The 144179-nt window shown below is 44.1% G+C and overlaps 1 protein-coding gene across 1 annotated transcript; it reads right to left on the reverse strand.

Annotated features, from left to right (window-relative positions):
• Window positions 1-9113: 9113 nt before the first annotated feature.
• Window positions 9114-117394, reverse strand: HDDC2 (HD domain containing 2). Its single transcript, XM_086926983.1, has 6 exons — window positions 117213-117394; window positions 90136-90257; window positions 82989-83091; window positions 74197-74265; window positions 34280-34418; window positions 9114-9257 (listed from the first exon to the last, which is right to left on the reverse strand). Exons 1-6 carry the CDS (start codon window positions 117255-117257, stop codon window positions 9160-9162), a joined length of 576 nt encoding a protein of 191 aa, XP_086783109.1. The 5' UTR covers window positions 117258-117394; the 3' UTR covers window positions 9114-9159.
• Between the last annotated feature and the right edge of the window lie 26785 nt (window positions 117395-144179).

Consider the following 144179-nt stretch of genomic DNA (forward strand, 5'->3'; position numbering starts at 1 on the left):
AATTACCCCGACCATTTACTTTTTACCAAAAGTACACAAGACACTCAACAAGCCTCATTGCAGGCCCATAATCTCCAGTTGTGGTGGCCTCTATGAAAACGTATCCAGCTATGTGGACTATTAAATAGCTCCATTAGTACCAACATTAAGCTCCTACATAAAAGACACAGGCGATTTCCTCCGTACCTTAATGGAAACTGATTGGCGGACAGATTACTTGCTAGTGACCATCGATGTGGTATCGTTGTACACATCTATAAACCACGACATTGGACTAACAGCGATCAAATACTTTTTGGACCAACAACCAATCACCCAGAGAGAACATTCGAAAATGATCATGGAAATGATCACACTGTGTCTGTTCAATAATATTTTTCTCTTCAACAAAACCATCTATAAACAATGCTGTGGCACAGCTATGGGAGTTTCTTTCTCTCCAAGCTACGCAAATCTCACCATGGGGTGGTGGGAGAAGGGCGTGGCTTGGAGAGAGGAAAACGACCATCACATGGCCAAGGTAGCCCTTTGGCTACGTTTTATAGACAATCTATTCCTCTTGTGGAAGGGCACCGAGGCAGAATTCCTCACATTTTTCAACATCCTCAACCAGAATTCAGTGGGGTTAAAGTTTACATACACCATCAGTGCGAAAGAAATTGTATTCCTAGACACAAAGGTGTACATAGCAGATGGAAAGATTCAAACAACCGTCCATAGAAAAGAAACAGCAACCAACAGTATTCTTCACGGTTTGAGCTTTCACCCACAAAAACTGAAAAAGAGCATTCCGTATGGTGAGCTCCTGCAGATGAAAAGGAATTGCTCTGAGGAAAAAGAAATGGAATTGAAGTTTAAGGAAACAAAAGAACGCTTCAAACAGAGAGGTTACAAAACAACAGATCTTAATGCATGTGAAACAAAAGCAAGATGCAAATCAAGAGAAGACACCCTCATCAACAAAAAAAGCATTGTTGCCACACAAGAAGTTGAAGCCAACAAAACATCTGATCAACTCAGGATGATAATGACTTTCAGTAAAGAAAGCTACAGGATACAAAAAGCTATGATGAAGTACTGGCACGTACTACGCAAAGACCCAGACATTGGAACAACAATAGGAGACCATCCCCTAGTCTCCTACAGGAGGGCACCCAATCTTGCGGACCAGCTAACTCAAAGTCATTTCGAAATGAAAAAAAACAGAATCTTGGCTTGACATCAGGAAACAAGGATTCAATAAATGTGCAATCTGCAAAGCGTGCAAGATAGGACGTAACATCAAAAATTTAAAAGATGCGGCTGGCAAGAACTTTGCAATTAGAACTAACATCAACTGTGACTCGTCGTTTGTTGTTTATATGATCCAATGTTACTGTGGCAAATCCTACATTGGAAGCACAACATGTTCCATTAAAACACGCATACTTCAACACATTCGAGCCATCCAGAACAACGATTACTCCTATGCTATTGCGAAACATCTGGCAAATCATGAAAACAAAACGTGGCTGGATGTGAGATACTTTGGACTCGCAAATGTACCACAGCATGAAAGAGGAGGCAATCGCATTCAAAAATTGAGACGGCTAGAGTCCAAATTAATCATGAGGTTCAAAACGAAACAGCCTGCTGGCCTCAACGGCGATGAAGAACTTTATGTTCACCTATGAGAACTATGTCACAGACTAAATTGCACCAAGCATTATATAATATTTTTTATGATGATGCACTCTCATGAACAATACCTCTCACCACTCGTAAATCAAGTTTTTTGTTGTTAATCACAGTTACGACAACTGAGTTACATATTACTTTTTGCTAATTAAGTTTTGCCAATATTTTATGTTAAAAAGTTGATGTCGTGAGCAGCTGCAAGCATTGGGGACGTAGGGCACTCAGCCCTTTATTGTCCCGTGGACGCTAGTCCATACAGTTACGCATTGCAATCAACCCTCAGGTAAACAGAGAGTTGATTACACACGCACGTGTAATCACGAGCGTCACAAAGCGCTATTGTCCTAGTAAACTGGGGACACGCTTTTCATGCAGTAACGCCAAACACCGCCTCAATGCTGCAAAAACCCGCGACATCAACACAAACACAATGGCATAAACATTAAGTAAAACTACATGTCCCAGCATGCCTCAATTAATCATGGGCGTGCTTAGAGGCTGAAATGTATAGAAATAATGAAGGGACCACACATGCAGGCTACCGTGATCAGGAACTACGGTTCGAAACGCGTAGGGTGTTTGTCACGTTTTGAAAATAAAGAAACTGCAACAAATATCAAGGTGTGTGCAGCGATTTCCTGGTAATTCATGAATTGGTACACTGCCCTGGTCCCATCGCTGGCACCGACTGACTAGCGCTCCCGCTGCGACAGGACAACTTGTATATATATATAACATATTTAAACTTTACATAAACACACATTCACTGGGTGATGTCATTTGAGATGTCATGAGTGATGTCATTGACCATGTCTTGAGTGATGTAATATGTGACATCATCAGCAGTGCATTGTCGGCGCGCGAGTTATAGTTAGCTCAATTAACTATAACGGAGGAATTTCTATGGTTTTGTACGAGTGAAATGTCCAGCTAACTAAAACACCCCTTAAACCTATGGTTTTTTCAGTAAATTTCCAATGTTTTTTAAATGCGAATTCCGAACTATAACATGTCCGAAACCTATGTTTTTTTCAGTGAAAATATATATATATATATATATATATATATATATATATATATATATATATATATATATATATATACTACTATTATAAAGCGAGAACTGGGAACCTTTGAGGCGGGTAAACTCGGGAACCACAGCGCCAATCCAAAACGTCAGGGCAAGCAGATGGACATAGGCTATATAATAAAAAAATATATATGTTAGAAGGGCAAAGTAATTTTTAAGGAAAAGTAGTCCCTTCGAAGTAGCGCCAGCTAACGACGTGCGTGCTGACATCACGGGTCGGCGGCCAGGAGCGTGGGGAGGAGCGGCCAGGAGCGTGGAAGCCGGAAGAAATGCATCACCCCCGAAAGCCAGGAGCACACATTAAAAGGTACATTACCACAGGCGGCCAGGAGTGCGGGGAAGACGGGGAAGCCGGAAGAAGTGCATCACCCCCGAAAGCCAAGAGCACACATTACATTACCGCACAACCTTTCCAGTTCTCTGTATAACAGCAGCCCTCGTCCTGCTAGCATAGCACTCCAAGTGCCATCCGTCACAGCCAAAGTGAACATGCAGTCAACAGTCTTCATTAGCGCTGATGCACTCTCCTCCTTGCCCCCATCTGTCACAAACACTGTTTAAAATTCGGACTTATTAGGCTTTATTTGGGAGCGGGTCTGGTTAATATCTCTACGGAGGCACTGTTGAGGCTCTACCTAAAAATGACCAAATAATGAAGCAATACTGTTACAATGTGCTGCATCAGAATTGTCATATTCTGGCTGCATAATTTACTCAACCCTGCCACATAGTTTGGCCCTCGCCTGCCATCTAATTCCAGTGGCTCTGGCTATAATAAAGCTCCAAATGTCAGCAGACTGAATAGGCAATTGTCTCTGCACAAGATGTAAAACATTGTTCCACAAAGCTGCTGTCATTGCTGCCATGTTAACAAATGTGTATTCTATGATAACATACACAAATGACAAAGGTAAAACTAGTTCCATTCGGTGAAATTATCACAATCCTTGTCAGTGAAGTAAAATGAAGTATTCGGACTCCAGCTTCACCCTGGAGGAAAATACCTCCAAAAATAACACTAGAAAACTGTAGGTAAGTGGGATCAAAATTAGCTACATAACAACTCATTTGAGGTAAAAACCAACAGCAGTGGTAACCATGAAAAGATCTACAGATATTTGGAGGTAAACTGTCGGTGGAGGAAATGTAATTACCGGCAATATTTTTGGAGTAATGGCAGGTTTAAGACACTTTTCTAAGGCACAAAATAGCATGCAAATACTGATTCTGGAGGGTATACTTCAGCCTCCAAAAATGGATATTACTCCACATTAACACACACATCAAAATCAGCACCCATATGATCATATCTGACTGTCTTTCAGCCTATATTGATCCCTCCCCACTGTGCACCAACCAACCTTTGCTTACTCTGCAACACAATTGCTAAAGTCGCAAAGATGTTAACAAAGTCTTTAAATGTAGGCTAAATTGTGGGAATTTCTTGAGGGTATATAATTAAAAAAAACAAATTGGTCGCATTTATAGCATATTTCAAAAGATGGAATGTGTTGGGTTCAACACAGAGAGTAGGTGGGTCCCTGCCGCACTATTTAGGATCTCATTAAAATAACAAATAACGAGCAGTTAAGGAAAAAAGTGTGCTGTAAGTTGCCTCGAGACTGGCCTGCACAGGGCTGTTTAAGTACCCTTGTAAACAACAAACAGACTCTTGCTTACTGACCACCTTCCCTCGCCAAGCTGCAACTTGTCTCAAAGGTATGCAGAGGAAAGTCTCTCTTGCCACACACTTTTATCTCCCATGCACACACACTCTATCTCTCTCCTTCTGGTAAAGAGCCACTGCCAGTTTCTTTCTCACTTGACGTGCAAGTTGTGCTTCAGCGTCAAAAGCCTGTCTTTTCTCTCTAGGATGTATGATTCCTCTTTGAGCTACAGGTTATCTTTTAGGAGCAAAGCTCAAGTTCTCTCTCAGAGGTGCAAGCCACAGGCTCCCTCTCTTGCCTCTCTGAAACGCTGACATCTCTGGGCAGCAGGATACAGGTCTCCCTCACTGAACTACAGGACACATGTTCACTCTCTAAAGTACGACCTGTCTCTTAGGGCACACTCTTCATCTTTATTGTGTGTGACGCATTCCCCAAAACATTTGTGGGCACAGGATCCATGCTTCCTATGTGATGTGCAACTGCCACATCCTTCCTTCAAATGCTGGCCACAGGCTCCTTCTCTGAGTTGTAATCTCCCTCACTGGAGTTCTGGGTGTAGAATCCCTCTCTAATGTGCAGGGCGCATGCTATGTCTCTAAAGTGCAGAATCCTTCTCCCCAGGGACAGGCTGAACCTCTCTCTTTAAGGGGCAGGATTCACTTACTCTCTGATGTTCAGACTGACTCTTGTCCAGGAATATGCTTGCTAACAAAGGGGCAATTGGCATCTGTGATGCAGGGCACATTACCTCTCTCTGAGATGCATGCTTCTGACAGTGCTGGTTACGGCTGATACAGGTCGTATTAAACGCCTAACAGCTAAGAATCATGTGGGGCGGCAAAAGACTAACTCAATAACAACATTTACATACGTTAGGTAGGCTCTGCACAATGAAACCCTTTCCCCAGAACAGGTTCAACTTGCTTAGTCATAGTTGTGCGAGTGTCACAGCTCAACATTATAAAATAAAGGACTTCCTTTGCCATATTCGGGTTAAAGTGTTTAAAGGTTCAAGCTCTTGCTTTGTAAGTCTGCGAGGAAAGCAGTCCTTTCATCAGAACATGCACATCCGCTTTAGCTTACATCCCCAGTAAAACAAGCATATGCAAAGTTAGAGCTCGACTATTTGAGATTTGTTGGCTTTGTCAATATTTTTTTTAGTGATGTTGTACAGCAGCGCATCTGCTGTGCAATATGGATGAAAGTTTTTAAAAAAGTGTTATAGCGTACTCAACATTGGCCGTATCATATTGCTTTTTTTTTTTTTTTACTTTTTGCCATGTTGCACAGGTCTGCACAATTCTATGTACATGATATGTAGAAGATAGCAAAAAGCTGACAGAGCCAAAAAGCTCTACTATTTGGCTTCCTCAGTCTTTTCAAAGATCCAGTGGCTCTGCCAATGCTTGCTCTTTTTAACCTCCCAACTCTAGATTCAGATCCTGACAATTCACATTTTTCATATCCATACATATGTGCTCCTGAACACTTTCAGAGAGAAGGTAAAAACTGCTTTAAGACCACAGTAGTAGCAGCAGAATTCAATATCACTTACGTTGTTCACTTTTTAGGTCTCGCCTAGCGTTGCAGCGTGCAAAGTGCTCTGTGCATTATAATTATAATTGTGCTGGTGCATTCAACGTCATTTTCAAACCAAGTAACACAGTTAGGGACGCAAACAGGAAGTGCACAGTATTTAATCTAAAACGTGTTACAATCTGCGTTGAGGATTTAAAACCATAGGAAGGTAGTTCGGGCCCCTTGCTGTCAGTAAATCAAAAAGTTCAGGCAACTCCAGCAGACCAACAGCATTTTTAGGTCTAAAATTCGAGATCTCTTGTATATACTTTAGTATATACTTTAGCAGAGGTCAGTAAAATACCAGAATCACTTTAGCATTCTTTAGTTTCCAGTCCATATAAATTGTCTTCCACAAACACCCGTAGACAATAATATTTTTTTCAAATCTTGTATTTTCAGTGCTATGACCACTGAAGGCCCTGCTTTTATATTAAAAAAAGAGATGTGGACAATACAATTTCCCGCTGAAAGGCAATATTTCTCTCCATGTGTTCCCATACCTGCTGTGTCACACAGTTTGGTGCTTACCTTCCCTCTATGTTAAAGAACAGTAGATGTTTCAGCACCCAGGCTAATGTGCTGCATTGCTAAATACATATAAGGTCCAAAGGTGAGACCGTTTGGAATGCAAATGCTTGTTTTGCATGGCGTTAACTGCACAGGGCAGCTAGATTTTTCTCTGTTTTCAGCCGGAAGAATTTCCCTAAAACATGAGCCTAAGCTTCTATCTGCTGCACGTGGGCATTGACAGGTATAATAACTAAGAGTGATGGTGGCAAAAAAGGAGGCCTGTGTGCCTTCCTCAGCCTTCACTGCTTGTGGAAGGACAAGCACATTATATGGATGCTCTCCACATTATTGTAGGACTGAGACATCAGTAGGAACATTCACTAGAGGAATGGGAAAGACTCAGTCAGTCCAGTCTGAGGCATGACAGATACTACTCCAGTCCTACCAACCTTTCAAGTATTCTGACATCGGAGGGAGTAATGTTTCCCAAAGCCAGGGCTGACATAACAACTGCTTGCCTATAGTCTTACAAGTGTCTGGCGACTGACTGATTCTGACCCAGCCCTATCAGCCTTAAAGAGGGTCTGCCTCTTTGAAGGCCTCTGCTTTTAAACTGACATTTGTGCAGAGCTTCCTCCCCGCCCCCCAGGTGTTGGCAGGTAGGATTTTACTCCCCACAAACATTCACATCTCATCCGAGCTCCTGCTTCCTGTCATTACATTTGCAAGATCGATTTGTTCTGGTTCAGGCTTGTTTAGTTAGTTTCCCCACCATCCCGACACTCCCAGTGCGGGGAGCTGCAGGCAGGAGATCAACTCTCACTATGGAGAGGAAAAGCTCAAAGCCCAAGTTTGACCATTAAGATACCGAAAAGATGTCCCTATCACCCTCTTTCAGTTGGCAGCGCAGCACCTGCACAGCCCCAGCATCAGTGCAGCACCAGTGCAGCACCAACTCAGCATCACACCACTGGAGCACTCAGCACCACTTGAGTACCACCTCTGCACAAGCATACCACCACCTCAACATCACTCAGCACCACCTAAGCATCAGCGCACCACCACCTCAGCACAGCATCACCTCAGCACCACCAGTGCAACCCCACCTCAGTAGCAATTCAGCACCAACGCAGGACCACTTCAGCTTCAGCACAGCACCACCTCAGCAACCGCGCGGCATCAGCACAGTAGCAAATCAGCATGACTCAGCGCCACCTTAGCACCAGCTCAGCAGCACTACCTAAGCATGACTCAGCACCACCTCAGGATCACTCAACGCCACCTCAGTATGACTCAGTACCACCTCAGTATTACTCAGCACCACCACTGCACCACCTCTTCATCAGTGCACTACAACCAGTGCAGCACCTACTCAGCATCACTGAGCACCAGCACAGCACCACCAACTAATCACTCATCACAATCTGAGTACCACTTCCGCACAAGCACACTACTACCTCAGCATCACTCAGCACCAACTTAGAATAAATATAGCATGTTACAACGCATGCTATTACTATGCGGTTGTTACAACGACTATGTTGTTAGTACGCAATACCTTCACATCGCAAGTCATTACAACGACTTGCTGTAGGGGGCGCGCTGGACTTAGCAACAGTATTATGTACTATTTCTACTCCAGTTTGCGCAACAGCAGGGAAGATCTTGGATTTATATCCAATACCTTTGCACCCCCTTTAGAAAGTTGTTGTAATGACTTGTGATGTAAAGGTATTGTGTACTAACAACCCGGTCGTTGTAACGACAGCGTTGTAATAGTACTGCGTTGTGGAAACAGCGCTGTAAATGCGGTTTCCCACTCAGCATCAGCGTAGCACCATATCAATGCACCACCGCCAGTGCAGTCCCAGCTCAGTAGCAATTCAGCACCAACGCAGCACCACTTCAGCATCAGCGCAGCGCCTTTTCTGTTTTTTGGGAAAGTCCGGTGGGTGGGGAACACGAGATTAGGCCAGTCCTTCCGACAGGTCCTCAACCTAAACATCGATGCTCTTTATGTTCTTTTGCAATTTTTATAGAGCTCCTTTTGTTATCTAACGGAAGCTGGTTTTAAAGTTTCTCGGTTCTAGAAAGTGTTGTGATGCATTATTTTATCTACTGCTTTTAGGGAGCCCATATGTGTGTTTTAAAGTTTCCTCATTCCTTAAAATGGCTGTTAGGTTCAGGAAATCCATGGAAGGCTAAGCTGGGAGTTTATCATCAGTTTGTTTAGCTTGGACACGTAAAGTATGTTTAATCGAGTCCTATCTGTTTACCCGTGATTGTATGTCCATTTGTATATCTTGAATGGTTACTTTGAAATGTTTCAATTCATTTTTTGTTCTGTGTTGATGTGTTTCGGATTTTATTCTATAATCTTTTATGGTTTTATGCAAATCTGAATAAAGACTTCTTTGACTTTGAAAGTGACAGATATTTTACTTTCTGCTTTTTGCAGCTGATCTGATGCTAGATCATTGGTTCTCAAATCCATTCATCAAAAATATTGATGAGTATCGTAGACCCAAACGTAAAATAAAATAAATAATAAAATATCCTACCGGAAAATAAGCAAAAAGATATACAATATAAAAACAATAAATATTTTATTACACTGCTGCTTAAAATGCTTTATTGTTTTGCTTCATTCGAGTCCACAGCAATATTTGAATTCCTTTCTTCGTTGATGGCTGAGACGAGCTGTACCACTTCTGGATGACGGAATTTCCCTGTTAAAGCAAAAGAAGAGTTACTTGTCTTTTGTAAGGAACAGAAATGATTGTGACAGGTACAGAAAATAATAAGGCAGAATGTGCACAGGTTTCTATTGAGCAATCTTATCAAAATAATGCAAACATCTTAATAAATTAGGCCAAAACTAAACGTCTATGTCCCAGCTTTTTCATCAATAGCTGTTTCTATTTTCTATTATGGGGACTCTAAGGCACACAATCATTGTGCTCAATGTGATGTGTTTAAAACATTAATTTCTTGGGGGCGTGGCTTGGACGGCGGCCAAGATGGCGGCGTAGAGCGAGCGCTCTGCTACCGACCGCACCTAAACTCCACACAAGGGGCACTATGTCGGTGAAATTTTCCTCTTTCCACACAGCCCCGTGCAGCGGAACGTGAGCAGAGCCCAGCGCCCTCACTGTTTCCGCTTTTCACGGGTCGACGCAGGAGTTCACCGCAATCTTTCGTTTCGCGGCTGTCACCGCCATTTTGTACGCCGGCCGCGGGACACAGAGGCGGCCGGCTTCTCGTCACATACCTTCACCGGGCGGACTCCTCGGTACTTATTGAAGGAACTGCATATCAATTTGGCAAGCGCTGCTTTCATACTGCGCTCCTTGGTAAGCCATATGTTTTTCACAACCAGCTCCTCAAATGCCTTTCTCCACAGACTCTGCCTGCATTACGTGGTGTGACATCTTTATCTATTCACGCATGTGACTCCCAGCTGCAACGCCTCATGAAAGTATTGTCTGTACCTCTACTGTACTTCCCCCTCAATACTGCTTCAGGAAGTCTCTCAAATGCGCAGTAGGATGCGTCACAGCTTCTTTCTTTGCCTCCAGTTACCAATTTTTACTCAACTTCTGTGAGGTCTTGTGTTCACCTTGCTATCAACTTGCGCGTCAGTGGTGTCATTTTCAACGAGGGCTGGTGTTCTATTCAACGAGGGATGCTCCTCCCATGTTTATCTGCGCTCCTCTGCTATACTCACCACCATGAACTTACATTTTGACTTTTCCTGAAGCGCTTTTTTTCTCAAGTTCTGCCAGTGACATTTTTGAATTCTATTTGGACCTAAGTGCCTCTCCTCCACCTCAGCGAGTGCTCCTTTTATAACCTCTGCCACACGTTATCCGCATGCAGCGCTTTCTCTCATTATTTGGCGCTTCTGTTCTCTCCATGCTTTGAACTTTCTGACGGGACTCTTCCTCTTACCACATACCTCCGTTCCTGCGTTCTTGGTTGGTTGATTGTCTCTGGATTGTTTCTTCTAGGCGGTGGGTCCACTACTCATCGCTATTCAGTGGCATTGCGAGGTTTCTCCTATTCTCCTTTTTCTACTAGTGCTTGACTGCCTTTTATGGGGAAACTTCGTACCTTGAAGCTCACTTCTTTGCCGAAACTTCCTTCTGGATCTGATTCCGATTCTCCACACCAAGAAATGGAAGAGGGCAAATCCTCGAAATCTGACTCGGCCCATGGAGCCATTCCTAAAGCCCACGCTGGAGGGAAGACACAGCCTTCTTTGACCTCATCCAAGCGGCTGAAGAAAGATCCGCCTTCGCCTGGGAGTAACTCTTCTTCCTCCTCCATGGACCTCATTCTGGAAGAACTCCGAGCCTTCAAACCCTTTATGGAAGCCTCCACAAAAAATATGCAGGCTATGCAGGAGAAGTGGACATCTTTGGACTCTCGAGTCACAACTTTGGAACAATCCTCAGACTCTTTACATTCTTCATGCTCCCGCATTCCTTCAATAGAAGCTGAAATTCTTCTCCTCAGGCGTCAAACTGAGGATTTGGAAAATAGAAACCGCAGGAACAACCTTCGCTTGTACGGCCTTCCGGAACTTTCAGAAGGGTCCAATCCTACCGTCTTTTTCCAATCCTTCCTTGCGAAGATACTAGACGCTGCGGCTCTATCCTCCATAAATATCCAGAGAGCGCACCGTCTTGGCCCCAAGGTTGCTACCAAGCCTAGAGGTGTTATCATGCTATTCTTGCAGTATACAGACCTCCTGCAGGTCCTCTCAGCTGCCAAACTCAAGAGGCAAATCATGTGGGAAGGTCACCGTCTTTATCTTTCGCAAGATGTTTCCAAGGCCACCGCTGATTGAAGGAAAAGGTTTTTAGACTTGAGACCTCAGTTACGAGCTATCAATGCCAGATATGGTCTCCTACACCCTTGCCTCTTCAAGGTCACGTATAAAGACAAAACTACCACATATGATGATCCTGCGGTTCTGCAAGCCTTTCTTCGCCAACTGAATCCGGATGTTATGGATACCTCCAAACCTGGCTGAGGACACTTGTTGTCTATTGTTGGATATATTTGCATGTTGTCGTCTGATTATGTTTCTACTTGCTCTTCCTTAGTGTTGTTTATTCAATGTTAATTGCTCTCTCTTATTCTATTAGCTGTTTTTGTTAATTCATTTTACTGTTTTCTATACTGTGATATTAAGTTGAGTCATGTTGTCACTGTGACTTCTTATGTTACTCTCTAATGTGTATTTCCTTCCTTTAGATGTTCCCCTCGTCGACCCTTCTCGATGCTTCCTAATGTTTTTTGTCTTGTCCATTGGATCTTCATATCACTGGTTGGTTGCTCGCTCTGGTTGTTGACGTCGTCATCTCCCGCAACCACCACCCCCATTCCTGTTTGAGTTTTTCCGTTCTCGTAAGTATGTCTTTCAGTCGTTCACTTCGAACTTATACTGTCTCTATGTTCATCTCGGTACCCTTTCTCTTTCTCTTTTCTTGCATTCTCTTCTCCCTCTTCCCTGGACTCTTCTTCACTTCTCTCTCCTTTTTCCAGATTTTCCTTCTTCTCTTTATCACATCTGCCATTTCCACATCTACCTATTTTTTCTTCGTTGGTTCTCTCTCTCTGGAATCATTATTGCTTGCATCCTTGCCTCCTGTTTTCTTTTCACATTTCTCTTCTACTTTTCTAATTTCTTCTCAATTATATTTTTATGCATTATTAAGCATGTTGTTTATAGCTGTTTTCTAAATTGTTTCATTCCGTGTAACAACATGGAACGTTAAGGGATTAAATAATCCCATTAAAAGGCAAAGGGTTCTCTCGCATTTAGCAAGACTTAAAACTGATGTTGCCCTCCTTCAAGAAACTCATCTTTCTGAACCGGAGGCTTTGAAGCTTAAACGTTGCTGGGTGGGTAATGTTCTTTGTTCACCTACCACTTCTAGAAAGAATGGAGTTGTACTCTTGTTACATAAAAAGTTAAATGTTTCTTCGATTCCTCATGAATGTGATGTTGATGGCCGTTGGCTTATTGTTAATTTACTCATTGATTACATCCCGCTCACCCTTTTTAATGTATACGCTCCTACTGCAATTGATAAATCCTTCTGGCCTGCTATTTCTACCAAATTGTCTTCCCTTACTGAAGAGTATATACTCCTCGCTGGGGATTGCAACCAGATTGTGGATCCTTTCCTTGATCGACACTCAAAAGTCAAATTTACCCCCTCTAGAATGCACACGCAATTTCTCAACTCATTTAAGAATAATGCCCTTGTAGACATTTGGAGACTATGCAACCCCGACCTTCGTGAATATAGCTTCTTCTCCCCTCCTCACCAATCCCAATCTCGTATTGATCATATCTTTCTTCATAAACCCTTATCCCAACACGCTATCCGCTCAGAGATTGGCTCCATTCTACTCTCAGACCATGCCCATGTTTTTGTTGACCTAGACTTACTCCCATTCTCCCCACATTCTGGTAGATGGCGCTTTAACAATGCTTTACTTACAGACCCCACTTTTCATGCTGAATTTACTGCTTTTGCCAAGGAATTTTTTCTTTTAAATCAAACTCCAGATTCTCCCTTTGTTATGGTTTGGGACTCATTTAAAGCAGCCTCTTGGGGTTTTATTATTAATTTTGTGTCACGGGGGAAAAAACTACACGCAGCCAAATCAGAGAAAATTTTAGCTGACATCAAGACTTTAGAACAGGCATATTTCACCTCTAAATCTGATTCCTCTCTTAAAGCTCTTATTGATGCGAAAATCTCTTTTAACAAATTTACAACGGATGCCGCTTCTAATATCCTCCTCAAATGTAACTCTAGATATTACGGTGGTAAAAATAAAATGGGGAAGCTCCTGGCCAACTATCTGAAGATCCGTAAAGAGCGCACAAAAATTCAATCTATTAAAACCTCCTCTGGTGAATCCATATTTAAAGATAAAGAAATTCTTGCAGAATTTGCTAAATTCTATGATGCGCTTTATACTCCTGAGCAAACTCATACTCCTGATGATCTTCTTGTTTATTTTCAATCTCTCCCTTCTCCCCCAACCTCACATGTTGATTTTCACGCTTTGGAACGCGATCTTTCTGTTTCTGAAGTTTGCCATGCTGTTTCTAAACTCCATCATGGTAAATCTCCGGGCCCTGATGGCTTTACAATTGAATTTTACAGTCACTTCGCTTCTCTTCTTCTTCCCAAACTCCTACTTTTATTTCAATCCTTTTCCGACACCAGCTCTTCTAGCGGTTCCTTCCAACAATCCTTAATTTGCTTAATTTCAAAGGATGGTAAAGACCATTCCCTTTGTAAAAATTATAGACCAATATCCTTGGTTAATACTGATTATAAAATTCTAGCAAAAATATTGGCCTTACGTATGGATTCTCTTTTACCGGACATCATTGGACCAGAACAATCTGGTTTTGTCAAAGGACGTCTCTCTTCAGATAATTCCCGAGTTTTTCTTAATGTACTTAGTAAATCTTCTTCACTCACTCTTCCTTTTGCTGCTATCTCCCTAGATGCGGAGAAGGCTTTCGATCGCATTGGATGGGATTTCATGTTTGAGGCTTTACGTTGGATTGGTATTCCTCCTAAATACATTTCTGTTATCTCCTTGCTTTATTCTAATCCTCAAGCTTCTATTTTTGTTAATGGGTTGTCTTCGGACTATTTCTCTCTCCACAGAGGAGTTAGACAAGGCTGCCCACTATCTCCCTTACTTTTTATTTTAGCTTTAGAACCCTTCCTTACAAAAATTCGTTTAGATGACACTATTTCTGGCTTTCCTTTTGGTTCCCAACAAGTCAAACTCTCGGTTTATGCCGACGATATTCTTTTCTACTGCTATGATCCTGCTACTTCCATTCCCTCTTTTCTTCATCAGGTTTCTTCTTTTTCTGCAGTCTCCGGCTATCGTTTGAACGCTGATAAATGTGAGATTCTACCGTTGAATCCTTTTTGTCAGAAACATTTTTTCTCTTCTACAGGTTTCTCATGGCAACCATCCAAAATTAAATACTTAGGGGTTTGGTTTGCTCCTTTGTTATCTGATACTCTTAAGTTTAACTTTGATTATGTATATAAGAAAATGGATACAGCTATCACTCGTTGGCATCCGCTCTTTTTATCCTGGTGGGGTTGCCTCAATTCTATAAAAATGATGTTATCTCCCCTACATCTTAACACTATTTCCATGCTCCATATATGCATTCCTCTCTCTTTCTTTAAGAAAATTGACTCTATGCTACTGAAATTCCTCTGGAACGGAAAACGATCCAGAATAGCCCTTACTTCCTTACGTAAAGACAAAGCTAACTCTGGAGTCTGTTTTCCTGATTTCAAACTATATCATTGCGCTTTTTCCCTGAAACAAACGATTTGCTGGTTATCATCTGATTTGCCACATCATCCCCCTGTCTGGTTAAGTATGGAATCTTCTTTCATTTCCCCTTTCACCTATCAAGAATTTTTATCTTTTACATCCTCCTTAACTCGTCTCAGCTCGCCTATTCTTTCACACTCTCATAATCTCCTTTCCCCCTACGTCTCGTCCTCTTATCTCTTCTCTCTCTTCATGAACAACCGATTTGGAATAATGCTCTTCTTAAAATACGAAACCGTACCATATATTGGAAAACTTGGCATTCTCGTGGTCTTTCCTGGATATCTCAATTAGTGTCTCAAGGTACACCTCTTTCATTTCAACACCTTCAATCTCTTTTCTCTTTGCCCGTCTCTGCCCGAACTCAATACAACACCCTTTATCCAGTCTTACTTTCATACCTTCAAGCTCTTCCATCCTCTAACGATATTCCGGCAGATTGCAGACCCACTTCCCTTTTATTGGACGCGTCTCCTTCTGCTTCCGCCTTATATAATTCTTTTCGCCTTACCAATGATAGATCAAAATCTCATACTGAACTTGCTTGGGAGCTGGATTTTTCTCAGACATGGCCGGTCCCTTTTTGGGACAAAATTTGGACTAAACTCCATAAGACCTCCAGGGCTGCTAACACTACCCAGACTTTATTTTTTATTTACCATAGGATTTTATTTACCCCTCTCGCCCTATCCCGTTTCTCAACAGACACTCCCTCCTCCTGCTGGTCTTGTTCATTCCCCTCTGCTGACCTCAAACATATGTTGTTTGACTGCCCTCCTATTTCCCAGTTCTGGCAGTCGGTCTGTAAGCAAATTCAAAAGATTTTTCAATTCCAGATCCCCTTTTCACCTCTACTAGTTTTTCTTGGTTCCCTCTCATCAGAACTTCCCCATCCCTCCAACCATTACCCTTTACTTGACCTCTTCCTTGCTATAGCTTTTCATATCATTATCTCTAATTGGAAACAAGCTGCGAATGTTACCTATCAATCCTGGTGGAATGCAATTTGTTTTAATCATCGTTTAGACACTAATTATGTATCTCCCATCTCTTTAGCCATTAAACGTGACCTACTTTGGCTCCCTTTGGTAACATATCTCTCTCCTACTACTTCAGTTCCTACCTCTCCTGCTCCAGACACAGTTGAAGTCCACAAACCCCCATGACTTCCTCCGTAATAGTTTATTCCTACTTATATTTGATTATTATTATTATTGTATTCATATATATTGTATTTTTGCTTCATATATTCCCACCTATATGATATGTTCACGCTTTCTCATGCTTGTAATGCCTATTTTTATGAAGTTTTTACTTTAATGTTTATTTCTGCCACCTGCTTATTGTAATTCTTCTCTTTCCTTCCCCTTCCCCTTTTATTCCTCAATAAATCAAACTAAAAAAACCTTTAATTCTTTCCACAGCCAAGCATAAAGAAGGGAGGTGGGATTCCATACTTGTCGATTAGATTTAAAAAATGGTGGCTTAAGTGCTCTAACGCTCAACACATTTTGTTAACCTAATAAAACAAGCATTTACAAAGCCAATAGGTCTGGCATTGGGCTTACACCCTTTTGGCTCTCTCAATGCTTGTTTTATCTTGGTTTCGCCCAAAAATATTTTTGAGGAAGCAGCCAGCCACTCCTATAAAAAAACAAACAAACAAAAAAAACGACTAAAGGACAAAAATTGTTTTCGTCTCCAAAGGTACATTGCCATAATAGCCCATGGCGATAAAGTTACTTGTTTGGTGATTGTGTTCGTCCCTTGTGAAAGAACAGAATGCCATCATAGCTTTATTTGGTTGAACCACTGCCCCATGTGGAATGCTGCAGTGGGAGTAAGAAAAAATGTGAATGACATAGAAAAAGACATAGGGCTGGCGGAAACCCCTAGTAAGTATGTTACTCATATAACTAGTAAAATCAAAACGTCTTGATTAACGCCAGATCGAACAAGAACAGAAATATGATAGCCTGCAACAGTTTTCTCCCCTTTGGGTGTGTTATTCTTTTTATTTGATGTGTGCCCCCACCCAAACAAGAACAATGTTTTAGATTGCAGGTTTCACGAGGAAAGTAATCACTAGAACAGGCTTCTCCAACAAGTCGCTAGTGAGCTACTGGTAGCTCGCAGAAACCTGTAAGTAGCTCCCCAGTGTGCAGCCCTACCTACTAAATTAGAAGTCTTTGCTTGGCGGAACTAATATATGTAACAGTTTGAATTCAAGACGAAAAGGTGTGTATTTTCAGAACTCCTAAGCCCATGTTTGGAGAAATATGGCTACATTTCAAAAGTCCATTTAAAGTGAATATTTGAGTGATAAACCTTGCAGCACTGGGCAGCCATATTATTATTACAATAACCTTGGTGCAAGGGGCTTTGAGCATCCCTTTAAAGGCATTTAAAACTGACAAAACCTATTCACACTGCAAGTGGCCACTAATGTAGTTTTGCCTGGCGCAGCCACTAGTACAACACGTATATTAGTAACTCCTTATCATTTTCATTGAACATAAGTAGCTCTTGTTACAGAAAGATTGGCGACCCCCCTACTAGAAAGTGCATACTGCTGTAGAGAGTGCGGTGTGACGGAAAATTACTCTTCCTTTGTACTTGTAAAATGTTTATTGAAAGCACTTTAGAAATCCAGATAAGCAACAGTAATTGCACCTGCAGTAGAACAACTAATAAGCACAGCAAGTCTATCAAGGAATCCAGATTAATCTACTCTGCACATCCTCCAACAACATACTAGACTATAATTGGTGTTCAACTCGATCATTTACAACTGTGTTATAAAAGTATCAGTTCTCTTTTCAAACCATCTTTATAATTTTAAAATTCTCAAGGCACAAACATTAGAAATATTCTGCCTTGTGCAGAGAACTCCTATAAACAATAATATACATCACATTCTTTACAAGCAACTCAGATGGGCATCACTATTATCATATTCTTTTACAAAATACATTTTCAAATAAGAATAACTACAAGTTCATTTTTAATCATGGAGTAGAAAATGGGTGATGTATTAAGGTTACAAAACTAAATGTCAATCGCAATACAGAGGAAATATAAAACCCCTTGCAAAGTGCAAGTACAAAACGATCTTCCTAGAACCCCATTTATTACCAGCAGGCATGGAAGTTCAAGCGAAAGTGAACAAAACCTATGCACTTCCATGCGAAACATGTTTGCTATACCACAGTGTACTCCAATGTATAATGAACACAAATTCATTATGTGCTCGCCAATCAGGTTTCAGACCCAAGCACTTAACGGAGTTTGTCTTACTAGAGAATCCTGAAAGCTTCAAAATGACCTTGGGCGTTGGCAATAATGGTGTGTCTGGTTCTTCTAGATCTCTCTGCAGAGTTTGATACCATCTCGTACACCATTCTCTTGCAGCGGATGCAAGAAATTGGTATCTCCATTAGGGCTGTGGCCTGGATCAGATCCTTCCTGATTGACAGGGGACAAGTGGTAGCCTACAGCCAATTCTTGTTAGCCAAGATATCAGTTGCATTTGGAGTTCCACAGAGCTCGTCTCTTTGCACTGCACAATTCAATATGTATATGACCCCTCTCATCTCCATTAGAGCCTCCAATGGAATCAATATCACATCATATGCTGACGACCCACAATTGACCCGAACCTTCGACAATGGCTCTTTTGGATGTGATCTTAATTCCAAAAACTGTTTGCAAATATCATCTATTGAATGGAAAATAACTACCTTAAATGCAATAGGGATAGATCCAAGAACCTTTTGTTCAGTACGTCAAACTTGTCCAACTCTGTCCCCCTGCCACAGTTGATGTTGCGAAAAATCTGGATGACAAATTTGACACTGCCCTTACTTTCCACAAACAAGCTCTGGCAGTGGTAGGCATAGGCTTCAACTTGATCAAATATATAAAAAAAAAAATTGAATTCCCTCTCTGGCTGCCATGAAAACAGTTGCATTGCTTTAATAACCTCCAGAATTTACTATTGTAATTGGCTCTATGCAGGATGCTCCAAGCAGCTGCTCACAAACTTCAGATCACACACTGGTGCTCAACCTCCCTAAACTGAGCTCAGCGTCCGAAGCCCTGAAAAGACTACACTGCCTACCTATTCACGAGTCTCCTCTTCAAGATCCTCATTTTGGTGTTTAAAACCTTCAATTCTACCAGTCCTAAATACCTCACTGCCCGGTTTTGCCATCATAGGACCCAGACGAGGCGGAGATCCTCCAATGCCAACCTCTTAAAGCTCCCACCCTTTATACTTAAATCTCAGGATGGGACGTCTGGAGCCAACTTCCAGGCTTGCTTCGATTTATAGACACTGAAGCCAGATTTAAAAAGAGTCGGAAGACAGGCTTTTTCTTGTCTCTAGCTCGCTCTGACCCTCTTTAATCTAGTTCAACTCTCTGGTCTTCATCCGGATGCCATCATGTAGAAGTTAAGTTGGTCTCCAACTCTGCGCCTGGATGCTCTCTTGTGAGTGACAGTGTGCCCTATAAATACATTATTCATTCATGTTCGCCATAAAAACCACATGACCACACATTGATCTAACAGTATTTCAACGATGCTGCAAAACAGTTCAGATTTATGTCTCTAATTGGTTTTTGGCTGAAAAGGGAATGTAGCCAGTTTCTGAAGAATAAGTTACTTACTTTTAGGGATGGCTTTTGTGGAAAACATTCTATCCGAAAACAGATTCCTTACCTTGTCAATCGCTTGCAATAATTCCTGGGCGCCAGCATGTGGCGTTTTCAACCTCTGCCATAGCTCCGTTCTGCCTCCAAATACAATCACACAGTGCAGCATATAGGCACCTTCCCCGCATGTTATCAGTTTGTCTTCCATTTTTGCAAGTCACCAGATGTGGAGCATTATCTAGATTGAAGATGGACTTACAGTGTGCAAAAACTAATCCTTACCGATGACGTGAGAGAACCCGAATGCAGGTGCCGAGAAAGCTACAGTTAAATAGAGTATGCTCAAGAAAGACATTTAGCAAAGTCAACTAAATAATTCTTCTGAGGAATTCTAATCACAGATTCCTTACCTTGTGACTCAATATCAAAGCAATTATCTATTCAAGGAGGTAGGGCTAATTCTAATCACTGATTCCTCCCCTTGTGACTCAATATCAAAGCAATGATCTATTCAAGGAGGTAGGTCTAAGGAATGGAAATACAAAAGGAAGTCCAGCAGGACCAAATGGGCAGAATGTCCCTTGCAGTAGACCTGAGAATCAATGTACTATTTAGCCTGGTGAAAGAATGTACTGAGGTTCACGTGACAGTCTGACTTATGACAAGAACAGTCCTAGCCTGAAACCTGGGCTGCAGTTGCAGGTTTCACCCTTTTAGAGTAAGCGCTCAGGAAGGTCCTTCTTGGCCCAAGCATAACTCAGATTGATGCAGTGGGCAGTCTATTGGAATAGGGTTCATTTCTGGACCACCTTTCCCTTTTCCGTACCATCAAATCCCACCGGCTAAGGGCACACTATAGGACCAACAAGTGTAGCCTCTCCTTCTGAGTGGTGGAGAAAAGAACACTGGAATCATGATGGAATGCCCCACATGGAAATGTGGCACCATTTTCAGGAGAATTCCACTCCCCTTGAAACCATCCCTAGAATCAAATGAGTCGATACCTGCTTAAGGAACACCCCTATGGTGATCTTTAAGCATGGTTCCATTGGGGAACGTTACTGCTGTAAAGAATGAATGAATGAATTAAAATATTTGTAAAGCGCACTGCTGCCGAGGCGTCCTGGCGCTAGGGAAAAACTGAACAGAACACAGCGCAATCATAGGTTATTATTGAATAAAAAGCCAAGTTTTAATTTCCCTGCGGAACGTCCTTCTGTTCAACTCCTTTCTCAGAAGGATAGGAGTTGAATTCCATAATTTAGAGGCAAGAAAGAAGAAGCGTTTTCCTCCCCATCTTACTTTTTTTATCTTGGGAAGTTTGACCAACCCAAGCGTGGCTGATCTTAACTCACGTGCAGGTGTGTACCGGGGAAACAAGGACTGCACATCCTCTGCCACACCACCAAATAGAGCTTTGTGAACCAGACAAAGTGACTTAAACTCAATGCACCTTCGTACCGGAGGCCAGTGAAGTTGTTACAAGGCAGATGAAGTGGAATGGTATTTCCGTAAGTTAAGTAAGACTCTGGCCGCCGCATTTTGGATTGATTGCAGTTTGGTCAGTTGTCTTAACCCGGCTCCTAGGTACAAAGCATTGCCATAGTCAATTCGACAGAATTTTCAGTATTTAATTTCAAAAAGTTATCACTCATCCAATTCATCAGGGCCGAAATACAATTGGAGAACTTGACTGTCATTTCATCCTCTGACTGGGTTACTGACACTATCAGCTGAGTGTCATCAGCATATGACACCAGCGAGAACCCAAAACTCTTTATTAGTTTTGCCAATGGGGCAACATAAATATTAAAAAGAGTAGGGGATAGTGCCGATCCCTGAGGGACACCTCCCGGCAATACGAATTCCTCTGACTGAAGTCCGTCTTAGTGGATAATTTGTTTTCGAGATGCCAGAAATGAGGACAATAAGGCTAAAGCTGAATCCGAAATACCAATGTCCTGAAACCTTTGAATTAACACCAGATGGATCACAGTATCAAAGGCGGCTGTCAAATCCAGCAAAACCAGAATGGCCCTACCCCCCGAATCCATGACCTTACGTATATCTTCAGCTGCCATAAGCAAGGCGGTTTCTGTGGAGTGATTCGAGCGGAAACCATGCTGGGTATTATCCAGAATCTTGTCAGATTCTAGGAAAGATGTTATCTCCATATTCATGGCCTTCTCTAATACTTTGGCAGGAAATGGTAAACAGGAAATGGGACGATAGTTTTTTTCATCCAACGGGTCAAGCTTGGGCTTCTTTAGGAGGGGATGGATACAGGCATTTTTCCACTGTGAAGAATATACTCCAGAAGAGAGAATGGTATTTAACACAGGGGTCAAAACAAAACTAATTTTCTCTGGGGCCAGATGTATTATGGACGATGTACACGGGTCCAAAGGGGAGCCGGATTTAATTTGGGACAACATACAGGCTACATTTTCTTCTGTCAAAACAGAGAAGTAAGATAGACCATGTCCTCCAACCTTAAGTGTAGATTGCAGTGAGTCCTTTCCCTTGGAGTTTTCAGCCTCACTGGAAAATTCATTATATACCTTTTGAACCTTATTCTGAAAGAAAAAGGCCAATTTATTTACAAAATCTTGGTCGGGTGTAAAAGTTACATCACAAGGACATTTCAGTAGAGAGGTAACCATTTGAAATACCTCCTTAGGGACATTCGCCGCCTCTTGGATTTTGAGAGTGAAAAAAGTGGTTTTGGCCTGAATAATAGCGGTCTTATACTCCTCAAGTGCTGCACAATAGACCTGCTTCAGAGCTACTTCATAATTTATCCTTCAAGCACGCTCTTTTTTGCCGGCATTTGATTTTTAGTGCTTTAACCACTTCCATGCTAGTGACAAGGTCAACTCGTCATGGGTTTTACCTGCCCTGTGCTTATGACGAGTTGACCTTGTCACAAACAATGGTAAATGTGGGAATCCAGCACCCAGCGGGAAAACCCTTAGCAGCCAAGGAGTTAAGATTCGCGGAGTACCAAGGGGACGAGAGTTTCTTTGATTGTGGTTTTTGAATTTTTTCAGGGGCTATTTTCTTGGATGCCTTATTAAGCCAACTATAGAATTCCGAGGCAGCATGATTTGAATCAGGCAGGACCAAAGGCTGCGAATCAAGTGCAAGCAGTAAATCAGATTTACTCACTGTTTTCCAATCTCTATATTTAGTCATTAATGGTCTGACTCTCCGCTGACTAATCCCTATTTTAAGCTTTACAGTAAAATGGATCGCAGCATGGTCGGTCCAAGGGAGGAAAGCGACCCCATTCACTTGCGTCCAGATGTTACTAGTGCAGATTCCGTCCAACGTGTGACCCGCTGTATGCGTAGGATCCCAAACAATTTGTTTTAATCCAAAACTGGCGATAATATCTAAAAAGTGAGTAGTATCTGAATTATTGTTATCCTCCAAGTGGAGATGAAAATCTTAGAGGATAGTAAAACTATCCGTGTCCGTGCAGGATTCTAAGTAGGTCTGGAGGGAGAGGAGAAACTGGGATCTGGGGTCAGGCAGCCTATAGGCCAAGAGACCAGCAAATGTTTCAAGGTTATTGTATTTTAATAAAAATGACATTGCTTCCGCGCCCTCTAATGATTCGTCAGTAGTCATAACAGTTGCAATAAATAATCTCTATTCCTCCCCCTTTCCTATCCACATTGGCGACAACATAGCAGGTAGGTCCCGCTACTTGCCATTCAAGATCACTGCTTTCGTTGGCCCAAGTTTCAGTAAGAAAGACTATATCAGGGTCGTCCACTTGGAGGAGACATTCTAGATAATGCTTGTGTTTTACCATGGATTTTGTATTGAGTAAAATACTCTTAATGGCCTTCCTATTTGAAATAAGGGACGCTCTTTCTCCGTACTCCGTTAGATTACCTCTCCTATCAAAAATGTCGCTGTTGTTGTTACTTGTGATGGTCATTTGGACCTCTTGCCTATTGGAGGTCAGCTCCTCAGCCCTCCAACCACATCGATTGCAGCAAAGAGACAGTGGAGGGCTGGAGTTAGGCAAGTCCTCATGGAGAGAGCACTTGCCATGATTAAGCTCCAATAGTTGATCCTGTGTAAAATGGGAAGGGGTCCTGGCGCCGGGCGCAATCTGGGCACAGACGAGCTTGCCTTTGGCGCGTCGCTGTGCGCGCCCGCTGCGCAGGCGCTGCATCGGGGATTTACGCCGAGGGAGGGAGGGAGGGGGGACTAAACAACTACAACGCTGCTCACTGCCAACAGCCCGGATAGCTAATCTTCAGGAGGGTCAGTAGAACAGTAGCCAGACACCGTATTAGCGTTCCAGGTAAGGTGGCAGGTAAAGAATTAGTTTTAATTTAAAAGTGCACAAGACACGAAAACAAGCAATCAGAATTTTTTTAAAGTTCAATATGCCTCCTATCTGCATATCCCACCACCTTCGTCACGATGTGAATGCTCAGGATTATCACCGGCCCAGGCGCTGCATCCGGGGATTTATGCCGAGGGAGGGGGAGGGGGGGGGGGGAATAAACAACTACAACGCTGCTCTCTGCCAGCAGCCCGGAGCGCTAATCTTCAGGCGGGTCAGCAGAACAGTAGCCTGACACCGTGTTAGCGTTCCAGGTAAGGTGGAAGTTAAAGAATTCGTTTTAATTTAAAAGTGCACAAGACACGAAAACCGGCAATAATCAGAATTTTTTTAAAGTTCAATATGCCTCCTATCTGCATATCCCACCACCTTCGTCACAATGTGAATGCTCAGGATTATGTATTATGTATGATTAGGTAAAGAGAGTCTCCCCTTTCCAACTGTACCTCTTTGGTTCAATCAGTGCACAGGGGACTGAGCTGTAACCGCCAAGTGCTATTCATACAGAAAACAACTGCATCCGTAAGGTTCCATCTGCTTTCCATTGCACATACAAGAAGTCAAATAAAAAAATACAATTCCGCTGGGAGGAAAGCTCTTCCCTTGCAGTCATAAACTGGAATCCCTCTGGTGTGACCACTAAAGGAATTTCCTCACTTAGTTTGAAAACATGATGTTCGTCTCTACTGTAATGGGTAGATAGTGTGGTGGATGTGAAAACCATATACTCTATACTGAGGGGTTAATACCTTAAGGATACCTTTAGAGTGTTCATAATGACAAACAGCCCAGCATCTTCTGCGCCCCTTGATTTCATTACAAGACCGGAGGCTACCATTATGCATATACTTTTATTTGCTGACCCAACATGCAGCCCTTTAAAGAACATTAATAAATAATAAACATATAGAATGTCTGTGAAGAATAACTATCCAGTGCACATGGCCATCTTCCACTTTTGTTAGCTGCTCACAACAAGATACAGGGCTATCTTCCACTTTTGTTAGCTGCTCACAACAAGATAGGTATACCATTCTGTTGTCATCCTTACTCATATTTAATACTAGTCACGCTAACATTAATTTACAGTTTAACAAATTTATCGTCACTTATAGGATTGTACTGTGTTATTGGCCTTAAGGTTCATATTTGAATCTATGGGAAACGCTTCTTCAAGGGTTTTTTAGTATTTACAGATTATCGAGGTATATACGCGATTTGTTGAGAGTTGCAGGTTTGTTCCTTTACTTATTCTTAGCCTTCCAATGTATGTTTGGCTTTGTTAGGTTTGTTAGATTTGGCCTTTCAAGTTTAAGGATTACCCCATTTCCTGTGTCAATACGCATCGAGCAATACCTCTGCTTGCGAGGTGGGACACAACTGCATAGACGCCTCACCACGCTCCTTTTTAAACAAAATGGAGTCTTGTTATAAGAAATAACTCACCGCCCGTAAATGTCTGCTCTCTTGGCGGCGGGCTCTCTTGGCAACATGTGCGGAGCTTTCAGGCAGTGGCCTGACCCACAACGGAGTTGCCGTCAAATGTCAACAGAGGAAGTCCTTCCTCTCTGCCGATGCCCTCCTCCTCAAGTGTAGCCATGGCAACAGCTTTCACCAAGCTGTAATGGCTGACCTGAAGAAAACTGACAGACGGAATGATCAGCTCCCTTCTTGGCTCATATTTAAGCCTTTTTTGATCCTTTGGCCCTACTTTGTGGTCATTTATGGTATGATTTTACCGATTATTTCCCTGAATCAAGTAAATTCATAACAGTCCTTCCCCTAAGACCTTATAATCAGGCTAAATCTATCATACCATTATTTAATGGTTATTATAATTTAACGGAGATGAATAACCCCAAGAATCAGGGTAAATCAGGCATATTGGGGTACAATATCAAAAAATATTTACAAGAAGAGCTTAAAGCCTCCCTCAAAGAGGCACTAGACGCCGCCTTGTCTAAAAGGAAGAGAGGATCACCCTCTGAGGACAATTAATTTTCAATCTCAGACGAGGATTTAGCCTCTACTTTCCTGCCTAAAAAAATAGGAAAGGTTGCTCATAAAAGCAAGCACCTATCTAAAGCTCTCGAACCAGTTTATACTACTGGTAGCCCTCGCACCACTATAGATTCAGGCGCTGGATGCAGCACAAGAGAGAATGGCCACCTTAACGTGTCACAAAGAAAGGTAGCCCACGGCGGCAAACTAAGAAGGAGTGACCCTAATGGCATAATAGATCAGGAAAATCCTATGTCATCAGCAGAAAACACTTTTGATAATGAATTAGAATTTATTTCTGATCCACAAAATAAATTTGATCTGCTAGATGATTTGGATTATGATCTGGACCAACCCTCTACTTCCCAGGGAATTAAAGACCCCTTTGGGGAAGAGATGTTTAATTCCACTACCATTAAACACCCATGCAGCACAGACTGGTGGCTGCAAGAACAAGTCTTCCACTCCTTAAGTCTCTGGGTAAAAAAAACCTTGATAGTGACATATTCAATTTCCTTAGAAGCGAGTGTCCAAGACCCTCCATGGAGGACAAGGTGGGCACCACACCCAACTTGGACCCCGAGATTATAAGCTTCCTTTTGAAGTTTGGCAAAGACCTAGGAAAGGCATAGAGAGGTGCCTGAAACAATCTCAAGATAAACTCCTGGATAACCTAGATCATCTCACATGCATCTTGGACATGACAGAAGATGCTAGGGATAAAAATATTCCTGTAAACATTGAACTACTAAGAGGTTGGGCACAGAGGGCCTTATGCATGCTAGGTAATGCAAATACAAACCTCATAATGGAAACACGTAAAGCCGTCCTGATAAGAATAAACCCAAAACTGGCAGATCTTGCCTCAAAGGAAGGTACTAACCATACTAATGGGCTACTGTTCGGAGAAACTTCATTAAGACATTGGGTAAATATGTTTCGACCTTTACTGCCTTCAGCAAATCACAGTACAATATGCGTAAGGTATCTGGCACTTTTTTCTCACTTTTTGGAACGGCTGACAGAAGGGGACCACCTGCCAGCCGTGGATCCTTCAGGTACCAATTCTATCAACAAAAATACAGAAACCCCCAGTACTATGAGAGAGGCTTCCGACAACATTCAAACTTCTACCCTCAGATGGGTAGGACCCCAAGAAACTGCAAAGGAAGGTAAGATCCTCTACTCAAGGTTATCAAGGTGAGCACCTGTTCTTCTTCAACTCTAAAAGTAGGGGCAGACTAAGACTCTTTTCCCAGAATTGGGAGTGGATAACTCACGACCCTTGGGCCTTAGAAACAGTTACTGGCTTTAAAATAGATTTTTGGCAAACGCCCCATCAAGTCAGGGAGCGTAAGGAATTACGATTAGAGGAGGAGAAGATGACCATTATAGACATAGAGGTAACTCAGATGTTAATCAAAGGAGCTCATTAGTAGGTTACCTGGACACTACACAAGGTTTTGAAAGTACAATATTCCTGGTAAAGAAAAAAGACAAGGGGTGGCGGACAGTCATAATCTGAGATACCTGAACAGATTCTTGACTTACAGGCATTTCACAATGGAAGGTATTCACCTTTTGAGAGATATCCTACAGTCAGGAGATTGGTTACTACAACTAGACCTCAAAGAAACCTACTTTACGATTCTCATGGACAAGGACAGCCAGAAATATCTCTGTTTCTGATGGAGGGGCATACTTTACCAATTCCTTTGCCTCCCATTTGGGCTGTCCTCGGCCCGTGGTGCTTCATGAAAGTACTTTGTCAAGTGGTCACTCACCTCAGAGAGAGAGAGGAGTAAGATTAATCATTTACCTAGACGACGTACTCATTATGTCACAGGACAGAACAGAGGTACAAAATCATTTACCTATGACTACGAACCTTCTGGAGAGCCTGGGGTTCATTATAAATACGGAGAAGTCGGTTCGGACTCCCACTCAAAAGGTAGACTTACTAGGCTTTCAGGTCCATTCGGTCCTATCCCACCTTATTTTACCTCACAAGAAAGTAGTAAAGATAAAGAAAGACATGGGGTCAGTCTAATACAAGGACACGATACTGCTCAGAGACCTTACGAGGGTTTTGGGACTGCTATCATCCTCCATCCAGGCCATATCTCCCGGCCCTTTGCACTTTACAGAGACTAAAGACCTTAGGTCTAAGGAACGGGCTATGGTACGAAGACTTGCTTCCCTTTTCACTAGATGCACAAGAGGATTTAAATTGGTGGCTAAACAACCTCGGTGCATGGAATGGCAGGGCCATTTTCGGGAATGTATCAGGCTTTGTAATAGAGTCTGATGCACGCAACACAGGATGGGGAGCCTCTATAGGAGAAATAGAGACAGGTGGAAGATGGTCCCTAGAGGAACAGTCTCTTCATATGAATTGTTTAGAAATGGTGGCGGGCCTGAACTCTGTTATGAGCTTCAAGGACCTTCTAAAGAATTCAAACACTCTTATCCACTCAGACAATTTCACAGAAGTTTCCTATATAAACAGATAAGGAGGTGCGAGATCCAAGGTGCTCTCACACTTCGCACAACCAATATGGTATTTTTGTTGGGAACACAAGATTATCCTAAGAGCGGTATTTATTCCAGGGTTTCAAAATGTAAGGGCAGACTGGAACTCAAGATACCGGAGTGATTTCAGCGATTGGAAGTTACATCCAGAATTCTTTGCTCTGATTCAGGACCTTTGGTGCCCACTCCACATAGATTTCTTTGCGAGCAGAATAAACTTTCAGGTTCTAACTTACTTCAGCTGGAAACCAGACCCAGGAATAGACGCATTTCTTCAACCTTAGGGCAAGAACATAGCCTATGCATTCACCCCTTTCTCGTTAATCGAGAGAGCCCTGTGGAACGAGAGAATAGATTCAAGCAGTATCATTCTTGTGACTCCCTTCTGAAAAGCCCAGGTTTGGTTCCCGAGAGTGATGGTACTGGCTATTGATATTTCTCATCTAGTTCCAGCATCCCTGGGCCAGCTTCATGACCCAGAGGGAGAGAAAAGCCCTTTGGTCTTAGAGGGGGAAATAAACCTTCTTGTTTGGAGGATTTCAGGGGATCAAATAAATATTCAGACCTTTCATCAGAATTTAAGAACTTATTGGATGAATCCTGGGCTCAGGAAAGAGGAAAAGATATGAGGGTGTGTGGAAAAAAATTGTGCAGCTGGTGTCTGGAGAGGAGTTTAGATCCTCTGAAGGTCCCTATTCAACAGATAGAAAACTATTCAGCAACCCTTTTTAACTCTGGTCTCCCTTATAGGACCATTAAATGTTAGACCCGCAATTTCATCTGGGCATGCTTTAGTCAATAATCTAGCAATAGGTAGCAACTGTCTAATCAAACGAGTAATGAACGGGGTTAGACTTAAAAGATCCCCCAAAGCACTAATATCCTTGTGGGATATTAGTCTAATTTTCAAAGTGTTTGTATCTTGGCAAGATAATACCTTCTTATCTCTTAAACAGATTTACATGAAATTGGCAACTTTACTTTGCCTAATTTCTTTCAAACAAGTTTCAGATAGTAAGGTTCTTGAGTTATCTAAAAGATTTTACTCAAATGAGGGGGGGGATAACATTTCGACATTTGGAAGAGAACAAAGACTATGTCCGACTGTCTTCTATCCCTTTTTCAATGACTGTGAGAAATTGTGTGTGGTAAGATGAATGAAAGTATATGATGACAAGATTGCACAATTTAGAAAGAAAGGAGTTGATGAACTGCTTTTATTTTATGTTAAACCCCATAAACCAGTCTCTTTAGCAACATTAGCTAGATGTATACATACCATAAGGAGTGAAGCTGGCATAGACCAGTCAAGATTTGGGGCCCACTCATCTAACGCCAACACCTTCACAAATTTTTATTTAGGATTAATAGAGCATGTTGGCAGTGTAGCTCTCAGCAGCTTTGAACATGCATAATGGTAGCCGGTCCTGTGATGAAATGATGATTCTCCAAATATTATACAGAGATTTCATTAAAAAAAAAAACGGAGGCTAACATTATCCCACGCTACTCATCCTATGAGGAGAGAAGGGGTAAATAAGGTTTCTTTAAGTTTTTTAAGCTTGTTAAACATATAGGTTAGTTTCCAATTACTTTATATTCCTTTTCTCTTATTCTAGATAGTTCCACTTAGGATTAAGATGATCAACAAGTGTTTTTACAGAACTTGAGTCTTTCCATACTACCAGAGATGCATTCCTTTTAACCCTATTTTGTTAGCAGTTTAAAGAGGAAGATAGCCCTGTGCACTGGATAGTTATTCTTCACAAACATTCTATATGTTTATGATGTATTAAGGTTCTTTAAAGGGCAAAGGGCTACATGTTGTGGCAGCAAATAAAAGTATATGTATAATGTTAGCCCCTGTTTGTCTTTAATGAAATCAAGATTCCCTCTGCATAATAATTGGGGAATCATCATTCTCTCTCCTGCAGACTTAGGGGAGTTTTTACTTGTTGAGCAATGAGTACTGATTGTTGCATGCTGCATCACCAGTTGGCCTCTACAAAATATGTAAAGGAATGCAGGAGATGCTAGTCTCTCTGACAGAACCTAGAGAAATATGTGAATGTTAGTCCCTGAGGCTTATGCTTCATTCCTTTAGCCCGGGTTACTTTCAGTTTATTACTTTCGGCAGTATAACGAGTTTGGGGGTTGACTGCACAAACACCGCAGCCGCCAGGAGCCTGCAGCATCAGCGGTCTTCAGACCACTGAATTACTAGTTTAACGTGGTGCCCACGGTGTGGCTGTGGAGACTTTGCAGCGGTGGTGATTACTTTGTTATATGTATCAATGCCTGTGTGAGCACTTCGACTGCTGTGTGTCAGATGCACACATATGTATGATACATGTGCAAAAATACCACCTACCCATTGCTGGAGTCCGGTCCATATGTGGGCAGTCCAGGTAATGAGTATATGGGACAAAAAGGGCTCACCGCCACAAACAGAGTTGTAATCCTCAAGGTGAAGATGCTGCTGTGAAGGGGGGACTGGAGAAAGGAATCCATGTTTAACTGATGGAAAGAACAAGAAAGGGGTGAGTACCAACCCAAATCCTTCGGTTCTACCGACTTAAAGCTGGCGATCTCATCGCCATGGAGAGCTCGTGGAAAAGCAAACTCATAATTTGGACGGTGGTGAAACTCCATTGTACCACTCTGTGGCAGTTGCTTTTCCCCGACCGCGACCCCGGCAGTCTGTGGTATGCTGGTGGTGTGCAGTTTAGCCGCGGTCTTTGCACTAGCAATCCACACATTTCGTAATATGGCGTGGTATTGGGAATTTGAGCATCTTGTTCACGAACAATATATTTTGGAAACTGCCACATATGCCAGTAATTTTTGGAAGGTAGAGCATTTATCTATTCTTTGCATCTTGAAGGACTCCGGTTTCTGGGATAGTGAGAAAGCACACGTTCTTGTGATGGTAATCAACCCAGACCTCATAAGAAGTTTGTTATCTTTCGGCCACATTGCCTACCATATTCAGGAGTGCAATGGATTTTGGTTTCCAGAAGGTTACTTGTCAAAGCTCTCATGTACTTCATCAGGCTAGCATTTTATTCTCAGCTACTTCTTCAATTAATTCTCAATGACTTTTCATTGTAGTCATTGTTAAATAAACACTTTAAAACCAAATGTTGATCTTTCAAGGGAAACATACAATCTAAATAGTACACCCAAAAAGGAAGAAACAGAAAATTAATATAAAACATTACTCAACAAAACATGCATTCTCTATGACCTGTTGCTGCCAAAAAACTATGTTCAGAGATCAAACTTTCCCATTGTGTTACTCTGAAAGATTTCTGCTCTTCTCATTATAGCAGAAGTCGTTGGCACAAAAAATGTATCTAAAGATGTATCTAATTTGAGGAGCATTGTAGAGCATTTGTAGAAATAGACTTCAAATACAGCTCCATTTAGTCGATAGCTCTGTCCGGGGCTATCGCAGCGTCGCAAACAACAAATCCGAACAGTTCTGGCAGACAGCGGCATTGCAGGCAAGCTACGGTGTCGGGATGACCTGAAAACAGAAGCTTTAAAAATGCAGGGTGTCGGAAACCTCTCGCTAAGCTCCAAAGAGCCGGCGTCGGCAGGCGTCAGTTCTTGGGGTCAGTGCAGGAGTCATCGGGCCCTTTAAGTCGACCTCCTCATGGTTGAGGTTGGGAGCGTTGGTGTCAAGCTGCGGTGTGAAGTACAGCGGTGTTGTGTGTGGTGCCATCAGGTTGAGGTGTAGGCAGTGGCTCGGTGATGGTTCCAGCGGCATCAGTGAGACCAAGGCTGCGGTGTGAAGTGATGTGGTGTGCTCGTCGCAGTGCTGGCAGGTCATGGTGAAAGCAGCAGCGTCATTGTTACTGAAGCGCTGTCGTCGATGGACAAACTGGAGTCAACGGCGCAGGTAGGCCAAGGCTGCGGTGCAAGATGAGGGTGGGGCGTTGTGTAACTTACGAGCGGTGCCCTCGAACCACAGCGCAAGCAGCGGCATAGATGTCGGCACACAGCAGTGTTGTCGGGGATATCACTGTGGCGGTCTGAAGCGAGGCACTGTGAAATGTGGTGCCCACAGGGCCTGGTGCAAGCAGTGGCTTGGTGGCGGCGTCTGGCATAGTCGCCAGTGAGACCAGGGTTGCGGTGCCCTCTGCGGTGCCTTAAGAACACTTAGCCAGCAGCAGCGTTGTTGACATCATTCGGTTGCTTTTTCTTCTTTTGCAGCACAAAACACACAGTTCTCAGATGAACTTGAAGTCTTTGCTGTTCCTGAGACTTCTTAAATAGCGTTTAAGCTCTACCTCAAGCCCTTGGAGAAACACAACTAAAGAATGTTGCAGAAAATTCAGTCCAGTCTTTCCTCTGCCCAAGACATAAGCAGCCACTGCAGGCCAGCAAAGCACACAGCAAAGTGGTAGCTCCTCCTCACAGCTTCTCCAGCTCTTCTTCTTGGCAGGTTTCGAGTCCCAAAAAATTTCTAATGCTCTGGGGTCTGGGCCCCAAAATTAATACCACATTTCCCTTTGTTCTCTTGTGGCAGAGAGAGTCTCTGTGCTTAGCTAAACTGGTTCTGTCCTCTCTGGCCCAGCTTCTTGGCAGGAGGTGGAGACAGCATTGAGTAAGTCAGACCAGGTCTATTCAGGTGCAAGGAAATCTCCTCCCACTACTCCAAATGCAGGCCAAACTCAATTTCTCTATCTTGTTCTAACAGGAAGTTATACTTGTGGAGAAGTGTGGCTCAATTGTTAGAGAGGCAGACGCTGATGCAGAGGTCTAGCCCAGGACCAGGGTTCAATTCCCTGCCTTGGCAGGTCTTGGGCTCAAAATTCCCCGGACCTGATAATTCTCGCCTCGGTGCCTATTCCAATCATGGAGTCCCACTCTGCAACTCTGGGCAATAGCTTGCTTAATCTCCACAACGGCCCCCACAACGCTAAGGATGCCTGGCCTCCACCTTGGGGGTGCCCAGGAGTGGACGCCTCACAGGGAAAGCCAGGATGGGTTCCACAGCGGTATTCGTACAAGCGCCTTGAGACCCTTGTGGGTGAGTAGTGCGCTATACAAGTATCAATTTACATTTACTTCTAAGATGTTACAAAGCATCTCCCATTCTATCCTATGAGACAGATAGCCCACTGCCTTTCACAATCAGGACACGTCTCACACACCAGTACATGTCCTACCATTCACATACACTGTACCCTGCCCATGGGGGTACCTTGGGTCAGCTGAGGGGTGCCTTACATGTAAGAAAAGGTAAGATCTGGGGAGTGGGTGTACTTGCCACACTGCATGCAGACACTGCAGTGGCAGGTCTGAGAACCATTTGAAGGGCTGCTTGTATGCGGGTGGCACAACTAGTGCTGCAGGCCCACTAGCAGCATTTGAAATACAGGCCTTGGGCACACACGATGCACTGTACTAGGGACTTAAAGGCAAATCAAATAAGTCAACTATGGAAGCACCAATCCATAAACACAATTTACAGTAGGAGCACTTACGCTTTAACAGTGATCAGCAGTGAAAAAGTGCGCAGAGAAACTAAACCAGCAAAAAACAGAGTCAAAAACGGGAGGTCACGAAGCAAAAAAAATAGGGGAACAAACCAAAAGATGGCAGGTCTAACAGAGACTTGGAGACAATTGCATAGTACACATTCACAACCTTGAAAAATGCTGTAGGTAAAAACAAACAGGCCCTTTGTGACCAACTATTAGTTGGCAGTATATGTACATCTTTGAATCTACAACAGATTTAGGCAATTGCATTTTTCAACTTTAAATGAAAGGAAAAACACCTGCTGTTGAATTGTAGAAGTCCTGCAGCCTGCCAGGTTTCTTCTCCAGCTCTTCATATTCTAGAGCCTGAAGTATCATCTCACACTGATCCAGCTCCTTCACAAACTTGGCTTCTGCGCTAGACTGGTGTTCATATTCCTGAATAAAGACAAACACAATTTTCTTATATTATAATTCATATTTATTTTGGTTGCTCAATTTTAGCAAAACAATTTTCGAACTATTATGTGTAATAACACATAAATAACACAAGTACATCAATCACTGCATGCCAACCCTTGAATAAGTCTAGTTACAAACAAAGCAGCTCCACAATCCTTGCATCTTAAAAAAGACCAAAGGCTTTTTTATAAGCACATCAGATGAATCTTTTATTTGTTTGTTGGTCTATTTATGATGTAATTTTAGGTTTTAATAGGTGGATGGATGGTAGGATGGTTCAGTGGATGCTTACTTCATATATATTTCCCAAACCTTTTATTGCCATTACAATCACGGAATTAGATTTTCAAATGTGTTTTATATATTGCATTGCTTCTGTTACATACTTTAATAGACGAAAAACTCATGCGCTGCCCTCCATACGAAGTACACCAACAGTTTTGTGTTCATCGGAGAGATTCTCAACAGAGCACCGGTGATTGTTAAAAGTTGATAAACAGCACCTTTTGACATTTAACAGTGGAACCATATAACTATTAATCGCTTCTATAATCTCCCTTCAGTCTTTCACAATATTTCATTCTATTCTCATTAAAAGGTGCCTGTGAGCCAAATGGGATCATCTCAGACAGAGAAAACCGCTGGCCTATGTACTGTTGCAAAGGAATGGGTATGCAACAGTCTTATAAATATTGGTCTAAAAGAGTGCATTAGTCCTTAAGAGGCCACAAGATCTAGGCTTGAGCCAAGATTGCAATAAAACATGTTGAACCCATAGTATGGCTAAACAACACATTGACTTTTGTTTGGCATTGTCTGCCTAATAGCTGGTCTTCTATTAAATGTTTATAATCTGAATCAACAAGTTATTTTAGTCTTTTTCCCTACACTTTCGCATCCCTCTCCTCTCCTTTTAGTATGTACTCTTGCGAATTCCTGAGCCTCACCACCTAATCATGTGGTCCGTTACGCTGCAGGCCACTATGGTACAGTTTTGTGTGCGAAAACAACAGCCTACACTTAGATTATAATAATGTGTCACACTGGGATCACAACCCAACAAAGAATTCTGTGAATTTAGACAAATGGTATTATGAAAATATAGAGAACCTGCCCAATCCCCTTAAGCTCAGTCATGGACTCTTGGGGTTTTACCTATTGGGTTGTACCTCATCTGAAGGAAGCGAATAGGTGAGCTGTTACCGTCAGATTTTTTTGTTGTGAATTTATTTGCAAACCGTGTTGCCTCGACTTTGGGTGAAGTAGGAGTCCACATCTCAGACTGGTTCAAATTTATTTAAAGGTAGAGACTGCTTACAAATCCTCAAATCTCATAAGCAATCGTTCTACTGAGGATTCAGGGTTATGTTTCCAGAATATCCCGATTTGAACCACAGAAGGTCAATGCCATTTTAAATGGGATGTGGAGTAAAGGCATGTTTCAAGGCTTTACGAAAAGTAAGAGCTGGTTGTGAATGCCGGAGGACTGGACAGCGAGTTCCATAACTTAGCTGCAGTTATGGAGATGGTATGGCTGCCTGCTCCTTGGTGGCGGAAACAGTGGACAACTAGAGGACATGCAGCACTATATCTGAGAATGCATGAGGGACAGTAGTGGCAAGCGTTAAGTTGGAGATGGCAAGGACAATGGTGATGGTCAGCTCAGTACACAATGCAGGACAGAATAGTAGCCAATGAGGAGAATTCAATGCCTCGGATGAAGAGAAGGATACAGGAAGGCTAAGGGCAAGACAGGCTGCCATATTGGATGTGTTGAAGACAAGAGCGGTTGGAACTGTGGGACCCCAAGCATTGTTGGACAAGAATGTTGGGTTGCCTGGCAATATGACACTTTGTCAATATGTTTTTCCATGTCATACATAGCGTGGCTGCTGTGAAGCATAGCTGAAAGTAAAAAGAAAAAAAAACAATGCTATGATGTGGTCAGCGTTGGCCGCGTCATAGCTTTATTTTATTTTCTGTTAGCCATTCTGCATAACAGACATGCTCCTGTACAACATGGTTGAACAATCAATTGACAAAGTCATTAGCTCTTGAATAGGTGAGACCTATTTGCTTTGCCACTGCTGGTTTTAAAATTGCTTTCTTGAACTCCGCAGAAAAGGCAGGAGGACAAGATTGCAAACTTTATGGACTAGAACTCTAAATAAAATAAATGTGAAATTTCATAATGGCTGGAACACCTTCATCACTTCTCGAACACATTGAGGATACAGTGTTTGAAATCTAGTCCCATCCTTCGTTAAAAAAAAAACACATTTCTAAAGGAGGATGTCGTGTTGCTCCTTTAAGTTATGTTTAGAATTGTTTTACTTTAACATTCTTTGTAGTCACAGGATTCTCTTCCAGCCTCTGTGCTGACAGTTGCTGGGGAAGAATTCCGGTGTAGGTTGTACCCTACCCTGCTCCTGTGCTTTCCTTCTAATAAACTCACTTTTTCTACTAATTATTGAGTGGACTCAATACTACAATTTTGGCGACGAGGTCCAGGAAGCACTAGGAAACCCCTTGAACCCTGATGATTCCAATTTTGAGGATTTTTCAAATTTTTACCTATTTACAAGGAAGAAGCGCTTTACTGAAGAATTAGTTCTACACTAATTTCATCGATATTTTAAAGATTCTTTACTCCAAGGAACATCTTTATTCTGCTTCTACCTTGACTGCCTCTACTTCGTTTGACTGCTTTCACCACAGTACCCATGTGAGTAAAGGAACTTTCTGTTTTAATTGACCCCGGACTTCCGTTTTATGCGCAATCGTTTAAGGGACTTTGAACAATTTTCATTGTCTTGGCGCTGGGTCTGTAATTAACTTAATCCTTACGAAACCTTGTGGGTGATCTGTGCATCTTTTGAAAAGCATAGTGAAGCAGTTAGTGAAGCAGTTACCTTCGAGCCTGATCGAGTGTCTTCATTCTGCCTCGCTCTCCGATTCTCCGACTTCCACCCTACGTTCGTTGTGATACGCCTCATACCACGACGCTTTACGCACGTTGCGTAATGACGTAGGACACTGGCGCCCATTTTGAAGTTTCCATAACAACGTTACCAGCTATTCAGCGGTTGTTCCTCGTTACTCTAAAAGCATCGATCAGCAGCGTTTGTTGTTTTTGTCATTCTGAGGCAGTTTTTGACAGCGTTTCCGTTTATCTGCTAATCTTTTATCCTTCTACATAATTGTTTTTAATACTGCATGAAATGGTCGTGATTTCCAGTTTTTCACCAAGCTACATCCAGTAAGATTTTTTTTCTTTCCTTTAACTATATTGTGACATCTCGTTATTCCTTATGCCTACTCAAAACTTTACCATACAATCACCTCAAGCCTTTTGGCCGTCTGGGACAGAACCTTGCATGAAGTGGCTTCAATGGAAGGCATATTTTCTAAACTTTATCGATACTATCGACAAAGAGGGAAAAATGAAACCAGAAAGGAAAAATAAGTTATTTTTACATTCTCTTGGTGCTGGGGAATTGAAAGTTTATGAAGAAATGTCAAAATGTACTGGTGGTGGGGAATCTAATGTTTTTAGTGATATTTTGAAGGATTTTGATAATCACTTTTCTCCCAAAGTGTGTATAGGTATTACCAGGTATACATTTTTTCGCAGGACACAACAACCTGGAGAAACTATAGATGTCTATGTATCTGAACTGAAAAAGATAGCTGATGATTGTAAGTTTGATCACCTTCAAGAACAGTTTATAAGGGATCAGGTTGTAATGCATGCATCTGATCCATCAATCCAAGACAGACTTTGGATTAATGGTGATTCTGACCTTAAGGATGTTTTAGCAATTGTTAGGAAAGCTGAGCTGTCTGGCCGCAGCGCTAAATCTATCAAGGTGAATGAAAAAAAGTTTCTTCTGATTCTAATGTTGTTTCCGAACATACTATTTCTAAAGTTCAAGGTAAATCTAATTATAAACAGAAGTTTCAAAGTAAACCCAAGTCTAGTGATGTTAAAAATTCTGATAAGCTCAAGTGCTTCAGGTGTGGTAGCAGTTCACATTTGGCTAATTTTAAATTGTGTCCAGCCATTAAGGAAAAATGTTCCAATTGTGGGTTAATTGGGCATTATTCTAGAGCCTGTTACAGATCTAAGAGTAAGAAAGTTAAAGTGATTTGTGATTCTTCTTCTAGTGATGAGGAAGGTATTGTTAGAAAAGTTTTACATTGTTCTGTTGAAGATTAATGCATTAAAAAGGATAAGCATTGCTCTATGGAAGAGGAGTGTGTTCAGAAACCACTTGAGAAAGTTTATATTTTCAACATTAAGGACTCCTTCAAGGGGAACGTTCTCAAAAAACCAATTTGTAACATATTAATTGGTGGGGTTCCCATTAATATTTATGCTGATTCTGGTTCTCCCTACACAATAGTTAATGAGAGAGTGTGGAATTCTGATTTTGCACAATATTTGGGAAATGATTTTTATGCTTCAGATATCTCTCCTGAAGGATTTTTGGGGGAAAAGAATGATATTATTGGCTTTAAGCCTTTAAAGTTCAGATTTAAGGACAGGGATTCCCTGGGAAAACTTTATGTGGCTAAACGTGGTCCTTCTGTCCTTGGATGGAGAGATCAGAGGGATTTAGATATCATCTTGAATCCTAATAGTCCCGAACCAGTTTTAGTAATTAATGATGGTGAAAAAATTGGTGATTCCATGTTTAAAAGATTTTAGTGGCAAGATTGGTAATCTTCATGGATTTTCTCATCGCATTGTCTTGAAGAGTGATGCAAAACCAAAAATTTTTAAAGCTAGAAATATTCCTATTTTGGTTCGCAGTGATGTTGAGAAGGAGTTGGAGAAGTTGGTTGGAGAGGATATAATTGAAGCGATAGAATCCTCCGAATGGATTTCTCCAGTTGTAATCGCCAGACGTTCAAATGGCAAAATTCAGCTATGTGTAGATCTTCGCCATTTGAACGAGAACATTATAATTGATAAATTTCCATTACCTAAAATTTCTGAAATGTTGTCTTCTGTTAAAGGTGCTTCTATTTTCTCTACTTTGGACCTTTCTGCTGCTTACCATCAGATCTCTTTGGATTATGACAGTAGGCATCTTACAGAATTTATTACTCCTATGGGGTGTTTTCAATTTAAGAGGATGCCATTTGGATTGGCCTCCGCTGCTGCCATTTTCCAACGTATTATGCACCAGCTTTTTGGCAAACATCCTAAAATTAGATTTTTTCAAGACGACATTTTAATTTATGGAAAAGATGAGGCTGAGCACAATTCCATCCTTGAAGAGGTTCTTAGTATTCTTGAAAAAAATAGGTTTGACCATTGAATTTTCCAAATGTCATTTTGGGGTTAAATCTGTGACTTATCTAGGTCATGTATTGTGTTCTGATGGTGTATCAACTAAACCCAAGCTAGTTGATGCTATTAAGGAAGCACCTTCCTCAACTAGTAAGGATGATGTTCGGTCATTCCTCGGAATAGTAGAATTTTATTCTAAATTTGTTAAAGGTTTCTCTAGTAAAGTTTTTAACATTAGACAACTTTTGAAAAGTAAAGTCAAGTTTGAGTGGTCTGCCCTTTGTGAAGATGAATTCAATGGTATTAAATCTGACATCATCAATGCCCCAGTGTTATCCCCTTTTGGTTTGGATCTTGACTCTGTTATTACTGTTGATGCCAGTAATAAGGGTTTGGGAAGCGTACTTTCGCAAATTGACAGTTTTGGAAAAGAACACATTGTTGCTTTTGCGTCTAGGGCTCTTTCAGTTCCTGAAGGTAAATTTTCGGTTATTGAGAAGGAAACTCTTGCTGTTGTTTGGTCTTTAGAACATTTTCGGAGTTTTGTATGGGGCAAGAGATGTGTAGTTAGAACTGATCATAAACCTCTTACCAAACTGCTTTCCACTGATGGCCTTTACAATGCCACTGCTAGAATTGCTAGGATGACTATGCGTTTACAAGACTTTATAATCAAAAGTGTATATTTTCCAGGCAAAAGCAACGTAATTGCTGATTTTCTTTTGCGCATGCCTTCGGATTTGCAAGAGTGTGTAGTAAATGAGTGGGATTCTTTTCAAGTTGCTCTTATTCATGATGAGAACCCTTTTTGTATTGAGAAGAGAGTTTGGGTTGAAGAGTATGTGAAGGATAATGTGTTGGTCTCTGTCGTTTCTTCTATTCGCGAAGGATGGCTGGAGAAGAGTAAATTGTCATCTGATCTCAAACCGTTTTGGGAGGTCAGGAATGAACTTACTGTTTTGGATAATACGATTTTTTGAGGTGACAGCTGTTCCTCCTGTATCTTTGAGGAACTCCATTTTAGGTTTATGTCAAAAGGATCCTTGAGGAATTGTTAAGACCAAGCAGAATATCAAACAGTGGTACTATTGGCCTGGTATTGATGTCATTACTGAAAGAATGGTACGGGAATGTGTGGTTTGTTCAAATTCAGATAAAGTACTTAACACTTTGAAACCTGATATGTGTGTACCTATAATTCCTGATGGTCCTTGGCATACTGTTGCAATCGATATTATGGGGCCTGTTGGGGACAGTCACAAATTCGTGATTTCTATCATTGACATTTTTTCTAGATGGCCTTGCATTACCATTGTAGATAGAGTCAATTCAGCTACTGTTTTGGAATTTATTGATAAGGTTTTTATGGAAGAAGGTCTGCCTACTCAGATTATTAGTGACAATGGTGTCCAGTTCTTGTCAAAACTGGCTAAATCTTATTTTGACAGAACAGGTATAATTCATAAAACTACTTCATTATATAATCCGAGTGGTAATGGATTATGCAAGAAATGTAATAAGGTTTTGAAGAATGCCATTCAAATTGCTAAAATGAAAAGAGAAGATTGGGAAATTGGCGTTTACAAAGCTGTTTGGTCCTACAGAACCAACATTCATGATGCTTTGAAGATGTCACCATTAAAAATTATGAGAGGTCGTGTCGCTAGGACGAAGTACAATCCAAATTGGTTGCATAAGAAAGGTTGTTTGGATATTTGTATGAACGAAATTAAGGGCAATAATATAGAGAAACATCTCCAATATAAGAAGAATTTTGACAATAAATTTGCTTCTGGCTCTGCGAATGTTGAAACTGGGATGTTGGTTAAAGTTAAAAAACCTTGGAAGGTTCGCAAAGGTGAATCTCAATTTTCAAAACCTTTAATGATAAAGAAAGTTTTACGAAATGCTGTTCTTTTGAGTGATGGAAAGGTGTGGAATTTAAAGAGAATTGCTATTTACAAAGAGAAGAAGGATTTTTGTGCTGATAATTCTGCACATTTTTCTAATATTACTCCGGAATCTCAAATTGTTCAAAATGGGGATCATGGTGGTTTGCTCTTTTCTGAAAATATTTCTGTTCCTGTTAGTACCTCTAATGATGATATTCCTGGAAGTATTAACAATGAAGCTATTTCAGAAGTTGTTAACAAGGAAGGGTTGGTTTCCATTGGAAAGGTTAGTGATGCTTACATTGCAGATGAATGTTGTTCTTCTAATCAAAACAACACCACTGTTAAAGATTCCATTTGTACTAAGGATACTGTTATTGGGAAGAAACGTGTTTGTTCCAAACCTATATGGTTACAAGATTTTGTTTGTTAATTATTCCGTTTTTTTCTTTTGTTTTATAAGGAAGAAGATGTGTTGTGTTGCTCCTTTAAGTTATGTTTAGAATTGTTTCACTTTACCATTCTTTGTAGTCACAGGATTCTCTTCCAGCCTCTGTGCTGACGGTTGCTGGGGAAGAAGTCCTGTGTAGGTTGTACCCTACACTGCTCCTGTGCTTTCCTTCTAATAAACTCACTTTTTCTACTAATTATTGAGTCTACTCAATACTACAGAGGATTTGTGGAATAGATGACGGAATTATCGCAGTGCCTTGGCTAGGAGGACAGATTAAAGACATTTGTTTACTGAGAAGAAGCCTGTTGAAGTCTAAAATCTGGGAGTTAGTAGAAACACCTTCAGTTGAGAGGTTGTTAGGCTTACCAGTCTCGTGGATGAGTTGTACTTTAGCCATTAAGAAAGCAAGACAAGTTTTGAAAAAGGTTTGAGAGGAGCTCTACAAACCTAAGTAACAAAAACGTGTTTTTTTTTTAACATCTATCTTTTTAGGGCTGTTTATTATGTGGTACTGCAACACAACATTATACTAATTTTATTGACAGTGATGGCATAAAAGGCTGATAGGGCAATGTTGGGGATGAAATATAGAAGCAGCAGTTTCCTCAACTCTCTTCAGGGAGTCAATAACTTGTTTTTCTTTGCAGCTTTATGTAGCGCAAGCTGGACCCAAGGTGATTAGGCAGCGCTTTACAAGAGCACCCTTTTACATTATGTAAGGTTCTTTTTTTAGGCACAGGTAAGTAAAGTAGTCTGTCCAGATTCGCAGGATGTTGACCCTATGCTCAAAATCGAACCTGGTTTCTCAGCTCAAAAATCAGTAGCTCTAGCCGTTAGGCCACAACTGATGGACTTACCATCTTAGCTCATTGCAGCCCAAATGACTTCTGACGTCAAAGACAGTAGTAAAGGCATCTGACAACATTGATGAAATCATACACACACGAAATTTGCAAAGAAAAAGAGCCCCTGAAGTGGTCAACAGTACAACATTAATATGTGGAATGCTCTACTTGACTCAAGAGGCTTAAGGCAGTATGTGTGTTGTCAGAAGGTTTACTGATGTGGCATAGCGCTCCTGGCTTCTTAAGTATATGATCGTGCAGCGCAATAATTTCAATCAGTAGTGTAATGCTCTGCAGAACTTTGGTGGTGGGGAGTTCAGGGACAGCACAGGGAGGTTTAGTGAACTAACACTTACAGAAGACAGGAGCAGTGGAGAGCAGCAACATGCACAAAGCTGAACAAATGCCACTACACAAGCATAGTGTGCCCGTGTAGTTATAAAGCACAAAATAACTTAAATCCCAAAACACGAGTAGATGCAATCCAAACAAAACAAGCATGGTAAATGAAGCGGCTGCGACCCTTTCATCAAGCTAGCACACAAAGTAAGTAAAACACATACACTTAACGTGACTAAAGGCAGGCCCCCCAAAAAAAAGTGCACTCTAAAAGTATCCTAAATAACCTGAAGAGCAAGAGCAGATGAAGCACGCCCGTCCTCATTGCAGGATACAAAAGTCCAATATGAGGGACTACTAAGCGTATTCACCAAACAAAAGCCGGCATTTACAAAGAACAGTAAGAGGAACCAATGAAAAAAATGAGCAGTGCTTGAAGCCAATATTATAAATACGATACCAAAGGGGATGATGGACGGAGCGTTTGAGCAAATCAAACACTCACCCCCAGTCAACTGATCTGGGTTTAATCCATCATGATTCTTTAGCTAACTCCACCACCCCAGTTCAGACATGGCCATATACAAATCAGTCTGACCCTGTGCCTCATAGGAACGGTCCAGCCCGAACGGCCAAGCCAGATCTTCCCTGTACCGGAAACAAGCATCCTGGGACCAATTTCGGGTTCATAACCCCCATCAGCCAGGCTATCTTGAATCCAGTGGCAAAGTGAGCAAGGGATCCACTTCTGGGCATACCCTGCCAACTTAGGGCGAACAAAGCGATACCAAAGGGGATGATGGACGGAGCGTTTGAGAAAATCAAACACTCACCCCCAGTCAACTGAGGAGGGTTTAATCCATCATCATTCTTTAGCTCACTCCACCACCCCAGTTCAGACATGGCCATATACAAATCAGTCTGACCCTGTGCCTCATGGGAACAGTCCAGCCCGAACTGCTAAGCCATGTCTTCCCAGGACCGGAAACAAGCATCCTGGGACTGATTTCGGGTCATAACCCTCCTCAGCCAGGCTATCTTGAATCCAGTGTCCAAGTGAGCAAGGGACCCACGTCTGGGCATACCCTGCCAACTTAGGGCGAACAAAGCGATACCAAAGGGGATGATGGACAGAGCGTTTGAGTAAATCAAACACTCACCCCCAGTCAACTGATCTGGGGTGAATGCATGACATTATTCTGCATTCTGTCCATCAACAGTTTTTTGCATTTGTCACTCCAGGTGGGACGGGTATGCTCAGACGTGAGTCTTGTGCTCTCCATGCCACTGGAATCAAGCTACCCAGGCTCAAGAGGATTGAAACCCCGAAACCGGTCCTAGGATGCTTGTTTCCAGTCCAGGGAGGACCTGGCTTGGCAGTTTTTTTATAGCCCCCATATCAAACCTAGGGGATCAGGGGCGGTCTACCCTGCCCCCTCATGGTCATTTCCCCCTTTGTTTTGGCCACCTATTGTGTCTCCATCCTACCGAGACACAAGATGGCGGCCGCTCCGGACTGTTTCGAATGTTTACAGACACCCACGAACCAATCAGCTTTCTGCGCGGAAGTCGCGTGGCGCGCCCGGAGCACTCCCAGGAGCGCGTACCTGGGCGCGGTCATAGATATATATATTTTTTGAACCAAAATTACTCAAAATCCACTGAAGCACATATCTTGAGACATAGCAAAGGCACATCGGGCTACCAGTCCCTACAATTTTGCCAAGTTTGGTGGAAATCCATTCAGCCGTTCGGGCTAAAAGTGAGGTTGACCGCCCTATGGAAATTAACATGGGGAAAACACGTTTTGGGACCCCCCTTTTATCTCAGCCCCCGCTTCACAAATTCCCCCCAAACTTTCAGGGAAGGACCAGGTCGCCGCGAGGCCATTTTGAGGAAATTTTCAGGCAGATTCGTCAACCGGCGCCAAAGTTATTCCAAATATTTGAGATTGAACATTGAAAATAATCCTAACTATAACTAGGTAATATATATAAATATATATATATATATATATATATATATATATATATATATATATATTCAAAGCACCTCATGCTATGGATCAAAATTTGCTTCCTCCACTGCTCCCCCTTTAATTTCTTGCCCCGTCCGACTCTCAAAAGATGAACAGTCTCTAGCCTCTCCTTAGACATCCTTTCTTACATCCTTTGTACACCGTATTCTGATCAACCCTCTAGTTACTGTCTAGGACTTCTAGATTATTGTGAAATTATACTTTCAGTTCTTCTATAGAACTTCCTTGATCGCTAGGGCGACCAACTGCGAGATGATGAATTTGGTCTCTAGGATCTGCCTCTGCTGAGCTTTTGAATGGAATATCTGACCACATTAATTAATATGTTTGAGGCATCTTTCTACTACTGCACGCTGCATAATCACACATATGTACACTGTATAATGATTTTTGTGAGGTGTAATCCGCTGTGACCTTCATTTGGACCACGATCATGCTTTAAAAATGAATAATTAAAATAAAATGTTTCCATTATGGACGCAAGCAAACCTCACCTATCAGCTACGGTCACCCCAAGTGGTGTAGTGGATGTGAAAAGCATGCTGATTACAGAGTATTGAAAAGTTGCCCTGTCCCACTATTCTTCTACAGCTTGCATAATCATCTTGTAACTGACATAGTTTCCAATCCAGTGTTCACCCTCAGAAAGCAGGGCCTGAAATATTAACAAATTGACACACGCTTAACAGGCTGTGTAACCTAATGAAGTTGTGCCTTTTCAAAAGTAGAAGTGAGCGTTATTCTCCCCTTAAGACCTTCATAAGCAACAAATGGTCTACCCAGAACAATACTTTTGCAGGGGTAATTAACTTACTCATTCAGTTGAAGTAACAGTAGTGTGAAAAGGTACATTCAATATCAACCGTTTCAATTCACTTTAGGCCATGGTTTGAAAGTCTTAAGAGCAAAAACCTTAAGAAAATAGTGGTGTGTGTAAAGTTTGTGCTCTCCAAACTTTACAACTTTGTTTCAACTTCACAAAGCTTTAAAATAAATGTTCCACCTCCAACTGCTCATTTCTCTCTGACCTTGTGGCTACCTGGTTCCCCTACTGTCTAACTGCATCCTAGGCAACCTTTACACCCCCACAGTAAGTTTCTGCTATGTTCCTCTCCTATCCCAATCCAAAGACCAACTACATCCCCTGTAACAAATACCCGCTCTGACCATAGGCAAGGTCTTACTGTAACCCCCCCTCGCCCCCTTAACCTTTAAAGTCCTGCTGCGGGCATGATCAGCCTTGGTAGACTGCTCAGGACAGAATGCAGCAGCCTCTAAGCAGGAAATTGCCATATAGATGGTGCTCTGCTCCAGGGTGACCTGATCATGGGACATCCTGGAGCTCAAATCTGTAATACGGCCACTTCCTGCTGAATTGTGCTGCACATCGGCCTAAACATGCCAAGGTCGAAATTTCAGCTTTTTTTGCAGATGTAAATACATTTCTGACTGTGCAGGTCTTCACAGGCATCAGGAAACTTTCAACCATGCTGAGAAAACATTCAAATCCCAAATTGAATAAGCCCCCTGAAAATGAAATAAACAGCTATTCAAAGGGTGCTTAGCAAACTTCATTCTTAAAGACACATCTGATTTTAAGAAAAGTCTTCTAAACCAAATGCTAAAAAAAGGGATAAAAAAAAGGTAAGAGTGACAGGACTCAACTTGCACCCCTAGAAGCAGGCAGAAAAATTGAAATCATTCATGTAGCTGGTCACTAGATTAATCTTCCTGTACGATTTAAAGTAGCTAAAGAGTTGCTGCTGTTTCCTGTTGACAGTTTCTGGAACTTATGAGCAAAAGAATGTCAAAGAACAAGATCAAGTGATCCTGAATTACTACTCCAGGCATGTAAAAAAGTTAATGAGATCATTGAGAGAGGAGGGAAGGCAATTATGGCCATCCTCCCGACACAAAAGATCTCATTATTGTGAACGTGAAGTGCGGCCTCGAATTTCTTCAGGCGGTCCAAAAATCAAATATCTTACACCACATTGATTAATTTGGTACACAATGAATGATGTGATGACAGCAGGAAGGAAAGGCAGAAAGGGTCACCCATCCGTGATAAATTTAGATAAATAGTATCCATCAGACTGAGATTTTCAACTCATGCAGCTGCAGCTCCTGCAAATTAGTTTCACTGCTTTGAAGTGTAACAATAACTTGGAAAGGCAAATAACGAGAAGTATGCACGGCAGCAGACAACAAGTGTACTGAATGCCTGTGAGTTGGGTAACTAAAAGGGACATTGTGGTGTTATAGACCTGGGACTATAGCTTCAAAAACTGCAACTACGTGGAGCAAGGATGAATCTCATGCACCACCGGGCTAGTTTCCATAACGAAATGGCAATGTGTTTGTTCTTCGAGATCAGCAATTCCTTTATTATAGGCTGAAAGGACAATTTATTTTTTATTTTGAGGGCAGAATAATGACCTTGAACTTTGGTCCATTTACATGTCTCTTTCCTCAGTAGACCTCAAGTCTTGGAAGTTTCAGGTTTCTGTGTTCACAACCTAGTAACATTCTCAGTCATATCTGGTAGACTGAATGCCACCCAAACAGGAGGTTGGTTCCATCCGATCAGGAGGGCAGAGCTAGTGGATCTTCAGGTGGAATGGGAATGTGAAGAGAAGATGTGAATCAACCTGGACCACGGTTCCTTTTCCGGATAGAAATCATCGAAAGGTTGAGTAGAGTCTGGTGTTAATCTTGGACTGAGCAAGAACCATGAAAGAAATGGGCACTTGACAAAAAAGCCTGATAACATAATCAGGCTGTGGAGGCATATTGACCTCAAAGTGCACTGCATTCTCTGGGGGCGTTCCTATTCACACTCCGAAACCAAAGTACTGTGACACGATACACTGAGTTCCCTGAGCAGGCAATAAGGCCGGCCCCACATGTAATCTGCAGACTACTTTGGAGAAGAAACCTGTACCAACCAGTCATCAATTTCGGAAAAGGAGTGGATCTTTTGCCATCTCAAATGCATGGCAATTGACAAAATAACTTTGAGAATAATGTTGGGTGACAATTCAAAGCAAACTGGATTAAGTTGTCCTGATCTTCGGTTCCCCTAACAAGGACGAACAGATCATTCTTGTAGATGAGCCATCCTGAGATGTGGAAACATGCAACTGGTAGTCTGCTTGGCTAGACTGAATCCTAAATAGGAGCAGGCAAGATTTGAGAAAGAATTACTATCTTCAATACTCTGACCGAAAAAAGAAAGTTGAAAGGTATAGATTCAAGATCACGTAGAGGTTACCAGTCCAATTATCTTTCGTGCAAAACCTTATATGGAAACCCAGGCTAAACTCTCAAAAAAGCTGCTCTACATAGGTCTCAAGAAATAAATTGCGATAATGATGGAAAAAACGAAATTCATCTATGTACAAAAAAGAAAAGGTCGTAAAAACCCTTTGCGTGCCTTAGAGAACACCCATGTGTCCTGCTAGTTTTCTGGCATCTTTTCGGAACAAGAGACAATCCACATTCAATTTGCGAGCAAATTCTTCTATGGAACCACTGGTGGCATGAAGCACACCTCTTTGGGCTAGTAAAAGTCCACAAAGACAATCAAGGTGTACTTGCTTTATTCCCAATCAATTCAGGAACATGAACACTTAGCCCCCTCTAAAGCATTAGGATTATTTACGTCTTTTTGACCTTCTGTCATAGACCAAAACCTGTTGGCACCACAGACCCACTGGGAGGTACGGTAAAGTACATACTAGAAAACAAAAGGAAGGGGTGTGAGCACTCAAAACTAGTACTCCACTATTAGTATACCCATTCTGGGGGTTCTCTCTCCTCCCAAAATCTGCATATTTCTAAGGATGCAACATTTGAGAAAAGTATTCAAACAGACATGTTCCAAGGTAGAGATTAAAAGAAGTTGCCATTTCATCTCTGATGTAAGAAGTTGCCTCTTCATTACTGATGTAGGTATAAATTTAGAAGACAAGACTAGGTGGAGGGTCTGATCACTTTGAATATATAAATAAAAAGATGACACGCTAGGGTTAACTCTTTGGCTCTTTCCCTTTATCTTATTAACTACATGTTTTCTTTCATCTGTTGCATGTACTGAAACCATGTGATTCGCCTTACAGGTCTCCACAACTACTAATTTACAATAGTCTCTGTTAACAGGCACGTCTATGTTAACTGGTAGCGCATCACAGCAGCACTTTGTTAATGATAAGATGTACGTTATTGACATCGTTAAATAGGATGCAACAGAAATAGTTAAATTAAATTAATATGCTGTATGTCACATTTTTAATTTCAGATGAGAAGAACCCCCTGATTTTAAATATGCCTATGTACTTGTCTCTATCTATGTTGGCCCTGATGAAGGTGATTTAAATTATGAGTTCACTGAAACGTACGTATGCCCTATACACCTGAGATCCACGCATAAGAAAGAAAAAAGAATAAAAGGAATTAGCAACCTACAAACCTTGCACCATCTAAACAAAGAGATGTGAATATATAGCTGTATAGATGCATTGAGATTCTCAGCTGTATTACCTATCTATGTTGTTGTCACTGTTTTTGTTACTAGTATGAGTATGCATGTATTTGTGAGAGTGATGTAGAATGAATGACTGTGAGACTGTCCGCACCTTTTTATTCGATATGTGGGCTTCATACTAAGTTTGTCACTGTACTTAATGAATTTCTAGCACTGAAATATTAAAATTGTACTGTAAAAAATGCTATATATATATAAAAATGTTTTCTTACTTAGAGTCATGAAAGTGAAAATAAATAGAAAAAACTGATGAATAACATGTCTGTTTGAATACTTTTCTCAAATGTTGCATCCTTAGAAATATGTAGATTTACTCACTTTTGGAAAGTAAATAGGTCAGATGAGAGGTATTTTTCTGCAGTTTTTGTCTTTTCTCCCTCCTTTAGACCTAAAATTAAATTTGGGAGTACCCTTGTTAAACTTATGGTTCTCTCTCCTCCCTTCTACATTCACCCTCAAGATTTGGACAGAAAATAAAGGGCAGACTGAGGCCAAGGGAATATCTAGAGTGATATGCAAACTTTCGATAAACATGAATTTGTCCTCCCAAGGGCATGAGTACGTAAATCAAGCTATTGCTATAATCCAATCAAAAGCTGCCATTCCATCAGTGCCACAACCAACATTATTCGCGCCAAGTACATTATTCCTAACCTCCCCATTGCATTTTTTTCGACTCTAACCGCCTGCCATCCTAGTTAATGCCATCAGAACATGGATATAATTAATAAGAAATTGGTGGTTTTATTAAGATGTTTATAGGGTTTACGATTATTTAGTTTAACGTTTGTCAGCACACTCAATCATATTTTGAGACTTAGTTTGCCTTGTGTTTGTGAAGTACAGCAATATATTACTACAGTGGTCAAGATAATCTACTGATTATTATGGTGTTTCCTAGAACGGTTAGAAATATATACATTTTGGGCTTACATAGAGGAATCACGAAGACGTAAGAGAAGATTAATTTTCAACCTTTACACATATCCCATTTCTGCAGCTTAGTAGACAGATCTCTCAATGCATCTAGTCTGTAATGGTACTATGCTATAAATGAACTCAGATTCATAATCTTTACATATACACTAACCAGAATCGTTATGCCTATGGAGAGTAAAACAATGTTTCGCTTGCTATCAAAAAACGGCATTATTTTAACAATTCTGCTGTCGCAAATTCCTCATTCACTTCATCTCTCATTCTTTGGTTATCCTTTCTGTCATTTGCTGCAGGCTTGACGTGTTCGTTTGATCATCTGTCTGCTCTGCCTCTGAAAATGTTAATGCCTATTGGCGTCAATCTCTTCACATTCAGTCCTGCTCTAAGCCGGCGTCAATCCCCTTTAAGACACAGCTCCATCCCACACCGCTTGTTAGCGCAGCCCTTTAAACGGTGCAGAAAAAAAGATAAAAGAGCGTTGGCAGTACATGTCAACATTCGTAACTGCCGAAATAAAATCGGCTTGTCGGTGAAAGCAGAACGCACATCCATTAGGTTACATTCCGTCCAAATATTTCCGCCCATCCACTTTAAAATACGGGCCGGGATTTTTAATTTCCGATAAGAATGCGACGTCTCCTAGGTGAAAAATACCCAACGTAGCAAAGTAACTTTCCGCCCACGTACTTCAGCTCCACAGAAGCGGGAGATGATGAATAGCTTGTGCAGCGGCGACCATTTCGGCCTCCGCAAACTCGAGTGGCGCCGCGCGGCGGCTTCTGCTGAGTGGGGGACCCCGCTGAGAAACGGCGCCCCCCTCTCCTTTAGATAATATGCTCATCACACAGCCATGCTCTCTTGCTTCTTAACAACACCCCTGCAAGCTTTTTCTGTCACTTGCAAATGCGCCAAGCAAGCACCGCCTCAACAATTACATATCTCAATAATTTTTACATGCATTCCCATTTCAACACCCACGTATACACTTTTGTTATTCATTGTGGATTATTTATAATGCAATTTCCTAAAAATATTTCATAGATATGTAGTCAACTATGAAATAAAGTAGCTTTGGGACAGTAGCATTACAGTCCAATGTTCCAAGCTTTGCCCGATTCCTTTAGGGCATATAAACAGAATATATATTTTTTCAATTTCACTTACTTAAAAGAACACTTTTCTTCAAACAACAATAATACTAGAATAAACAAGGCCTTTCTGAGCAGTGATGGTCATCCCTAAGAACAGCAAAAAACTGAAAACGAATGCAACCCTGCTTGGGTGGTGAGGAAGGGTTGTGTGGCCACACACAGGGGCGAAACTCAGGGGCGGCCTTAGGCACGTGCAAGCTGTGCACCTGCACAGGGCCACCAAACCCCAGGGGCCCCCACACCAATATATATCCTTAATATAATAATCCTCCGAGGATGGATACATATTTGCGTGGCGGCCCAGGTGGCAGGGATTTGGCGGCCTCCGGCTGTGTTCCTCTTCCTCATTTTCTATAGGCGGCACCCAGATGCGCTGAGGCGGCACCCAGGTGCGCTGATGGCAGTACTTTTCATGACTTCCCACGCCAGAGTACTATCTATATCAGGACAACTGATAGAGTGCCGCTACAGCACTAGCCCTAAGTTGGCAGCTCTAGGCTGAACTGAGAGACTCCCAGAGCCCAAGTATCCTAAGCAGCAACATTTGGAGATGGCGGGTGGGGCCTGGGTGCAGTTGCTCCTCCGAAGGTACCAGCTACTATTGCTCACTGTGCTGCTGATACCACGGAGAGATGGGGAAGAGGGACTGCAGAGGCATGCATTGAGTGACCAAGGAGGGAGGACTCAGTGATGTTACCAGCTCTAAACCCTGACTGGGAGATCAGGTTTAACCGACCAACTGTTCAGTGAGTTCAAGATGGCGAGAAGGGTCCAGTGGGTGGGTAATTGTGGGAAAATGTTTTCGGGAGACTGTATTGTTCTTACTTTTAGATCACCTCTGCTGGCTAAGAAAATTCTCTGGGGTTAGTAATCATTTTTTAGAAATGGGTAAGATAAATATACTGCTGTTTGGTTTCTTCTATCCTCCTCGGAACATGCCTCAGGGTGTATTCAAGTCCAGTAACAATGCATCAACCCAAGGCCATTTCTATGATATACCAACTTTTAATACATTTAATATGTTATCAGGATTGGAAGAAACCGACTGACTGGCCATCTCAAACCTCAAGCATCCTGGGCCAAGGGAAGTTTCGACCCTGGTGGATCAGCATCCAACAGAACTTTTATTTACCCTTAATCGGTCCTCACTCACAACTACTCCCACTCCCGAACCTATTACTCGTATTGTACATCCCCAGCCCCCATCAGAGAATCTAGGCTTAGTTCCATCCAGGAGCGACATCATAAAACGAGTAGAAATTGGCACTTTGAGGCTCCCCGACTCACAAGGAGGGAATATTAATCAAGGCCTTGTAAGTTCTGGACCTCCGGGTGAACCTCAACTTAACATTGTTTATTGGAACGTAGCAGGTCTACGTTCCAAAGTGGCCAATGACATCTGGCTCAGATTCGCAGGAAAGTTCGATGTCCTTTGTCTCCAAGAGACATGGGCTACATCTGATATACACATAGAGGGCCATAAAACATACTTCTCGTCAGCGCTTCCCTCAACTTCCGGGAGAGCTAAAGGGGACCTGATAACTTTCATCTCTAATCTTTCGGAGATTAAGAACATTGTCCCATTTAAACTGGAATCTAATTTCCCAATAATAACTCTTCACCTGAGTAAAAGCAATACCTTTGTGCTTGTTAACTTCTATAACAACCTTCAGCAGGGTAAGTTAATAACAGTAATAAAGGACATTCTTCTTTCCTTGCAAGAACTAAAAGAATCAAGCCACCAAAAATCTTTTAATTATATGGGAGGGTGATTTAACTACATGTAGGCAAAACAATTACTTAACTTGTGGTCTCCTGGATGAGAATGAAAATACCTTAACTCATTTTCCCCACACAACAATTGGGGATTATTTGAATGAAACTTTATTCGTTCTGAACTTGCGCTGACTAATGAATTAGTGGTCCCTCCAGTTCCTCTTACTTGTACTTTTAATGGCAGGGGAGCGTCCAGTATTATAGATTTTATTTTTGTTTCAAGCAATGCTGCATCTCGCATTCTGAATTTTAAAACCCACGAAAACGCCACCAGCGATCATTTTCCTAATAGCATTACAGTATCCCTCCCGCATAAATCAGATAGGCGAAACCCCTTGAGAATATTTGGGCAAAATACTCTGATTGTGGATAGGTTAAATGGGTATTCGCTCAGGTGGGATGAATTAGATCCACTTGTAATTATTACTGACGTAGTGAAAAACACATTAACGTCCATTGAAAAGTGTCTTGATCCTGCTACCTCTAATGAAGAGATTATGGCTACTTTTGTGACCATAATAAGAGCAGTAAAAGAAGCCCTCTCCATTAAACTAAAAGAAAGAAAGGGTAAAACCAAAGGATGGCTTAATAAACTATGCACTCAAGCATATTCCAAATTAAAACTAGCTCTTCTCAAAACGGTAAGGGATAAACAGGAAATTGCCCATCTCAGAAAGGAGTACAATCAGGCTATAAAGTTTAGAAAAGCTGAACTGAAAAATTAATTATGGGAACAATTACATAAAAGCTGTATTATGAAGGACAATATCGCTTTTTGGAAAACTATTAAATCCCCATTACTCTCAGAAGCTAGAGACAATCATAAAATAGAAATAGCGATAGACGAAGCAACCTGGTTTGAACTTTTTGCGTGAATATTTGGCCTCCAATCTCACAAGCTCAATGCCCATAATGATATGGAAAGGATAAGCCCCCGAACTATGACAACTCATTTTCCCATAGACCTCGAAATCACTCATTTGGAAGTAGAGCGAGCTTTGGTAGCTAGTAAAGGGGGAAAGGCGCCAGGTCCCAATGGGGTCCCAGTCGACTTTTCTAAACACAATTTGGAACTGTGGACCCTATTACTGACCAGAGTTCTCGAAGCATCATGTGCAGTCGGGCTGGTAGAATCCTGGTCAGACTCTATTCTGGTCCCGATTTTCAAAAAGGGGATCGTCAGTCCCCCTCATGTTATCGTCCCATATCCTTGTTGGATTCCTGTGGCAAAGTAGCGGGACTCATCATTCTTGAGCATCTCCAACACTGGGCAGACGATAACAAGATACTTTCAGATCTTCAATTCGGGTTTAGAGAAGGACTTGGCACCACAGAGCAAGCCCTTAACTTGACCCTTCTAATGGGTAAATATGTAAATTCAAAGGGCGGGAGTTTGTATATGGCCTACATTGATTTATCTGCAGCCTTCGACTGCATAAGCCATTCCAAACTATGGTCTATTTTATTAGAAATGGGGGTAGAGCCTTCTCTGGTACATTTTTTACGTGAATTCCGATGCCAAGTCCAGAGTGAGCTATGGCCTTGAGGGGGAACTAACGGCATCATTTGGTGTGGAGAGGGGGTTAGGCAGGGCTGTGTCCTGGCACCCTTTCTTTTTACACTCTACACAAATAGCTTGGAATATGCCATGGTAAAAGGGTGCCAGGACATGCCCCTTATTGACAAACTCCCAATACCCGCGTTACTCTACGCCGATGATGCCGTGATTTTAGCTCGCACCCCCCTAGAACCTCAACGTGATCTTATGAGGTATTATACCTACATGGCCAACTTAGACCTAAGAATTATTATTAAAAAAAAGTTTGTCAAGGCTCTGGACTTAAGAAAACAAGGGCCATTTTTATTGACAATACCAAACTTGAGAGTATAAACACGAACCTTTATTTAGGAATTTTAATAGATAAGTGTTTTTGGAGGCAGGCAATCGAGGCTAGAAAAATGCTCTTTATGAGGGCAACAACAGCACTAGTCAATTTTTCTCAAAGATTAGGAAAGAGGTCCCCTGCAGAACTGATCCAAATTTATCAGGCAAAATGCATAAGTATTGTGACTTATGGGGCAGGGGTGTGGGGTTATGGAAAGGTGGACGCCTTACAAAAAGTGGAACACACTTTTTTGAGGTACCTCCTCGCCGTACCGCGAGGTTCTTCGACCTATTGCTGCCATCTGGAATTGGGCCTCCCATATCTAACTGACATAGTTAAACTCCAACCGATTCTCTTATGGCATCGCATCTGATCGTCTAGCAAAACTGTCTTTAGTCAAGGGCTTTTACAGGACTGTCTTTCCCTTGAAAAGATCGGGTGGCTTGCCTATATTAAGAATTTTCTTTACGATCTGGGCATGGCAAATTATTATCACACCCCTACATCAATCTCAGAACTGTCTAGGAAATGGCTTAAAAAACGATGTTTGACACACCTGGAACAATTGAGACTGACCAACGAGGCAAGCAAAACTTCAGTTCAACATATGCTAACAGTCCAAACCACCTTGGCCATTCAACCCTATCTAATCTTTAATTTGAGCGGCTACAAAAGATTCCTGCTTACACGGTTCAGGTTGAATATTTTCCATCGTTTGGTGACCTTTCCGAAAATAAATGACTGGTCAAAGATTCTATCAACTTGCCCCTGCAATGAAGTTTCTATTCAATCCTCAATGCACACGGTCCTATTTTGTAAGCTTTATAACGAACCAAGGAAGTGTTGGCTAATCCCGATATTAAAAATCTTAGGCTTGTCGCCCAGCCTTCCTCGTCCTCCAATTTCTGGAGGAAGAGTGCATTGCAAAAAGCATAGCTCAATTTCTGAATTTTTGCGTTAGACATAGGTCAAACCTGGAGTAGAACTTGAATCGCATAGCCTGTCTAAGATTACACCTATCTCTTATTACTTTGCACATATGATCAGTTCTAGATTGTCTTTTAATATTCAGATTGTATTATTGCCTTTTAGAACTGGGTTTAATCGCCAATGTTTTTAACTTCTGTAATTTTGGAAGGATTCATTTTTTTAACTACTGTTTTATATGTAAATTTTCAAATGTACTTTTATGGTTTTTCTTAATTCTGAAAACCGAATAAAGGATTATTTGATTTGATTGGGAGTCCTGTAGGAAACATTGGGACTCCACAAAAGCCAAAAGTTGCTTGTTGACATGTTTACCTAAGAATTTGGATAAGATGGGAAGCAGAAAAATTGGTCTGTAATTGGACCAATTAGAAGGCCCCACATTTGGTGTCTTCAAAAAGGGAAGGACCTTAGCATGCTTCCAGGGCTGAGGAATGAATCCCACCATTAATGAACAGTTTAGGAGTCTAACTACAGGAAGCATGATGTCAGGCTCCAGGGGGCAAAGCTTGGCTGGGGAAGAGGGTCTTTGGGAGAGCCAGATCTTATGCCTTGTTCCAGAGACATGAATAAAGGCAGATCCAGAGAATACCAAGCATCAAGTGACTGGTGAGCAAGGGGAGTGCCTGTGAAAGTTGAGTCCTCAGAACCAGAGAGTGATGGGTAGGTTTTAAACTGAGAGGTTACCCCTGTCTCTCCCATCAAAGACTGTTGGATACCCTGCACTTTGATTACAAAGAAAAGGGTCATTCCCTCAACTTGAACCTGGGATATTATGCAGGGCTCGACAAATCTGAAAAATGGTACTAGTCCTGCAGGTCTAGTACCTTGAAAAATCTCCTCGACCTAACAGTAACCTACTTGACCTCTGTCTCTGAAAGCGGAGCAAATGTGACAAGATAAGATTTAAAGGCATCTTTATTGCTCATTTGCTTTGTGAGCAATAAAAAGGCCTTTAAATCTTGTTATCTTGTCACATTTGCTCCGCTTTCAAAGACTGAGGGCAAAAGTTAGTATGTTTTCCTACTCGCCAGAAAGGGCGAGTAGGACCTAAAAATAGCTCGACCTCACAAAATTTACCTCGCAAATGCGAGCGGTCGAGTGGATTTGTCGAGCCCTGTTATGTGTGCCGGAGTAATCCTGCCAATGTCAGAAAGTTCATTGACTGACCTGAAGAGTGTTCTGGGGCAGTTTTGGACTGAAGGTATCTGATCTGAATAAAAAGGGTCATGAACAGTTCTGCAAAGGCTATGATAATCTTTCAAGGCCATTTTGTATTTAAGCTTGAAGACATCACCATAGCTAAGCTTCCAAGCTCCCTCTATAATCACTTACACCCAGTTTTCAAAGCCTGTAATCCCTCAGTGAACCATGTTGCCAGAGGGTAAACAAGTGGGTCGTCAGGTTTCAAGGAACACAATATGGTCTAAAGAGCTCTGTAGCCAATCGTCAATTCAAGGCTGATCTAGATTAACCTCTTTCAATAGGTTAAGAATTGCATTCCTCAGACGGCAGTTAAGAGCCCCAATGTCAAGCCTTGACCAAGCCCTTTCCTTGATCTGAAGTCTGTTCCACTCCTTAGTGACATCAGGATGAATCAGAACACAAAAATAGACTATCAAATGATCTGACCACAGAAATGGTACCAGAGGCAAGAAGAAAAGACTTTATATATGATAACAAATGGGATCTAACAGGTGCCCTGCTTGGTGGGTCGAATTAGAGTTCATTCAGTGTCCCTAAATCATCAAATCATGTCTGGCCCATGCTGTAAAGAGGGTCCTCTAAGTGGATATTCAGGTCCCCTTATAATCCTATATCGGCTGTCCGGCAGGAACTTGCCCCAACTGCCTACATTGCCCGTCCAGCGATAAATCAAGGAGCCGGAGACAGCAAATTTAGGTGTAAGTTCCAGTACAATAAGCACATCTTCAGAAGCTGGGAAAGAAAGATCTTGAATTTTACATTTCTATTTATCTTTAAATACAAACGCTAACCCACCTCCTAGTTCACCTGATCCATCCCTCCTCAAAAAGCAGTCGTTTTGGGGGAGGGTGTGACAACATCTGGCATTGAGGCCTCCTGGAGCCACGTTTCCATAATAAACAAGGCACGATCCCCTAAAAAATTAAAGAGATGTTGCTGATGGCGTGGTTTCTAGAGAGCATTAAGGTTAAAGAAGAGAAACTTACTTTCCAACCTAAAGTGTGGGGAGAAGACCTCATCATGCCGCAAGGTAGCAATAGTGGAGCTACTAAAGAGCGTCTCCACACTCTCATGCAGCTTAATAGCAAATGTGCAACTCATACATTTTTTGGGAGTCCTTGAGCAGGCCAAGAGACCCTTGATTATGTGTAGAAGGATTGGAGTGCTTTTAGTTGCTCAGCAAAAAAAAGTCATTACATTTGACACAAAAGGGGCAGGGTCACTGGCCCTGGACCCATTCAGGCGCAGACAGGCTTGCCTTTGGCGCACCAGCAGTGCACTCGCACTGTGGTCACGTCTAAAAAGAGGGCATATAGCCAAAAGACAAGACAGCTAAAAGAGCGGAAAGCGCGTCTCCAAAATGGCAGCAGTAAAAATCACGAGCGGTCAGTGAACACGTGCACCAGACTCGTAAAAACATAGAAACATATTAGGCAAGAGCTTCACAATTCAGCTTCACATTTTTACTCCCCTTGTTAAAAACCACACAAACAAGAATGAACAATTGTCAGCCAGAGGTGTCTAAAGAAGTAAGATCGCATACATCCTTCCTAAGAACCTCTTGAAGGAAGCAGGATTCAGTTTCTCTCAGTCTAAACCACAAGGTCCAAACATCAGGTAAGCACCTTCCATCACCTCTCCCTAAAAGGTTTCCTACAAAGTGATTTAGGGGACAGCACATGACCACTTGACTTTGTTCAGGCAATCTTCATCTTCATATAATCCTGAAATTCACAAAATAAACCTGGGAGTCTACAGCCTTGTCTGAACTAAACATCAAACTTTGGAATGCACCTCCATTCTACATCAGTCTCATTGATAACCATAAATAATTTATTTGCCGCAACCAGAGTGAAGAGAGGTACTTGAAGTCGTAGACCAACTTTGAACCCCAAGGCATAAGAAAACTGTCCAAAGCTCAGGCCAGTGTAGTTAGCTCGTAATATGGCATCGGCAATACCACAGATCGGTAGGTACAGGCACCAGTGTCCTGATCTTCTCAGGTGACAAAAGGTAGTTTCCTCACCTAGAGTATTATCTATCACTTCTGTCTGAAAGGTTTTTTTACAACGAGATTTAGGAAACAGCATAAAATCAGATCATTACTTTGAGTCAGTCTACTGATTCTGGTAATCCTGAGCCTTCCCTGTAGCATACGCCAAATTATGGAATACATCACCACTCCATATCAAAATCATAAGACACTTAGGTGGAATCTCATAATATACCTCTTTTCTGCTAACTTGCTAGTTCTACTTCTGATTGTAGTGTACCTTTGTAGCTGCGTTTCAGAGCCATTAAATGTGACACAGCAGTCATAACATAACACTACAAGATCCATGACAGTCACCAACCATGACAGAAACAAAAATTCTCCTTGCTGCACCCCTCACCGGAGAGAAACTAGGAGTCACAGACCAACTTTGAAACAGAAGGGAAAAGCAAAAGCTCCAGTCACCAAGTCATAACGTGGCTATATAGCATGTTTGTATTGTATTGTTCAATGTCTTTTATCTTAATTTCATATGCCTTCTACAAGATGACTCTCCGTAAGCGCCCTTCGCATATTAATATTTGCAATTTTGTTACTATTTACGGTGTCTTTGTTTTAGATGACATAGCTTCATATACATATCACCTCCCATCCCTCCCTCGCCTTCCATCACCACAAGTGAGGCCCGCCTCCCTCTAGACCCAACCCTAGCACATAAAAACTCTGCTCGCCCCCACCTCCACCTGTTCTTTTTTGTCTCCTTAGGTGAAACCTACCTTTGGTTTTCTCCCTGTGGCGGTGCCGGGGAGTCTTCGGTTTGGTTCTATCCGTCGGGGGTGCTCTCGGCAGCGTTTCCCCAGCATGCTGTTTCTCCACGGTCTCCTCGTGGGCAAGGGGGCGGGACACTTGCACAGGAAGCCGCAATGGAGTCCAGTGGTCCTCCTGCGGCTAGGGGTGTGTTTCCGGGTTGAGGCTGCCCAGCGGCCTTTACGGTGCGCATCAATGGAGACCTGGTAGGCCAGGTTTTTAACCCGTTATATGTATTTTTTTGGACCTTTTCTGCTGTGTGGGGGCATTTTTGGCGACAATTTTTTCCTGGTGGCCTGCTTGGTTGTATTTCTGCCTTATCATGGGGCTGCTGGGGAGTGATATCTTGGGTTTGTTGCAGTCCTGGATCGCATGAGGTTGTTTCAGTGGAGACTTTCTGGTGTCCTCTTCTTCGTCATCTACTGATGGGTCTCTGGTTCCACAAGAGAGCCCTGAACGCCTGGGCTCAGTGGGGGGTAAATGCCTCTCATCTCTATGGATGGTGCAGGGCTTGATGGAGGCTGCTGTGTCCAGTGCCTTGCGGGCTCGTCCGGTGTCTTCTGGACCGTCCCGTCCTTGTCCATTGGATCCTGTGGGTGACTGATCCCCTTCAGTTGGGGAGGGTCCTTCTCCCGCCTCTGGTGGTGCATATGTCTATAGGGAGGTGATGTGGGACATTCTGGCTCCTGTGCGGGACAATTGGGTTTTCTTCATTTCCAGCTGGGCAAGGACTGTGGGAATCTTTTTCCTTGGTGCACTAAGCCCTCCCGGTTGGGCTTGCCCTTCGGGGCCAGTGCGGGAGATGGTACTGTTAGAGTGGCGGGCAATGGATATGCTGCGGGTCACTCGCTTCCTCCGGACACTTTGCTTGTTGGAGGGGGGTCTACCCCTTCCCTCACATTGTACAGTTGGACTCTATCCTGACCACGCCGATTGGCAAGTCGGCTGTTCTGACGGAGGTTTGTGCCCAGTCTAATGCGACGGATAGGTAGGTGGTCTCGGACCTTGGGAAGGCGTTTGCGGCTGCTGACTTGGCGCTGGGCACTGCCCTGTTTTCTGTTTATTCTACACCCTCCTTAGTGCAGGATTTTGTGGAATTGGCGGTGGCTGTTCAGGGTGGCCCAGAGTCCTCTGTCCTTCTGGCCGCTTTGGATCCTATGCGTGCTTTGCCTTGTGATGGGCGTTCGGCTTTGTCTGGAGTTTCCTTGGACTAGGGCCTCTCGGTCATCCTCCGAAGTGGGTGGCTAGTCCATCTTTCCAGTAGGAGCGGTTTTGGCACTTATTTTTCTCCCATGCGCATTGCCTTTACACCTATGGCCTCTGCCCTGTAGGGTCCCTGCTACTACTGTCTGGACGATCCCTGCCGGTAGGTGGCCGGCTCAGTTTTTTTTCTCTCGGGTGGCACTGGGACGTTTCGGATTGCTGGGTCCTTTTTTATGTTGCTTATGGTTCCGTGATCATCTTTTTGTGGGTTCCTCCGGATACAGGGGTTCGGTTGACTCCTGTGCCTCTCTCCAGTTTGCACAGAGTGGCTCTGCTGCATGGGGTGTCCTATTTGCTTGCCGAACTGGCCATCTGTCTGGTTCCAGTCGCAGACGTTGGCGCCGGGGCCTATTCCTTTCTGTTCCCGATGCCGACTGCTTCCGGCGGTTTTTGTCCCGTTCTGGGTCTCCATTGGGTCGTCTCCTGGGTTTGGGTTGTTCCCTTCCGCGTGTTGACCCTTCAGGAGGTTCTTCATCTGGTTCAGCCAGGAGCGTTTTTTGCCTCCTTGGTTTTCTGGTCCCTGTCGTCGCCTCTCCTCAGTGTTTCTGAGGCTCACGTGGGAGGCGCCCGTTTTCAATTTTGCGTTCTTCCCTTCGGCCTCTAGTCCTCTCCCATGGTCTTCACAGAGGTCCTGGCTCCTCTAATAGATCTACTTCCTATGGAGGAGGTATTTATTTAACATTCTTGGTCGACCTCTTGCTACATGCAGCCAACATGTCTCTTTTCTCGGGGCAGCCTTGGTGGTTCTGCAGGGGCGCGGCTTTTTGGTGTACTGGGAGTTTATTCTTTGTCCCCCTCTCGAGACATGGTGTTCATCAGGGCTTGTTTCCGGTCTCTGGTCGGCCAGGTTACTTGTCCGTTCAGTGACTGGTCGCTCTTAAGTCGCTAGTTCTGGCCTTGATGTCCCTGGGGGCTCCCCCTACGGTGGCATGGCTGTGGGTGCTGGGGTTTTTGGCTTCTGTGATGTTTCTGGTTCCCTGGGATCATTTTCACCTTCTTCTGGCCTGCTGGATCCTGTTGTGTTGGTCTCCGGTGTCTCGGAGTCTTTTGTTTCCACTGCCTATGACTGTCCTGTTCCATGTGGGGCTCTCCTAGTGCCTCTGCCGGCGTTTTCTTCTGGCTGAGATTTCCTTGGCTTCCCCAGCTCCGCTTTTTGTGTCTTATGCTGCCAGCCGGTCCGGGTGAGGTGCTAGGCTGGGGTCGGAGCTGGTTCAGGGGGGCTGGTCCCTGCTGGACTCCTGGAGGTCTTTGAACTAGCGGGAGATGAGGGAAGTTTGGCTGGCCCTGGTTCACTTTCAGGACTCTCTGCAGGGCATTGGGTGTTGGTTCATACTGACATTCTGGTGGCAAAGTTCTATGTCTGCCGTCAGGGTGGGGCCAGGTCCAGGTCCTTGACCTTGATTGCCAGCGACGTCTTCCTGTGGGCTCAAGTCTGGGTGCTGGGTCTGTCTGCTCTCTACGTTCGGGGGGTTGGTGATGTGTGGGCAGCTCAGTTGGGCCGGGCGTTCATTAGTCACAGGATTTCTCCCTCCTTCCCAGTTTTTTCGACCAATTGGTGGTGGACCTATTTGCGGACCCGGTCAATGCCAAGGTGGGCTGTTATGTTCCCTGGCTGGTGTCCCGGGTCTCTGGGAGTTGGCGGCCTGGCCTCTCCTTGGCCTCCGGGTCTTCTATATGCCTTCCCTCCCTTTCCGCTGCTCCGGGCCTCTCCTGACCAGATTGTGTTGCGACCAAGAGTGGGTCCTTCTGGTGGTTCAGTCCCCTTTGGTGTTTCCAGCCCTTCCCCTGTGCTCCATGCAGAAATTACAACTGTCGGCCTGGCAGTTGTGCGGACTGGCTTAGCTGTGTTGGGGGTTCCTGTCCATTTGGCTGTTACTTTACGGGCTTCCTGTAGCTACTCCGCTATGCTTTTCTATGCTGGGTCTTGGTAGGCCTTTTCGGCCTTGGGTGCTGCTAATGAAATTGATCCCACAGTTGCTGACCTCTTTTTGGTGATGCAGTTCATTCAGGATGAGGCTCATCTGGGGTTGTCGGTGGCTTCTCTGCAGGTGCAGTAGGCAGCTATTCAGGATTTTCGAGGCTCCTGGCGTGATTTGAGGGATGACGGGGGTCTGAAGCCTTGTTTCTTTTCAGGGTCTGTTGAATTGGTTTCCTCGCCCTGTCAGGTCCTTTCCTTTGTGGAATTTGCCGCTGGTGTTGGATGTCCTGTCCGGTCCTCCCTTTGAGCCCCTTGGGGGTCTCGAGTTGAGACTCTTGACTTTTGGGACTTGTTTTTTTGGTAGTCATCACCTTGGCGCGAAGCTTGAGTGTGTTGGGGGCTTTGTCTTGTAAATATCCTTTCTGCAAGATCTTTTTGGATCAGGTGGTTTTGGTGCTGATACCGTCCTTTGTCCCTACGGTCAATTCAGCGTTTCATATCAGCCAGGAGGTGATTTTGCCTGAATTCTTTCCTGCTCCTTCCTCAGCTGAGGAGTCTTGTTTGCTGTACGGTGTGCTTTACTGTGGTACCTGCAGGTTGTGGAGTCCTTCCGGAAGGAGGACGCTTTGTTTGTTACCTTCGGTCCTGCTAAAAAGGGTGATGAGCCTTCCACTGCTACTTTGGGTCATTGGATTAGGTCGTGTAGAACTCAAAAAGGGGGCAGGGTAGAAGCACCCTGACCCCCTAGGCCTGCTCAGGGGGTCCCACAAGGAACCCCAAGGCCCCCAATTTTTTTCCGAAAAATCGTGGGGTACGCGTACGGTACACCCTTCCTGAGAAAGCTGAATGCTCATTGGCTGTCAACACTTAAAACCAGGAAGTGTTGGCAGCCATCTTGTGCTCGGTAGACCGAGGCACAAGAAAGCAGAAAAACAAACGTGTAGAACTCAAAAAGGGGGCAAGGTAGAAGCACCCTGCCCCCTAGGCCTGCTCAGGGGTCCCACAAGGACCACCAAGGCCCATATATATTTTTTTTTTTAAACCGGTCTGTTTTTTTTCTAATTACCCCCAGGGGGACCAAATCGCGGGGGCATAGTGATAAAGAAGTGTGGGGGGGCCCAATCCCCCCACACAGCCCCGGGGACCGCCGCCCCCGGGGCAAAGCAACGCAGCCCCCGGCGCATACTGGAGGCTCCTGGTGGGCTAGTTGGCCCCCAGGGACCCCCAGTATGCAAGGGGAATTAGTTCCCCCTCTGCAAACGCGCCCGGGGGCTGCGTTGCAGAGAGGTGTAAAAAAGGGTGTGGCCTCATTACACCTCTCTGCAATGCAGCCCCCTGGCGCATAGTGGAGGTTCCAGGTGGGCTAGTTGGCCCCCAGGGACCCCCAGTATGCAAGGGGAATTAGTTCCCCCTCTGCAAACGCGCCAGGGGGCTGCGTTGCAGAGAGGTGTAAAAACATTTTTTTTTCAATTTATATTAAAAATATGTAATGTAATTTAAAAAATAAAATATCTAAAAATAAATAATTAAAAATAATGTAGTAAATCAGTATAAAAAAATATAACAATACATTTAAAAATTATTTATAAAACCATTGAAATTCACTGAAAAAACCATAGGTTTCAGCCACGTTATAGTTAGGAATTACCATTTAAAAAACCTTTGAAATTCACTGAAAAAACCATAGGTTTTAGCCACGTTATAGTTAGGAATTAGCATTTTATAAACCTTTGAAATTCACTGAAAAAAAAATAGGTTTCACACCAGTTATAGTTAGGAATTAGCATTTTAAAAACCTTTGAAATTCACTGAAAAAAACCATAGGTTTCACACCAGTTATAGTTAGCTGGTCATTTTACTCATTCAAAACCTTTGAAATTCTCCCGTTATAGTTAGTTCAGCTAACTATAACTCGTGCGCCCGCAATGCACTGCTGATGACGTCACAGGTGGGCTAGTTGGCCCATCACTCATGGTTAGTGACATCACTCATGACATCTCAAATGACATCACTCATGACATCATCCTTGTGAAAGAGTGGCAGACCTCCTCTCACTCTAATATAACCTTTGATACACACATTCAAAAATAGAAACAAAAATTTTCAAGAAAATGGAGATACCAATACCAGTTACAACAACCTATTCAGTAATTCCACCATCTATATACACATCCACTCATTCACTAACAGTTCTATAGTCACTCATACATGTACTCAATCATCATATGTACTCATACACCTATACATCCTGTTACACACCGATACTCATCCATAGATTTACTTACACACATACTCACACATGCAAATCAACTATCAAACATCCATGTACTTGCATATACAGCTATACACACAAACATACACATACTGACTCTCTTAAAGGATCACTTATAGAAACACATACTTAGTTATACAGGAACTCTTCAAATCTCTAACTCTCATATATACTCACTTGTGTACACCAATACTCACATTTAGTAGTTTAACACATATGTACTTAGTCATAAAGACAGTATTGAGACAGTCATCCACTCACTAACACACCTATACACACATTCATCCACCCATACAGTCCTGCACACATGCTGTCTTCAAAACACATATAAACAGTGAGTCACTCATTAATGCATCTATGTGATAAGTAATATCCCCAACCAAACCATATAAACACTCAGACACTCATACTGATACTCAAAAAACCAACTAATAACCTATATAGACACTCATGTAGGTACTCACCAACCCATGCAGCCACTTATTCAAACAAGCACTGGCGTTGCCAATAGGTCTCGCAGTAGGAAAGTTGGAGCTATTGGTTTTGTAAATGACAGAGCCCTTTATGTTTTTAAAATGAAAACAAAAATAAAAGGCATTGTTATTTGCAATTGTAATAGCTCCAACTTTCCTGCTGCGAGACCTATTGGCAACGCCAGTGCTTGTTATTGCTGGTGCTATTGATATAACAAAGTCAATTCTTCATTGGCAGAGAGCTGCGGCTCACGAGACTATAAGGGTCTGTACAAGTGCAGCACTGTTTACTGGTCGCCGAGATCTCGAGCTCCGTGAACAGCACTTGTCTGTCTGTAGAGGACCGGGCACATTACCCAGAGCTGTGGCACGCACCGCAGAGGCCTACACCTGACGCACATCCCGCCATTGATGACGGAATGTTTGTGATTTCATGAGGAAACGTTACGTACCATATCAAAAAAAGGTTGTAGGATTAAAACAAATAACCTTTGGATCTTGTTTTTATTTGTATTAATTAAATGCTTCCGAGTCCACCATGGGCAATACATAAGTGAAGTCATATTCGAGGTTATTTTCATGGAGAATTCCGTTTTTTTGTCCTTAATCTGCAAACATGCATGTGCTTTTTATTTTACCTTTCCCAGGACAGTCGTGAATAAGTTTGATAATTAAACAGTGCCACCCGCTCGTCAACTCTGTATTTCATTCCGTGTGCTCACCGACTGTTCTTTTGGGTGTCTTTTAGGATGCCTCAGTTTAATCAGAGCGGTACAAAAGGGGGTGGTGATGGACGGAGCATCTGAATCAATCAAACACTGGGGTGGCAGAGTGGGCTAAAGAACGGTGATGCAACACATGATTGGGGGTAGGAGGAGTAGTGTGTGTGGGGGGGTGGGTGGGGGGGTGCAGGACGTGAAGGGTGGAAGCAACAGGGTTGACCAGAAGCTACACGGATGGCATGTGTGGAAAGGGAAGAAGCAGAGGGTCTCCTGCCCAGTAGTCCGAACAAGAAGTGTGTGTGTCAGTCGAACAAGTTTAAACAAGAAGGAGTGGGCGAGAAGGGAGGGAGGGAATGGCAGCAGCAGATGAGCCTGATTAAAGCTGATGAAAAGGGAGGGGGAGGAGGGAGTGCGATGCGAGCAGCAGCAGGGAAGGGGCGGAGAGGAGGCTCTGATGGAGAGCGACGCAACCACGACCATAGAAGCCCTGCAATATAAAATAATGAATCACGTACAGCAGGATGTAAGGCTGTGACTTTGAGTGTTTGAAAGTGAACTCTACAGTTCTTGTTGAGCAGCTCCGAGAATTACGAACAGGGTACATAAACACATGAATACCAATGGTGTGACTAAACGTACACGCCAACAACCCTTTGGCTGCAAGGGTGCTCCCTGGAATTAACAGATATAAGATGTGAATAGAGCACCCTCCTCAAGTACTATACCCAATTATGCTCAAACAGTGATGCTCACAAAACACTAGACCCGTTTTTTCACTGCTGAAATCCTTAAATAATTCCCACCAGCATAGACTATTAGAGCGAAAGGGAGAAAGAACGCGAGGCAGTAAGACAAATTGGGAGAGTCAACAAACGATGCGCGCTCTGTGCTGGGTGAGGGGGAGGGCCATTAGCCTTTAAGAACTCTGGGCGAGATCAAAGGAAGGGTGGGAGTGACATTGGCGATCGAGGGGTGAGGGATTGTAGCCTGGTGAGCTGAAGTGACAGCAGAGAAAACACAGATGCAAGATTTACAAAAGCCAAACATTATAACAATCTGGGAATACTCGTTCTCGAGTGCGTTGCAGCTATCACAGACTGCATTTGTGCTGAAAGAACTGTTCTACTATTGTTACACATAACACATGATTTACAAATAAATCTGTATATTGTACATGGTGGGCCACTTACGAGATCAAAAAATGAAAACAATCCTAGAGCATACGTCTGCTCATTCTCCAATGTGCAGATCTTAAAATAGTGAAATAAACACCAGCAGATCATGGGACTAGTGTAAAACTGAATTCGCGGTATAAAGTCATAGGAATTTTGAGCGCTCCGGTGCTCCAACAGAACTTTAGTGCCAGCAAAAACGACATGAAATAAAGAGGCGGACTCAGCACTTCATGCCCTTCTGGGAAGTCAAAATAGGTGGGGGAAAGTAACGCGTCCTGAACTGGCGACAGCAGTGTGAAGGGAATCAACGCGACCTCGCAGTGAACGAAAGTGAATTGGCTGCGCGTCCAAAGGAAACAAGAAAAAAACGCTACAATGAGGATTGCAGCGTGTCCTCACGCTGTTGATAGGTATGAATAGAAGCGTAGTCTGCACGCAGGAAGAAACACAGCTGTGGAAAGCAGTGCGACCTCGCTCTCAAGAAAATACAACATGAAGGAAATACAACGAGAAGGGAGGGGAGAATGGCAGCAGCAGATGAGCCTGATTAAAGCGGATGAAAAGGGAGGGGGGAGGAGGGAGTGCGATGCGAGCAGCAGCAGGGAAGGGGGCAGAGAGGAGGCTCTGATGGAGAGCGATGTAAAGCCATGCTTTGCAGCAAACCCTAACAAGCGGAAAACGAAAGCTGTGCAAAACTAGATGGGCCGGCCAGCAGTGAAAAAAGTAAAGTTTCGGGAGAGCCTGGGGCGGGAATGCGAGCGAGGGGAGGCAGGCAGATTACGAGGGAAGCCGGATGGGGGCGGGAAAGCCTGGTGGGAGGCGTGAATGCGCGAGGGGAGGCAGGCGGATTGGGAGGGAAGCCTGATGGGGGCGGGAGAGCCTGGTGGGTGGGCGTGAATGCGAGAGAGGGGAGGTGCTGGTGTGGGAGGGGGGAGTTGCTGGTGTGGGAGGAGTGCTGCTAGGGGAGGAGAAGCCTGATGGCGTGAATGCGAGAGAGGGGAGGTGCTGGTGTGGGAGGGGGGAGTTGCTGGTGTGGGAGGAGTGCTGCTAGGGGAGGACTGGGCTGGGCTTGCATGCGATGCGCGTGCATGTACACGGGAACTGCATGAAAACCGCGGGGCTGAAAGCCCTTTGGTTTCAGGATGTTTTCGCCACATGAATTCTCGCTCCGCTCGATGCGCTTGCGCACATCGATAGGTCGCGAGACCTAAACATGTGTGAGACTGATACAGATATTTACATATTTAAACATTACTCACTAACCCATGTATTCACTAAGATACAATTATTAATCAGTCAGTTATACAATCAATTTTACAAAAAAGTCATCCATTTAGACACTTACTTATCCATTTATTCTTCCATCGACCTTTAGATATACATTGATGTCATCAGTGATGTCACTAACCATGTCATGAATGATGTAATATGTGACATCATCAGCAGTGGATTGCGGGTGCGCGAGTTATAGTTAGTACAACTAACTATAACAGGGGAATTTTAATGGCTTTGTACGAGTGAAATGTCCAACTAACTAGAACACCCTCAAAACCTATGTTTTTTTCAGTGAATATATATATATATATATATATATATATATATATATATATATATATATATATCCATACAACCTCTCAACTTCGACAAAGCAGATATATATATACTATTTGCAGTCGCTAGTATATAGTTATAGCTAGGATCTACTCACCACAGGAAAAGTGTTGCATGCCTCGCTAACAACTGTGGTGCTGTTTGACGAATCTTCACAAAATTTTGAAAACTAGTTTGCCACTCCAGTTGCTCTCTGGAAAGTTTTGGGGTGAGTCGTCAAGTGGGGTATGAGAAAAAAGGGGGATGTCCCAAAACGCATTTTCCCCATGCAACTTCCCATAGGGATTTCGAACATGACTACAGCCTAATCCGCTGAACAGAATTACACAAAATTTGGCAGAAAGCTAGCTCTTGGTCCAGAAAGAGCCCTTTTTGTAATCTGGTGTACATTAGTTCAGTAGTTTTGCAGTTATCAAAGAAAAAAAAAATAAGAAAAAAAATAAAAAAAATCGGACTTTTTTCTGCCTCCCGGGTGGGCCCGGTCCCAGGGGAATTTATTTATGGCCCCCCTCCCCAAGCCGATAACGGCCTGGAAAGCCTATCCCCATGGCCACATATATACATGGCCTCAACCAAATTTGAACAAGGGAAGGAGCCCCCCACCCCCCGGGGCACTGCTGTGCAAAGAAAGAAAATGGAGGGGGGCCACACAGCCCCTCTCCCGGAGTCAATAATGGCTCCAGCTATGCTTCCCTGCGAGCCCTAAAGCCAAGAGTGAGCAAAACAATAAGTCTGCTCCCAGTGGGTGGGAGCATAAAAAATGCTCCCGCATGCTGGGAGCTGACTTTTCATGTTTCCCTGCTCGCTTAAACAGATGAAAAAATTGCTCATACCCAGGGAGCAGCATTTGTAGCTGCTCACTGCAGGCATCGGCAAAGCCAGCTACCGCGGAAGCAGGAGTCGGATGGGGCTGAGTGGGCATTGGGGCTCCTCTGCGGCTCCCAACAACAGCAGAGTGGGTTGCCTTGAGTGCGCTCCAGGGCACCCACCCTTTGTTGGCCAGGCCCCGGGGGTGGGATCCTCCAGGGCAAAATCGGACCGATGGGGGCTGCGTGCCAACCTCCTACTTCACAATGTGACCGAGCCCCAGGAGGTTGGGTCTCCGGGGCCAATATTTGCCCGGAGAGGGTGGCTCCCCGATAAAAATATGGCCAGACCGGGGACATGGGATCCGGGACCAGAATCAGCTGAGGAACAGGGACTGAGTGCCCCCTTCCCCATTAATGAAGGGATGGACCATAGGGGACGGGTGCCACTACCCACTACCCTCCTCCCCTAAAAAAGTGCGGCAAGCCCTGGGGCATGGGGTTTCCACAACCGAAATAGGCCCGGGGGTTGCGGGCCCCCCTCCCAGGCTGGCTGCCTTTGGCAATTAAATATTATTTTATGTTAAAAATAAAAACAACTAGAAGTTCACTGAAAAACCCAAAAGTTACAGAGGGGTTATAGTTAGGGAATAGAATTTTTTTTTAAATCAGTAGCTATTCACTAAAAAACAAAAAGGTTACAAAAGGATAACTGTAGAACCTCAAATACCTTTTTTTTTAAAGTTTCTATCCTCTCAAAGCCAGAATCATGAGCAAAGCATGGAGAATAGTGCTTTTGAATTTGAGCTTTCCAATTTATTTTAAGCTTGCAAGAAGTGCATCGGAAAATTAGGCTAAGAGAGTAATAACACTCCAATAAACAAACAAATCTTTGCTACATTAGGATTCCTGGGTTCGTCATGAATTTATAGTTAACAATGAACGTTACCAATGCCACCTTCTGTGTAATGAATTATGTTGTGGTCTGATGCAATGCGGTCTCAAAGACAGTTATGTTAATCTTAATTGACAGCAACAAGGACTGAAGGCAATGTTTGAAACAGTGAAATGTCTGCAAAACAGCATTTTCATGCAATCCACTTGATATTTTAGGGGGAGGTATTGTTCTACAAGATATTGAGGCCTACAAATCAGAAGTACTACACCAACTTTCCAGCACTGATAATTACACACGGCTCCACGAAGCTATCTCTAAAGAGATTCAGCTGAAATAGTACAACGCACAAACTAGGCTAAGAAAGAATGCTACCTTAGCAGCAATGAGTTTTTACATCAAAATCTAAAACATTCCCATACTCCAGTCATCTACACTCTACCTAAAATCCACAAGATCATGGCCCTGGCATGTAGAAGAACTGTCTCAGGCTGTAGCTCAATTTTAGAACCTATTGAACAATACGAACAATATGTTGAATATATTGACTTTTCCATCAAACCCTTTGTGCCCTTGACTGATTGCTATAAAAGAGACAGCACACCCTTCATCAATTGGGTAGATAATTTCCCACTGTCTGCATCTAAATCACTATAAGCTACAAAGGACAAATAATCCATTGACACCAATATTCCCCCTAGTAGAGGGGATCAATGTCATACCTAATGTCCTGAATAATAGAGGAAGACTGCACCAGGAACGTACATGCTTCATAATATCTTTTTTCAATCTAGTTCTTAGAGACAACTTTTCCCTTCAGGGCAGGGGCACATCCACGGGGGCTGTTTTTGCTCCAAATTTCACAATCCTATAAAAAGACAGTCTAGAACAGAGAATCATCTTGAACAGTGCTAACCCCTTTAGAAAACATACTGTTTTATGGAAACAACATATTCACAATACCTTCTTGATCTAGGTGACTCATCCTCAAATTATTCCAGAAATGACTATACCATGGCTACCTCAGACGCCTGATCAGACGATCAGCCAAAAGGGCCTGCTATTATCCCCGTGAAACCCTGTTATAACCAGGCAATGTATCTAAATCAGAACATCTGGTATGTGTAACAAATTTTTTCACGTAGCTCTCATTTCATTGCTAGGTATATCAGGAAACACAAGCATTTCTCAACAGCTGGGGCCTTGCATTTGAGACTCTTATATTCATCTACAAATGGGTCAGGAACTTACATGATCACCTTTTCCAGTGCCTAAACAATTAAGGTTGCCAATTGCACATAACTATATCACTCAAATCATTTTCTAACTGTAATCCCAGCAAAATTATTTGTCATATTCTCTCCCTGTAACATACTGTACATGGTGGTTAAACAACTCAGAAAGTCAAAATACAGACTATCCAGCGTAGAAGCCGACTCAGAAGCAGGGTCCTCACTGCCTCATTAGTTGCATGGACACTCCGAGGATAATATTAGATGGCAGGTTACACACACCAATAAGAGCCCTGAACATGGAGGCACCGCGGATGAGCTATAGAACAAAGAAGAACTCAAGAGGAAAATAAGAATAGACACTATGAAGTTAGAACTGAACCACCAAGAAGACTGGACATCACTTGTATAAGGACTAATGTGCGGATGCTCATCCATGGCTATAAAACACATGTGTATAATTTTCTGGACTTTGCTATCTCAAGGCCACTGATTAAAAAGCTTAGATTACAAAGGAGCAGAAGGTTTCAAATAATCTGGAAACAAAGCCTGAGAAACCTCAGAGCTGCAAACACTGCTATGAGTGTTTAATAATTACTGTCCGCATGCAGGGTCATGACAGTAACTATTAAAATGCCTACAAGGGCTGTGAGAGAGGCCAATATTCAGCCTTTGATACTCTTTGGGCTGTGCCAAACTGCTTTGCAGTTAGGCAGAACTGTTGGAGATGCAGGAGGAGCTGAAGACAATCCCCCTTCCTCCTTCCTCCTTCCAAGGCTCTTGTGACAGTGTGAGCTATAGGAGGCGGAATGGATGAAGACTCACTGTTTTCACTTATCAGCAGATTCCGCCTTTCCCACTCCCCTGCACAAGTCATACATCCTGGTGAGGTAGGGGAGAGGGAGAGTCAGAGGTGTGGATTAGACTATACATGTGTTTATAGCCACTGCTTTTCCACTGTCTTCAATGGAGTTCTCAACAATCCAATGGTCTAATATTTCTTATTCTTGGTCTTTGTGCTAGCTATAATAGGTTTGGTAAAATCAATGTCTGCTTAAAGCAATAAAGAACATAAAATCAGTACTGTTGTTTACACTTGGATTGGTGTATGAGTATGGAGAAATGAATAATCATTTTGACACCAATAAAGACACAGTGAGCCAATTACAACCACATGTACCGAGCAGTGCATATGAAGAAAAAAAGTCCACTGGAGAATAATTTCTTACTTGCCAGAGTTCATAAAGCTCTTTCTTCATGTCTTCCGATAACAATTTCGTCAATTGCTTCATGGCCTCCTAGAAAAAGAAACGAACTTGATCATCTTAAAATGACTTTATTCTTAATTTTCATTTTTTTCAGATTAATTTTGATGAACAATAAAAATGAACACCATGTCTAGTACCAGCACCAGGAGGTAGCAAACATCCTTAAGCTCCTTTCTCTAAAGAAAGAATAAAGCTATAAACCAGATAAACGTTGCAAATGTATTTCGTAGGAAAGATATTTTTATGATATCCATGTACAAATTGCTGCAGTCCTAAATAAAACAATTTGTTAGATACAAAATTCACTGATCCGAATTGAACTTCAAACATGCTTTCACAATATAGCAATCAGGGTTCATCCTGAGTCAATTATGCAAAAACCATAATCATGCCATTTTATGAAAGCAGTAGTAGACCAGGCATAGAGTTAATGTTACCCTTCTGTTTGTGCATGAACATTCTCATATAAGGATGACATTTAAGCTCTTGGCTGCTGGGCCTTCCTCAACATTCCCCCACCCCCAGTGCAGAGCCCTTTTTTGGCAATTTGGGGTATATCACCTTTAGGGCCCCATAACTTTTTTTCCACGTAAGGTATCCAAATTGGTGTCTTTTGTTCCCCCAACATCCTGAGGATTCTCAAAGTACCCAACCATAGGCAAAATATAGCTACATTCTGAGTTTTGGGTGGAAAATGGGAAAAAAAGAGCTCTAGATAAAAGTGTCTGTTTTTTATCTGTAAACGGCATCAGCTTACAATTTACTGTACTAAAGTCACTATCTTCCCTGCATTCAGGAACATGCAGAACTAAACAAAAAACATGTTTTTTACCACAGTTTTGGCATTATTCACAAAGGTAACATCATTTTTCAGTTTTTTGTGCTCTCAATCTTCTTCAAGTATGTGGTGGAGACCAGTGTGAAACCGATGGATGAACCAGAAAAGCAATAGAGTTCAGAAAAGTAGTTAAAACTCTAAATTCAGCAAGGGGTCAGATATGTAGGTCCATCAATGTTTTCCCAAAGAAACTAACTGTTGAAATAAATAAATACTGAAAAAGATTAGGAAAAAACAACCATTCGGACAACCTTTTAATTTTGAACTTTTTGTCACACAGGCCAATTTACAAAGGCAATATAACATTACGTCCACTAGACCCTTTTGGTTGCAGTGATATATAGTGTTTGTAGAACCCAGAGCTGCACCGTACAATATTTTTCATTCTTTACAGAGTATAGCCAAATTATTATGACGAAATATGTAGAGTGCAAATGGGTATCAAGGAAAACCATATATGGGCCCAAGATATGGAGTTTAAGAGTAGTGGTTAATTGTACACCTCTGAATTTGTGGATATCCATACTAGCATATGATGTAGGGAGTCTTTTCTCTTACACACTGGTTTACAAATGAAAAATGCAGTGAAAGACAAATGGTGATCACAAATATCCTACTATTCTATGCTCCCTCAAGTCTTCTGATAAAAATGGTATCTCAATTGTGTGGGTAGGCCTAGTGATCACGACAGGAAATGGCCCGAAACACAACATAAATACATCACACGTTTCCATTAAAAACTGAACAGTTCTTTGCAAAGTGGGTAACTGTATTTTGGGCCCTAGCTCAGTCTACAGCTAGGGGAAACCTAAAAAAACGTATATTTTTTTGATAATTAGACACCTAGAAAAACCAGGATGGGGTGACTTTTGTGGCTCTCAGCAGGTTGTTTACCCAGAATCCCTTACAAACCTCAAACTTTGACTTAAAAAAACAAATTTGCGTCACATTTCTGTGATGGAAAGTTGTGGAATCTGCGGGGAGCCAAAAACGTCCTTCAAAGGAGCATCCCCCTTAGTCTTCTGATAAAAAATGGTGCCTTCCTTGTGTGGATAGGCCTAGTGCCCGTAGCAGGAAACGGGAAAAAAAAGCAATATGGATTCATCACATGTTCCCACTCAAAACAGACCAGTTTTTTGCAAAACTGGTAGCTGTGGATTTGGGGCCCTAGCTCAACCAGGAATCCAGGATGGAGTGACAGGTGTGGATTCCATGTTGTTTTACCCACAATGCCATGGAAACCTCAAACTTTGCCTGACATCACACATTATCCATACATTTTGTGATGGAAACTTTTGGAATCTGTAGGAATCTACAAAATTCCTATCACCCAGCATTGCCCCACCTGCACTGATAAAAACGCTGCCCCATGTGTGGCTGGGCCTAGTGCTTATGACCGGAATGGACCAAACCATGGACAACTCGGGACCTTGCTTAACCCATCCCAATATTTTATTAAAAAAATATATATATATTTAATCCCCACCCCTACATTTTTATTTTATCCAAAAAAATCCCTGGCTTCCAGCGGCCGATCGAGGGGTAATTTCCCATTGGACCCAGAAAGAACGTTGCTCCATTTACTTGGAATGGGGGCATAGTCATGCCCATGCTGGGCAGCCCTCACCAAATATTTCAAAAACAAATACCTGGCTTCTAGTGGGCTACTGGTCTTTCTGCCCCACCTGAGGGGCAGATCAGGGGGTAATTACCCATATCTGTCACCCAGGCAGGCATAAAGACTGCTGGCCCATTTAGTTGGGGTGGTGCATGGCCAAGCCCATGGTGAGCTGCCCCACCTGTGGAGCTAAAAAAAAAAATCCCAGGCGTCTACTGGGCTTTCTGCCCCGGAGGCAGATTGGGGGTAATTACCCTTTGTGCCGGGGGAGGGGGATAGCGAGATTGTTTCCAATTCACTTGAGGTGGAAGTATACCCATGACCATGCTGGGCAGTCCGCATCCCTATACCTTTTTTTTATATAACAATTTACAGGCTTCTATTGGGCTTTCTTCCCGCTAGGGGGACAGATCAGGGGTAACTAACCTAATCTCCCTCCTGAGGTCAGAAAGACAGTTACCCAATTTAGTTGTGGGTGGAGGCATGGTCGTGCCCATGCTGAGCAGTCCTCACCCCTATATTTATAAAAAGAAAAAACTTCCCTGGCTTCTAGCGGTCTTTCTGCCTGGGGGGGGGGGGGTTTGGAAGAGATCACAATAATTACTTTATGTGCCCCTGTTTAGTTGGGGGTGGGAGCAGTGCCCACCCCATAGTTGAAAAAAAGAAAAAGAAATCCTTAGGGCCATATGTATCATCATCACCATTTGCGATTTCTAAATAGCGATTTCTAAGGAATCGCTATTTAGAAATCGCAAAATGCTATGTATGTAGAAAATCGCTATTTTTTTGAGATTTCCAATTATTCCTTATTTGCGAATTCGCAATTTGCGAATTCGCAAATAAGGAATAATTTCCCAATCATTTCTATGGGCCAGGAGGCCCATAGACATGACTGTGAAATAATTCTCAATTTGCGAATTTGCAATTTGAGAATTATTTCAAGGGTGCAGGGGTGTCTCAAGGACACCCTGCTGCACCCCTGAAAATTACATGTGTGTGCATATGGCGCACATACATGCCCAATGGGCATGTATGTGTGTTTGTTATAAACAAGGGAACCCCATACAGTAGAACCTGGGGTGGAATGATAATTTTATAGAACAATGGTTCGGAGTAGGCCTTATGCGGTCCTTTAAAGAAAACAGAGGGTGTTAGCGAGTATTTAATAAGTCGCTAGGGAGCATTGGAAGTAGGAAAAAGTTGGAGTTTTTTATTTTTACTCTTTTCTCATAACAATATATAAAAATATATATACACTGTATTGCAGGTGCTCAGGTGAATAGTACGGTGCAGGACGTGACATAGGTGAGCAAAGTGAACGAACTGTCACACACAACAAGGATAAAAACACACAACAATTATATACAATGGTACAAGTGAAATTCCTTGGGTAGGTCGACGGCGTTTCGATCTATATTGTTTTAGATCTTCATCAGGACAGTTGAGCCTCCTGAAAATAAAATTGGTTAGGTTCCAGGCTTTTATTAGGGATTTCAAGTGGCGATTGTACACTTCTATGTAGGCGAAATCCTACTTGGACTAGAAAATTAGGTCAAAACATAATCAGTGCCAAAAGCGCATACGTCGCTATGGTAGAGAAACGTGCCTGAAAGCAAGTAATGTGGGTTCACACAGCGCATTCGTCACTATGGGCGCCTGAAATTAATTATTGCAGGTCGGTGCGCATTCGTCGCTATGGGCGCCTGAAATTAATTATTGCAGGTCGGTGCGGCAGGCAAGGGGTCCGAGTACCTCTTTACAGCAGCTCACGCTGGTCCAAGTAGGATTTCGCCTACATAGAAGTGTACAATCGCCACTTGAAATCCCTAATAAAAGCCTGGAACCTAACCAATTTTATTTTCAGGAGGCTCAACTGATGAAGATCTAAAACAATATAGATCGAAACGCCGTCGACCTACCCAAGGAATTTCACTTGTACCATTGTATATAATTGTTGTGTGTTTTTATCCTTGTTGTGTGTGACAGTTCGTTCACTTTGCTCACCTATGTCACGTCCTGCACCGTACTATTCACCTGAGCACCTGCAATACAGTGTATATATATTTTTATATATTGTTATGAGAAAAGAGTAAAAATAAAAAACTCCAATTTTTTCCTACTTCCAATGCTCCCTAGCGACTTATTAAATACTCGCTAACACCCTCTGTTTTCTTTAAAGGACCGCATAAGCCCTACTCCGAACCATTGTTCTATAAAATTATCAATGGGCATGTATGTGCATCATATGCCACCCTCAAAAATGCACAATTGTGCATATTTACAAGAAATCGCAAATTACCACCAACTACAAGTTGGTGGTAATTAGCGATTTCTAAACCTGAATTCGCAATTTTGAAAAGCTTCATACATAGCATTTAAGGAATCGCAAACTTGTGATTCCTTTAATGCTTAAGCAAAATAAGGAATCGCAATTTTTGCGATTCCTTATTTTGCTAATTTTTCATACATTTCAAAATCGGAAAAAAGGCCATTTGCGATTCGCTAAGGCCGAAATTCTGCGAATTTCGGCCTTAACGAATCGCAAAAGGCTTGATACATATGGCCCTTAGTGTTTAATGGGCTTTCAACCGCCCTCGGGGGGGGATATGGGGAAATAACCAGGCAGAAAGACTGTTTCCCCAATTTCATGGGGGTTCGGGCATGCCCATGCTGGACAGCCCCCACCACTACAATTCTAACAACAACAAAAATTCCTGGCGTCTAATGGGCTTGCTCTGCCTCCGAGGGGTGGGGGTGGTGACATATGGGGGTAACCAACCTTATATGTCCCCCGGGAGAGGGAGCAGAAAGACCATTTACCCATTTTTACTTCTAAAATTTAAAAAAAAGGTCATCCCTGGGGTCTAGTGGGTGGACCCCTGCTTGTGGATCACCCTCCTGTGGCACTCCCAAGCAGGGATCCACTGGGCAGAGGTCCTATTGGAAAGGGAAGATTTTTTCCCTTTCCAACGATACCTCTCCTGTTAGAATCAGTGCTCGGGGGCTGAAATTGCCTTCCCAAGCACTGATTCAGTGAGAGTAAAATTAACCCATTGATTCGATTTAGTTTCACTTTTATTGTAATTACATCAGTGAGCCCTACATGGCAATAATCATTAAAGCATAAACATTTTTTTAAAAATCAATTAAAAAAAAATCTGACTGCTTAAGAAGATCTTCCCGAGCAGCTTGATGTTACAAAAAAATAAAAGACACCCTCTGGTACAGCGCACAAGAGGGACCTTTACTTACCTTCCCTATGTCCACCGACACATGCAATGGGATGGTAGTGCCGGTGTCAGCTGTTGGCTGACACCTGCACTTAATAGGTTAATGATTCCTGACATTGCAGTTATCATAAGCATGTATTAATAGCAGAGCAGGAGGACATATTCCAAGTAATTTAGGAAGGCTTAGCAACAGAACCCTTTTCCAGGATGAGCTACTGTCAAACAATCAATCAGGATTTATAAAATGCGGCGATCACCCGATAGTGTATTCAGGTGCTTGCAGGCCCCAGAGGCTTTTTCGAACAGCCAATTCTTGAGGACCAGTCAGAATTACAGAAGTGAGGTGATGGTCCAGAGGTGCATGGGGAGGATGTTCCAGGTCTTTGCTGCGATGTAGGGGAAGGAGCATCCTCTACTTCTGCTTCGGTAGCTGTGGGGAGTATGGGCAAATGAAAGAGAGGCAAAGTGTAGTCTTCTCGGTGTTGCTGGAAGTTCTGTTGGTGGTTAATGTAGGCAGGTCCTTGGTTGTGTAGAGCCTTGTGTGGGTGGGGCAGAAACTTTAAAACTGTTGCTTTGAATAAAGATACTGTAATGAAATATAAATATTGAAGATTCTTTCTTTGATTTGGAAATCCACACCTATTAAGGGAATTTGAATTGACTTACATTTGGCCCAGCTGCCTATCCAACTTGCCCTCAATGCTTTCCCTGTCTCCCAATTACTCCACGATTTATAATCTCGATGACTCTTCCTGCATCAGTGGCAAATCTAGCTCTCTGTCCACTTTACAATGTGTCTTGCTTGCTAATCCTTTCTAGTGTAAGGGGTTTGACCCATTCTTAAATACAGCTATTTCATCATCCAGGCTGGTTTCTGAAGGCTACAACTCAAGCAGACTTTTGCACTAAATAAAAATATAGTGTATATGATTATCCACATATTGGTCCTTAATCCCATAACTTTTTCCATGGTTGCAGTTTTTGTTTGCCTCAGTTCACTCAATTCCATTAATCTTTAAAGAAGCCTAATCAGAAATAATTCTCTATAGTGTTTGTCTATGGCAACAACTTGGCTGTTTCACTCCACTCATTCTGAAAGATAAACTTTATAGAATCAGTTAAACAAAATTCAAGTGTTTACGTGAATGCCCCAGCTCTTGGCTTGACACTGCAATTAGTTCTACCTATTGTCACAATATGAAGCTTGAAGTCACATGGCAAAACCAAGAGTAATGCTGCTTAAATTGTTCCCTTGCAGCTTGATTTCCGCAAGGAAAATGATAAAGCTTCAAGTCTTTCTGAAAACCTCAATAAATAGGGACGTTCATAGTCTTGCTATAAGGAGAGTTTTGACATGTAATTTGTCCTTGACGAACAATCCAAGGTTTTGTGCAGATTCTTAACATATGCTTCTTGACCGGATCTACCGAGTTGTGATATGGGAAAACCAGGGACAAACACCTTTTGAATAACGCTAGATTTGAAGTAGCTTCCTACATATTGAATAGTTTTCGATAAAAAACTCAGGGCCCCATTTAGATATTGGCAGACGGGTTACTCCGTCACATCGGTGACCGTTATCCCGTCCGCTGAAATATAAATCCCATAAGATAAAACTGAATATATAGTTCAACAGACGGGATTTTCATCACCGTTGTGACGGAGTTTCCCCTCTGCCGATATCTGAATCATACTTTTGAGGAACAATGGTTCAGAGTAGGCCTAATGAGGTCCAAGGAAAAAGGGTGACAGTAGCGAGTATTTAATAAACGCTAGGGAGCGAGAATTGTAAGTACAAGTAGGAATTTTTATTTTCTCTTTCTTTTTTATAGATAAACATAAATATTCTTATACTGTATTTCAGTTGCTCAAGTGAATAGTACGGTGCAGGACGTGACATAAGTGATCAAAGTGAACGGACTGTCACACAACAACAACAAGGTTAAAAACACAACAATTATATACAATAAGGCGAGTGAAATTCCTTGGGTGGGTCGACGGCGTTTCGATCTATATAGCTTTAGATCATCATCAGGACTGTTGAGCCTCCTGAAACTTGCCGATGCATTTATCAGGCAAGGATGGGTTTTCTGATAATACAACTGAATTGGTTGTGGCTTTTCCGGAGAGAATATTGGTTTAAATTGATTAGGATCTCTCAATGGTGTGATCCAAGTAGCGCTCAGTCGCTTTAAATTGAGACGAGGGTCCTACTTGAATTTGAAAATTAAAAGAAATGACAATTTAGAAGAATCCGTTTAAGCTCGTTAGTTGCTCTGGTCATAGATTCTCTCGCTCGAGAGAGGCTACTCGGACCCCCCTTTTTCTGCCACGCCAAAACGCCGGTATTAATTACAGGCGCCAATAATCTATGACCAGAGCAACTAACGAGCTTAAACGGATTCTTCTAAATTGTCATTTCTTTTAATTTTCAAATTCAAGTAGGAAACCTGGTTTTGAGCCTAGTCACTTGGGGAACATGCCATTTCCAATTTCACACGCCTCCCTTTTAAATATTATGCATCCTACCTCATATGTTTAGGATGACATTTAATATTTAAAATCAGGTTTTCCTACCGGTAAAAAAGGGGATGTTGACAGGTCTGTGCAACAGCTGTCAGGCTACACATTGCAGGCCTGAAGCTATGTTTTTACTGCCACTGTAGTGGATGATAGAATAGATGCCGCCGTCCACAAGTGGCATTTAACTTAACATGCCACAGGCGTATTTCTGAACCACATACTATGGCCCTATAGGAAATTTAAATGTGACAATCAGATGTTAAGCCAATTTTAAAATGTTTTAGTGGTCAGAAAACATACACTGGGTACTGGATAGCAGTGTCCCAATGTTACAGTTCATGATTACCACCATGTATGTACTAATAGAGTGGTACATAGCAATAAAGGGACCAGAGGCAGATGAAGGCATCAGTTTCTCACTGAAAAAATTCTGCCTCTAGGGTGAAGGTTTTTTTTTATTAATAATGTGGTTTCATGATGATCAGTACACATATGGAAAATATACAGCGGGGCAACCATCTGGTTCTTTTTTTTCAATACCAACCTCCTCACGCCTGTGTTTTTCTTCCTTGCAGATATTATCTGAAGGTGCTATGTCACCAACTATGCACTCTGCCATGTCGTGGACCAAAGCCAACCGGATACATCTATCGAGAAGATAAATGGAACAATTTTATAAATTGCATTACACCTTAAAATACCTTCCTATTGCTTGTCACTTAGAGAACCAGTTGTGGAGTTCTCATATGGCAAACTCTTAACCTAATGCATCACACAATGAGTTTGCTCTTCTTTCTTTAATTTGATCCAACAGAATACACGTATGGGTCTCATTTACGTTGACCTAAGGATCAAGTACACAAAACATGGAAGTGATATTTCAAACTATCCTTACTCAGACAATTACAATTAATCACATAGACATTTCAAATAGTTACATCAACTACACCTCTATTACACTACATAACAACATGATCCATTGAGATAGTGGGAATGTGGCTAGATAGCAAATATTCCCTACTTGATTTTTTGGGAGATAAATAAATCTTAAGGGCATAGATGTGACCATCCACAAGCTTTACTCTTTATGTTTCATATGGTAATCCTGGTGGGATACATACATTTTTCAGTGTAGGAGATATAGCTGAAGTAAGCATTATCTTTATGCCTGGTTCAGTGTTTCAGGTTCACACATTCTTTGTGCAGTGAAACCATCTTTTGACAAGACTGACAAATGTTCAGGATGCTATTACCTAGAAAACTTAAATATTAATTTGCCACTGCACAAGCGCAGGAAACGGCCTTAACAATGCGGGCTGAGCCACGCTTGCCGTTTCCCGGCAAGCCATACCGCGCTTGCCTTAACCACGCATATGCGTGGTTAAGGCAATGCGGTGTCTAGTTGCCAAGCGGAGGCACAGGAAGGGGAAGACAGGAAGAGGAAGACAGGTAGAGGAAGGACTATCAGGAATTGAGAGAGGACACAGTGAGGTAAGTGTGGTTGGGACTTGGTCTTGGGGGAGTGGAGGGGGTAGTTTTTCAGGGTAGGGGTAGGTTTGAGGACTAAGGAGAGGGTTGGGGTTTGTTTTAGGGAGGGGCAGTTTTTAGGGCTAAGACGCGGGGGAGGAAAATGGGATCGTTTACAGGGCAGGGAGCAGGGTCGGGAGTTTAGGGATGTAGGGATCGTTTTTAGGGCTCAGAGCAGGGGGGCTGGAGTCAGGGTAGATTTTGTGGCATGGGCTCAATTTTTAGGGCTCAGGGCAGGGGGAGAAGGGATAGTTTAAAGGTCAGGATCGGGTAGTTTAGGGATTTAAGGGATCGTTTTAGCGGCTCAGGGCAGTGGACAGTTGTAGGCCTCAGGGCGGGTGGGAGGCTGAGTCGGGGTACTTCATGAAGTAGGGAAATTTTTTAGGGCTCAGGGCAGGGGGGCAGGGGTCAGGGTCGTTTTTTGGGTGTGGGTTTAATTTTAAGAGGCAGGGCAAGGAGAAAAAGGACAGTTTACAGGGCAGGGGTATGATCTTTGTACCGCATGCTCCTTTACCCATCATCTTTTTACCCTGAAATTGCATGGTAAATGCATGCGTGGTAAAGACGCGGTCATGATAGACACTGCATGGTACAGGAATGCGTTGTTCAGGCATGTGTTGCACCATTATACAACCACCTGCGCAGTCCACTACTACTGCTCATAACTTTGTTTGCCCTCCTCAGATTAATTACAGGTCCTTAGAGTTGGTATTGGTTAGAAACCAGACATAGTCATATGTCGACTGGAGATAGGAGAAGAAAGTGGGGGATACTAAAAAAGCCTAGAGGTCAAGAGTACAGGAAATGCTATGATAAGGCTTTGTTCCTTTTACCTAAACATCTCCCCCATTACCATTGGAGAAATACCTTTGTAAAGGTGACAAGACCTGAAATCAATTTTCAGGCAAGCATGTTTGATGAGAGTTTCTGACATTTTTTGACATTTGTTCTTCTAGTGAGAGTTCTCCATGAGATTCATTAGTTTAAAATACTTAGACAGCGCATATAGTTGACCGCTTGCTAGCTAAACATAGTTTTAATGCAGTGGACATGCCTTGGGAAATATTAAGATGCTAGACTCTGTGAAATGAACACAGCTACTGTGTGTAAGCGATGTCATTTTAACACAAAGTGATGCAGGAAACTGTGCCTGCTTGCCAAGAAATGTCAGCTGTACAGCTTGGAGCTTATCCCCTTAAGTGATTAACAGATGTGAATAAATCCTCATATACTTAGTTGAATTGATATACAAAAGTAACTTTAACAGACTTCTCTTAAGTAGTATCTTGAAGCGGTGGAACATTCAGAAAAATATGTTCCTTTTAAAATTAAAATCGAAAGTGGAAGTAGTATAAATAAGAAGTGTGTGCATAGAACTTTGGAATTACTGTGAAATCCAGTGTTTTACGTGAATGGCCAAAGGGTCTGATATTTAATGATCGGCCAGGCAAACTTCCATGCAAAAGGCCATCTGTAAACACCATAAAAACAACTTTATTTTGGAGCTATTATATAGTGCTGCTCTACCCACTGGTCATTATTAGAGTATCTTACAGTACAATAGTAGAATTATTTACATAAAAATAGGAAGGAGGGGTTTCACAGAATAGAAACATAAGGCCGAACTATAGTTTCTAAGGATAATTAAGGTACAATGTATAAAGTTGACAAGAGTTTTTTTAGGGAAAAGCAAATGGATGGGAAAGTATAGAAGAAGAGTAAAAAATATTTGTAAAAATAGCAGTAGAACAAGTATGATTTCAGTCTGCTCTTAAACCAACGAGGAACTTTTTGGAACCATAGGACTTAATGATTAGATTTCCACATTCAGATAGACACTCCATTTAACTGACCACGATGCAGCCAGGTGAGAATTACAATTTATTTTCGCAAACCTCAAATTGTATTTACTACTGAGGATTTTCTTACCTCATAAGAATTTCAAAGAAGAGGTAGGCTAGAAGGGGTGTTGGTGATCGAACACCTTGACCATGATCGAATTCAGTTTGTAAATTCCGGTTTCTATCAGAAGCAAATGTAGATCTTTCAGCACTGGGACACTGTAAAATCAATATTTTACTTAATTTGCCATCTGTCTTCCTACCGAATGCAGTATAGCAAATGAGGGGGAAGAATGCTTTTTGAAGACTGATTGGGTATGGCATATCTATGGTATATACAAGAGCTCGCTAAAACTTGCTTTGCAGGTTTAAGGATTATTTTTGTTTAGAGATTAGAGTGAGGTTTTAAAACTTAAGAAGTGTTAAATATGCAAGCTTCTGGATAGCTGTAGATCAATCCAATAGCTCAAAGATTTTAGCTTGGACGACAGATTTAGAGTCAAGTCATCGATATGGAGCACTGAGAGCCATGCTAAATTAGGATTTGTGTTATTTAAATGGTAAGATAAACATATCTTTCTAGGTTGGAGGATCAGAAAGCTTGCTGATGTCCATTTATGAAGATTTTATAGAGTTTTCTTAATTTGTATTCATCTTCAATAGAGATGAAGCTTTAGCAGATTTTTAAATCAAGATTCTCAAGGGCTCCAATATACATGTTAGACAGAGCGGGTAAAAGGATTGAACCGAGGGGATGCCAAAGGTAAACCAAATCATGGTTGGAGGAGGAATCCTGGCACATGGTTGGTTAGGAATGGGGTAAGCAATCAGTCATTTATATGGCCATACATATTTTCAAGATGTCTACAAGCCTTTCTTGTTGAATTCTATCACTGACTGCCAAAATCTATAGAAAGGAAGAGGAGGCAAGTTTCAACTTGATCAACAATTATTCTTATAGACGCAGTTTTGATGAGTTACCATTTGCAGAATGAATCTAGACTGAGCAGGTGCTAGGAGGGTACCGATTTCAAAGTGGTTTTATTATCGCTATTGGAACTAAGCAGATTATATTGTGATTTCACTGCTGTCACTTGTAAGAACAGGCCATCGAACATGGTGTTACATGAGGCCACTTGGTAGACACAGATAATTACTAGGTTTTCCGTAAGCCACACAAGTATCCAGGAAATTCCAAGATGTTCAACCAGATTGACCATGTTCCACAACTAGGATGTGAAAGATGTGAAGGTCTACTGCACAAGTAAGTGCATAGATGCTTGTCACTTGTGCTCAATGACAAACTCCAGGCCACCCCCAAACACTAAATTTAACCTCGCTAAACAGGGCATCCTATTTGGCTCAAAGGCGGTTCATACAGCAGGGCTTCCAGTTCCAGTTCAGCAACTGAGGCAGGGGAAGAAATATCTTGCTTCACATCTGTGGAATATAGCATAAATGCAGTGGAAATATGAGGACTTGGTTCTCAAAGAGAGCAAGAAGAGCAGAGAACCAAAATTGGTAAGACCAGGCTGAGCCTGTAATAAAGAGTACATTTTTTTAGATGCTCCTCTGATTCTGTCAAACACAGCTTATGTGAGTCAGCCTATGTCACTGCTTCCCTGGCGTCCAGGGGGAGAGGCGTCCCTTTCAAGAGGAGCTGTGGGGCAAAACACTTACCTTCACAACCTTGAATTCTCTATCTTTTAGGGCTACTAGAATGAAGGTTCACTATAACCTTCAGAATCCAGCCAGTTCACATGGAGGGATCTGTGGTCTGCAAACTGGAACTAACAGTACACGAACCTTTCTTTTGGCCTGCCTTTCCCACAATTTCAAGAGACAAGTTCCTTGCAGATTCTAACCCAGCCACCTTAAATGTTGGTACATTACATAAAACATGACTAAATTTCAACACTTGCATGAGGTAGTTGCCCATTTTCTTACTCCAAAACAAGAGGAGATTTCTTCTGGCAATAGCATATACAAAAGGAAAATACATTCAACTTTGGAAAAGCGGTCAGAAGAAATCGAAATAAAATAGGAGGTCTAATAGAAAGAATGGAAAGATTATAGATTGGGGTACGGCACGTAAAATAATGTTGATGGTTTTCATAGGGTCAGATGGTAAATTGTACTTGGGAAACTTTGCTTATCTGAAGCCTTTCCACTGACTCGATGGTAGAGGAACCCACATTACAAGCACCTTCAGATGCTTCATTCTGCAACAGATTTCTGATGCAAGGGAACTTAACTGCAAGAGCAGGAGGGACGCACCTGGTTTGTTTAAATATGTTTGCAGACTGTCAGCAAACTGTGAGACGAGGTTTAATATCGCAGACCAAATACATGCACAAATCATATACCTTGATTGAAATTACCAACATACTTACCAGATAACATTGGAAATGGAAAGGACACCAAATTGAAACTAGAAACCAGCGCCTACCACAAGACTACTTCTTAATGCATTCCCGGATTACACCACAAACATTCAAGCAATGTTCCTTAGCAAAATACCCCTCACTTGTTTTACTGTGCCAGATCTGGTCAGGAGTATTGTATAATAGGAGTTGTCAAAGTCACAATGTGGTGGCAATCTATCAACACTTTCACCGCAACATTATGGGAGAAAGTGTGCTAAACAAGAACTGGCTCTCCTCCCTCTTACTTGCCCAACTATTACAGCATTAAGGTGCATCAAATCACAGAGGTCTTTAAATGATGATATGAATTGTGGGGAACATGTTGGCCAAAAAAGTCCTGAAAGTGTAGGGTGGTCTGGGCCTTTCTTTATTAATCTTTTTACAAGATTTGCCCTACATTTTACATCCAGTATTACTTATAGTTAGATATGAATGTATGCAAACTAGGAAACGCAATCCACAATCCACCAAACCTGCAGTGCAAGCATGACATGCAAACAATGCACATGCAGAATAGGAGTTCCAAAGGATGGAAAAGACGACGTTGCAATCCAAAAATACGTTTAACTGACACCTGGGAAGTATGAAGTTAAAATAATCCATACCACTTGGTTAAAACATATTTAGCATGCTAATGTTAGCCAAATTATGCAGATAAACGTGCCATGGTTAAAAGTTTGCCAGTAGATGAAAAATGAGGAAACAACTCGGAGTAAGATAGTGAATTGAGAGGGAGGGGGACAGGATTTAAGACTGTGAACATAGGTTGAACTTTGATAAGACTAAAAATGCAGCCTAAGAGCATGCAATAAGGAGGTAGAGAGAGGCCTGTCACAGGCATCTGTCCCAAAGTATATGAGGAATGGATTTAGAACATGCATCTGGTTAGTTTGCAACAAGTTAAGTGGCATAGGTGCTCCACAAAATGACACAAAACTCAGGGGGGAGGAGTCTGTAAGAGGAAACAATTCACAATATTTGTTTTTTTAAAGTCCACCTTGATAAAAGCGGCCAGGAGAGGGACTGTATATGGTAGCTGCTGAGATACAATGAATCAGTCACATCTGTCCTAGAAATTACATATGGTAAGATAACATAAACAAGAATCAGGAAATAATTTGCTGTCTTGCTAATCGTAGGTCACACTGCCACAAACAACGAAAGTTGTGTATAAGGTTGTGGATGCAACCCAAGTATTAGTTTTACAAGGAAATTCTGTATGAATCATTGAATATGGATAACTGTTATGAGCAGCCAAAGGTAACATTTATATAAGCATAAAAAGCCAGATGTAACCAGCTACTTTCTTCCTCTTACAGTTGCACCTAACACAGCTTCTTTTCAACTTGAGAGAAAATAATGCTATACACCATGCTATATTCAGATGAACTTGCCAGTCACATCTTTGTGGCTAGACTACAAATTGCCTCTAGGAGAAATCTGAAACTAGTCTCTTCGCTTATCTTAGCAAATCCAAGACACTTGCAAGGCACTGCCTTTAGACAGCAAACAGATGGACTGTTAGCACTGATGCCATTTGTAGGAGTGTGGCCTACTGCCCTTCTTTTTGAATATCTGTGATACTGTAATACTTCCAAAACTGAGAACGCTGTCTACATTGTGATTCCATCCATTAAAGGAGACAAATAAATAGCTTTTTGTTCTTTTGAAGGAAAACAAATCCAGGTTTCAGTGAAGGAACATTATTTTATGCCTTTAGCTTTTTGTGGTTGCTTATTTCCAAACAGCTTTTATTTTATCAGTTATGTGTTTCATGTATTTTTCCTTCGACACTTCCCGATCACTACCTTTGCCAATGCTTGTTTCCAATGCAATGTTATCAAGCTATCCTGGTAGTGATTTGGTTTTACGATAAAATACAAAGAATAGACTTTACCTGTCTTTATTAAGTTGCTTATCCTCTGTTAGCAAAGCCATAATCGCCATCCTGTACATGTGATCGGACACGCTCTCGGGATTTTCCACATTTCTGTACACCCAGCCAGTTCTCGGCACCCTCTGCAAGCGAAAATAATACACACACTATTATGCATGCAAAGCCTTGCTACTTCGGGAACTCAATTTCCCCTTACCCCACTTGCTTCCCCATAGGGTGGGGTCAATCAAATTAAGTAAGACCAATTCTAAACAAAAATACGACAAAAGTGCAAATATATCAATAACCACAAAGTGGTTAAAAGGTGGAAAAAATGAAATATTAGGTTAACAAACACTACTATCAAGAAAGGAAAATATAGCACTCAGCATAATCCGTTGGAAGAATTACCCATATCTACTTAGAATAGTGCACACTGTTAACATCTTCAGGAGCATAGTGACCACGTAGAAGGGACGTGCAAAAACAAATAAATAATTTCAGTGAGTAAGCGATGCGACTTATACCGCAAAGCATGAAGAGTGCATGAGGTAACGAATGCTAAAAAGACTGCCTATATAAACGTAAAAAAAGAAGTGGTGACAACTTTGATGCATCTACTATTTTATGGTTTCGATTCAATTTGATTTTGTAGATAATTTTTACAGCATCCTTATTTTATTTTTAATTCTAAAACAAACAGCATCCTTATTTTATTTTTAATTCTAAAACAAACAGAAGGTAGTACTTGCAACAAGCATTGGAAATGCAATAGGTCTCGCATTAGAAAAGTTGGAGCTATTGGTTTTGTAAATGACAATTTTTTTTATGTGTTGGTCTTGAAAATAGCAAAATTAATAGCTTTGTCATTTACAATGCCAATACTTTTAACTTTTTCAAATGGGACACCTATAGCATTTGTAATGCAACATGTTTTGTATTTACGTGACTTAGATGTATTGATATTACAAATAACAATGGCTTTTAATTTTTATAAATAATTAATACTTAAATAAAAGTGATTGTAATTTATAATGGCAATAGCTTAAACTTTTGTAAATAACTTTTGTGAAGATTATGTTCAGTGTATTTTATTGTGACGAAAATCCAAGAACAGAAGTGAAATATTAACATCTTTTTGTGACATTTGTAATAAAGCTTGAAACATTGAGAGAACATATTTGAACCAGTTGTTGTTGAATGGTTGCACAGATTGATGCTGTGATGGCGCGAAGTGAAGATGCTGTGGCGTTCAGTGATGCTGTGGTAACGCATAGTGATGTCGTGGTGGCCGTGAGTGATGCTGTGGAGGCCGTGAGTGATGCTGTGGAGGCCCTGAGTGATGCTGTGGAGGCCCTGAGTGATGCTGTGGAGGCCCTGAGTGGTGCTGTGGAGGCCCTGAGTGGTGCTGTGGAGGCCCTGAGTGGTGCTGTGGAGGCCCTGAGTGGTGCTGTGGAGGCCCTGAGTGGTGCTGTGGAGGCCCTGAGTGGTGCTGTGGAGGCCCTGAGTGGTGCTGTGGAGGCCCTGAGTGGTGCTGTGGAGGCCCTGAGTGGTGCTGTGGAGGCCCTGAGTGGTGCTGTGGAGGCCCTGAGTGGTGCTGTGGTGTTCCAGAATGATGCTGTGGAGGTGCTGAGTGATATTTTTTTCACTGCTAAAATGCGCACAGGTATTTTAAGGTTTATAGTGCATGGAAGTCTGTTGGTAGCTGTATTAGAAACTGCATTTAATTTCATTACCGCTTTCTGGTTGTGGCACCCCTGTCACGAGAAAACACAATCTCTGCACTATTGTGTTACATTACTGCAGTTGAGTTGTGATGTCGACACGCCTGCATCAGGAGGTATACGTGTGAAGAGCAGCTCCACGAATAGAAACCAATCCGAGCCTTTAAAGGTTAAAGGGATACGTAGCTTTCCCTGTCTTCTGGGATTCCTCCACTGAACATTGTCATTTTCTGTGAATTTAAGGGTACAGTTATTCTAGTGTCTCGTTAGCGTATTGCAGGAGTTCGGTAGAGAGGGCAGGAAGGAATCTATCTGCATACACCCACACATTGTAAATCACAAAGCTAGTTCTGAAGTAGAATTTGGCCTAATGGCCAGAGCTGCTGACTTTGGACTTGAACAACCAGGTTCCATTCCGGGCTTTAGCTCAACAACCGGTGATTCTAGGCAAATTACTTCATCTCCCTGCGCTTTAAAACAGAAATTTAATATAATCTGGTGCTCATGCAAAGCACTTTAAGTACCCTGGGCTATATTTGCACTATAAAAATTAAATACATCCGATGTTTGGTTTTTGGTACCCCTGACATTGCTCGTCTACTCGTAGTCTAAAACCCGCAGAAGTAACAGGAAGTATACTGGGCTGTTGCAACACTGTTTCCACACTGTTCCTGCTGCTGACTTAATGCCCCTATGTAAAGGCCTTCAGGATAGCTGAGTTTAATATTTACTGATGAAACATTCAGTGATCTCCAAGTCATGAGTTTGAAACTTGGCAAGGCTGGCTCTGACTTTCACCCTTCTGAGGTCGGTAGATTAAAATATCAGTCAACATATATGCGATGTCAAGATACATAATTATACATAAATAATAATTATTAATTGCAATTTGACCACAATCAATCATTGGTACGGTTCATTAAGGTTGACAAATTATTTAAGCAAGGATACATATATAGTTGTTGCAATAGTATTGTCCCAGGTGAATGGTTTATATAGTACACGAATATTGACAGCAACATTTAGTGCAATGAACGTAGACACCAAGAGAAACCAGGAGACACTTCCAGGGTGCAACTGGAATCCACTGGGATTTTACCCACAGCAGTTCAACATTTGCCTAAAACCCATATGCCATCAAATATATGAGGTGCAAACCACCAGCGAATGATCCATTGTGGAACTGTGCATGGAAAGCTCACAGCTTGGAATTATGCAGGGCCAGCTCACCTGTCATCCTTCCGCGATCGATAAAATGTTAAATTGGATGTCAAAAACACCCAGTCAGAGCCTAAAAATGTTTCAATTGGTATCCCCTCTTTTTAAAACCAGTGGCGTAGGCACTGCAGTCTAAGTGGCAAAAACAGCTCAAGATTGTGCCTCTACTGGGAAGTGGGCGACATTTTGTTGAAATATATTTTCTTTCTCTGAGTTAGACCTACTGAATTACTACCGACTTGAAAAAAGGTTTACAGTTGTTTCGGGAAGTCAAACCTCACAGTTATACAAACTCCTCAGGCAGCATATGCACTTGTAGGCGGATTAAAATAGAGCGCGAGTTAAGTCCAAAATGACATGCGTGAATGGGCAGCTAAATCATCGAATATATATATATATATAACCATAGGTATAACCAAGAAAAATGGGACCAACTACGCATGTTCGATACATCAAGCACTGCAAACACTGTGCCAACTTTTCTTCCTAGACTGTAACGCCGAACTGGTTTAATGTGCGTTTCTATTTTATAGTGCAACTCCTGAACCATTAATCTCTCTTCTTTGGAGCTATATTTGGCTTCTCAACAGCCGTCCTCGAGCAGCAATTCATCATTTTTTGTCCCCAAAACATCAGGCAGGATAAAGGCACAGGTTACCCGGGGACCCTTTTTAAGGCCATGAGGGTTCATTGTTATGTTTCAATGAGATGTTCCTTATTTAGGCAAGCGAGTTATTTCAGCAGGTGAGGGCACCTGTTGTGAACTTTATATAAAGACTGCCCACAAAACTGACTAAATAAGCAATAGATTGAAATGAGCTGGGATAATCTTTTGACAAAAATGTAATTACACCTAAAAATCACAAAGTATTTCAAACAAAAATCGCAAACTTTTTTGTTAAAAATGTGGACAATTAATGCACATGAGATGTGTATCCAAGAATAACAGATTACAGAGAAACCACATGGGGTGCTTCATGGCGTGTGGAACAGTTTTTCCTCCAGTTCATGAATGTACCAGTGCCTGGTGTGATAGGGAGATGCACAGAGCTTCAGGAAATACACTTCCAACTATGCAAGTGACGAAGATATAAGTACTAGACCCGAGGAGCTCACTTTTACTAAAACACTTTGAGTTACTGCTATAGGAAGGTAGTTGCAGTTTATTTTTAGTTAATATTTGTTTGCACAAAGAATCTTTCCAAGAACACTGGTCTGTTCTTCAATTACTAGAGTTTCCCTATCCTCTAAGGGGGTACTTCCTAGGACTTCGTCCAAGCACTTACTAGCAAGAGCATTAAACAATCATTTAACGCCGTTAATTGACTCCACTCTAAAGAAAGGTATAAGCGAGCATGTGTCCAATGAGAACACAATGGAGGCATCTGAAGTTCAGCCAGCAGCGCCGAGGATGCTAAGCTGTAAGGTTAGTAAACAGGATCCATTATCTGTTAACAGTACTGACTCATCTGTGTATGCAAGAAAGCAATACAGAGCATACAACGACTATAATGACGTGCTGGTTTTGGTTATGTAAAGAAGACGGACGAATCCCTACTCAAAAACTATACCCATATGCAGCCCCACTTCCGATGACTGCCGAGCAAAGATACTACTTCCGGCTGAACTAACCGCAAAACACTGAATATACCCAAGTAGGTTACATGTCCAGAGTGGCCATAACAGGAAACATACAGCTACCATACTGCATCTACCGCCACAATCTTCCATCAACAGTCCGCCATGGAACTCCGCCACAACCACAAGCAGCATACTGAACCCATATGCAAGCTCTGGCAAAGGCAATGGGTCTCTCCTTTGGGACCGCTTGCCTTTGTCAATGGTTTTTAGCCAACTGTACAGCATCCACTATGCAGTGCAGCAAGGCCCAAAATAAAAGTAAAATATAAAGGTGTTGTTGATGCCAGTAATATATATATATTTTTTTACAGATTTGAATCGGTAAATTAAAAGAAATATTTGAGTAGCACAAAAGCGTTTTTCCGAAGTGAGGATAGGGGAGCAACACAGAGGGTTTGTTGGAAGGGAAATAATGCAGAAGACGGGTACAAAATAGAGTGCATGGGTTTAGATGAGTGGCAATAGCCAAGAGAGTATGAAGGCATGGGTTGGGAGCAAGCAACACAGAGGATGGGGTGAAGAGGAAAAGCAATGGGTGAGAAAGAAACATGAAGTGGTTGGAGGAGAAGCACACAATGAGAAAGCAAAGGGGGAAATGCACAGGTGCAAGCATACCCAGAAGAGGGTGGGGGGAGCGCACGGGTGATAGAAAACGCAACACGGAGTGCAGGGTTGGACAAAGGAGACAGCTAAAAATCACATGCAGTCCCAAGGAGTTCTTAGCCCAAAAGAAAACAACTCTGCTTGAAGAGCAAGTAGTGCAAGCATAGAAGCAAATCAATTAAACAAGTAAATAAATAAAAGCCTTAGGAACAGCTGGTAATCCCGTTATCTTTTCCCTTCAGTATTTCCGCTGCCGCCATCAAAAATGAAACGCCAGTACTGGCGTGTAGACGCCGTGGCCATAGAAAGTGCTGCACCGATTGTAAAAAAGTTTGGATTAACATATAATTATTCGCAAAATAAGGTAAAAAAAAAAAAGGTGTGCAGGTTATCTACAGATGAAAAGGGGGAGCAAAGGGAAACACGAGAAGAGAAATGCAAACAAACCAAAGTAGATGCATAAAAGGAGACACGGCCGGCGGCCGTGAAACTGAAAGTACGGCCGGCCGGCCGTGAATAATTAGGGGACGAGCGCATGCTGAGAAGCTGCCTTTGATGTGGTAATGCGAGGCAGGCAGGCAGGCAGGCGGCTGGTGGCATTGTGCACGCGCTTTTTAGGGCTTGCGCTTGCGCAATGACCTAAAAAAGCACATGCACTCGAAGAAATCGCCAGTGGAATCGTGCTTGGTAAACGTTGTTTAAGCCCCTATAGAGCTTCGCCAGCTGTGCTCATGCGCACAGCAGGCGAGCCCTAAAAATGGGTAGGTGGACCCGTGCTATTTCTATGAAACACCGGGTTGTTTACTACATTCCCAAAAAATTTGATATCGCGGCTGTTAGACCTGGCACCATTGGCGTGGGTCTCCCTTCCATTTTTGCTGTTGCCTCATCTGTTTTTGCTGGTGTTAGATGCTTTGGGCACTGTGCCACTTCTGTCCAGTGCCACAGTGAGAGTGCTCCCTACTGTAAATTGATGTATTGATTAGTGGTTCCATGATTGGATGTTCGGTTTACTTGTCAGACCCTAGTACAGTCCACTGATTGTGCTCAGGGCGTGCAATTCCAAATACTGCTAGTGGGCTTGCAGTACTGGTTGTGTCACCCACAGAAGTGGCCTTGTAAAACATGTCTAAGGTCTGCCATTGCAGAGCCTGCGTGCAGTCTAGTACTCTCATGCTGACTGAGCAAGAGCACCCACTTGCCAGTCCCTAAACCTTCCCTTGACTTCATATTAATTACCTCTATGGTAGGCCCACGAGCAGGGTGCATTGTAAGTATAAGGTAGGACAAGCACTAATGTGCGTGGCATGTCCTAATAGTGAATTACAGCCATTTTCGTTTTTCACTATTGCAAGGCTACCTGTTCTCCATAAACCAGAATGGGCTGCTAGATTATTACATGTTTATAATCCTAACAGACTCAGAGAACATGGTAGAAATTCGAGTTTAGTATGCCTGGACTGAGAATAATAAAATACATCTTTTAGTGACGTTTATTGTAATATTCGGTGTTCGCAAATACCACTTTTAGAACGTATGTATTTGCTTGCCTAACCATTTGAGCCTGCCTCTGCGAGGTTGTGTATTCCTTCGTCTGGTTTTGTTAGTGACAGCACTGGGGGATTCTAAGAGACAGGCTGGGGCATAGGAAGATAGGGAGATATGCATCTAGATGGTAGGGAGGAGTTGCACCTGGGACTTGAATAGGGCAATGCTGGCTCCACCTCCTGTGGTGCGTCTGATGTCTTTGCCCTGCACTGTGAAAGGAGAGGAGAAGTCTGGTAAACAGAGTGCTTCAGAACTGGCTTGAACTGAGCACAGGCCCCTCTCCCCTCAGAGAACAAAGGATTTTGGGGTATAAGTATTGGGACCCTGATCCCATGAAATTAGATCACCTCTGGACTTACAAGACGAAACCTCTGCTGAGGAGAAGGAACCTGAAGAAACTGACGAGAGACTATTCCCAAGCTAATGTGCTGCTTGGGGGATTGGCTTGCAGTGGTTGCCTGACTGCCAAAGAGAGGAGAAAGAACTTTGTGGACTTTTCTTTCAACTTGTGCAAAGATTTCCAAGGGTTTGGAAGGGAGCTTGCCCCCTGACCGAAGTCCTAGGACCAGTGGACTTCACCAGCCTTTGTGAATTGCTGCTGGAAACAGTGGCTACAGAGGTAGGGAGCTGTGACCGACACTCTCTCCTGTAGGCACTGCATCAAGCAACGTCCGCCTCGAACAACGCAAGCTCTGCGCTCACCGACTTCGCCCTGATGCAGTCACCGAGCCGTAGCCTGCACCACGACTGGTGGACACCACGATGTGCAACGCCTCGCTATACCGACTCGTACTGGTCTGACCGTAGAGGTCCCTGTTGCTGACTCAGAGTCCTGTGACGGCACTGGAGTTGGGCACAGCCTCGAACACTTCGCGACGCACGCCCGACTCGCACCGCTGTCCGGACTGATCAACGCCAGCTCCCGAACTCCGGCTCCGTCGCCGCACCCGCAAGCTGCAAGCACAGCAACGAAGCACCGTCTCGCCCTGCAACGCAAGTCTTGTATCCACCGACTCTGTCAACAGGCCGCTGCGTGCACTGCATCGAGGGACAACGGGTTCTGCAACGCTTCCTTTCTGCACCGCGACGAACCCCGGAACCGGCTCGCACACCAGTACCGGCCGCCTCAAGTAAAAGGTACTGCGATTGAGTCTGTCGACATTTGAGTGGGCCCGTACCGACGCGGTCCGCAAAATTTACTAGGCTCTGTGTTATTTTCAACAACGCTGTAGCCGGACCAGGCTACCGACTCGCACCGAACCTTGATTTGAACCTTTTTACAAGAACTCTTGAAATCTAATAGTACTGTGGATTTTTGTAGTCGTTTATTGGTCTTGTGGTAACTCTATAAAAAATATACTTATTTTTGATATAAAACCTTGTGTGGTGTCCATTTGTAGTGTTGTCACTGGGTTACTGTATGTGGTCACAAATGCATAACTTACAACGCCTCTGAGATAAAGCCTTGCTGCTCGTGCCAAGCTACCAAGGGGCTGAGCAGGGGTTATTTTAGGAGTGTAATCCCATTATCCTGACTAGAAGAGAGGGTCCCTATTTGTCACAAGTACCTACCTGTGCCAACTAGAGATCCCCAATTCTAACAGCGGCTCTGGCATATATGGTGCCCTAAATTCTGCTATGGTGCAGATTGACTGTTTCATTGTGCGCGTCACGTGTTGGAATCCTTAGGTCATGCAATGCTCTCAAATGTCAAATGGACAAAGATGCCAATATGACAACAGTGAACTGATATGGGTTTACTGTTTCCCCGCCATCTAATCAAATACATGCTCATAATAGCTAAGACTTTGATGTAATCCCAAAGTCTTAATGAAGCACTTTACAAAAGTTCTAAATCAATAAATATAAAAAGACCTTCGGACCAGCAATAAACACCCACCTTTGCAACATTAATCTGAAATAGTATTCACAAGCATTGAGCAGAATTTCCAATTTCAAATGATCATATTCCATTTAAAGACCCAATTGGTAAGGTGGTGGTTGCAGGAAAGGTACATCGGATGTCTCACCTACTAAGAAATCAGCCCTGCATTGCAGATGTATTGGGGTTTCAAGAAATAACTCAAACAAATTGTTTTAACTGGCAGGACAATCGGCAAATTTCAGATTAACCGGTGTGCTTCCGACCCGGTAGCCGGAGCGCCAAAGTCAATTCTGTCTGTGCCCATCTGCCTCCAGCGCCAGCCATCCTTTTCGAATTTTGAATCTGACCCGTATTGCCTGGTCAAGAGATCAGCTTCTTAACATGGACAAAGCGGCCTGTTTGGATAAGGCCAAGTTAGACTTGGGGAAGGGCACCTCTGAGTTCTGCTGCAGCACATGCCTCTTTAAGCTGATGGCTAACGGAGGTGGGGTGAGTGGCAGCATGATCGTCCAAACGCCCCCGTCGGTGTCCCCCTTGGCCATTAGCACCAATATCAGGGCCTGTCTAATTAACTCTACCCAAACATACTGAGGACATTTGGCTCTCCCTGGAGTCAAACTCCTCGGATTTGATGTTTCTAACAGAAACCTGGCTGAGGGAGGGCACTAACCTCGACTTGATGCTGGTGGTACCCAACAGCTTTTGGATTACGTGTGCCATACAGGATGGCAACAAGATAGGAGTGGGTGTGGCTGTTATCCTTATGGATGGTTGGGAGATCTCCACTAGGAGAATGGAGCACATTGTCCTTTTGTGTCATATTCTCACCCTCCTCTTCGACAGCTGGGATGTTAGTATATAGATCTCCTGACAGTTCACCCTGCCACCTGTTAGAGCTCTGCGACATCATCGCTCAATTCTCTGAAGTACGCCAATTTTATTGTGTTAGGTGATTTCAACGTACATGTGGATGACGAAAAATACTCACAGGGATCATTGCTGGTAGAAACGCTTGAGGGTCTGAATCTCAAGTAATTGATATCCACACCTACGCATATGGTAGACCACATGCTTGACCTTATCTTTTCTACAAATCCCAATTTAAAAGTGGAGGCATCTGTATGCCGGACTCCTGGTCAATTCCTGACAGGAGGAGAAACTGGAAGAGGGTCACCTTAGAAGCCATTAGACCGTCACTCAAAGACACTCTCCCTCAGCTGACGGGTGATCCAGACAGTGATGTATCCAGCTTTAATCGCTAACTTACCTCCGCTTTAGACAGGGTCGCCCCACTTAGACTGGTAGCTCATTCAAGAAGGAAACCCTCAGTCCCCTGGTTCTCCACAGAATTAAGAACAGAGAAAAGCCTTTGCAAGAAATTGGAACTTACCTGGTGAAAATCCTATGATCCAGTGACTAAAGGCCTCTAATATGAGGGAATATTTCTCTAACCAAATCAAAACACTAACAACTCGGCCAAAGAATTGTTTAAAATTGTCCAAAGCTTTACTAATCCTACTGTGCGGGACAGTATAGTTGTGCCATCTCCTTGTCAGGGGACATGGGAACCCTGCACTTCCAGTCAGCTGAGGAATCGGCTCGCGGGAGAACTACAACTCCCAGCAGCCTCGCGGGACATAAGGCGCTCCACACCACATGCGACGTCCGGAACCGGGGATTATGCCAGTAATCAGCAGGAGTGCCGACTATTCCTGGAGGTCTGGTTCGAAAAGCTGGCATTTTGCAGCTTGCTGAAAAGTTCCTTGTTCGGGTGGGGGTGCCATTGGGAACTGCTTATTTTTATTATCCTATTTGGAGTCCAAGGAGGGCTTAACATGTACTTGCTGGAAGTACTACTCGTGTCAGTACTCATTACCATAATTTCCCTACGTTGGCGAGTCCTTGCTATTGTTTTATTTGGATGACGTGACTCATGCGAGGGAATTGGTATACGTTTTGTTTCTATTAACCTTTGCGCAGTACTTCACATTTGCATTTACCCCGATGTGGAGGCTATCATTATTTTTTCCCTCCAGACGTGAATACCCACAAGGCAACATTGCACTCTCTAAAAAACAGAGCTAGGTATAATAACCGCAAGGCTCTACTCAAACATTGAGAGAGAGAAAAAACAGACAGACACTCTCACATGTGTAACCACCTATACACCTGATTCCAACAGAATCAGGAGCATGATCAAAAAACATTGGGGTATATTGAAAACAGGGTCCCCGGAGCTTGACATTCTAGATTTGCATTTAAGCTCACGAAAAATCTCAAAGATATGCTAATACATAGAAGATCTAAGCCACAGAAAGTAGCTTCACAAAGGCAATTGTGGTACGTGCCGCCAGTTCAGGGCCACTTCCCTTGCGGGACTTGCACAGAATGTGCATTTACCGAAGTGACTAAAAACAATACTTTTCTCAGACTCCTTCACATGGGAAGTACGCGCTCACACGAACAGAAATACATTCAATTACATCTATATAATTACCTGCCCATGTGACCTCATGTATATAGGTATGACCACTAGACATGTGAAAACGCGCAAAACGGAACACCACAGTAATTTCCGGTGTCAAAAACTTAACACAAAAATGTGAACACATTTTAACCTACTGTAGCATTCACCTGACTCCCTACGATAGGTAATACTAGAGACACATCCCAAGATTAGTAAGGGGGCCCGGTTTATGAAAGAACAGAGATGGGTCTACCGTCTGTCAACCAATACACAACGATTGAATGAGGAAATTCCTTGGAGCACACTTAAACACTTGACACTCACAGAGGCCAATATTGCAGAATCCTTATTCACTTAACAATATGCACACTAACATCTTAGCATGTATGAGCAAGGGTTAGATAACCCCTCAACCATGGAGATCACCATGTCTCCTTTTGACACCTTGTAGGTTTATCATATACCGAGTGTGCTCTGTTATGATCATACAGTAACCCACATGAATCATCTTTAAGTACTGGTACATTTGACCTAACCTCACCATGACTACCTATGACATCTTGGAGGTTAATCACATACTGATTGCACTCTGTTATCATCATTTTACCTAACCTCTTTAAATATGGCTTGGCTAATGGATTGCAACTGCTTTTTAATTCAATATAGGGCAACACGTGAGTAATCGCCACTAGACTTAGTTGGAGCAATTTAGCAACTCCACACCACTCCAATATGAGTCACTTCCAGTATTTAAACAGGTACACAAATATTCCCAGTACCTCTTGATCCCATCAGAAGTGGGTAGATAAGAGAGCCTGTTGCTGATTCAGCAAACAGGAGTACCTTGTGTCGATAACGCTGTGCTTCTCGGGGTACACTTTGCTCAGAGCCTTCACAATTCTCCTTAATGTTGTTTTTTTTTTAGCTACTCTGCAACAGGCAAGCTCATCTAACTTTAGTTTAGTTTTCATTATGCACAGTTTACCGAAACAACAAGAGCTTTTGTACACCTAGCGGGACCCATTATCTATGCAATTGCTGTACCACACCAAACAACTTTTGGTACCCCCGCCACAGACCAAATGTTTCTAGACTGACATGTGGCATTTACACAGATATCTGTTCGGACAGTGTGAGAAGTTGGCCTGGTATATGCTGACCACTAATTATAGTGGGCACCTTGTACCAGTCCAAACAACCCTTATTGATGATTAGGCTAAAGACAACCTTTATTGAAAGCTATCCTCGTGGTAGCTATGGAGAGCAGCCTTCAGGCTAAGTCTCAAAGGAATCTAAAGCAGCTTGTTTTACCAGATCAGAACCTCCTGAATGACCAAATAAAAGGAGGACACCACAAGAGATATATAAAATACATGTATTTATTACTAAACACTCTCTACTAACCTCTTTATGAGATTAGAGCACAAAGCACACAATATTAAGTCACTAGAACCACAGTAAAAAGCACAATACACAGTGGGCTCCAGGTGGAGAACAAGCCATATACTAAGTAAGTGGTATAACAACCACGACTTGACTAGACCCAGCGCCTAGAGCACGTACAATCACTGGAACCCCAAGGAACCACCCAAAGTAGTGAGACAGGGGACCCACGGAGGACGGGTGCAGTGTGAGAACACAGACGCGAGCTCCATACAACTCTATGGGAAAGTCGCGGTTGGAATTTTAAAGATTAAGGACACTTCAGAGAGAACCTTGAGAAAACCCTTTCAAACATGGAAGGTTCTAAGGCCAGCACCCATGTGAGTACCGGAGTACCCATGTTACCTATCCCAGGGGAGCCGGGTGCATAGGTGTCAATGTTGTAAACCTTTGTCGTTTTCAAAGGCGTGATGCGGAACAGTGCTGCTGCCGGGAAGATGACAAGTGTCCGGTGGAATCTAAGCCTGGATTGGAGGTGAGAAGAACCTGAAAGCAGAGGGGACAGAGTCTGGGTCACTTCAGGGTGACCAAGGGCTCGGTAGACGAATGCCCACCAATGTCGGGAGTTTTAAGTGAGGTGACGCAATGCTTGACTCTGCAGCCACGGGGACCAGGAGACGTCAACCAAAGTCCGGGGGTGAGCTGTCCCATAAAGGATGTCGAATGCTGGCGGGTCAGTGTCCGCATTGAACACCAACAAGCCTTGGCAACTGCAACCCATGCAGTAAGAGGAAATAAGCTTCCATGAGGACCAGCAAGGTCCTGGGGACTCACCACACACCGAAGAGTCAGGGCATGTTTGGAGCAACCAGGGAAGCCCACAGAATATCAAAGTTACCTTCACAGCGACTCACAGGCCAACGGACCAGGGATCGCAAAGGTACCTCGAGCTGAATCACAAAATACCAGCCCACGGAACACTTGTGGAGTGTAGGTGGACATCTTCAGCCAAATTACTGCTCGGGGTCAGGACTACAAGTAGCCCAAAGCACAGCATCAGGGATCGCCGAAAAGCATATGCTGCTGCAAAAGTACACAGTGCACAGAGGTTCGGGTTGCACGGTCCCCACGAGGGATACAGGCCTCAGAATTGCAAGACCTGCCACTAGTGAGTATTTCAGCCTCCCCCCTCCAATTAGGGTTTCCTCTCAGCAAATAGTATTCTGATTTTATGTTTTGCAATTATATTGCAGCTCATCACACCCCCGAGTCCCTTCAAAGCCTTTGACAGGTAACCTACTGTTTGTATGCTGTTGACGAATGAAAGTTGAGAGCCTCTCTGTTGAGTGGACTGACAGACTGTTTTTATTTATTGTTTCTTACAGACTAAATCTGTTTGGTCCTGAAGAGAATCCTTAGAATTGCCTAGGATTCGAAACGCGTCGACCAAGGTGGTAGTTGACGATTGGTGCCACGTTTGTGGCTTTTGAATTATTTTTGCCTGGACAATTACAAAGTAAAAAATTGTCTTTCAAACGTTACTTTTTCTGATGTTTTGATCTTATCGATCTCACTATACCATCCTTTAGATTGTAAATAGGATTTGATTTCCACCTTGAATTGTAACCTAGTGACTCTAATTATTTGAGAAAGTCATACCACCAACTATCACCGCCCCCTTAGCTATTGATTTGTGATCATTGTTTGTCTCGTGTATACATGTCTTGTCTATCATTGTGTTTAATGTTGTACAAACCAGTTTTTTCATATATGGCCCCTGTTTATAAATTTGTTTCACTCCTCTGTATTTCCCAATAATGTATATGTTTTATAGTTGAAAATAAAAATAATAAAAAAACAATTCGAAACGCGTCGACCAAGGTGGTAGTTGACGATTGGTGCCACGTTTGTGGCTTTTGAATTATTTTTGCCTGGACAATTACAAAGTAAAAAATTGTCTTTCAAACGTTACTTTTTCTGATGTTTTGATCTTATCGATCTCACTATACCATCCTTTAGATTGTAAATAGGATTTGATTTCCACCTTGAATTGTAACCTAGTGACTCTAATTATTTGAGAAAGTCATACCACCAACTATCACCGCCCCCTTAGCTATTGATTTGTGATCATTGTTTGTCTCGTGTATACATGTCTTGTCTATCATTGTGTTTAATGTTGTACAAACCAGTTTTTTCATATATGGCCCCTGTTTATAAATTTGTTTCACTCCTCTGTATTTCCCAATAATGTATATGTTTTATAGTTGAAAATAAAAATAATAAAAAAACAATTCAAATCAGTATAATAAAATTAAAAACAAAAATAAAAGATTTATAGATTTCTACTCTAAACCTTGACTGAAAGAGTGGTCATTTGGAAACGAGCAATTGGCAGCTCGTTTTCTCATGGTGTTTTGAACTGCTGCACAGTACTGGCAATCCGTTTTGTTTCATATCAGAATGGCTGAGAGCACAGATCAACCTTAGAGACCACGGTAACCCACCTCCTATGTTGCAGAAATCTTCAGAGTCCTTAGGAGTTCAGGAGATGCAAATCGGTGAGATGCGTTTAAGGTGCCTTCTTTGCAGGAGAGGAGCTCTTTTACTCCAAGGGAGATTCTTCAGTCGTCCAGCGTTGTGCAGATCGTCAAAGTACTTGGTTTCTGTAGCAGAGTTTAGTCCATGTAAAATATAAAGTCCTGTAGTCAGGGGTTCCTACTTTATACCCAAGGAAGGGGTAGGACAACTCTGGGGACCCACCTATGGAGGGTCAGGACAGAGGGGTGGCTTTGTCCAGTTTCACACCAGAGCAGGAGCAAGTGTAACCAGTTTGAGCTGGACCATGCACAGGGACACCAAATGTGCCCCCAGTGCAGACATCAAAGCACTCTCAGAGTGCACCCACCAAGCACCAATACACTAAAGCCTGTCTGGGAGGTGGTTACACCTCCATGTGACAGGAAGCCTATTGTCAAGCCTTCTCCTGCTCTAGCTTGGCTCAGCAGCAGGAGGGCAGACTCTTGTCTGTGGCTGGCAGCATCCATTTTGTGATGCCCAGGTCAAGAATGCTGGTACCAGGTGTACCGGTGTGTCGCATATGTCCCTTTAGGAGGGTGGAATCATACATTCCCCGCCAGTTACTGGCGGGAGGTATGATTCCAAGGTCTTTGACCCCAAACACACCATGTTCCCAGGCAGCCGTTTTTAAGTTAGCATTTACCAAGAAGTTATAATGTACTTAAATATATATATGGTTGGCTGCATCACAAGCAATCCCGGAGAATAGGTTCCGAAGGCTGCAGAGGGGCTCTGCTCATGCGTGGGTGGTATACACCTGTTACAACGCATTTGTTACAACGCACTACCGTTACAACGCGACTTTTACAACGCATACCATTACAACGCATTGCGCTGGGGGGCGCTCTAGGATAGGGAATAAGTATAATTTACTATCCAACACCTTCCCTAGGGTCCACGGGGACTGGAGTTAGAATAGTAAATTATACTTACCACTATCCAGCACCTCAAAGCGCTATGCGTTGTAATGGTATGCGTTGTAATGGTCGCGTTGTAACGGTAGGTAGTTGTAATAGTATGCGGAGTAACATGGTACATCCGCGTGGGTACCCTCTCACATAAAACCCAGCACCCTGCCTTCAGGATTGATAAGGCCTGCCATAGGCGTAACTGATAGGTTTATATGTGCAGTGATATAGGATAGATATAGTGAACCTATATCTAAGTAAGGGGTGCATGCCTCACCTTACACAGGCTGCAGTAGCAGACGTGTAGCATCATTTTGAATGGTCTCTCAGGGGTGGCATAATATATGCTGCAGCCCCTGGGACACATCTGGGGTACCTATGCACTGGGTACATAGTATAACATATACTAGCGAATTATACCTAGGGCTAGCTATGTTTATAAGATGTTATAAACAAACTCCCTATTCTTTACTATGGGAGCAGGTAGACTACCAAAAGTGAAAAACAAAATTGGCAGTATTTCACTATCAGGACATGCCACACACATCAGGGCATGTCCTACCTTTCACATACAAATGCACCCTGCCCACAGGGGTACCTTGGGCCTACCCTAGGGGTGATTAACATGTATGAAAATGTAAGGTTAGAGACTGACAAGTGTGTGCACTTGCCACGTCGACATGGCAGTCCAGACTGCACTCAGGCTCTGGAATGGCAGGCCACAGTTACATTTACAGGCTGCTTGTGTGGGTGGCACAATTCTGTGCGGCAGCCCACTAGCAGCATTTGACTTACAGGCCCTGGAACACTCAGTGTACTTTGTGAGGAACTGACAGGTAAATCAAATATGCCAACCACGGAAACACCAATCCATAACACAATTTACAACAGGAGCTCTTGCACTTTCACACTGATCAGCAGTGAGAAAGTGCGTAGGGGACACTAAGTCAGCAAAAACAGAGTCAAAACCGGGAGGTCAGAAAGCAAAAAGTCAGGGGAAACACGCCAAAAGATGCCAAGTCTAACAGTGATCCTAAGTATATAATTTCTCACCAAGCTCCCTCTTTGTTAATTATCACATATCAAGGCACCGTCAAATATGAGTAGGGTTTGAGGTGTACAAAGACCTCTCATATTTGATTTACTAAACTATAATGTTGTTCTGGGTTTAATAAGAATATAGGTCATATATAGGGTACACATGGCAACTGACTTGCCTCTTACTTCACTAGCAACACTGGCATCATGGCTGATATAGTAATGTTACTCAGTTTCAGTTTAAAGACTAGCACGTTTTGAAAAAAATAAGTAATCTGATGTACCAAGGTGTAACGTTTCTGTGTAGTAAAAAAATATATTTTTTGGAATTGACAACACATTACTATCAATCAATCAGTGACACTTATAAAGCGCGCTACATACCCGTAGGGTCTCAAGGCGCTGGGGGGGGGGGGGGGGGGGGGGTGGGGGGGTGCCGCTACTGCTCGAACAGCCAGGTCTTCAGCTTCTTCCTGAAGGAGAGGTGGTCTTGGGTCAGGCGCAGGTCGGTCGGGAGGGTGTTCCAGGTCTTGGCGGCCAGGTAGGAGAAGGACCTTCCTCCTGTAGTCGCTCTTCGGATGCGGGGGACGGCGGCGAGGGCGTGGTTGGCTGATCGGAGGTGGCGTTTGGGAGCGTAGAAGTTGACTCGGCTGTTGAGGTAGCTCTGGCCTTGGTCGTGTAGGGCTTTGTGTGCGTGGGTGAGGAGGCAGAAGGTGATTCTTTTGTTGACGGGGAGCCAGTGAAGGTCTCTCAGATGTCCGGAGATGTGGCTGGTTCGTGGGATGTCGAGGATGAGTCTGGCTGAGGCGTTCTGGATCCGCTGGAGTCTCTTCTGGAGCTTGGCGGTGGTACCGGCGAGAGGGCGTTGCCGTAGTCCAGTCGGCTGGTGACGAGGGCCTGGGTGACGGTCTTCCTGGTCTCGGTGGGGATCCACCAGAAGATCTTCCGTAGCATGCGTAGGATGTTGAAGCACGCCGAGGAGACGTTGTTGACTTGCCTGGTCATGGAGAGGGAGGAGTCCAGGATGAAGCCCAGGTTGCGTGCATGGTCTGTCGGTTTGGGTGCGGTGCCCAGGGCGGGAGGCCACCAGGAGTCGTCCCAGGCGGAGGGTGAGGAGCCCAGGATGAGAACCTCCGTCTTGTCCGAGTTCAGTTTCAGGCGGCTGGTCGTCATCCACTCGGCTACCTCTTTCATCCCTTCGTGCAGGTTGGCTCTGGCGGCGGCGGGGTCGTTGGTCAGGGAGAGGATCAGCTGGGTGTCGTCGGCGTAGGATATTATGCTGAGGTTGTGTTTGCGTACGATGGCCGCGAGGGGGCTCATGTAGACGTTGAAGAGGGTGGGGCTCAGAGATGATCCTTGAGGGACGCCGCAGATGACTTCGGAGGCCTCTGACTTGTACGGTGGTAGGCGGACTCTCTGTGTTCTTCCGTCGAGGAAGGAGATGATCCATTCCAGCGCCTTGCCTGGATTCCGATGTTGCTGAGGCGCCGTACTAGGGTGCGGTGGCAGACCGTGTCGAATGCCGCGGAGAGGTCTAGGAGGATGAGGGCCGCTGTTTCTCCATTGTCCATCAGGGCTCGGATGTCATCGGTGGCGGCGATGAGGGCGGTCTCGGTGCTGTGATTGGCTCGGAAGCCGGACTGTGAGGGGTCGAGGGATCCGTTCGTCTCGAGGAAGGCGGCCATCTGCTTGTTGACGGTCTTCTCGATGACTTTGGCTGGAAACGGGAGGAGCGAGATGGGGCGGTAATTCTTGAGGTCGGTGGGGTCCGCTGTTGGTTTCTTGAGTAGTTCTATACTCTATCATGTTATGTGTTGCATGATTTACATGGTATATATTTTCAGGGCTCGGCTTGTGCTCTAAGGGTCCAATTTGGCTCTGCTCTTCACATGAATTTGTGAAGGTCGCCCATCTCTAGGCCCCACAGAAGCAAATCTTCCTGAAAAGTTGCCTATTCGCTCATGCAGTAGAAAAGGAAGATGCCCACAAAAGAAATGGAGAGGCAGTTCAGATTACATATTTGCAATGGTCAAAGTGGGCGGGATCGGCAGGGCAAGCCGTGCCCCTACTTTTTAAATTTAATAGAATCTGTTCCCCTATTTTTCTTTTAATAATGCGTCCCAGGTCTGCAAAAATAGCCAGGGCCTACAGAAAAGGCTTGCTGTTTGGGGACAGGTTGGTGGGCATAGAAGGAAAAAGGACTCTTGTCTTTTCCTTCTTGCCCAGAAAAGGCAAGGATAGTGTCCACTGCAAAAACCACAGTTGATGGACGGAATGCAGAACAATGTCATACATTCACCCCAGTACAGAGATCTGGGCCTAAATCCATCGTTTTTTTGCACTCCACACCACCCCAGTTCAGACATGGCCATATGCAAATCAGTCTGACCCTGTGCCTCATGGGAACAGTCCAGCCCGAACTGCCAAGCCATGCCTTCCCTGGAACGGAAACAAGCTTCCGAGGACCGGTTTCTGGCATTCCAGCCGTCTTCAGACCGGCTTGCTGAATACAGTGGTGTGGAGAGCATGGGACTCACGTCTGAGCATACCCATCCCACTCGGGGTGACAAGTGAAAAAACCACAGTTGATGGACAGAATGCAGAACAATGTCATACATTCACCCCAGTACAGAGATCTGGGCCTAAATCCATAGTTTTTTGCACTCCACACCACCCCAGTTCAGACATGGCCATATGCAAATCAGTCTGACCCTGTGCCTCATGGGAACAGTCCAGCCCGAACTGCCAAGCCATGCCTTCCCTGGACCGGAAACAAGCTTCCGAGGACCGGTTTCTGGCATTCCAGCCGTCTTCAGCCCGGCTTGCTTGAATCCAGTGGTGTGGAAAGCATGGGACTCACGTCTTAGCATACCCATCCCACTCGGGGTGACAAATGCAACAAGCATTTGCAATGCAATAGGTCTCGCATTAGGAAAGTTTGAGCTATTGGTATTGTAAATGACAAATATTTTATTTATGTGCTGTTTTTTAAAATAGCGAGATTAATAGCTTGTTCATTTACAATGCCAATAGTTATAACTTTCGCAAACGTGACACCTATAGCATTTGTAATGCAATATGTGTTGTATTTACATGACTTAGATGTATTAATATTACAAATAACAATGTTTTTTTTTTAAATAATTCTTAAATAAAAGTTATTTTAATTTATAATGCAGTAAGTCCTACAGACCCTTAACTTATGGCATTATAACCTCGGGTCAATAGTGCACTCTGAATTCAGAATATGCTCATATGCTCGCCTATTGTCACTTGTCCTATCGGGGCACAGCGCATGCAGTTCAGTCCCTGGGTGGTAGGGAGCGGACCAGCGCGAGGCGCGTGCTGTGCATGTACAACATCCACAGAAACACCATAAATAGATGTCAAAATTGAAACATCTGCCAGGGGAAGACAGAACAAAGGCGGAGTGAAAGGAAACACTGGCAAATTAAGTTGAGGGGACTGAAAGAACAGTGAGCGACAAAAGAGAACTAAAGAAAGAGAGAGGGCACACTGGTAATGGAAACTGAGGGTAAGAAAGAAACAGGGAGAGAGAATGAAGAAGATGGGGACAAAAGGGAGTATAACGTGATCGATGGAGGAAGAAGATGCGATAGATGTTGGTGAAGCAAATGAGGAGGGAGGAGATGGGCTGGGGGGGCCATAACTGGAGAAGAGAAAATATATGAAACAGAAATAAACAATAAACAGTGCAAGAAAAATAAAGGTATAATTAAGGGGACCTGGAAGGGCTGTCTGCCGATGAGACACAACGCCAGGGCGTGGTGTTTTTCTGCATTCAAAGCAGCAAAGAATCCGCCACTCACCTGCCGCCCAGACACCTAATCAACTGATGTGTCAAATAACCACAGACACCTGTACCACCCCGTGTTCACGCAACTTTAAGATGTCAGACTTACGTCACTGGTCAACAGGGCCAGCTTTAATGCTGGTGGCCAGTGCTTAATTTGAGCTGAGCTATCCACATGACATATAGATCTGTTCTTTGCAGCAGGCATATTAACCTTCTGCGCTACTATGGCAAGTCAAAACTGCCACTAGCCAAAACTCTGACCTCCCTCTCTCTGGCAAGAACATGTAGCACAAGAGTTATCTCGACATTTATATTGCAGCCTGGAAGCTCGATGCACAAGGACCTCTGCAGCAGGTGCTTTTTTAAAATCGTACGCGCTGACTGGTCACATTTATGCTGCGTATTGCTATGTTTGGTTGTTAAACTGGTAGTAATGAGATGCAAACAATGGCCAGACAGCTTTAACAAGTGCACAAATGTCAAAATAATAAAGTAATCTATTGTCAGGTTATCTTGCAGCCAATATGGACACCTAATAAAAAGGCCCCGACCAAATCCCTGCTGCCACCTTTGAGGTGAACACACGTATACAAATCCGGCACATTCCTCCCATCAGGCTTCATAGTTTGCCTATCACCTCTCACAAAGATCCACAGACTCTGGGCCTGCTAGTGCCACCCCTAAACTAACTAACACCTAGGCACTGTCCCTTTCACATGCGTGACACTAGGCGCCCCAAAGTAGCCCTGTTAAGCCACTGACAGACGCTGAGTCTACGCCCTCCTGTCACAGACCCTCAAACAATGAGGCGGGTCGCTCTTCTGCCAGGGGGGCTTGCAAACTACGTTTGTTACTCTCCGCCACCTGAATACCCCGTCCGGAGCACTGGAAGAGTAACACTCCTGCCGTGCCCTGGCCAAGGCTCCCACACCCTGGGATGGTCACAAACCTGACCCTGCCGACCGAGACACCCAGTCACTGGGACGGAGTGCACATTTCCCGCCACTCCTAACACATGCACACAACCACCCCTGCTACAAATACCAACAAGCATAACCAATCCTTTTGAGTGTCGGCTGTAGCTAATCTCTCGGGAAAAACATGGGAGCCTGTTGAAACGCGGAGGGTCCTGAATGATGACCTCGCAATAACTCAGTGAATGTTCGGGGCAAGCGATGCTTACATTCTGAATCAGGAAAGCTCTAAGATGCCCTTAATGTTTTTTCGGGATGCATAACGCGAACAAGTAGGACTTTAGTTTCACCACTAAGCACAAATGCGATTTCTGGCAAAGTTTGTGCGGCAGAAAATGCCCCCGGAATCCCTCCGCGGCCGCACCGGAAGTCAGGAAAGGTCGCCTGTGACGAGGGCGGGCCGCGTTTGGACCGGAAGAGTAGGCAGGAGGAGTAAATCCGTCTTGCGGCCCGGGGCTCCTGCGAGCGGTGGAGAGCCCCGGGGCCGCCAGCAGGAGGTTGCGCAAGTGTTGCGGGGCTCCCTTGACCAAGTTGGAGCCCCGGGAAAGGAGCTGGCAAGAGCCGCAGCGTGAACTCTGCAGAGGGGGCACGAGGCACATGCCCGGAGCCTGTCCCTGCCACGTGCTGAGAGTGGAGTCCCCCGAGATTGGCCCAGTAAGTTCAAAAGGGCTGGGGGCCTCAGTGCACTCGTGTGTGTATGTGTGCGGGGGGTGTGTCTCTGTATGTATGTGCGTGCATGGGCGCTCGTGTGTGTCTGTGTGTATGCGGGTGTAACTGTGTGTGTGCGCGTGTGTAGCTGTGCGTGTGTAAATGTGTGTCTGTGTGTCCCGATGCATTGTGCCTGCGTGGGTGTATGTGTGTGTGCGCGCATGCGTGAGTGTGGCTATGTGTGATTGAGAGAGGCTGTGAATCGGAGGCAGGGGATGTGCATGGCGCCGTGCGCACCCTCGAGGACAAATCTGAGACAGCAGAGGCGCGTGGCCGAACGCTGTCTCAGATTCCCAGGAAAGTGAAAACAATAGGTCTTTCGCTGACGCGAGACCTAAAAACCACAGTTGATGGACAGAATGCAGAACAATGTCATACATTCACCCCAGTACAGAGATCTGGGCCTAAATCCATCGTTTTTTTGCACTCCACACAACCCCAGTTCAGACATGGCCATATACAAATCAGTCAGACCCTATGCCTCATGGGAACAGTTCAGCCCGAACTGCCAAGCCATGCCTTCCCTGGACCGGAAACAAGCTTCCGAGGACCGGTTTCTGGCATTCCAGCCGTCTTCAGCCCGGCTTGCTTGAATCCAGTGGTGTGGAGAGCATGGGACTCTATTCTGAGCATACTAATCCCACTCGGGGTGACAAATGCAAAAACCACAGTTAAAAAAAAAAATGGTAATGTAGTTTCTTATATAGCGCACGTATCACCACAAAGGGTATCTCAGCGCTTGCTTTGGGAACCCGTCCTGGTTTTTCCCTGTGGGATAGCCCAGCTGGGCACCCCCAAGGTGAAAGCCAGGCATCCCGCCGTGGGGGCCAAGTGGAGATTGAGCAAGCTATTGCCCAGAGTTGCAGAGCGTGAACCCCTGATTCAAGTAGGCACCGAAGCGAGAATTATCAGGTCCGTGGACATTTGGGCTCCAAACCCTGCCGTGTCGGGAATTGAACCCTGGTCCCGGGCCGACCTCTGCTTCTGGGTCTGCCTCTTATAACCGGTGAGCCACAGTTGATGGACAGAATGCAGAACAATGTCATACATTCACCCCAGTACAGAGATCTGGGCCTAAATCCATCGTTCTTTTGCATTCCACACCACAACAGTTCAGACGTGGCCATATGCAAATCAGTCAGACCCTGTGCCTCATGGGAACAGTCCAGACCGAACTGCCAAGCCATGCCTTCCCTGGACCGGAAACAAGCTTCTGAGGACCGGTTTCTGGCATTCCAGCCGTCTTCAGCCCGGCTTGCTTGAATCCAGTGGTGTGGAGAGCATGGGACTCGCGTCTGAGCATACCCATCCCACTCGGGGTGACAAATGCAAAAACAACAGTTGATGGACAGAATGCAGAACAATGTCATACATTCACCCCAGTACAGAGATCTGGGCCTAAATCCATCGTTTTTTTGCACTCCACACCACCCCAGTTCAGACATGGCCATATGCGAATCAGTCTGACCCTGTGCCTCATGGGAACAGTCCAGCCCGAACTGCCAAGCCATGCCTTCCCTGGACCGGAAACAAGCTTCCGAGGACCAGTTACTGGCATTCCAGCCGTCTTCAGCCTGGCTTGCTTGAATCCAGTGGTGTGGAGAGCATGGGACTCACGTCTGAGCATACCCATCCCACTTGCCCAGAGAAGGCAAGGACAGTGTCCACTTCTCCTGCTCTACTGCTGTCATCTGCACCCCCTCTCTTTCTTCTTTTTATTCTTTCACTTTCTGTCTCTTTATTCTTTCACTTTCTGTCCCTATCTCGCTCCTCCTCACTTGCTGAAAAACGTGAATTCAAGTACCAGCTCTTACCCTCTTTTTCCTCCATTCTTTCCCGTCAAAAAGATTTTAAAAAAGAAAATATTTTGATGGAAATGTCATCTTTCTCTGACATTTTTCTATTGCAAGGTGCAGCCTTGGAACTGAGAAAAAATAAGGTTAAAAGTATGAAAATTAAATAACTAAATAAAGCAAGACAGAGTGGCCACAAAGTGGCCAGATTGGTTTTATTCACACCCAAACACAATAGCGCCACTTCACCGTTTCCCAGACAAGTGCTACTTTCGTTTTCTTGAATTTCTTTGGACAGAATTGTCTTCCCCAGGTAGGGAAGTGGACCATTCCTAGAGGTACTGCAATACCTGGTTGATCCGTGAAGTGGGAAACGTTTAAAGTGATCTTTATCAGCTGTTTTCCTTATTTTAGTTCATAAAATGTGTTCCGTGGCTCTGTGGTCAGGGATGTGGTCTTTTTAAACCTTACAACTTACTGTTTGTAAGGATATAAGTAATGGACATTGAATCGGATTCCATCAGGGCCTTGTAGTCACATCCTTAACTTTTAAGGCAAAATCACTCATTGATTTCTGATATAAGTGTTAAAGGTAACCATGTGGTTCTTGCTTACATTTCACATGCTTTACTTAATCTTGCATTCCCTATGAGTGTTTTATTTTTCCAGGATGTTGTTACTTTTTTTTCCCCCAGGCAACATATTACTCGTCAAGTGCATAATTTTAATTGAGTCACTTCCAAGTGTTTATAGCAAAGCACAATAGAGTTGTATGTTGAAGGAAGTGTGCGCTTCTCTCAGTGGGGTAGTATGGTGTTCAGTGGGGGAGAGTTTGTGGCGGTATGGAAAGAGCTGCAAATTTGGTACTGGGGAAGAAGGTTCAACCTTCATTACCAGTCCGCCAGACCACTCTCCTGAGGGAGCACATTCCCATGTCTTAGCACTAGCAGGTGGATCCTAGCGGTGGCAAGTGTGGGTTAACCTTGAAGGCCAGTCCGCCACAACACACATTGAAGTTCACCTCCAGTCTTGCACCAGGCCTATGAAACAGCACACCCTAGAGCAAAAGTGACTGTCACCGAGTACACAGGACCCTTGAGGCCAATCGGCCTCACGCATTGGTACCTCCATTGGCCTTGTTTCAGCAGTAGTAGAGCAACTCACAGGGGATCAGCAATGCAGGATTTGCACGCACATCAAACTAAGGGGCATATTTACAAGACCCTATTGCCACTATAACATCACTTTTTTGTGCATTGTGGTGGCGGTACGGGCTTCGCCCTATTTGCAATGTAGCGTTACGCCACTTAAAGTGGCCTAACGCTGCCTTGTAAATAAGGCACCCTTTCACTCTATACTTAGGGTGAAAGCAGTTAGTGTTGCTATAGGAATTCCTTTGCAACAGCCATTGATTTTGATGCTGCCCTATATTTACATGGGTGGTGTAAATATGGAGAAGCGCCAAAATTAACACCCCAAAAAAACCTGGTCTTACCCTGGCGAAGCGCGGAGAAATGCTTTATTTCTTTTTGTTTTTGCTGTTTCTATGTGTGCTGCATTGTGCAGCACACATAGAAATAGCAAAATGCCATTGATTGTTTATGTGCAGGAAGGTGTCCCTTCCTGCACATAAATAATCTAAAATAATATGCACAATGGTGCAAGAGTGCCTGTGTTGGTGCTAGGCAACTGCAATTAGCACCAGCACAGGGTGGAACCAGGGCGGCACAGTATTCTTGTAAATAAGGTGCAGCCCTGCATTTTGAAGTGGCTGAGTGAGGCGTTAAGCCAACAAGGTTAGCACAGCACTATGTCACTTTATTGTGAATATGCAGTTCGCAAAATTTGCGGTCTCTCTGCTTCAAGCACAAACGCTTTTTACATGTGCTGTCTGCTTTGGGACCATTGGAATTATGCAGCAATGGAGGACAAAATTATGTCATAGTGCTGACTAAATTAAGCAGCAAAAAAAGGCTGCAGCGTAATGTGGTGCATTTACTGATACTAATATTTTTACAGTTTTGCACATACTAACAGCCTCTGCAAAGCTTTTGCCGCATTAGTACCAGTGCAACAAACAACTGTAGCAGCGAGAAAGGCGACCAGTCAACTTTTGTAAAGGGCCCTCCACTTCGCAGCAACACAAGTCACGTTTTTTGTAACTTTTGATGCGTTTGAGCTACAAACATTCTTTTAGTTAAAATCTTCAGATTGTGCAGCAGATGATGATTGGGCAAATGTGGCAGAGCCAAAGTTATGTGGAAAATGTCTGCAAACTTGGATATTTTGCCATTCATGGTTGAACTGCTCTTGTGGAAAAGGGGAAAAGTGCTGATGACAGACACTGCATAGCTTGGAGACAAATAGCTTGTATTGCATGTTTAAGCTTACTTGAGACATTCTGTGATAGGAAACTTTTCCAACTTAGCAAATGCACTTTCATGTCAATAACTCATTACACCATAAACGTGTGTATCTACAATGGATGACTTAAGTAACATAAATAATACGCTGTAACTGGCAAGTGAAATGCCAAACATACTAAAATTTGGGAGATTTAGTGCTTTCTGGCCACACCTCTAACTTCGCCCAGTGACTCAGTCCTCAGGTTATTCCCGCCCTCAATTCCCCTACTTAGATTCGCTCACTTCGACCACTGCTTAAACGAAACAGGTAAACCCTAAAATTCCTATATACACTATCACCGTGCGCTGCGTCACCCCAGCCTTCCAGTCAGCTTTATATACAAGTAGATGCCCATTGGTCAGGCGTAGAAAGAGCAGCGCTTGCCTCCTGTTCAACCTGCCGATTTACCTTCAGCTGTCCCACCAGCTTCATGAACTGCAGCAAGTGCTTCATGCCGCACACAGGAGTTTGCAGCCGCTGCGGTGCACGTTCGGGAGCTGCAACAGTGAACACACGGAAGGAGGTTTACCGGCTGCCACCCTGCCAGAAACACGACGGTTGTAGGACCCTATGAAACGCGGAAAAACGTCTCGGCTTCACGCAATCGCAGTACCGGTTCCTTTATCTCGACCCGGTAAAGTAAACACCAACGACCACAGTTCACATTAAACCTAAGGCAGCTTTGCGAATACGCGCACTCATTTTTATGAAAAAAATACCGTTTTCGCTGCAGTTTAATATAAATGATTCTCCCACTGCCTCGAAACTGAAAGTTCACATAGGACCTGCATTTTCTTCTGTGAATTAGAAACTTTCCCACGAAAATGTAGTACTCTCTTCCATTAATCACGATACACCGTTAAGCAACACGACCCTAAAACTCGGACAACACGCCATTTTCAAGGCCGTATTTAACATGCAGATCACATGACCTGTGACATATATGTGCACAAGCGTCGGGGACAGCCCCTTTTGGAGAGGGGGCGGTACAACAGTTGCGTGTGTTCGTCTACATCAGTGGTCTTCAAACTTTTTGATGCCACGACCCCTCCATCAAAATGTTGTAGGCGTAAGGACCTCCTCCCAACAAAAATTTCTAGAACCTGGTACTTCTTATCATTGTCAACCATAAATGTTTTCCAGAGAAACGGTCAATCTGTGGTTGCACCTCATAAGTACCAGTTTAACACCCAAATATTGCAATAAGCAACAAAAAGGTGACCAGTACATCTTCACAAAAGGCCTCCGACAGAGCGGCAACACTTGTTGCTCCTTTTAGGAACAGTTGAATCTTTTGAGAAAATAATTTTCTTTTGTTAAAATCAGCAGATTATGTGGCAGATGATGTATTATTTGTCTAACGGGGCAAATCTATAATTATGCTAAAATCGCAGCGACTGCACAATCACATAATTCCAGTGGCCCTTTGTATACCAGCTGTAATGCATGGGCTGAAACTTTATTGCATGGCATTAGAGGAAAACCATACTATATTTCATGGGATTATGACAGCTTGGCATTTACAACTGCATGTAACTGGAGGTAGCTGAACATCATTTATCATAACTAAAACATATGTATGTTTTTTAGGTCTTTCACCGTCAGGTAGCTACATATAAAATAATGGGCGCTTCAATGAATAATAAATACATTTTAATAAGTTGTTACTCATTGGTAAATGGACTTTAATAAATTATGAAACCTCTATTAGTTAATGCACTGCACAAGTCTATGTGAAACCAGAGAGCCACAGAATTAAATTGTGGTTGTTACAGTGGAGAATAGTGACCTGTGTATTTTTAGTGCAATGAGGTCACAGCCTGGGACAGAAAGCACTATGAATATGTAAGTCTTTATTTTATACTTGCATTACACACAGTACAAGATAGACCGCTACAAAATGCGCAAAATGTTTTACGACAAAATGGTGCTTCCAAAATATATGGGCTACTTCCAAAATACTTCCCCTTGCCCTGCCTGTGCGTAATTTTTTATGACACTCTGGTTGCTCTGAGTACAGTCCCATATCTATGAGGCCCCGCAAAGTCACTTTGTGTGGCTTTTCATGGCATACTAGATATGGTGTAAGGCAACGCAGCACAAGTCGATTCGTTGCCTTACATTGCATCGGGGGTGGGTGGTGTTCCATGGGCATTGCGGTGGGTTTTCCTTTGGATTTTGACATAATCCCAGATTTACAAGGATCTGTAAACCTAAGGATACTCCAAAACTGTAAGCTGCCCCAGGGGATGTGTAACAAGGAGAAATATCTTTATTTCGCCTCAATTGTTTCCTTTTCTATGTGTAGCACACATAGAAAGAGGAAAAAGCCTCCATGGGTTGTTTTTGCACACAAAGGCGTGCCTTCTTGTACAAAAACAATCCTGCCAACAATGCAGACGCCCTTGTACCATGTTACAAAGGTGCCTGCGTTGGCACTTGGCACTAAATTGTGTGCCGGCAGAAAAGTCAGAAGTGCACCGTATCTTATAAATACAGTCCATTCCTGCTCTTTTGAATTGGCATAGGGCAGTGCAGCAGAAATACTTGCGGAGCTGCCCTACACCATTTCATTGTAAATAATGCCTATCAATTTTACCAATATCCAGACCCTTTGTAATGCATTTATTTTTACATAACTGTCCCTTCAACACCTTCTTAGGTATAGTAAGCACTATGTAAATACAAAGACAATTAAATGCAAGCACTTCACAGCTCTACCGCTCAAAAAGCTTCAAGTGATTTGATTAACTGCAACAGCACTCGGGGGGGCGCTAGAGGGCGCCGGACAAGATGGCCGCACTTGCGTGAGGCTCTGTCGAGACCATCTGACATTCGCCCATTAATCCTGCCATCTCCAATAACTGCACCCTGTACTCAAGCTGGGGGGGCCCCGCTGACATCGGGGGCTCGCTGAGAACCTTTTTTTCCGACGCCCGAGGCCGCACTGAGCGCCCTTGGGGTCGGGCCACTCCGAGCTGGGATCCTTCTGCCTAAAACTTCGCGCCTCGTGGAGCGGGCATACCGCTGCTGGCCGGACTGAGCACTCCGCTGGATCCTGCGGTTGTTGCCCTGTGGGAGTGGAGACCGGGACCTGTGGAGTCGAGGCAGAGGTGGAGACGACCTGCGACGTGTCCCCGGAGCGGCGCCGAAGCAGCGAACGGCCTGGACCCGGCCCTGCTGGTGTCGGTGAGTGGGGCGGGGCGCTACGCAAGCCCGGGGCTGCGGAGGTGGCGCCGGGCCTGGCTGGGCCGCGCCGCGCGAGCCGATCCTGGCGGGGGCAGGGCGAGGGGGACAGCGAAGTGGTGGAGCGGCGCGGTGGTGACTCTGATGGTAGCGCACTCTCACCCTGGAATATAGCTGCGCGTTGATCTGTTCGTTGCTATTCTGCTGCAATGCATAGCTATGCTGGATATCTGGCGATCTGCAGAATGCCCGCCATATTGTGGATTTGAACTCCGGACACGGTGACAACCGGGGCCCGATAGATGTGTTGTGCTTCGCGACCGGAGGAGGAGGCTAGCTGAAGGGGACTTTGGTGATTATGGTACTGGCCCTATGACCGTCTGGCGGACACCGGCTTGTAGCCCCAGGGGGGAGCATTGATAACGCCTGAGATTGCCTAGGGGTGTTTTTTTCCCGCCGAGCGCGGAGGACCTGCCTGAACTGTGGAAAGGTACACTGCTGCGGGCTGGGTCTGGCGAGGGACACCTAGTATTTCTGCTAGAACCACTCTGAGGGCATCGCCTGGCGCATCAGCTCTGCAAGACTGCGCATTTGGCTGTGCTGTACTATTTGCCACCATGGGCAGACCGGAGAGGAACCAGCCGAAAATCACATTTGAGGCAAAAAAGACTGCGCTCATGTCCTCCCAGGCACCCGCTGACGCTGACCAGGGGGGGGCTGTGGGGGGCGCTCCGAATCTGGAATCCACGTTGATAGCTATGCAAAAAACCCTACAATCCATTGAAGGCACCATGGAGTCAGTCAATCACCGTCTAGACCAAATGGCGACGCAATTTGACCGCCAAAACGAGCGAATGGGGGAAGTGGAGCAGAGGGTATCTGCCACGGAGGATGGACTAGCCACTGTCTCGTCTAAAGTATTCAGCATGGAAAGGGTGCTGGCGGTCATACAGGCGAAGAACGAGGAGTTGGAAGGGAGGTCCAGAAGGAACAATGTAAGGGTCACGGGCCTGCCGGAATCCACGAATGTTGGACGCATGGAGGACTACATGGAAAGAATGCTCATTGACATTTTCGGGGCGGATCAGCTGTCTCGTGTCTTTATAGTGGAGCGTGCCCATCACTCACTGGCCAAACGACCCCCGCCTGGGGCACCGCCGCGGCCAATTGTGGCCAGAATTCTGAACTATAGGGACAGGGATACTATTCTTCGGCTTGCTAGGGAAAAGGGCTCCATTGAATATCAGGGTAACAAACTTGAGTTCTATCCTGACTTCACCATGGCGGTGCAGACAGCTCGTAAAGAATTTGCCACGGTGAAACAGATGCTGAGGACTGATAACGTTGCATACGCCATGTTGTACCCTGCACGCCTCCGGATAGGGCCTCCTTTGGATAATAAGATTTTTTCTTCCCCCAAGGCGGCCATGGACTACGCCAAAAAATTGAAAAAACGTGCCAAAGAGCCGAACGAGCGACGGGATGCTGAGGATGAGAGGCAGGATGAAGTCGCTTGAACTGTTTTGTATTATTGACTGCGGCAGGGGCGCTGCTGCGGGGCGCCGCGCTGTGTCGCCCACACGGTCCTACATTTGATTGTCATTGCCAGGTCGTGGAGCCCACTGGTGCCTGAATTGTTTAATACTAATAACATGGAAATTGTGGAGGGAGGGATATGCTAGCGGGTGATGTCTCCACGACTGCTGTTGAATTACGATTGGCTGGGTTCTGTCTCCAGTGAACATGGTAGAAAACTTGGCTGGGGATCATTGGCTCTGGGGAGGCTCACGCAAGGGCTGCCTTGCATGATAGTAATGCTTTCAGCTACGTATATCACTCTATTGGCGCTCCTGGCAATGTACTGAAGTTCCGATAGTTCATTACTGGATGTATTGATCACAGGATCAGGGATGCAGGGTTGGAGATGTCATTATTGAGTATGGTCTACACTCCCGTCAATTCTTGGCGGGAGAGGTGTGCCGCTACGCCCCCTGTTATGGGAGATCCCCACACACTGTTGTTTGAATCGTTGGGGGTTGTGAAAGGGGGGGGTTTGGGATGGCTTTGGCAAATTGGGTACGCTGAAGTGGGTGGTGGGATGGGGGATGGGGCTTTGGGGGTTGTTGGGGGATTGTTTTCTTTCCTGGTCCGGGATATGGGATCTGAGATGCTGGTAAATTGTGCTCGACGCTTCTGGTTGGGAGTCGGCCTTTTCTACAGAGGTATTCCTGCCAATTCCGGGTTGAGGGGTGCAGAGGTAGGGTCTCTAGGGTGGACACGGGGACAGCTCTACTGGCTTATGGGAGGCTTACAGACTTGGCGATATGGACAGGGGGGGTAAAGTCACGTGTGTCACCTGGAATGTGCGAGGTCTTAATAGGCCGCAAAAGACTAGGCAAATGCTTGCTTTTTTGAATAGGCATGGTGCACAGGTAGTATTCCTTCAGGAAACACACCTTCAGGGTAAAGCGGTTGAAATGGTGGGCAAACAATGGGCGGGGGTGCGACTGGCCACTAAGTACTCTTCCTGTGCACGGGGGGTGATGATTCTGATCAAAAGAAATATTCCCTTTGAAGTGATACATGAAGAGGTTGACCAGGAAGGAAGATATATTATTGTACAGGGTAGATTGTGTGGTACGCTGATTAGTCTGCTCAATGTGTATGGTCCAAATGTCGATGATCCTGATTTCTATGTTACACTCTGGAACAAACTCTATCTGCTTGCACCGTCAGCTATCCTTTGTGGGGGGGACTGGAATGTCACGCTAGATTCAGATTTGGACAAGAAACAAGACAGACCTACTGTGCGCAAGAAAGCGGTGGATGCGGTGTGCGAGGGTATGAATGGGCTACAACTGCTGGATGTATGGAGATTGCGTAATCCGACCGAGCGGGCGGGTACTTGTTACACATCAGCACACGATACATGGTCGAGACTGGACTTCTGGCTGGCGACTCGGGATGTAAGTGGTTGGGTGGTGGGTGCTGACCATCTGCCTCGCACTATTTCTGATCATGCACCTGTTACACTGGTACTGCAGATTCCAACGCATGCTCCGGCCCCTTTCACTTGGCGACTGTCTCCGGGGGTACTGACTGATCAGGTGTTGTCTGAGCGACTGGGACAGATCATTGATGAGTTTTTCGTTAACAATGTGGGATCTGTTGACAATATGAGTACAGTGTGGGAGGCCTTCAAAGTGACGGTGAGAGGTGCGTGTATAGGTCTAAGATCAGGGGTGCTCACGTCCATCAGGGACTCCATAACCAGGTTGGAAAGAGAGTTGTTGTCCCTCGAGCGGCGACTGGAAGGGGGTGCGGAGGGCACGATACTTGCAGACATTAGATCAAAAATCACTGAGTACAACGAGTTGGCGGAGCAGGAGGTGAAATTCCTGTCTAAACATGCTACAGCTAGATACTATGGAGAAGGGGGCAGACCAGGGAAGGGACTTGCGGATCGCATCAGGGATCCATGGGCACGACACTGCACGGTGCAAGAAATTGAGGATCAAGGGGAAGTGGTGACTAACACAGAAGGTATCTTAGCCTGCTTCTCGAAACATTATGCGCAACTCTATGAGCAAAGGGACACGGCTGACGAGGAGGAAGTGAATCGGTATCTAGAGGGTGTCGCCTTAGTATGGCTATCCAGAGGTCAGCAGGAATTCCTAATGCATCATATCACAGAAGCTGAATTCAGGGACGCAATCGCAGCTCTTCCGAATGGGAAGACGGCTGGCACGGATGGTCTGCCCTCCGAATTTTATAAAAAGTATGCAGATTTACTGATTCCGCAGCTGGCACAGGTCTTGGAGGAAGCGTTTGAGTGTGGACGACTTCCAGCGACTATGAGAGAGGCACTGTTGGTGGTGCTGCCTAAACCAGGGAAACCACCGAATAAGTGCGATTCGTATCGTCCCCTTTCACTTATGAACACTGATGTCAAAATAATTGCCAAAGTGTTAGCTACGAGATTACGTTTACTTCTGCCAGTCATGGTGCTGCCGGATCAATCAGGATTCATCCCCCTCAGATCCACTACACATAATCTACGGGCACTTTTTGCGGTGCTGCACCTGCTTAAACCAGACCTGCCTGCAGCCGCAGTCATGCTTGAGGTGGCCAAGGCCTTCGATTCGGTGGCGTGGAAATATATGCTGGCCGTCCTGCACCGGATGGGGGTACCATTTTTTTTCACATCACTTATTGCTCTATTGTATACTGAGCCCACGGCGAAAGTTAGGGTCAATGGGCATGTGTCCTCTTCATTCCCGATACAGAGGGGGACGAGGCAGGGATGACCTCTGTCGCCGCTGCTCTTTGCCATCATGATGGAGCCCTTGGCCTGTATTTTGCGGCAGAGGTACGCGGAAGCGGCGTTGAAGTTCCCCCTCAGATCTTTGGCTGTGTCAATGTACGCGGACGACATGGTCCTGTATGTTAGAGACCCGGTAATTCATCTTGAAAATATACTCCGCGAATTCATTAAGTTTGGTCGACACTCCGGACTGTCTATAAACTGGGATAAATCCATAATACTACCGCTCACGGATGCGACTCACCAAATCCCGCTGGAGTTCCCTCTGGAATGGGCGACGGAATCGGTTCGCTATCTGGGCATCTGGGTGCATAGGGACTGTCAGGAAGTCATAAGGGCTAACTATGGAGTTGCCATCTCTAAGCTGGAAGATCAGGTGGCGCGATGGACTCGACTCCCTCTGACGCTGGCTGATCGAATTTCTTTAATTAAAATGGTAGTGCTGCCGAAATTTCTTTATCTTTTCGTGAATATTCCTGTCCCGTTGAAGTCGCATTTTTTCGCAAGGCTGAAATCTCTATTGATCTCGCTCACCTGGGCCGGAAAGAAACCACGGGTGACTTGGGATGTACTGATCAAGCCGTATGCACTGGGTGGGTTCGCCCTGCCGGACATGAAGCTTTATTATCTATGCGCACAAGCGCAATTTGCGAGTTACTGGTTAAATGCTCCACCGTATACCCCGCACGTGGCGCTTGAGGCAAGTGCAGTTTTGCCATATCCGCTGAGGGCAATGATTGCTAACAAACATTCGGTATTCGAGAAGGGGGAGATAGATACTGTGCGAATCACGGCGACCGCCTGGGAGGACCTTGGTAGACGGGCTGCCAGATTGCCGTTATATGCGCCGGCTATGCCGCTACTGTACCACTCAGATGTTTCAGTGTCCAGTGAGATCGGGGGATTGCAGATTCTGAAGGAAGCTGGAGTACAGTCCATGGGGGACCTCTTTCCGGGGGCGTCATTTCTCTCCTTACAGGCCATGACGGCACGCTCCACTAACACTGTTATGGCTACCTTTATCTATGCTCGTTTGCGGGCAGCAATAAGAGATTTGTTTCCAACGTATCCGGCGGAACCGTTAACGTTCGGGGCATTACAGCTGCTCTACACAGCTAAAGACAGAACCAAATTGCTTTCTAAACTTTATAAAGCTGCGCAGGAGGATGAGGGAGGGGGAGCGGTCTTGGCCAGAGCATGCTGGGATAAGAGCCTGCCAGAACCTCTGAGCGATGACGAATGGAATGAATGCTGTGGAATGACTGGGGGGTATGTGATTAATGGCAACTTCCGCCTTCTGCACTATAAATTTCTGCATCAGTGGTATTACACGCCGGTCCAGCTGGTCAGGTATGGGCTTCGGGCTACTGCCCACTGTGTCCGGTGTGGTGCTGACAATGCCGATTTTGTACACCTGGCCTGGGGATGTCCGCGTGTGTATGACTTTTGGAAGGAGGTAACTGAGAGACTGTCTGTCATGATATCAAATGAAGTAAAACTGGATGTGCGCCTCTGCCTTTTGGGCATTGCTTCTGGTGTGTCAGCACAATCGAGACGGCTTGTGGTGCTGGCGCTACAATTGGCTAAGAGGAGAGTTGCTATAGGATGGGGAGGAAGGAGGGCACCTAATGTGCAACTGTGGCTGAATGGCATGGCCTACTGCAGGGACCAACTGCACTGCTACTATGAGGGACTGCCAGAGAAGTCTCGCCCGCAGGACGTGTGGGCTCCGTTTACGCTCTATGTGCTGTCCCTTGAAGATTCTGATAGTGAGAGGAGTGAGATCGCTGATTTGTCGGGGGGAGAACAGGAATCTGCTTGAATGCTGCCTAAATGTGTGAGTGACGTATCTACTATGTAGGTTGTGAGAACAGCGGTACCCTTTGGGATCTTCACATTTGACCTGGGAAATTGATGTGATTTGGCCACCTTTTGGTGTTTCGCAGTGATTTGGGTGTTATAAGAGAGACTGTGGGAAGATACCTACCTCATTCACATACTTTCTGTTACCTGATGTACCGGCTGACTTTTGGACACTATACATGTCAGACTTGGAATGCTCAATAGGACCAGGATTGGGAGGGTTGGGAGGGAGTTGGGGATGGTTGTCGTTTAACTTTGTTTCTGCAAAAATTGAAAAAGAGACCGAGATCACATAAGGGCTATACGGCTGGAATCGCTGGTGTGCTTTGGATATTGCATATAGAACATTTGTGGTGCCTTCATGGGCTGAGCATTCAATGAATATGCGCTTGAGCCGAAGTGCTGTGGTATTCGGCATGTCTATATTGTGTGGTGCACTGATTGCGGCCGGCCCTGTAAGTGGGTTGTAGGTATACCGCTGTGTATATGAATAATATGCAATAAAGGTCTACCAAAAAAAAAAAAAAAACTGCAACAGCACTCTTCTGTCCTGAGAAATCAAGCCAGTCAGACAGCTAAACACACCTTTCTGCCAGTGTGCTGCTGGCCTGAAAGAAATGCAAAGGTGCACAACAATCTAAAAATTCTTTACATTTACAGATTAACTCATTGTGCACATTTGCATTTCTTTCAGGCCAGAAACACACTGGTATAAATGCCTGTTTAATGGACTGGCTGGTCTCAATTTCCCTGCAAAGGAAAGCATTTAACTAACCGTCTGGGCCGTTTTCTTTTAGCAAATGAAGTGCGCGACCCCCTTTCCATGCCTCCATGGCCCCCCTGGGGGTCGCGCCCCACAGATTGAAGACCTCTGGTCTACATCATAAGCATTCATTCCGAAGGGAACACACGTAATTTTGATTGCTTCGTAACTTCTGTAAGACGCTAAATTAACAAGCATTTGCAATGCAATAGGTGGCGCATTACTGAAAGTTTGAGCTATTGCTGTTGCAAGCAATAATGCAATGCCAATAGCTCAAACTTTCAGTAATGCGAGACCTATTGCATTGCAAATGCTTGTTAATCCCTGCTGTATGCTCCAGGTCACACCCTATTTAAAATCATTTTTTTTCAGTTTAAAAAGCTTTATTGAGTAGAAACAATGCAACATAAAACACCATTACATATGCAAACAATGTCAAATAGGTAAAAGAAAACCGAGAATAGTAATGCAAATTGAAAACGAACCCCAAAAAGTGGTGAACCATATACCAATGAACAATGCTTTTATGACTTTTTAGGTTTCGCCTGGCGTAGCACTGCGCAGCAGTGTTCGCGCAGGCGAAATCTTATGTTAGAACAGTATGGGGCTTTGTCCCGCCTCTCTCTTCCATAGATAGGCTAGCTCCATAAATGGAGACTAGCCATTGGAAGAGAGCTCTGTCCGTAATTGTGGCAGCAGATTCGTGGGCGTTCCGGCGATTTTTTCGCTCTCCGCCCCTTTAAGAACGTCATTGCGGTGGTGGGCGGATGTGTTTTTTTTTTTCTTCTCGGCATATTTTGGCCATTTTGGACGTGTCTTTTGTATGGGTGGGTTGCGCGATTTCCATGTCCTGTCGTCTCTGTGTATGTTCTTCGTGTCTGTTTGTTGTCAGGCAGACACTTTGCGCCCCGTACTGTGCGTGGCATCCTGCCGGTACAGTGCGCATCGAAAAGACTGTGCGCTTCAGGAAAACTAACTGTACGCTTGGCAGCTCGCCCGTAACCTGTGTGCACCATTCTGCCCATCTGGACTGCCGTTAAAAAGAATTGTGCACTCCCACCGTACTCTGTCGGATTATAAACTGTGCACTTCATATTGCCTGGTGAACTGTACGCTTCCGCTTCCGCTTCCCCCCCTTTGAAAAGACCCTTACGCTTCGATCCTCATTGCGAAACTGTACGCCACGTACGGTTGCTCACGCTAGATGCATGAGCATTGGTAGGGGCAGTCCATTTCTCAAGCTAGATGCGTGAGCATTGGTAGGGGCCGTCCATTTCTCACGCTCGGAGCGCACAGGAGCGCTACGAAGCGTACACCCTGCCCCAAACCTTAAACCCTGAACTTCCAGCGTGTTTCTTTATGTTGGAAGGGCTGGCTAGAATTGTCACCGGAAGATGAAAAACAGGGTTCCTTTTATTAAACAGAGGCTGGCTGTTGCCTGACTGACATGTCATCTTTTCGTTGCACGTATTTGGAAAGTCTCGGTGAAGGGTGCCAGAATCTCTCTAACCCTGCCTTTCCAGAGGAACATAGGCCCCCTTCCCCTAAGAAGGCTTGTTCTTCTTCCTATTGCAAATAGAATGCAGCTGAAACACGACGTGCACTTCCGCGAGACTGTTTACGGTAGGTGTGAAGTGACATCCGAAAATCAGCTGAATGTCCGGTGTTACTTCAAAGACCACTTCCTGTGACCCCGACGTTACACACGAGGTGTACTTTTTTTCTAAATATATATAGTGCATATGGAGTGCAGCTGAAGAACTTTCTGTCATTTGAAATGACTCCAGTTTCTGTCATAACTTACCCTGCACCTCGGATAACGCTGCCGGGCGTCCAGTACTCTCAGACCGTGCACTTCCTGGCACCTCGTAGTTTCCATTATTTGCAGCGGCGGCTACCAATATTTAGGACAACTGCACTTTCATGGCTGCAGACAGTACATACAAAGTGCACTTTCCCATTACACATACTGAACAGGGACTGGAACAAAAAGGCTTCACATAAGAGTCATTTTTGTTTCATTTATATGCAGCCTGACGTAGTTGCTGGGCTTTCTATGACTGTATAGTGCATACAATCATATGTTTATTAGGTAGCTCAACTGAAGTGCACCTCGTGCACTTTCACCACATGTGCGAACTTGGTGCATCCTCCCTCCTCGCCGGAGATGTATCAATCCTGCCTCGGAGGTGCGGCCGGACCATGCCTCATCCCGACAGAGGAAGGAATGCGTTCGGACAGCTCCCTGGGACCAGGGCTCAAAACAGAGCCCAATAGAGACCTGTTTCAAAGCCCCCTTAAAAAAAACTGTTGGTGCTGATGATCCGGTGACACCCAGCCAACTTAAAGCCCTGGCCTTACAATAGCAAACACATAGTTACACTGACAGTATTTACACAATGTACAAAGGATCCCCTCCCACAGGACACAGATTTAATTCAGGAAACATTTGAGTTCCAATAGTCCACCGATCAATGGTATGGGCAGACCCTGTTTATTCAACGTTTCAACCCCTGAAACATTTACTTATCTTCATCAGGACACTAAGGAGGTAGCAACCTGCAAAAGAAAATATGTGAATCATTAGTGAGTTCGGTCTAGATACATAAAAATATGGGTATCTCCTTTGACCAAAATAATCTGCAAAATCTTCATTCAAGTCATGTATTCAGAGCCGAAGAAAATCTGCAAGGATCAACTCAGTGGTCAATAAATTATAACAAAATCTGACAAATTAAGTTAAATAAAAACTCAGATTTGTGAATCGATGCTTGCACTATATACAAAACTGTTACATGCAACTGACCCACCAGTGATTTCATAGAAGTAGAAAACTATCATCCAACAATCAGAAGGATCAATAAAGAAAGAAGTGGGGGATCAGTTGTATCTGAAGCCCAATATGAACCTCAGTTCATTCATCCAACAACCACGTTGTTGTGAACCAACAACAACAAGGTCAGGCTGAATGCCGTGCAGATCATTATTAGCTGTAAGTGTCACACCGTGCACGTGTGAAGAGACCACCATAACACCACCATAACACCAATGTCGAAAGATAACCAATAGAACCCAGGAAACAGTGATCAAACCTGGATTAAATTGAGGGGATAATTCCAGGCTCACTGCCTAAGTACAATGAAACGAGGTTAAAAAATCAAACAATCTTATGTCAATATCTCAGAATTAGGGAAATACTAAATATTTACCCTCAGCGTGCTGGTATGCAGCTATAGATAACTCTGGGCCTGCACAAACGTGCATGTCTCTGATACAAGTAATGGGAAAAAGTCACAAGTAGACACTCTGCGTCTTTGCATCTGACCGCGTATAGAAAAAGAAGGCCATGAGAACAGATGTCGTATGTCTGTGTGTCTGGAAACTAGAGCGCATCAGAGCCTTTGGGTGTAGAAATATAAAATTGCATCTGAGCTTTCGAAACAAGCATTGAAAATGCAATAGGTCTCGCCTTTGACTAAGTTAAAGCCATTTGCTTTGATAATGGTATTGTATAGCAAAGCAAATGGCTTCACCTTAATGAAAGGCGAGACCTATTGCATTTTTAACGCTTGTTTGAAAATATGAGCCCAATGATGCCTTCTGTAACACACTGGGCCAATAATATTGATCTCAATGTGTTATCCTTTAGAGCCGCTTCATAGTTGCTAAGTTTTTAAGGTTCATGCGCCGCTACTGTTCAGGTTTTTTTGTTTTAAATTCCAGGACGAGTTGTCCCTTTTTATAATAAAAAAACAAGTTTACACAGTGGTGGCTCGTATGGAATGGGGGGTTGAAAATATATATATTTTTAACACACTCACCAGCCGCATCTGTCCTCCACTTCTCTGCTCTTCCTAACTCCAGTCCGTAAGAAGCTGCAGGAAGCACCCGGGCACACAGGCTCCCCTGAGCCAATCACAACGCTGCAAGGCAGTGTTGTCATTGGTCTGAGCGCCGTGGATCAGCGCTAAGATCGAGACAGGGAGCCTGAGCATTTTACCTACCAGGCTGTTCATTACAGCCTGGTGGGGAATATGTAAAGTGCGCATGACTACTTAGCCGGCCAGAACAGCCGGCCAAGCAGTCATGCGCACTTAGTGTGCATCGTCCACTCCTCCTCCCTGAGCCACCTGCCTGCCCTAACCAAGCCCAGCAGAAATCAAAAATAAATTGATAATAACGTTCAGTTATTATCATTTTATTTTTCCCTCTTTCACTACTCTATTCCTCAGCCTTAGCGGAGGTGCCACCATGCAACCTACAAGTCCCTTAATTGAAAGAAAAAACCTGGACTGGACCAGCACTTTACACATGGACCTCGGGCACTTGGCAGGGCTGGGATTTAAGAACTCTGCTGCAAGAAATTTGTGCAAAATTAATGATGAATACTACATTTAAATACACATTGTGCCAGTAGAACGGCTAGGATGTGTGTAGGAAGGTGGATACCTGACTATGGTTACCCCAGATTTTTTGCCTAGTGTTTAGCCGGTTTTCGACTTAGTTGGCCTGGGATCCTGCTAATCAGGGCTCCAGGCTATCTGCTCTCTCTGTAAAATGGACACCATGTACCTTAGGTACATCTCCAATTGGATATTGGTTCACCTTATGAACCCCTGTACAGTGTACCATAGGTACCCAGGGCATAGATACATCCAAGGCCTACCTAGGGCTGCAGCATATCATTAATGGAGAAGTGAGGCTCACTGGTTAGAAGCGGCAGACCCTGAAGCAGAGATCAGGCCCGGGACCAGGGTTCAATTCCCGACGCGGCAAGGTCTTGGGCTCAATGTCCGCGGACTCGATAATTCTCGCCCTGCTCCTACTCTAATCATGGGTTCCACACTGCAACTCTGGGCAATAGCTTGCTTAATCTCCACAATGGCCCCAACAATACTAGGATGCCTGGCTTCACCTTGGCCCAGGAGGGGCATCTCACAGGGAGAGCCAGGAAGGGATCCACAGCATTATACAGCGCTGGGACGCCCCGTTGCTGGGGCAGCTGTGCGCTTTACAAGTATACTACATTTTGCCACCCCTGGCTTGCCATTCAAATTGACACAACTGGCTGATCACTCAGCTGGGGCAAGGTGGTGTAATCCCCCCTTGCTTAGATATAGTATACCTATATCTAACTTTATATCTGGACACATATACGCCTATAATTCACTCCTATGGCAGGCCTTAACAATCCTGGAGGCAGAGTGCTTGGTTTTATGCGAGATGGTGCTCTAACATGAGCTGAGCCTGTCTGCAGCTTTCGGAACCATGTCCCTTAGCTGTTCTGGGATATTGCCATACCATATACTCTTAAGTGCATTATAATCATTGCGGTTAGATGCTAACTATGGTTTGGCTTTATCAAAACATGTCGAGTACGGTGTCATACGAATTGGGATACTACCCCCTCGCCAGTCCTGGTGATGGGGGTAGCATTCCACCCTTCTAGAGGGAGAAGACATGTTGTTCTAACTATTCCCGGTTAAAGTTAACTAGAACCTCAGCATCACAAAATGGATGCTGCTGCCATAGACACAAGTCTGACCTCCTGCTGCTGGGAGTCCTTCCAGCGAGGGAGGCTTGGACAATAGGTTTTCTACCTTGGGAGGTGCTTGCACCACCCCAGACAGGATTTTGTGTATTGGGACAGGGAGGGCTCAAAGGATTGAGACATGCCTGGGGCACACAAGGTGTCCCATGCATAGTCCAGTTCAAACCGGTGCTGGGGCTTCCCTGCCCCAGCTCTGGCACGAAACTGGACAAAGGGAAAGGGGTGTAACCGCCCCCTTCCCTGGTCCCACCCATAGGTGGGACCTAGCAGGTAATTCAGCCCCTAAGATCAGTATATAGGTAGGAGCTGAGTCACTAGGACTTCAGATTATCCTGACTGAAACTTTGAAATGAAACTCTGGACCTTCATACTGTACTTAGGAAGAAGACGACTGAAGAATCTCCCTTGTGGTCAAGGAGTGACCACCCTGTGCAAGCAGGCACCATCCAGCGATCAATGACTTGCTTTGCCACCGCCTCTCGCCGAAGCCCGAGCCCAGAGCCTGACAAGAACTGGATTCCCAGACATCCAACAGCCCGATCCACAGTCCCTGCAAAGCTGAGACCCGTGGAGGCGTAGAAAGACGTGGGACCGGCCATCTTGAAAAGTCTTGGACCTGCTAACTGCGCAGCCCCCGAGGCCCCCTTGAAGCTGTGCATTGGGGATTGAGAAGCCCAAGCCCCGAGCAGCATCTGCTCCGAAGATCAGCCTTGTACACTCCACGAGTTCTGCGTGGGGCCCTTTTGCATTTTCCTGCTTGACGCGTCTTGCCCATTGGCTAGTGGCCATCTTGGCAATGATTTTGTTAAACTACACTGCTGGTCTGGTTGCTCCAGACTGGCCCTTTTTTCCCTGAAAAAAACAGCCCCTCAGACCTTGCTGGTCTGAGTAAGAAGCCTACATCGATTCCTGCATGGGTTGCTTTTGCCAAGGTTTGTTGCCTCCAATCTTGAAGCCAACACGGCCGACAGCGAGAACCTTTGTGGGACAGCTCGTGCCTCCATCCTGGTTGTCGTCTACGCCTCCTGGTCCACGTGGGTGCAGAGACAAGCTTCCCATCAGCACCTGATCGCATCCAGACATCGCCTGGTTCCATCCTGGTTCCAGGCTGGTCACTGGCTAGTGACCCAGACTCTGTCCCCTCTGCTTTCAGGTCCTCTACATCTTCGATCCACCCTTGGATCCACCCGGACTCTTCTCTTCTGGCAGCCTGCAGCATCTTCACTCCAAGGCTCCATAGATCTCCACGACGAAACCTGACACACATTTGAACCTGTGCACCTGCCTTCTGTGGGTTAGGTAACATGAGTACTACGGTGCTCCTGTAGAGATTTACATCCCTAGTGTCCTAGTTTCCAGTGGTTAAGTTATATTCCAGTCGGAAGGCTCCTAATTCTTTAACTTTATAACTTTTACGCACACATTTACTTCAATGTGTACACTTGTGTGCTTTTAGACTCTGCACACTCATCCCGTGGGCCTCCTGCTCCCTGACTAGTGTTAGCTAAGTGTAGCCCCAGCGATTCCCAAGGCCCTAGGCCTTACCATTGTTCGTGTCATGGTACTTATACCACTTTTTTAATATATGGTTTGACGGGCCACCCCGCCCTATCCATAATTGTGCAACTTTTGTCTATTCTTTTAAGTTACTTGTTTTGCGCTTGTGCTTCTGTGCTCATAAAGACTTCAGGGGTTTGTTTAGAAATAAATACATATATATTTTCAATATATATCTTATATCTTGTGTGGTGTCCTTTCATTTGGTATTAAAGGGATTTCATATGGTAAAACAGCTGGCTTCACATGCCCTCTTGAGTTTAGCCTAAGACTGCTTTGTCCATGCTACACCTAGGATAGCTGGTCTATAAGGTTGACTTTACAACCATCACAATAAGGGTTGTTTGGACTGGTGCAAGGTGCTCAGTAGAATTGTGAACATCATATACCAGGCCAATTTCCCACATTGGTGTGCAGCGGTTGGGATTTGAGCTTGCTGTTGTTTTACCAATTGGAATTATTGCAATATCATTTGAAAGATCATACAAGTACCTCTAGGTACATATAAAACAAGTCTAGAATACTTAATTCTACTGAACTTAGTTGTTGTAGAGCAAAGGGCCTAGCACACCCTGACTACAATTCCTAGAGAGGTTTAGTAGGTAAACACTTAGTGTAGGTAGTTGCATCACATCCACCTCACTAGAGAATGTCTGGCACAGGAGAGTCCAGTGGGCTCCAACCTGTGGAGAGTAACCCTCCAAAGGTATCCTCCAGATTTTCTATCCTCAGTTTCAAGGAACTGAGACACTTGTGTAGAACAAGAAAGCTGAAGCAAGGGTCTAACCCTACACTTAAACACCTCCTAGAGCTCTTAGATGAGTCTGAAGCTCTAAAGGCCTCTGGTGCAGACCCTACAGGGAATGCAGCTGAGGGCCTACCCTCTTCAGAAGATGCCACTAACTCCCCTATTGTAGATGAAGAAGATGATGAGGATGAGGTTGAGGATGAGTCTGATGAAGAGGATGGTAGCCAGGTCCAGGTCAGGAGACTTGGCCAGGCTAACTTAAGCCAATTTGGAACTGAGAATGGGACAGCTCAATTCAGGCTTCCAAGTGGGTTTAACCAGAGGTATAGGAGAGAAAGGTCTCGCTCAGGAGATTCTCATCACTCCAATGCATCTAGGGGTTCTCAGAGGGGAATGACATCTCCTCAGAGGAGAGAACACCAGGCTAGGATGAGGGAAGTCAATCTCAGAATTGAGAGAGAGTAACTTGCCCTAGCCAAGAAAAACTTGCTTTTGAGAGAGAAAAGAAGTTAGGTGGGCTAGAGCCCACTGGTGGCAGCAATATCCCTAAGGATGAAGACAGGTCCTATGATAATAGACACCTGAGTAATATTGTACCCCCCTACAAAGATGGGGATGACATCCACAAGTGGATAACTGCTTTGGAGAGGGCCTGCAAAGTAAAGCAGGTACCCCAAAGTCAGTGGGCAGCAATCTTGTGGCTCTCCTTTTCAGAAAAAGGTAGAGATAAGCTCCTCACAGTTAGTGATGAGGATGCTAACAAATACACTGTCCTGAAGAGTGCTCTGATTGATGGGTTTGGCTTAACCACTGAACAATACAGGTTGAAGTTCAGGGATACCCAGAAGACACAGACTCAGGACTGGACTGATTTTGTAGATTGTGCTACTAAGGCTCTGGAGGGCTGGTTATTGGGCAGCAAAGTACATGACTATACAGGATTGTATAATTTGATTATGAGGGAGCAGATCCTTAGTAATTGTCAAAACCAGCTTCTACACCAGCACCTGGTGGACTCAGATCTGACCTCTCCACAAGAATTGGGTAAGAGGGTAGACAAATGGGTCAGAACCAGGATTAGGCCTAGAAATCAGGGTAATGACCAGAAGAAAGATTCTACCAAGACTCAAGAGAAAGGTGGGGATAAATCTAAAGACAAGACTTCCCCAGGGCCCCAAAACTCCAATGAGGGGGTGGGTCCCAAGACACTTCCTCTACCCAAAAGAAACCTTATTGCCATGCCTGTAAAAAGCCTGGCCACTGGAAGACTGACAGCAGTTGCCCAAAGGCCAACAATAAGGAAAACATCCCCCCAAGCAATACTCCCAGACCTCCTGTTACTATTAGTAGTAATCCCCTAGGTGGTGGGAGTGCCCCCAAGAATTTGGCTGGGTTTACTTTGGGAATGCATGGGGACTCTGGCCTACCCAGGCCCCCTACCTTAGCTACTCTTGTCTGTGAAAATGGCATGGCAATGACAATGACAATAGTTTATTTGAATGATTAATAAAAATCAATACAAAAGATAGCAATTAGTATAAATAAAAGCAATCATTATAAAGAAAAAAGTCTTTAAAATTTAGTAAAACAATGTATATTTTGAAAGCATATTCTACATGAAAGCTTCCCCCAGCTAAAAATGTCCAGGTTTCAAGTCTTTATTTCGATTTTTAACAAATCATAAAAGACACATTTAAAATACAATAATAAATCAAACAAAAAAAAATTTTTTAAGAGAAAAAAAGCTATTTGAAAAGAAAGAGATACAAAACATCAGTGAGCAAAGACTAGGTACATTTCAAACAAACCAAAAAAGAATAATTAAAAGAAGCATTAAATGTCAGAAAAAGGAAAACCTGAATAAAATAAAAAACACATAGTATTTTAGTGGTACATTTCGATCATATCGGTCAATGGGAAACCATTTCTTGCCTAATGTACAATGGATGCCGATGGAAAAATCTAAAAAACAGATAATTTAAGCAGTATACATAGTTTGTCACTTATGAGGCACTATGTGTGGGCTCTGGCAACTATGACGTATGTTTTAACCTTAAAAGCCAGGCCCAACCCAGATATTTAGCCAGACTTACAACAAAGAGCTCAGAAGTGTTGGTCTTTAGCGCCCAAATAGCTTCAGCAGATGTTTTAAATGGTAATCTCTGGAACAGTGGTTTTAACCATTTCTTTCGGGGTACAGCATATCTAGGGCAAGCAAAAAGAAAATGTCCCTCTGATTCTTTCTGTCCCGGACAACCTTTACAGTAAATCGATGTCCCTGTAGACCATTTGTGTGTAAAAGAGTTCAAAGGCAAAGACCCCACTCTGAACTGATGATACAGTTTTTTGTCTAGCGATTTGGCAATTACATCCCAGTAGGGCTCTCGGGATGGGTCTAGCTTAAATGTTAGAAAACTGCCTGTGAGGCTGATATTGCTAGAGAGTGAGACTCTTTTTAGGCGAATCGAGGCCCAGTACAGGGATTTGAACTCTTGTTTAGAGGGGAAAGGGTTGGATGAGGGGGATGTCCAGAGTTGTTCTAAGCCCATGTCGATGAGAGTGGTTTTCACAGCTAAGAACCATGGGATTTTTCCGGATCCGCTAATTGACCTGACTTCAGCTAGTTCTTTTGCGAAGAGAGACAGGTCAGGAGAGGTCCATATTCGTCTCCACAGGGCCACCAACCTAAATCTAGCCATCTTGTTGATTGGAGGACACCCTAGGTCCAAACAAAGGGGAATTGAGGGGGTCGACTGTGGAAGACCTACTAAGTTCCGAAGGAACTTACATTGGGTTTTAAAAAGGTTGAGCAGGTCCATATAGCCCCAAAGATCTGCGCCATAAAGAATGGCGGTGGTAATTTTGGCGTCATAGATCCTGAGGGCTGGGAGGACCCGCTTGGTGGTAGATCGTTTTTGCTCTTTTATAAGACAGCCAGTCAAACGTGCAAGCTTGAGATGTTGGATGTTAGTTTGATCTTTCCATCTCAAGCGGCTGTCAAGGGTAACCCCCAGGTAGGTCATGGTCTCGACCTGCTCGAGATTGACTCCGTTCAACCTCACGGAACTCTGGACTGGATGGTTTCCAGTGAAGACCATAAACTTTGTTTTCCCCACATTTACCGCCAAGTTGTTAATGGCACAAAACTCCTCGAAACGGTCCAAGGCCCGCTGCAGCCCGCTGCGTGTTCTTGAGAGGAGTAGGGTGTCGTCGGCGAAGATGAGTAGCGGGAATCTCATCCCAGCCAACATTGGGGCGTCAGTGGGGGTATCCATGAAGAATTTCACCACTTGGTCGATGAATAAGAGGAAAAGTGTTGGTGCCAGGACGCACCCCTGACGGACACCTCTAGTTACGGGAAATGTTTCCGTCACTTGTCCCTGGCCTCCCCACCTTACCCTCGCGTAATTATCCTCATGGAATTTGATAATGAGGTCCAGTAGTTCTGGTGGACATCCTAAGTTTTCCAACACACCCCGCAATTTGTCCCTTGGCACCAGGTCGAAGGCGGACCTTAGATCAATGAATGCAGCAAAGATGGTACCGCCGCCAAGCCAGACCACCTTCCAATAGATCAGGCAGAGTCTAAACACCTGATCTATGGTGCTTATTCCCGATCTAAAGCCCGCCTGCATGGGAGATAATATGCCCTCTGTTTCGATCCAGCCCTGGACCCGTCCAAGGACCATACGAGCGATGATTTTTTGTATGGAGTCGATTAAACTAATAGGGCGGTAATTCCCTGGCTTGGACTTATCGCCCTTTTTATATATCGGGATTATCTCTGCTCCCTTCCATGATTTTGGGATCGTGGCTCCATTGGCTAAGGAGTTAGCGATCGTGGTTATATATGGGAGCCACAAGGCTGGATTAGATTTAAATAGGTCCGCCGGTATCAGATCCATGCCAGGAGCTTTCCCTCGCAGGGTCAGGCCAAGGGCCAGCTCGGCCTCTGGGACTGAGAAAACTAGTTTCTCCCCGTGGGTGCTTAACGGGGGTGACCTGCCTGGGGGTTTTATAGCTTTGGGGTCATCAGCTCTAAATTGGGCGGAATAGAATGTTACCCATTCGTCAAGGGGTACATGGTTAGCCGGGGTAGATGAATTCGGGTCCTTCCCCCACTTGACTAGATCCCAAAACTTTTTTGGGTTGTTTGAGATGGACACCTCCAGGAGATCTGTCCAGAACCTATCCTCCCACTCCTGTTTAGATTCCCAGAGGGTTTTTCTGTAATGGAGCCTAGCCGCCTTAACTGCGACCATATCCCGAGATTTAATACTTGAGATAAGCTCCGAGTGTGCCTCCCTACATTTTTTGTTGTACCATTTCTGGGGCAAAGGATTAGTTTTGGTGGAAGCACTTCGGCACGGGAGGGAAAGTAGGGACTTTAACTGGTCAAAGCATCTAGTGGGAAGATTCATAACATTGTTTGCCAAGCCCGGGTTTTCCCCCAACAGATCAATTTTAAACATCTCGTTATACACATTATTGGCCATTGTATTAACATTGTCCCATAATAATTTGTCCTCCATGACCCGGGACCATTTCAATCTCCTCCTATCATTAGTTAGCAAAACGTCCCCTGTATGTGAGGTGGTAGGCTCCTCTTGCCTCTTTAGATCTGGCAGTTTCAATGATAGTAACAGCGGATTATGGTCACTTTCCGGACGCTGTATTACTACCATGTCAACTAATAAAAACCAATATTCCATTTTTAACAAAATATAGTCAATGCGGCTCTGTCTTAGACCATTATCGAAAGTGCAGTTGGCTTCTTTATCCGAGATTGTACGGTCATTGCAAGCTCGGAATCCCCTATTTAGGCAGAATGCCATCCAGTTCACTGCCGCCTCTGATGCTTTAGCCCTTTTATCAACAATTAGATCAGGGATGTCTCAAGCAGGGTCCTCGGCCGTGCTCCAAGTGTCCCCCATATCGAACAGTGGCTCTATGGTGCAATTTAAATCTCCAGCTAAGATGGTGACATTCCCGCTGCCCATTTCAGCAATTTTGGAATCGATGGTATTCAACAATGGCGGGCTTCGGCCACCAGACAAGCCTCTGGCATAAATGTTAAAAATGTGCAAATCCCGTTGGTTAGTTTTGCTTAATTTGATTAGAAGGAGATCCGGATGCTGAACAAGGAGCTCAGTCGGATAGAGACCCAATGTCTGCTTCACCCAAATCGTTAGTCCACCCGAGGCACGCCCTTTGCCCCCTTTGATCGCAGGTTTAAAGAAGTTGATATATCCCAGCTTAAAGACTGGATCGGTTGCCCAGGTTTCTTGGAGCAAAATTATGTCGTATTTATCCACAAAGTTCAGCCAGTCTGTAGATGAAAAGCGGGCCTTGATTCCTGCAATATTCCAAGACAAGATTTTCAAGTTATCATTGGGTGGGACCACAGGGGGAGATTTCAAAGGTGGAACTGGGGTGGCTGCCTGTTTGTGCCCTCTATCCTTCTTAATCTCCATGGGCTTGGCATTGACCGTGGTATCGTCGTTTGTCATAGCCTCTTGAACATCTCTGTATACAGGTAGGTTGGGTACCCTAGCCTCTAGGCCTCCCCCAACAGCAGCTTGGTTGTTAATTGGATATGGGCTCGCCATACAGTACCCAATAGGCTCGTGACCAACTGCTTTAACAGGGGAAGACTCACTGGGTGTAACGTGGAGTCAATCTATGGCCTCGAGGTCAGAGAGGGGGCCAAAGTGATTAAAAAGGAATGGGCGCTGTCGGTCGAGGGGGGTTAGTACCAAGGGGCGTCTTAAGAGTGGGGCCTGACGAAAAATGGGGTAAGGTTGGGGGGGTATTTGCCTATGGGGGTAAAAATATGATAGGGCGAAAGTTTGTACATCCCCCTGTCTTGCAAATCTAGGTTCTCTTCGGATGGCATCTACCACCCATGCATCCTTAAACGAGATCAAAATGCAATCTCCCTCCAGGTCTTTAGTCCCATTACCCACCCAATCTACTCTTCTTACAAATAATATCTCTGTAGGAGAGGAGGGTGGTAAGGGACGGTTTTTATTTAGCCAGAAGATTACTTTATTGCGGAGATCCCCATATGACTCCTTGCTGCCTGGTTTTAACGGGGCTACACCTGTCAGGACTATAGTGTGTTGGGCTGCTTCGATCGGTAGATCAACACGAGGGGTGGTAAATCTTCTGCGACTCCCCTCCCTGTGATTGGCAGTGGTGCGTTGGCCCACAGGGTCTCTATTTGTGCTGGTGGGGGCAGGATTTGTTTTAGTTTGTAGGGGTAGTCCCGTATTTTGTTGCCCATCTGTATTATGTTTATCCATAATTTTTGTCTTGGGTGCCTGTGTAAGAGTGCTCGTGGCTGGTTTGGAGGAAGTGGCCTTTTGCTTCCCCCCCCCCTTTTGGCGTGTTGGTATTCGGCCCTTAAATTTTGTTATGAGATGGTTTACTCCTTGCCTGATTATTAATAACGGGGTCCTTAGTAGCTATTTGTGTTTTACTGACAACCGTATGGCTAGTGCCAAGAAGGTTTTGTAGCATAGCATGGTTTGAGTTAGTTATAGCCTCCATGCTGTCAATTTTTGAGGTCATGAGCCTTGTCCGCTCCAAAACAGGTAGTAATAAAGTTTTAAACATGGCTTCCATTTTTACTAACAAAATTTTGTCGCTGTTAAAGCACATAGGGCAAGTGCTAGAGGAACCCAAGGACATGAGGGAAGGGCACACCATATTAGCAAATACAGAGGGGTTTTGGATGCCAGGGGGAAGCTCAGAACCCTGGCTCCCTTTATCTGGGACGTCATTTGTTTTTAGGATCTTTCGTTCTCTCCCCCCCGACAGTCTGGAATCCAGCTTTCTCTTTTTGGTGTTAAGATCAGCATTGGACACTGGGAAGTCTGTAGTTTCGGCAGTGTTAGAGTTATTAAAGGGAAGGTATCCAGATATCTGGCTAGGTTCGAGCCCCCCACTAATCTGTGAATCGCCCCCTGGCTGACTTGAGAGTCATCTAAGCTGTACCCTTCTTCCTTCAGGATAGAGGCAGTTGGGCTCACCCCTACACTTTCTAAGTGGAGGATAGCGTCCGTAGAAGAAGTTTGAACGCAATTAAAGGCAGCATGTGGTGCAGGGGAGGTAATGGTAGCTAGTCCCCCCAGTGATGAGCGCTTGCCGCTGATAAGGTCAAGTGAGAGTCTTTTTTCGCCCATAGCAATTTCCTTCTCCAGAATCCCCGTAGCCCGTGAGATAAAAGCGTCAAGGGGGCCTGATACGACACCCTTGGTGGTGTGGATTTGCACTGTTTGTTCTTTACCTGACCTTAACGGCATTATAAGGGGTACGTGGGGTTAAATCTCACAGTAAATTTCAGTCCGTCTTTGCTACACCAGAGGGCAGGAGTTGGAATGGCGAGGACCGCCGCCTACCTTGAGGCCCTCCGATCGGCCAGGGGGGGTGGGCCTGGGCCGGACTCTGCCGTACTCGAACGGCCTCAAACGGCCCGCTCTTTGCCCGGTCTTCGCCCCGGTCGCTCCCGCGCGCTCCCGCGCAGCGGGTACTCCACCCTGTGAAATAGGGGAGGGCAGGGGGCGGTGCCGGCAGGGAGAGCGGCCACAGGTGTTGCACGCAGGGACTCCTGGTCACTGGAGTCCCTGCTAGGCAGCTTGCAGCCCCGCCGGGATCCAAAGGTTGGTGATTGCAATTAGACTCCCCCTCTCTTCCCACACAGAGAGTCTCGCTACGCAGCGGGACCCGCGCAGCGGGTCCGGCAAGGCGTTGCAGGGCAGCAGGGCACACGAAGATCCAAACGCTGATGAGTCTGATTAAGGTTTCCCACAATACAAGGGAGACGCTGAGTTTTCAATCCGCCTGTCAGGGGCGGTGCCGGCAGGGAGAGCGGCCACAGGTAAAAATGTCGCTTTATGCCATGGTTGTCTTGTCCATTAGTGCTGTTTGCGCAAAGTAAATGAGTTTAGCAAAGTTGGCCATGTGCTTCACCGTGTCCAACAAGTATAAATGAAAAACTGCCTCTTTTACCGTCCGTACACCTAATTGAAGAAGAATGGGCTTCAGATGAATTCGTCGGGCTGATAGCAGTTCAGGATAGCATAAGAGAATGTGCGCTAGAGTTTCGCGTTTATAATGACAGAGGCGACATTCCATGATAGTTGGGCCAAGTTTGACAGCGGGATACAGTTGTTGTAAGGGGAGCACATGCAGTCTTGCAGCAAGGATCCTTTGTAGGGCTTGCCTACCCAACGACTGTACAAGATGTGGTTTGTGGCCATTTAAAATATGGGGAGAGCTTTGAGACTCATGGAAGCCTCTGACTGTCAATGCTTCAATGTCCAGTTTTCTTGAGCAGGTTCTTACTTGCTTTTTCATAATTGATTTGATGGCTGTATATTTTATTACGTTAGGGTCCCAATTTTCTATTGCTAAACTCAGATGCTCTTTGGCCAGGGTTAGGCTGGCTGACCATGGGTTACCTGATTTTGTAAATATTTTGAATATTACTTGCTTCATCGAGTTCTCCGGAGCTGTGGTTGTTAAGTAATAATATTTTGCCATGTTTGCCAGTTCTTCCAAGGATTGCCGGCTGAGATTGAATTCTAAGCGATTTAAAGTGTTCCTTGTGCAGGATGGAAGACAAAATAGCTTTTTATAAGCTGCACAGTTGATCTTTTCAAGATCTTTACCCAATTTGCCAGGGAAGGCCTGTTGATGTGTTTTATCTTGGACCCCGATCAATATTGTGACCTCATGCCCCTATACGGCTATAATCAATACATATCCCTATAATGGCATAACAATCAGAGCCATATTTCAGTAACTCGCCTCTGCAGTCCATGACAGTCCATGACACAGCAGAAGCCACTTCCTTAGATTCCTAGATAGCACACCGAGTTCTTTCGACATACCAATCCCCCAGCAACCTGGGAAAGCCCCGCTTGCTTTGTTTTGATTAGTAATAGAACTCCTGCGAGCACTGTAAGAACGACCAGTTCTTAGTGACATCTTTATTGACGTCTTATGTCCAAAACCTTACGTCAAACTCGGCACCTTTCAGGTATAAATATACCAATGTTGCCTTAAGCAAGCGCACGGTGGTGGTGAATACTGGAGCAGAACAGCTGTCCCCTCGCAGAGAGCCCAGCAGATGCGAGAAGCCCACGGACGCTGCCCCTCCTCCTTGACGCACTGAGAAAGACGCTGTCTTTTCTCCTGCCGAGAAAATCCAGCTCCGGCGTTTCCAGCCTACCCTTGCGGGTGACTGGGATATCGGGTCCTGAGAGGAGATACCAGACCTCCTGCATTCTATTCCAGAGGTACGGTGCTGACTAAACCCTTAGAGAGAATTCTTGAAACAAACTCTTGGCAAAACCAACGTAACTTAAACTACTACT

Source organism: Lissotriton vulgaris, chromosome 6, assembly GCF_964263255.1.
Source record: "Lissotriton vulgaris chromosome 6, aLisVul1.2, whole genome shotgun sequence".
Classification (NCBI taxonomy): domain Eukaryota; kingdom Metazoa; phylum Chordata; class Amphibia; order Caudata; family Salamandridae; genus Lissotriton; species Lissotriton vulgaris.

Coding starts and splice junctions, on each gene's coding strand:
- HDDC2 (XM_086926983.1), bottom strand. CDS start 117,257: ATGAAGCACTTGCTGCAGTTCATGAAGCTGGTGGGACAGCTGAAG. Junction 83,092..90,135: donor AAGCAACTTAATAAAGACAG/GTAAAGTCTATT, acceptor TCTTCTCGATAG/ATGTATCCGGTTGGCTTTGG. Junction 9,258..34,279: donor CTTCTACAATTCAACAGCAG/GTGTTTTTCCTT, acceptor TTGCTTTAACAG/GGAAATTCCGTCATCCAGAA.